This window comes from Aulostomus chinensis, chromosome 21, assembly GCF_037954235.1.
Source record: "Aulostomus chinensis isolate RoL2024-O1b breed Wild chromosome 21, RoL_Achi_v1.0, whole genome shotgun sequence".
NCBI lineage: Eukaryota > Metazoa > Chordata > Actinopteri > Syngnathiformes > Aulostomidae > Aulostomus > Aulostomus chinensis.
In genome coordinates this window covers 9,326,868-9,466,920 of record NC_141340.1, presented here as the reverse complement: position 1 = coordinate 9,466,920, position 140,053 = coordinate 9,326,868, and the positions used below count along the sequence as shown (strand labels likewise).

Sequence of the window (140,053 nt, the reverse complement as noted above, 5' to 3'; positions counted from 1 at the left end):
TTTGCACATTGGTGTGTTTGTGTTCTAGTGGGGCCAACCTGCTGGCTGTAAATGCGGATGGCAACATGCCCTATGACCTCTGTGAGGACGAGGCCACCCTCGAGCTGCTGGAGATGGTCATGGCTGAACAGGGTCAGTGAATTCCGTCAAATAGGAGGTTTACTGACATGTTGGAAAAGATTATTGTCATATTTTACATCATTTCTTTAGATGTGTCGCTTCTAGCTAAAAGCAACATTTGTTGATTTGGTGTTTTTCATCCCGTCATCCTTCTGTCGCATTTAAAAAGCACACTAATGACCAGTGTATGCTCAGACAAATAATAAGTGTGTTTTGCCACGCTTGGTAATGTCCGTGTGTAGGTATAACTCAGGATCGTATAGATGAATGCAGAGGAGCTAAAGAGGCGGCTATGCTGGCTGACGTTCAGGCTCTGGTTCAGAGTGGAGCCGACTTAAACACTTCGGATGATAACGGAGCAACGCTGGTGGGCATCTTACACCTCATCAAACCCTATAACCTGAGTATTTTCTGTTACAAGACCCTGGCATTTCTGCTGTGTTGTATTTGTCTTCCAGCTCCATATAGCAGCGGCTAACGGCTACTTGTCTGTAGCCGAGCTGCTGCTAGAGAACCGGGCTCAGGTGGAGGTGAAGGATTGTGATGGCTGGACACCTCTGCATGCTGCCTCCTGCTGGGGACAAGTAAGTACTGCATTTATAATAGAAGTCAGATAAATATTTCATAATCACTGTGTAACTGAGCAGTTGTGTTTTTTTTTTTTTTTTAATGTGTCTTATAGATCCAGATGGTGGAGCTGCTGGTGGCCCATGAAGCCAGTCTGAATGCAAAGTCTGTCCTGGAGGAGACGCCTCTGGGTAGGTATTTTGGGGTTCTCTAACTTGTGAGTTCTCCATGGTTTATTTATGTTCTTTACCCCCAAGTTGATGAAGAGCAGAAAAAAATACAGAAACATTATTTTCCTTATTAGGTGTTGAGATGTTGAGATATCCCTGCCTCTTTCACACCTTCCAGCTTCTAACTATAGTGTTATTACCTCTCCAGACGTTTGCATGGATGAGGAGGTCAGGGCCAAACTGCTGGACCTGAAGAACAAACACGATGCCATCATGAAGAGCCAGGACCGGCAGAGGGGCACGCTGCAGCGGCGAGCGTCCAGTACCGGCAGCAGAGGGTAAGAAAAATGATCAAGAGAACATTTGTACTGGCATAGAGCAATGGATCACTGCTGGTTCTCTCTCGCTCTCATGTCTGTCTCCACAGTAAAGTGGTGCGTCGGGTCAGCGTGAACGAGCGCTCCAGTCTGTACCGGCGGGAGCACCACAAAGAGGCCATGGTGTGGCAGGAGCGGGGCCGACAGCCAGAGCCCCAGGACGACGATGAGGACAGGCAAACAGACCACGAACTGCACCAGCACGCCACCATGGTGAGTCAGCAGAGAGTCAGGGTTGAAGACAGTATGGTTCATGATCACAGTGTCAGATTTTCAGTTTAAAATGTTGGGGTGATGCAGGTTACTGGGAGTGGAGCCACATCCCGTTCATCTGACCTGGAGGCAACAGACAGGAAGCTGGTGTCCAGCGTAGGGAATGGAGGGGCTTCTGTTTCTCTTGCTTCCTCTGTGCCCGGAGAGCTGTGGAGCGGCGGAGGTCGCATGGAGCGTAGCGCCTCCTACCAGCTCAGCCCTGCACCTGGAGCATCCGGGTCTGTGGAGGCCGAGGCCTCGGACAGTATGACTCGAGAGAAATCCCACCACACGCTGGCTGACCTGAAACGCCAGCGAGCTGCTGCCAAGCTCAATAAGTACCCAGCACCCCAGCCACCTTTGACCCCTCCCTTAGAGGAGGACCCTGCTGCTGCAGTGGTTGAGATGATCAGCACCCAGGGGGCAACCAGCACAGAGCAAGCGGCCTCCCCCAGCCAGGTGTTCTTCATCCCCGCCAGCGGAGACCCTCCTCTACTGAAGCTTCGAGCGCCTGAGGAGGAGCAGTCTAACAACAAGGAACCCTGCTGTGGACTCATGTAGACTCACACACACACACACACACACACACACACACACACACGTTTGTGAGCACAGAGGCTGGGCGTTTTACACTTCAAAGTGGCAAAACATTTCAAAACAGACATGCTTGAAATTATAATGTTTCTTTCTGCGCAATCATTACTGCCTGTATGTTAAGGCCGCATGCCAATAAGGGTTTGATCTACATTTGCTGCCAGCAATCTGTTTTTGGATTTTAGTCACTATGATACACACTTTCAACACTGATCTCAACACCCCTGGTTGCTTCCTCTTCATCTGCTGGACGACAGGCTCCTAGTGTGATTTTTCTCTCCAAGGTCATGACCTCACTCATCTCTGTTTTAGCTACTGGAGGACATTTACATTTCATTAGAATCGTGTAACGTTAAATCACTCAAGCTGAACCGCATTGAACTGCAGCTCCAGATCTATTTTGAAATAAGAATAAGGTTCAAGTTGTTTTTTTTTCTTTTGGCTAAGACAGCCATGACAGTACATGACAAGTGTCCACATTTATTATGAGAAAAGCCTTTTACGACTGGGGGAGTTTCGGGATCCTTTACAGCTGTTAACACACGAGTTGTAAGCAAGGACTATAACTGCTTGTTTTTGTTTTGTTTTGTTGTTTTTTTTGTTTTTTTGACTGAAAATATATTGAATCATTTTCCAGTGCACAAAGGTCTTTATGTTAATATTTGTAACAGTGCAATTTGTAAATTATGTTCCCCTCTTTAAGGATGTGAGTTAATTTATAATTAAATCCACAGATAATTCACAATCATCTGCTTAAATTTGTACTTTGCTCCTGATATTTCTATTTTTCTATCTTCTGAATACAATCACAGTATTTATATTTCTTAATGAATGTGGCTCATGGTTTACAGCAAGACTTGATATTTAGTTTTCGATGATGTATCAAAAGGTTGGTGCCTTTTTGTTGGTGGCAGATTGAAGGTAGTTTGCGATGCTTGCACAACGTTTGGTGAACGGTGGGAAACTGTTGACACGCTCGGACTGTTGAAGCGCCCCTTTCTTTACTGCAGTTCACATTTGTTAGTGATTTTTGCTGAGCCATGTTCAGTCAAGACAAAACATAAAAATGTTTTAAAAAACAAATCACGTTTGTATTTTTTATTTCAATTGAGGCCGAGTATGTTGGGAAGCTCGGAGGCTCTGCCGGAAGTAGAAGTTTCAGAACTCAGATACGAGAACTTCAGTGTTTCTCCATCTTTATGCAGCCAAGTTCAGCTACTGAATCCTACAGAAGTGTTCGGCATTCACCAGAGAAAACAAGAATTCTCTGCTTTTCTGAATTAATGAGAGAAGTTTTCATGAGGAAAAGAAAGTATTTTTGCTGTTTTTTCAGAAGATTATTTGTCTAGAGAAAAATCATCCTGCCCTGTTTTTTTTGGGGAATTAAGAAGTGATCTTGTTAGTTCCTGTAACGGCAGATTTGTTTTTCATGAAATTATTCTATAAAAACTGGGATTTTTTTCCTAAGGTGCACACAATACATTCATCCAGAATCCTTTCAAGACAATATCACACAATTTTGGTCGCACATCTACGATTCTTAACAATGTTACAGTTTGTCGTGGTTATTCTGGTGCACTGGAGTGCTTATTACCAGAAGGGAAACTTCACCAACTTAACACGGCAGCATCAGTCAAATGAGTCCGCTCTCTTATTGTCAGGACTTGGGTATCTTTTAAAACGACCCGCTCTCTCACAGTTCAACCAGAGAAGACGCAAGACGCTGCGGAGCTCTCTGGATGAGTGCGTGTCATAGGTTCAGTCCTCACTCTTTCCACCTGAGTAAAGTTCCCTCACTTCTTTCCCTCACTGTTTCTACTGCGCTCGCTCATCATGTGCAATGTGGTTGCTCCTTTTTCTATTAATGGTCCGTCATGAGAGTGAAATAATGCAAGGTGGAGAATTATTGTTGCCATGCTCCCCTGAAGTACCTGTTTGATTAATATGTAAGCTTAAACAATTTATTTATTTATTTTGTTTTTTTAGACAGTTTTCCCTCAGTCACTGTAGAATTTTAAAATGTGTCAATTAAGTTTGCAACTTCAGCCGCATGAAGTCTGGTCACCTGGTTTATTTGTTTGTTTGTTTGTGAGGTCAAGGTTGGGTTTAGTCATTAACTCTTCATTTTTTTTAATATTGATTAATGGTAAAGTTGTTAAATTCCTCAGCATACAAGCTCATTTTGATTGATCAACACATTTCACACATAATCACACTTTATGTTCACTCTTTTTACTTGTCATTGAGGATAATTTTTATTTGATTTCTTGTAGTTAGGATGGATTAATGTTTGGTGAGGGGGAAAAAATGATGCATTGCAGTTTAAAATCAGCAGATGGCAGCGTGGAGTCATTCTTTCCAACAACTGAGGAATGGAAGGAGCTCGGTTCAGACTGCATCTGGTAAATATCCACTTAAAACCACTTTCAATGGTTTTAATGAGTGCCAGCATCTAGAATTGTGTTTTCTTTTTTCCCTTTTTTTTTTTTTACATCATTATGAGAAACATTTCTGGTGTTAGTTTTGATTTTGAAAGCTTCAAAATAAATACATTAATATTTCTGCTTACCCAGAATACAGTGATTAGATAGAACATGCAGTATTTCATCTTCATGAAATGGAATTCTTTTGTGTCTACAGTGGAATGAAATTTAAAAAAAAAAAAATTGGGATAAATTATTTTAGTGTAGATGCCACCAGAAAGAAGCATGCTTGAAATTATTGGGGGTTTTTTCGGCAGGATATATTTTGCAATAAGGAGAAGTGCTGTTATAATTGATACTAATCACAGTTGCGTGATGTTTGTTTCAGGAGCAATATTAGTAAGTAGTCAAATATTTGCTGGCTGATTTAGTTACCTGTGTGAATGATGTAATCTGATCCTTTAAATCTAGTCTGGATTTGTTTGTTTTAGACTGAAGAGGAAAGACTTCCTGACTTCTGAGCTGCTCCACATCCAGGCGTCCCAGCTAAGTGCTGGTAAGCTGACTTATGTCCTCTTCAGGTGGTGTTTGTTGTGAATGTTAGGGTTCCGTGGGTGTGTGTGTGTGTGTGTGGGGGGGGGGGGGGGGGGGGGTATTGCTGGTCCAGGAAGCAGGAGGGCTCTTGAGTTTGTGTCATGTAGGTCACGTCAATGGCCAGCAGCGAAATCAAAAGGAGTAAATATTGCAGATAATAACAGGACGAAAGACGTAAACGTGGGGTCATGGGTCACCGTGGAAATGCCGAGGGAGGCGGGCGGAGCTTATTGTGCCCAGCCTGCCTGAGTGAAGGATGGGGTGAATGGGGATTAACCCCACCCGAGTGCCTCTCAATGCCCCTCTTCCACCACAGATTTGTGCTGGAACCATTCCCATGTGACCGCCTCCTGAAACACCATCTTTATTGGGCCTCTGAGAAGCTTCAACTCACATCGTCTTCTCCACACACACACACACACACACACACACACACACACACACACTGCAATTCCTCACACACAATCAGTTCAAGCAGAGTAGGAAAAAAAACGGTAAGTTATTTAGAAGTTCTTCAGGTGTGTGTATGATTAAAAAGAGTGGAAACTGGCACACAGAGTCACTAACACTCACGTACAATGATGTGTGGGCATGGAGGGGTGGGGGTCGTTTTCTTTATTCATTGAAATCTGCCCCCACTTCACCTCTGTGAAGGAGGTTGAAGTCACTAGGAAAAAAAGACACACACACACACGCACACACACACTAAAGCAACACACTCCCTCGCTGTCGATGCCCGGGATGGTGACAGAGATATTTAACCGAAAATGAACTGGGAGTTTTCAAGGATTCTTTTGCATTTTTACTTTCTTCTTGTCTTTTTCCAAATATTCCTTGAATGATTGACGTTCTCCCTGGAATTTTTAATTGTTCAAATAGGGAAAGGTTATAGATGTCTCATTAAGAATGGCCCCTCCATTGAATTGTTGAAGTACTCTATTCCAGGGTCATTGGCTTTTGATAATTTATGCTTCATATTTACAAAACTGAGCAGCTCTATGTAATTCTGCTAAATATTTAGTCGCCTAACGATGGAAAAGTTAATGCGAATGTAGTGAAGTACTCATATAAGTAGAGTCGCAGTTGTTCTGCAGTTGGAGCATGGTGTGTGTTTTTTTTATGATGTATAAAAGTGGTGGAAGACATACAGTACACGTTCCTCTACTTAAATAAAAGCAGAAACACCCTGAGTGAATAAGCACTCTGGTAAATGTCCTCGGTCCAAATTCCAGAGAACTAGAGAAGTATTTGAGTTTACTGGAGTATCAAAAGGAAAAGTACACATTCTGCATGATCTTTGTGTATTTTCAAGGTCAGGAGCATGAAATTCTTGATCAGTTGATTTCTAAAGGTTGTTTTTAAGTAGTGTTTTAGGTACATCATCTGCATCAGCATGCTTTCTCTGCTAAATCTTTCTCCTCAGTCTTAGATGAATGTGGAGTCGAAAAAGAACTATGTTTCCCTTGAAATTTAGTACAGATTACTTAACATTTAAGTACAGTATTTGAATAAAAAAATACATTCCACTACTGAGGTTTCTGAGACATATTTTTTGCTGCTTTATTGTTGCAGTGTGGTACATTGGCCACGAGAGGGAGATATTAATGCGCTGCAGAAGCAATAATTTGTGGTTTTCAGGAGTTTATGTGAAACTATATTTCCCATTTCAAATCAAGTATAATAAACAAGGGATGGATTAAATTAAATCACTGCAGCTTGAAGTGGTTCAGTTACCACAGACACATTAAACCTAAATCTTACAGACTGGATTTGATGCTCAATATTTGTTGTCAGAGGCCATTTTGTGCAGCCATCTCTCCAAAAATACCTTTAGAACATGTCGAGATTAAGTGTGTGCGTGCGTGCGTGCGTGCGTGTGTGTGTGTGAGTGTGCGTGTGTGTGCCCATGTGTGTGTCCACAGCTGTGCAAGGGTTCTGATCTGAAGCAGGCTATTGCTTGCTGTGAAAATATTATTGTAAGTGTTTATTATTGCTTCAGTGTGAAACAGTGGGAGTGTTGTATGTGCTGGTGCAGTATGGAGTGTGTGTAGTAGAGGTAGTGTTGGTGTGTATGTGTGTGCGGGTGAAGGTGGGGGTTGAGGGGTTCTCCCTTGTCCTCTTCTCTGTTTCCCACCGGCCAGCCCCCGGCCCGTGGCCCATTGCACCCTGGGTAATGGGGAGGCCTATTGGAGTTGATTAGTTCCGGCTGGATCCCAGATAGAGTTCTGACAGGCAGGAGAAACGATCTCTCAGCGTGACCCCCCAACTTCCCCCACATACCCCTGTCTCAGACACAATAGGCGAAGCAAGAGAAGGGCTTTTTAAACAACTGCAGCTCTACTCCACTTCTCCCCCAGGCCTGAAAACTGGACCGTTATTACTACAAACCCACATTAGTCTGCTGCTTAGAGTGACACTTCACCCATTAAGGTTTTTTTTTCCCCTTTCAAGTGTCTTGGTGGTGACAATTTTCCCTCCTTCATTATTTCTGTATAACTCGACTGCAAAAAGAGCTAGCCATGTATATTTAGCTTTTAAGCTAATGGTAACTGAAAGCTAACAGTGGCTACATCAACAAAGGTAAATCAGTCACACACACCAAAAAAAATCTCATTTCATCTAAATGCTAAGTTATCCACAAATACTTTGATTTGTGCGAAAAACAAATTCTAACACCTCTAATTTGAACTAGCATGGACGAGCGCAAGCTAGCAGGTTATATTGAGTGCGCTAGCTGGTTGTGTATGATGCTATGAACGAACACAGAACTAGAAGAGTTCGTTTTTAGCTCAAACCAGTGTGTTTGTGGGTGCAGCTGAGCGTTCAGCTGGGTAAAGAAGACACCTGAGGGTTTGCAAACAGATATTTTAGGTAATTTTGGCGTTATTAGTCGTCAGTCGCTGTAGGCTTCAGGCTAAATATACTAACTCTTTCCTTATTAGCTCCAAATACATAATTATGAAGTAGCTATAAGTATCACTTTAAGTATCCATCCGCTCATCATGTCTGGGAACTTAGAAACAAATACATCTTTTAACATCCACATATCCTTTGCATGAATGCTTTCCATGAAAATAGATGCCGCAAACGCTGGTGTTTCGGAAAGAATCGTCTGGGTGCATTAGCATCAGGTTTGTATTTTCTCTGACAAACCATTCCACCCAGCACACCTGTGGCACAAACATCCATCAGGCACATTCCTCAGCAGAGCAGGGCCGCAGCTTCATCCCCTATATCCCCTTTATTTCCCACTCAACTGCCCCCCCCCCGAGGTCTTCTCTTTCTTCTTGTCTCCTTTTCTCTCGCTCCCTAGCTCTTTCTCCACACATAATTGATTAAGGGCCGTTTTCATAAATCAATTTGGGATGCACATCAGTCAGCCTTGAATGGAGGAACCCCCCCTCTGAGTGGCGGTATTAATCTACCTCAGCATGCCCTGCCACTCTCACTTAAACACACACACACACTCCCACACACTCAATTCTGTATAGTTTGTTTTCTTTAGCTTTAGCCTTTGCAGGTCGCCAAACATGAAATATGCAAATGTTTTCAGCAGTTTTGCCGACACTTTGACCTGGAACACGCACACTTTCCACTGAGAGCCTTAGCTGTGATGAAGAAATTGGAAGAGAAATGTTGGTGTTTGGGGGTTAGATGGATTAGAAAGAGTGACAGAGGCAAAGGGCGAGCCAACGAGAAAAGTGGAAACTATTATATGGAATTAAGAGAAGAGCCAATTCTTTACCCAAACAAACAAATATGTTGTTTGTTTGTGCACTTAGCAGACTGTCTCCAAAACGAATGCATGTCTGTTAACAATTACGTTTATTTAATTGTCATTATTATTAACCTCATCCTCGCTCTCTCTGTCTCTGTCTCTCTCTGTCTCTCCCTCTCTCTGTCTCCGTGTCTCTCTCTCTCTCCCTCAGTTGAAAACTCTTGTTTGGGGTGTTTTGATATGAATGTAACCATGACACCACCCTTTCTTATTAGAAGAACCATGCCAAGTTGCAAGGGATTCTGGGAATATGAGCCTGCAACAGCTGCAAGTGATATGCCTTGACTTTCCCCTCTCCCCTCAGTCTGGATTTTCTTACACTCTGCCCTTTTTCTCTCTAACTTTCATCTTGAGCTTTTGTTCCTTTTTTTTTTTTTTTTTTTTAAAACCCTCCTTTGTACCCCTATTGCTCCACTTCGTCTTGTTTCTCATTCTTTTCCTCCATATTTGCCCCTCACCCTGCCGGCCGCCCCTCTCCGTGCTCCGGGGTGTTGGCTTTAGTGGTAGTGAAAGCTGCTTTGCCTTTGAAAACAGTTTGTCTTAATGAGAAGGAGGGTTGCAGGCAGGAGGGACGGGGCGGAGGGTCACAGCTGAAGCCAATTGTGTCCCTTTCCTGTCTGAGGTGCTGCTAGTCGAGGTCAAGCTCAGGGTCACACCGGGCCGTCACTCCGGCTGGGTCCTGGTGCCGGTTCTGAATTGCCGCCGGCATGTGTGTGTGCAAGACAGTGTAAGTGTGTGTGTGTGTGTGTGTATTTTTTTGTGCATGTAAAGAAAAAGAGGGGCAGGAGGCACATCTGTTTCTGATCCCCCAGAAAGCCTTGCTCTCCGGACCTGGAGGTGCTGGCGTGCCTGTGGAGGAGTGAGCGGGAGAGGGAGGGGAGAGGAGGGCAAGATAGCGGTCACACGCACACCGTGTGTCGGGTACGATGTGGTGTGATGTGGCATGCTTTACCACCTCCTCCTCCACATCCTACCCCTGTCCAGTATACATATTTGCATTTCCAGACTGTATGCAATATACTTTTAGGAAATATAATGTCATAACTATGTCTTATTATATGAGTCAGCAGCATCTAAGTGGACACAAATGGTCTTGAACAAATCTCAGGTTTGATTAGATGATAAATCTGAAGTGTTTATTTTAGCTCAGATTAATGTTGCCTAAACTCTGGAAGCAGCTAGCTTGATATTAGTTCCATTAACCGCATAAACGAACCTGACTGAGCTTCTGTGACGACACAGATGGAAGCATAATTCCCCCTAATGGCCAGCAGGGGGCGACCCCATTTGGTTGCAAATACAATTCTGATGGTAAAGAACTGCGTCGATAACTGTAACCCCACTTCTCTCTTGAGTTTTGTGAGTAGTTTGTTTTCTTTAAAGGTTAAGTGGGTACAAAAACCGGGCAGTTTTTATCAGATTTCAATGTTTCCATCCACCTTTTCTCATGCGATACTGATGTATGTTGATGCAAACCCAACTACTAAATCCAGCTATGCTCCAGGGCATGGCTATCTTGTGATTAACAAGTCACTGAATCCAGACAGAAGACCTCCACCCTCTCTCATATCTGGCTCAAAACAAATAGTTGCGGGGGGAGGCAAAGCTTCCAAAATGTTACCTACAAAGGTGACATTCAACGGTAACGTCCAAATCCTTCAGACAGGTTAAGGCAGCCATTCCTGCACTGAAGGAAAGCAGACACCCATTTTAAAATCTGCAAAATTTCAAAATCCAAGATCGAAGGTTAGTGTATGTTTCAAGGAGGGTTGAACAGTCCTTGGCTCTACAGAATCCATTGTGTTGACCAACCCTCCTCTTTTCTTTTCCTGAGAATAACACTGAACTATCTTTTATTTTTGTTGGTCACAGTTGGAGCATGTTGGCTAAGCTTGTTCGTCTCCTTCCTCCCACAACTGCACCTTTCACTTTCTGTCAGTACTTTAGTGTCTTTTTCCTTTTGAGCTTTGAGACAGTAAGAGATATAATAGTGTATTGTCCTATCAGAATCTTTTTTTTAAATAATCCACAACTTTATGAAAACATTCTTCTGCTCCCATCCCTCTTCTAAATCCCCTCGCTTCTCCTCCTCTCTCCCTCCGTCTGAGCAGAGAAGGTAGAGATGAAACGCTGCGTCAGTCTTTGAACATGGAGCCCGTAAAACAGGCGCATATTAACGAGCAAGACTAACAAGCTGCAGGACTCTAACACACACACACACACACACACACACACACACACACACACACACACACACACGATCCTACATCATGTCTGCAGCATGATATAGTTCTTCTCTTCCTTCACGCTTGTCTTTTTAGATTCTCATTTGCAGATTTTTCCATTTTCCACACACATGGTACGAACCAGAGATGTTTTTAAGTTAAGAAACATGTTAGAAATATTTAGAGGGAGGGGGGGGGGTATTTATTAATCTAATTTTTCTTTCATGAACACATATGTTGAAGCTACTAACATCCCTCAGTCGCCATTTCACCGTCGCCGACTCTCCACTTAGCACACCTGAGCCAATAAAGTGAAAAAATTTTGCCAGGAAAAGCCATTTCATTCTGTCTCCCTTCTCTCTCCCCCATTTCCTCCCCCCTTGAACTTAATTCCATTCCCTGAGGCCTTAAAAACTGCCCCGCACTTAACTTCTCCCAAACCCCTGAACACCACCATGTCCACCTCCCCCCCCCACAAACGTTCCTCTGCTCCAAACTCTCCTTCGGCCTCATCCCAGAGGGCCCTACGCCACGAACCTTTAACTCCTCCCTCCTCTTCCTCCTTCTTCTTCTCCTCTCCCCCCTCCAGGCGACTCCAGAGAGGTTCTTTACAGGCCTGTCATCCCTGCCAGAGCAGTAAAAAACACATCTGGAATCACACTCTACGCTCTCACCCTGTGTTTGAGGAGCCCCCGCGCTCCAACCTGCCCCCCCCCCGCTACCCCCTATATACACACATACACACGCACACACACACACACACACTCATGGTGAAGGCCACGCCGCAGGAAAAACACTCCCATAACGAGCTACAAACACTGAAATAACACTGTTACCCAAAGTGAGATGTTTCTAATGAGGGCTGGAGAGGAGCGTGACGGAGGCAGACTTTTTTTTTTCTTTCTTTTTTTTTAAAGAAGGGAGGGTTTGCGAAAGACACCACGAAACAGGCATGTTGGATTCGACTGCCCACACAAGCTGAGGCCATTTTGGATCTTGGTCAAGCTCCCTCCCTGTCTTTCTATTCCTCCATAAGAGCAGTTAGTCGTACGACCCCGTGTTCGCTCTTTTGTGTGAGAAAGTGCGTGGAGTGTCTCATGGTCTGAAGCGTGACTATATATACATTTAATAAGGGCCTGTGCGGTGTGGTAATAGGCGGTTGGGCTGGGCTATGGTACAGGGAGGATATGTCAGCAACAGATACAGAGCTAAGAGAGCGGAGAGAAAACAAATTGATTCTCTGAAATTGCCACCTCATCTGCTCTGATTGAGACTTGCATAGAGAAACTTCGCAGTAGTGTTTACATGTACAGCAAAAAAAAAAAAAAAAAAAAAAAAAGGTGTGTGAGAACGTCTAAGCTCAAAAAGCCCCAAGAAATCCTCAGGCTATTTTATCACCCCCCCCCCTTCTTTCTTTTTTTTTTTCTTTTTTACAATGCAACTCAATCAGGATGAGAGAAAAGAAGGGAGGGAGAGAATGTGGCAGGGTGAAAAATATAGAGCTCCTCCTCTTTCACATTTTCGCAAATGAAGTTTTTCGAAATGAGGAGAGAGATTGAGTTTCATTTGGAGCCAACAACCTTTTTAACCAAGACCATGTGCCACTTCTGGGCTCGTTTGTATGTTATGAATGTTCATCTGTGTGTGTGAGAGTGTGTTTCATAGAGAGACATGAGGGTCAGGTTTCCACGCTGAGGGGAGGTGTAGCAGTGCTGCGGTAGGTAAATAGGGCCCTGACCCGAGCCTGCTAGTGGAACGCTCTCCTCTCTCTCTGCCAGAAACTTTTTTTTGTTTTGTTTTTGTATTTTTTTTCTTCTGTAAGACTTGGAGGGGGTGAGGGTGTTTGTGTGGAGGTGAGGTAGAGGGAGAATGTGTGTAAGGATGGGGGGATGGGGTGTGTGTGTGGGGGGGTGGCTATTAACAACCACCATCGTTTTTCTAATTAGTGCTTTGGGGAATATTTTCTTAAAGACTGCCGACCCTCCCTGCGGAGCTCTTTAGAGGAGAAATGCACGTGTGGTTGTGCGTGTGTGTGGTTTGTGTGTGTGTGTGTGTGTGTGTGTGTGTGTGTGTGTGTGTGTGTGTGTGTGTGCAGTTCTCAGTGAGTGATCAGTTTTCATTTACAGCTTTTAAAAAAGTTGCACAAACTTTACTAGTAAAAATTTGACACACCTTTCAACTATTCTGGACTTTTATTTATCCTCGCAAACCCTGGTCAGGTGTAGATAGGGCAAACACACACGCACACACACACACACACACTGTCACACACACTGCACAGTGCCAGTTCATTAAATCAAGGGGTTTCAGCTCCTCTCTCCTTCCTGTATTCTCAGAAATCAAGAGCAAAAGAGATTTTCCTTTCTCCTTTCTTCCCTCTCAAAACTTTCTTTTCTCTTTTCTTCCCTCCTCTGCTGTTTCTTTTCAGCGAGTCTGCTGCTCTCGTCCTCGCTTTGATCACCCCCTCTCCACCCCTCCACCCCCTCCAAGGGCCTCCAGCCAGCTTGCCGGAGCGGTTTCCTGAGTCTGCCCAGATTAATGAGTGTAAGTTAGTATGTGTGTGTGTGTGTGTGTGCGTAAGCGAGAAGGAGGGAGAAAGAATGCCTCAGTGTACCACAAATTGTGAGAATGCGAGTTTGCATACTGTACAAGCTCTCGTGTGTGTGTGTGTGTGTGTGTGTGTGTGTGTGTGTGTGTGTGTGTGTGTGTTTTGGGAGTAGGGGGTTGATCTGTGGTCTCCAAACCAAACTTTGTTTTGTGGAATTTTTTTCTTTTCATAGATCACCAAAGTGATTCCGCAGAATGCTCGCTTTTTGCATCTGGGCTCGTTTTAAAGAAATCCCCCATCAGAAGGCTGCGTCTGCCAGTATGGCAGACACACAGCAGGCATCTGCACTCAAAATAAGTGCTAAAAATGATCTCAAAAGTTTGCACCTTTGCTCCTGTGATGCTGTAAAGGGGTCAGGCTTTTTTGGGAGGTTGTGGGGGGGGCGGGGGGCGGGGGTAAACTTCATTCACATAAAAGCCTCTCTCAAGCTGAGACTGTACACTAAAACAATCACAATACTGATTAGAATTCCTCCTTGAAAACCCAAAGTGCTAAAAATAATCCCCTGATTAGAGCCATGTGTTGAATATGGGGAGGTGGGGTTAAGGTGGTGTGTGTGAGTGTGTGTGTGTGTGTGTGCGTGTGTGTGTGTGTGTGCGTGTGCATGTGTGTGTACTGTGGTGGGTCGTAGAGAATGGGAGGAGGCAGGCAACAGAGTGTGGTATGAATCAAACCAGAGAGAAAAAACAGTTTGTCTTTTCTCTGAGCTCTGATAATAACGCCACGTGAGTCCCCTCTGCATGGTGTTTATTTACTCTCACAACTCACAATGTACACACTTTCGCTCTCTTTCCCTCTCTCCCTCTCTCACACACACACACACACATGCAGTCACACACTCCGTCGTCAGTGGAACACACACACACACATATGTATGCCTTCCAGCAGACTTACAAATATGGACATAAACATGTAATCACAACCATGCATGTTCCAGGGCTGCTTGCAGTTTCTCACTCCTCTCCGACGTGAGGAAGAGGAGGAGGAGGAGGAGGAGGAGAGAGGGTGATGAAGGGGCGCTCGTAACAACCAGGTGGTTTTAGTTAGGATGCACTCTACCTGAGAGATTATAAGACAATAAATATGTTTTCTTGGCCTAGTAGGTTTCCATGGAATTCAACTTGGGTGGTGTTCATATATTACAGTAAAAAAAAATTTTTTTTTAAAAAGGTAGTTCACAGCAGTATTGAGTTGACATTCAGGCCAAAATGTCTCTTTCTGTGAGTTTTTTTCTCCAGTGATTTTAAATTACACTTCCATGACTCACATTAGAGCATTTTTTTAAGAAGAAAAGTCAACATTAAAACAGCAAGAGGCCAATATATACTGATGCTCGTCCCCAGTGTGAGTGCAGCTCTACAAACACTGGATCCTACAGTTGCTCTTCTATTTCACACTTCGCGTCTGGTAAATGTTGCTCTCTGAGTTTAGATCTAATGTCTGGGTTCAACATGGATCAGTAAAGAAAGCAAAAGTCATGGCTGCGTTCACTTTAGCTGAGCCCGACCTGAGTCCCTGGCGTTGTCCCCTCACTCTTATATACCTGTCAAAACCAATTCTATAACAAAAACATATGGTAGATATTATAAAACACAGGATTTAATATATGAACGGGATTTTTTTTTTTTTTATGAGAAGAACTACACGAAATGTAACGGAAACAAATGACAAAATTAAACATTTTAGATTTAAAACTTTAAAAAAAAAGAAAAACTCATCATGAGGACCCGTTAGCTAACCACATGACTTGTTTCACAGACACCATCCAAGAAATCACCCATAAAAACTGTTAAGAAAATAGCAGGCACTTTTGTAAAACACTTGGTGTGTGATTGGATGAGCCATGTGTCCATCAGAGGCTAAATTCATCCAATTAGAGCTGACGTAGAAGGCTATTCGGAAGATGAACAAAAACGTTTAGAAAAGTGTCATTCTTACCGCCATTGTTATTTTGAATGCACAGTTGCTTCCTGTCGCCGTGCCTAAACCACGCCCCTATCTCCTCCTCACAGGACATTTGGACACAAATGCCTAACTGTCCTTACAAGAGAAAGCCCGGCAACTTCACTTCTTTAATTGTGAAGTTGTGTGTACATGCATGCAAGAGTGTAACAGATTCAAAGATTCACTCGTGTATTCCGTCTGTCCCTCTCTTTCTGTCTTCAAACCCATATTGACTCATAAAGCCTCCATTGTGGAAGCCACCATCACCTCTTATCTCTGTGTCATAACAGCAGGTGCTGCCATGGCAACAGAAGGAAAACAGTGTCATCTGTCCAATCCACTCTTTGTGTTACACTGAAGCCTTAAACCTAGCTGCAGGGAGCATCTGACACAACAACGCCATCAGGTGCATCCACAACGACATATTTAGATCAGTGACCAGTATCAGGACATACCAGTGGTTCCCAGAGCTGTCAATCATCATGAACATGCAGAGGCGCCTTGGAGGAAAGTGGGCGGGATATCCTCTGGGAGCGCATGGTTGGACAGCAGGCTACAAGGCAGTGTCTGCTTATTTGATAAGAAGTCGTCCGTCAGGAAGGAAAATAAACAGCCGAGCGTGCTGCTACTATGGAGCCAGAGGAAGAGCTGTTACTGGAGCACAACACAATATTTACACTGCTGGACGGACACACATCCACAAAGACTCACACTTGCCAGTACGTATACCTGCACACGTGTAGGGGTGAACAAACACTGAGACATGTACATATACACAAACACAGAGGGGAAACAGGTGCCAGAATGAGAACAGTATTTGGAAAACACAATTTTAGTTGTACAAACAACAGAGATGGTGGTGTGGATAGAAGGGGAGGGGGCTGCACTAACATAATAGGAAACGCTTGAAAGGGCATCATTTGTTTTCATGGAGCCCAAAATCTGTAGTTTTACCTCGGAATGCAAGTACAGTATGTATAGGTGAAGTCCAGCGTATATACGGCCCTAGTTGATGTCAAGTAAATGGAATTAGAAAAGACCGGATACTTTAAAGCTGAAGTTTGTAAGTTTTGTCTCTCCCCTCTGAATTAAGAGTAATAACACAGAGGGATGCTGTAATACTTTGATGTATCTCAGAACTCAGAGTGCAGTCAGAACCGAACTTTTCCAGTTAAAGCAAACAAAAACAACGACAAATAACCACGTTATTTACGTCGAAGCCGTTAAGAATACCAGTTGATAACTAAATATGCTTATAAAGCAGCGTATCACAATATGTTAGGCAAAGTAGACTTTGTAGACTTCCTGTTTTGTTTTGTTTTTTGTTATCAGAGAGATGTAACTGTTAACTAGTTCCTCAAGAGTTTTGTCAAACCTGTATATTTGCTAATTAACTTGCTAAGTAGCTCACTAACAAACTTGCTAAGTCACTAAGGCCGCGTTTCCACTGGCTCGGGTCGGGTGGGGTTGGGTCGGTACGAGTGCGTTTCCACGTGCACTGGGTACCACATTAGCGTGGGTGGACTCACTGGTCGAGAGTTCCCCTGCATAATTTGTGTGCGACACAACAACAATGGACAACATGGAAGCAGCGTCATGCCTGTTGCTCGGTAAGCGGTTTTTGCTTAAACTAAGGGACGAAAGACAGGCAAGGCTTCAAGCGGCGAAACAGAACACCCAAGAAAAGTATAAAAGACTTTACCAAGCGATCAACCAGTATTCCGCCCAGGCCAAGGAGATACGAAGTAGATGACGTAAGCTATGTGTTTACGTCACATTTTAGTCCCCACTCGGCTCGCTCGGAACCCCAGCGGAGCAGGGACCAAAATGGTAACGGTTAGTACCGTGTTGGGGCCAGTGGAAACGGGGTCAAACCTACCCGACCTGAGCCGAAGTGAGCCATTGGAAACGAGCCCTGACATTACTCATTCAGCTCTTGAAAGTGTCCTGGCTCATGTTAAGAAATAGCTAAGCTTTCCTCAACAAAAGACAGGTGGTAAATGTTATCGCTACATAGGCTACTCCAAACATGTCACAAACCAAAAGCAGTGACCTGACATGCGCGTCCGTCCATTGTCTTTGTTTAATGCTTCTCTCTTATCTGTGTTTGTGCTACTTTTGCTTCCTCCTTCAGCTTTGTCCAAATATTTCTGGATGAAGGAAAATGCCTATTGCAAGGGAAAGTTGCCACAGAACCTGAATTTAAAGACTTCATTATATAGCCTAATGTGAAATGGAGAGATTTAGCTGTTTGGGATCAGCTTAATGAGCATTGTGTGATGCTCTATTATGTGTAATTTTTTTTTTTAATTAGGCACTGTATTGAAACTGAGGAAAAAACATGAAAAGAAAGTAGATCCAGACTCTGCAGTTCATGTATCCTTCAAGATCGTGCACTGCTTTTTAGTTTAGCCTATTTGCTCTTTTCCAAGACATGCTGTCTTGCTCAACCCACTTCTCTTGCAACCTGAGAATCTTTCAGCAGACTTGTGCAATCCATCACAACGAAGATCACAACTGCATTTATCTTTGTCACTTTTACTTTAGGTAACACTGTGCAGTATTTTCAAATTCCATGCTTCTTTGCCCAACTGACGCAACTGCCAGAACTGAATGCAGACTGTGATGAATCACACAAGTTGAGCAGATCAAGAATCTGTTGATGAATTTAGAAAAAAGAAGAAGAAAAAAGAAAGAACTGCCTGAGGGGGAGAAAAAAAATCACCCTCAGCAAAACTGTCAAGTACACATAATTAATTATGAGGCTACGAAGCCAAAACTTTAAAAACACTGATTTGGTCAGTTATTAAACAAACTAAGAGCACATTACGGCAAAATTGGTGGAATGGGTTTTTTTTAAGCATCATTCTGTCAGTCTGTCTGCCTGAACTCGCTTACAGTGAAGGAAATTATATAACATGTGACCAGATCACATGACTTACTTTTGATTTGATTGTTGTACATGTTGTTGTGTCCACCCGTGTGCAGTCTGCCTGCATGTGAGAGCGTTTGTTTGTTGAGATAATGAAGGAGGGGAGAGTCAAGGGACTGTGAGTGTCCTGACCTCCTGGTTCGGAGTCCCGCCCTCTGGCTGTGACTGACAGATAGCATCAGTGCAGCTCCTTATCAGCCCCCCTGCCCTCTGATCTTCCCCCCAGCGCAACAGAGAGAGGGGGGGGGGGGTGATATGAGGACATGCCAAGGCAAGAGGGCACAGAAAACACACAGTTGTGCACATATTTAGTGAGCAGAGGAAGAGCTGGTCTTTGCACACAGGCGGCGTTATTTCATGCATTCGTTCTCTCACTTTCTCCTGCTTTCTTGTCAAAATCTGTCATAAGTAAACTGCTGCCAGTGCACCGCTCGCGTGTGTTGTTTCTCTTGGATGCTTCTGTGTTCTGTGTCTGTAAGTCATTTGGTGAGCGTTTTGGAGGGGGTGAGATCATGCTTCGCTGCTGACACTGAACATAAAGACGCATTGAGTGAAGTGGGACCATAGGCCAAGTCTGGAGGTACGGGGGAAACAGGGATCTGTGTGTACACACACACACACACACACACACACTCCCTCTCTCAGGGCAGTGAGGGCTCCCGAGGGCCAGGGGGACTATCATTTTCCTCGTTAATTATGACCGTCTGGCAGGCTGGAAAGCAGGAAGTCGGCGAGGGAGAGATGGAGAGAGAGGAGGGATGGTAGATAGATGATAGGAGAGAGAGAAGGTTGGGGGGGTGAGAAAGTATGTCAAAATAAGGGAGGAGAGGCAAAAGCCAAGATGGATGATGGGAGGAAAGAGGGGAATGTACGGGAGAAAGGACGGGGGAGTGATAGAGAGAGACATTTCCAAATAAAAGCACATGCAGGGAGGGTTTAGATGATAAAACCAGGTGATTCATAAAAGTCTGAACTCTGATCTGCTGAAGCATTTCTTTTTCAATTTTTTAAAAGTTTTTTTTGTTTTCTCTTCCCTCCACCCACTTTCCCCTCTGGCTCCTCTGATATACAACTTACACTCCCCGACTTCAGCGTTCGTTCAACCTTCTGACCCTCTCAGCAACTCCAGTTCATGCTGCCTATAACTTAACTTTATTATTTTCTACCATCTTCCTGATGGGCCATTCTTCACCCGACTCCCCCGACAGCAAAGGGAGAGAGAGCAAAAACAAGAAGAGGTACATGTAGCAACACCCCAGACACTCTTTCAATATGAATGTTTGTTGTTCAAAGGAATACTTCATCCAGAAAGTGTATTTTGCTTTACAAGTCCTCAGAAATAAGATGTTTTCTTTCCCTCCTGCATCATTTCTTTGTGACTACAGCATGCAGAAAGAGCCAGCAATGTATATTTAGCTTGAAAGTAATGAAACTTACAGCTAACAAAAGTAAAAAAAAAAAAAGTTTTGTTCACAAACTCTGCATCATCAGGTATAATCCACTTGGTCTCTCTCCAGCCAATGATCCACTAAAAACAAACAAATAAGCAAACAACGATGAAGCAGAAGTGGATTACTGATCATAACAGCTGGATAAAGACGAAGAGGATCCTAGTGGATGATGCTTGAGAGTTAGTAAGCTAATGTTTTATGGGCACTTTTGCTGTTTTGTTGTAGTAGCTGTCGTCAGCTTATCAATCGCTGTTAGCTTCTAAATAAATATATCTGTGTGTGTGTCTCGCTCTGCATTCTGGAGAAACAAAAACAAATAAGAGCTAAAAACATTTTCATGAGATGGAGATGCCTATTTACGATTACTTGAAAGGAAAAAATAATTTGGGGGGGAAGGGGGTGAGTATTGTTTTAAAAAGTGATGTGCTATAAGACCAGTCAGGGCTGAGCAGCTATGAGCTGAGCTGAACTGAGTGAGAGGGTCTGGGATTTAACTGGCTCCAGGTCCAATTACGACTGTCTGCTGCATCTGGACACAGTTAGAGTCAGAGTCAAAACTCACACTTCGCTCCAATAGGGATATAAATTCACAAGTTTCAGACGACAGGCCAGTTAGACTTTAGACCTCAAAGAGCGGGGCGACATTTACTGCTCAGCAGTCATAACATCTGATGAAAGCTGAGAGAGGAGAAGGCTGTTTGAGACGGAGGGAGGCTGGCGTGCAGATTGTGTTCTGCATCATACCAGTTATGTTTGAGGCTTTGCTGAGGGCAAACAATTACTGTAAAAATTGTAAATGGCGAACAAAGTGTGGCATGCCTTCAAGTGCCTATTAAGTGTACAAACTTGGGCCAAGAAGGTCTGTTGTCAAGATACCAGTGCAACAAACACTGCTCGTACAAACGGGAGTCTATGTGGCAGACAAAAGTGGATTTTAATAACATCACTTTTAGCACAGCAAATACAAGATTCCCAGACCATAAAAGCTTTTTTTGGCTATTCAACTGCTCTGAGAGTGATACCTCACCCCAAACATATAATTTGATTATCAGTTACTTACCGTTATATGTAACTTGTTGCAGGAAACCAAGGATTAACAACAAAACTTTACAGAATAGCCGTTTACAAACTGTCACACACATTCTACAATATAATCTTAAGTTTTATTTTTCCAGCTTTATGCTCAGTATTTCACAAACCTTTTAACTAAGCAAGAAACAATGATAACTAAAACAAGTTCCAGTTCTTCAGTTGAAAGTGTGAGTGTGACCTTTCACGTTCAACAATTCAGGCAAATGAACGAGCCGGGAGGTGGGATTTCAACTGACTATGCAAGGAAAAGTCACTCACACATGGATACACTCCTGCTTACCTGACGTTTTGCATAGTTTCGTTGCAGCTAATATTTGGTCTCCATTTGTGTGCAGCAGCGAGTGTGTGTCTGGTGTTTTCTGAGTTGTTGATTCACCAAGAAGACATGCAGCTGGGAGAAAAAAAATCCTCCTGAATACAAGACATCCAAGAGTGAGTAAGTGACAAAAAACGTATACTTTTGGGTGAAGTATCACTTTAAAATGAACCATTGCAACTATGAAGTGTGTGAATGAACCTAATAATGGTAAAACACAGTGTCATAGCAGCAGAGGGGATGTCAGTGATGCCTTGTACAGTGTAATAAACTTACCTGGGTGATAGAGTTCAAGAAAGGACAACATAGAGTTTCTTGGTGAGGTGTTGGGCCTCCTAGAGTGGTTGGGACGGCTTCAATAAATCTTGGAATAGATTCTACAAGTCTGCAGGCTTCCTGCTGGGAGGTAGCCTTATATACAGACAGGTGACAAATTAAAAGGGAAAAAATTGTTCTTAGTAAAGCATTTGGCTGCAATGAGCTGCCAGAAGAGCTTCAATGTTCCTTAGCATAGATTTTATATGTCTGTGGAACTCTACTGGAGGGACGAACACCATTCTTCCAAAATAAATACAGTGATTCAGTGTCTTAACACATCTGCTGAAAAGTGTTCCCGATGCTACTGTAGCATCAGTTATATCACAACTGAAGCGTATTTCTTCTTTTAATGGAGAACAAAGAATGTTTTAGTGCCTCTACAGCCCAGCTTCATCGTCAGTTGGCTTATGTGATTAGTTGAGGTTACCCTGTGATGGACAGATGGTTCATCAAATCATCTGCCATGACAGTGTCTCTTCTTTATGAGGTTAGTCATCAGGTTGGTTTGTACTGACATGAGCAAAGGAGGCGGCACGGTGGTGCAGTGGTCAGCACTGTCCCTTCACAGCAAGAAGGTTCCGGGTTCGAGCCCCGGCTCCAGCATAGGATCTTTCTGTGTGAGTCTGCATGTTCTCCCTGTTCCTGTGTGGGTTCTCTCTGGTACTCCAGCTTCCTCCACAGTCCAAAGACATCAAGAGGGGACGAGGCTGATTGATACTCTAAATTGACTGTAGGTGTGACTGTGAGTGTGAATGGTTGTCTGTCTATGTGTTGGTCCTGTGATGGACTGGCGACCTGTCCAGGGTGAACCCAGCCTCTCACCTGAAGGCTGCTGGGATAGGCTCCAACCCCCCCCCCCCTTAACAGGATAAGAGTTAGAAAACGGATGGATGTAAGGATGGATGAACATGAGCAAGGTAGATTTATTCGTTTGTACACCCTCACATATGTTTTTAGTTGATCTTTACTCATGTCATAAGTTTGCTTTTATTACTGAATATTTCCGATAATGAAAGTTAACATAAATCTCAGCTATATATATATGTGTGTGTGTGTGTGTGTGTGTGTGTGTGTGTGTGTGTGTGTGTGTAAATATAGATCAAAACCAAATGGAAATTGCACAAAGACGAGGTGAAATATTAGCTCAAAGGCCTTTGCAATGTGGAAACAGCTGAAAAGGTTGAGAGGAATTCAAACATAATTGGAAATTACAGATCAGTGGATCAACATCAAATTGCAAAACTGCTGGAACAAATCAGTAAATAAAATACACTGAATGAATCTCAACAAACAAACACCATAACTGACTTGGTACAGGAACCCTCTTGCAATAAAAGTCAGTTGCGGAAAATTACATCCCGGAGTTTCCGTGGAGGTATGAGGCACCTCTGCGCAGAAAAACAACATTTAATCAGAGCAGTCACACACAGACACACACACACACACACACACACACATTCCACATCATGAACACAGTAACTCACCCTGAGGTCCGACCCCACCTGAGCCTGGATCTCTGTCTCAACAGCACAATCACACTGGAATGAGAACCAATAACTGCCTATTACTCTGCAGATCCCTCTCTGACACACACACACACACACACACACACACACACACACACACACACGCCAAGAGAGCTTTACATCAGTAAGAATGTAAAAGAACAATAAAATCTCCGGATATGAAAAGTTCCCCAGGCTATGATGCTGTCTGTCTGTCTGTCTGTCTGTCTGTCTGTCTGTCTGTCTGTCTGTCTGTCTGTCTGTCTGTCTGTCTGCATGCATGTGTGTTTGTTTGCGTGCAAGCGTGTGTGTGTTTGTTTGCCGGCATGCATAAGTGCATGTGTGTGTATGTGTGTTTGTCTGTCTGCATGTGTGTGTGTGTTTGTTTGCGTGCATGCGTGTGTGTTTGTTTGCATGCATGCATACATGTGTGTGTGTGTGCGTGTGTGTCCGTGTGTGTCCGTGGGTGTTTGTCCGTGTGTGTGTGTCTGTGTGTGTGTAGAGGCTTGTTTAACTATATCTTTGGGGGGCCAAATCTGAACTAGATGGCGGGGTCTGACGTGCCTTGTGGGGCTGCAAAATAGCGGGCCTTCCTAGCATAAATGGCTGTTTGAGGGGACGTGGTTCTGGGTTTGGAATACAGTTCTTTCTATTATCATATACATATACATCATATACATACTCATACTTGCTGAAACAGATTTTCTGATCTGTCATCTTCTTATGTTTCAAAAGTATTTGTCATGCTAAGGGTTTGAGTTTGTATTGTTTTTTTCTCCATTTGTTTAATTTGTTTTGCCTGCTTTGTCTGTGTGTGTGTGTGTGTGTGTGTGTGTGTGTGTGTGTGCGCGCGTGTGTGCGTGTGCGCGCGTGTGTGTGCGTGTGTGTGTGAGAGAGAAAGGATAGGTGCCATAAATCTCTTCTGCTGAGAGTTTTGATTGTGTGTCTGGATATGAAGCCTGGGGCACATTTCAACATGTATAGAATCACTACAAGACTGAAGCAGAGTTTGTTTATACGCGCATGATTCCTGGTCCAAATGTCAAGAAACCCTGGACCCCAAACCCCCCCGAGGTGCTCCAGCACCATGTGAACCTCCAACTTTATCCTAATTGCAAATCAGTTCTAAGCAGTTGGAGTATCCTATTTAACCCGGGAACATCTACGAATGATAAAATACATTTCTCATACTTCCTCAAAACTATTTGGTGCACTCCAGAAATGTTCACATGCTTCAAAGTTTTGTTTCTTTATTTTAGTCTTTGCTCTCAATCCACTTTAGGGTCTAGGGAGCCAAACAAATATAAATATAAATCATATATTAAGGTGTTTTTCAGCAGTTACCCATGGTGGTTGTATCTTACCCTGCAGATATTTGTGCTGATTCTTCGGCTGCCAAACCAATACACAGTGAGTCTAATCACTGGTTAAACGTGCTGAAAAAACAATTTGCTTTTAAGATTAGAGGTGCGGATTATGCCAAAAAAATGCACTAACAGTTTGTTTGTCATATGTGTTATCTATAAAAACTGCTTTGGGCCTGGCGATACACTCTTTTTTTAGTCAAAAGTGGAATGCAAGACTTTCATGGAAGTAAAGGCCTGTATTTTCTCCCATTCTGGATTTTACATTCATCATGTGAATGATACAGCAGAGGTCATAAAACACCATGATTCATTCGCCTCTCTATGAAGACATTTTCCCATGAGCCCCCCCCCCCCCCTTTTTTTAAATTTAGGAGTGCAGGAAACGTCAGAAGAAGATGTTGAGAAAAAAAACCCTCTGCTTCGAGTCTCATGTCGGCCAGCTTTGACATGTGCTCTGTAGTTTTTCAGCTCGCACGAGTTTATTTTTAGGCGTGTGTGCTAAGAAAACGCCTGGAAGTAGAAGACCTGCCACTGTGCTTTCGGCTTTGCCTCTCATCGTGCCTTAATTGAGGCTTTAGTCAGATACTGTAATGAAGAATAGAGGTACTGAGACACCTGTTGTTTGGATGTCTTGGTTGTTGAGATTTGAACCATGACTGAGGGTGTTTATGTAGAGAGCATCAGTCTAAAAGAATCCAAAAGCTCCCACGGAAACAAAAAATCACTGTAAAACAGGATAAGAGAGGGGTTACTCTTCCTCTCCTTTACCACACCTATGCTCAGGGCAAAGTGATTAATTTGAGGTTTTTGTCTGAAGGAGGAAGTGACACAGCTGCTAAGGTCAGCAGGATACAGAGAGAGAGGAGAGAGAGCGGGTTGTTGTCATGGCACCCAGCTAAACAATAGAGTGAGGAGGTCACAGAGGAGACATTTGGAGTTGCATGGTTGAGACCCTGGAGGAGAAATCACCTCATACACACGGATGAACAATACACCCTTCAGTAATGAGACCCATTCTCACCTGACAGCCCACGCTCTGGTCCCGTCTACCTCTCAGCCTCTTTGTTGCTGGAACGCACAAATCACGCCACACGCAAACACTCTCCTTTACTTTCATAGCAACATTTATAATCATCTACATGACAATCTGTGCAGGGCTCTATAGTGAGTTTGGGGGTGACAGGGGTTAGCTCTGAAGGGAAGCAGTGCATGCTGGGATTGTGGCCTGCTGAGAGAGTGGCATTCTGGGAGGCGGTGTCCTGCGGGCAGGGCCTCTGGGGGATGCAGTATGGTTAATGGGCCTTTCATGGCCAGCCCACAAAGCCTTTTGTCCAGGACTAATTCATCCTGCCCAGCATGGAGAGATGGAGAGGGTGGGTGGAAGGGGGGAGCACCATGGAGGCGTTTTGGGGTTCCCATTATTTTCTCCTCGCTCTCAGCGACGTAGTGCAGGGTGGCGCTAGTGTGAGGGAGACACATGTAAATAGCCAGTGCAGTAGCAACACCAAAACATTGGCAGAGCTCACTGGCAAACTGCATCACAACACTGGAAACACCCACAAATAATGACAACTGGAATATCCTTGCAGGGGGTTCTGGGATATGGAGTTTAATGTTGAGTCGTTTTGATATATAAAATGGTGAAACACCTGAACAACAGGTGTCATAAAACACCACAGCTTAGGGTGCAATAACGCTTCAGGTACGCATCACGGTGGGAGTTCCGGCATTCTTCCCACCACCAAACCCTCTGATCTCCGACTCCTCCCTTATTAATGAACTGGACAGACCGGCAGCTTTCAAAATGTGCCGATTGAAGTGAAGAGGAGAATTCTGGGGGGTTTGGAACTGTGATCACTGTAGTATGAAAGTGTGTGTGTGTGTGTGTGTGTGTGTGTGTGTGTGTGTGTGTGTGTGTGTGTGTGTGTGTGCGCGCGCGCGCTTAGTCCAGATCAGGCCCATCCCGCCCATAACAACACCAGACAGCCCAAAACTGCACAGCTGCACTGGAGAGCCTACAGGCCTCAATGGACGGGGGTCAATACAAACTCTGTGGGGACCAACGCATACCAAATCAGGAGGAAGGCAGCGGGAGGAGGGGGAGGGGGCGCACTTCTCTCCCTCGGGACACCGTACTGTTGTGGAAATAATTTTCTTACAATTTTTTCATATTATTACAAACACCTGTGCGTATGTTAGATGTTGTGGAGCAGGTTCTAGTTTTACGCACAGCCGCTGGAAAGTGCTCAGCATTTGGGGAGGGATCTTGCAGTGTGGACAAACAGCGGTGCAGTACCCAGCTTGGGATTTTGGGAGCCAGTCCCTATTGTTCAGATCCCTCCTCCTTCTTGGGAAGTGGGAGGACTCGAAAAGGCGTCGCAAAAGGGAGAATTGTTTGAGAGCTCAGTCATCCAAAAACGGCCTTTCAATGTGAGAACTTGGGGAGCCGAAGAAAATGTCGGTGGCATCGCAGTAAATTACTAAAGCAGCGAAGCTTTAGAAGCAAAAGAGAAGTTGAAACTTGTCTTTTTTTGGGACTAAAACTCGCCGCGGGAAGAGAGGCGCAGAGAGGATCGAAGTGTGAGCGCCGAATACTGCAGTTTTGGTAAGTTTGAGTCCTTCATGCGATCCTTGTTATTGCGGTGTAACTGCGTATAAACATGCGTTAGACGCTCGTAAATACAAGTATAAGATTGGGCTGTTTGCCGCGTGCCGGAACTAATAGACAACTCTTACGTTACTTAAAACCAGAATGAAACGTGGGAGCACTTCATGCTTGAATCCATACTTGTTTTATTGTTTTATTTTTTGCGCTGTAACGTCGCAATAAAGCGTAATTCCTATAAATCTCCTCCACATGGATGGACATTACGCGTTAAGGCTCTGCTGTTGTTTTTGTTCGACTCTCATTTAAGAAGTAAACTTTGCGTTGAGATTTAGCTTGTTGTTGATTTGGATGAGCTCACTCTCGTCCTCACTCTCTTTCCTTGTATTTTTGTGTATTTCTATGTACTTTCCTGGTACGAAACGCGTGCGTGAATAGGAATCAGCGTTGTGTGACACGTTGCGCACATTGATCGCTGTGTTTTTAGAAATCCGTGCGCGGTTTTATAAGGAAAACTGCGTTTGCGTCCTGCAGGCCGCAGCCTATAGTGGCTCCCATTGGGTAGCGGACATGGAGAGCTCTCTCTCTCTCACCCCACATTATCACCGAGGGGTTCTGCAGTGGAGATTTGGTGAGCATTACAAGGAAAGGAACAATTTAAGTCTTGAAGACCAACACCGTGTTTTCTCCGGTCGCCTTTGCCTTTTATATATGACTACAAGTGCCAAACATACGTTTCAATAACTAATTGTGCAAAAACACAACCAGTGCATCTGTTTGTTTTTTCATCACAATGAATCAAACCACAACTACCTGAATGGCATCGTGTGACAGCTGCTTCCAGAAGCGCATCCTCCTCCTCATCCTGCTCTGATTTTAATGAGAAAACGTTTGTCTTAATTCAAGAGCTGCTAATGAGTGTTGGCCGGGTTGTCAGTCACCGTGGGGGCCGCTCTCGAAGGAAGGGGAGGGGGTGGGGGGGGGGGGGGTCTACGGTTCAGGATCAGCCGCCGGGGCTCAAGTTTCCTACCCCAGGTGTCGTTTTGTTATTTGGATTACATTTAGCCTCCGCTGCCTCCTCGCATGGAGGAAGCTCAGCATTTCATTGACAGACAACATGGCATCAGACAAGAGGGCCACATTGTTCCCGCTGAATCAGTGTCACTTGGATTAAAAGTCGAAACGAACAGCCTGGCCTCCTCTAATTGGGAGCGCTTTTTATAAGAGAATTAATTGGTCTCAGTAAAAAAAAAAAAAAAAAGGCTCCTGTTGTTTAGTAGCAGGGTTTGTTGTTGTTGATCAGCTCTGGCAGTTGGGTGGATCAACTAGAACTAATTGATTCCAGTCTGATTATCTGCCTGTTTCTCACACTCCTTTAGCATTTCGATTGTTTGGAGAGTTCATCATCAGTCTCACTGGATCGTCCTTTTAAAGTACAGTAGGGAGAAGACGCGCTGACTCCATCCTGAATCCCAGCAACTCCCCACAGCTCGATCTGTGCGTTCGTATTCAGGGTATGGTGGTAACTGACACAGCACAGGTGAAAAAGTGCTCCTCACCTGGAAGAACAGAGGTGGCAGTATTAATAGATTCAGCAGCTCAGTTCAACAGGAATCACTTGTCTTAAAGTTTTTGTCCAAGCAAAAACGCTTGTTCTAACTTCAAGATTTGCTGCTTTTCTTTGCTGTTTATGTTCCTAAACTGATTCATTTGGTGTTTGAAGAAATATTAATTGAATAACTGAGGAAGCAACTGTGCAAAAAAAAAAATGACAACATTGCTAAAAACCACTTGAGTCCCTGTAACAGTTTTGTATTGTCATAGTTTTCTTCTTTACGTCATGATGACGACAGACTTCTGTTGTGTGATGCTTCATAAGTTCGTGAGTGGAAGTGTAGAGGAGGAATTCCCGATGGGATAACGATTATTGGATCTGATCTACGGTTTGATGACTGTCACTCTTTGAGTTTTTACAGGTTGTTGATCCAATCTACACATTTTACAATGAGGTGCTTGGCTGTGACTTAATTAATTAGAGTGATGAAGGCACATGAATTGCCAACTAGTTGGCTTCAGTCAAGCCAAAATGTCAAGCATGTTCCAATCTCTGTTTTGGATTGTTGGATGGACAAAAGGAGCAACATGAAGAGGTTCTGGAAAGTGTGGTTTTTTTTTTGTCACGTTTTCTTAACCTTCTATGGACTAAATGATTCACCTGTTCATTCTGATCAAAATCGGCGGATCAATCAACATTGGTTGTGGTTGTATATCAGTCTGGGATCTTGACAGATGGCGTTATAATGTGAGCAGTATCATTTCATACGCTTGATAGCATTTCATCAAGTTTTATACTTTTGAGGGGTTTTTTTTTCTTTTAATACAGATGTTCTTCTTTTTTTTCTTCGCTAACATGTCTAAGTTGTCTGTCTCTTTGATAACTATTAATTAGTACCGGCCCTGGGGGAAAAAATATCTGTTGGTCAACAACTAAATAGAAGTAGACGACTCTCACATTACAACATCGTTACTGAATCTAGTTTTCTTTTCACTGCAGAGTCTGACGTGTCCAAATGCATGTGACTGTTCCCAGAAACACATTTAGAATAAACTGAACTTTAAATTATATTTGATTATCCCTGACGAGCCGCCAAACTGCGACAGAGCTGCCAGTTTTCCACTATTAGCCCACTATGCTGCTTGTTTGCTATCAAGGCTGTGGAGAACATACAAAGGAAAGTTAATCTTTACATATGGAGCTATTGCTAAGAGACTTCCACTCTCTAAAGTTCTTAAAATGGAAGATTCGGCTCTCGCTAATGTGACTCTTTCGCAGCGCTCTGTGTGTGTGTGTGTGTGTGTGTGTGTGTGTGTGTGTGTGTGTGTGTGTGTGTGAGTGTGTGTGTGTGTGTCTTTACATCTGGATTCCAATCAAAGTCTTCAGATGGATTTCAAGATGCATTTCGAGATTACAAACAGCCAGCAGCTCCACAAGGACTTCTCAGATCTCCTGTTGGTTCGCCAGAGTTCCCAATGTTTGACTGCTGTACTGGAAAGCAGCATTGTTATTGTAGAGGGTGTAACACTGGCGTTAATGGACAAAGGAGGAAAAAAATCCTTCCTGAGGGCACGCTTTCATCTCTTTGACAGCGGGTACACTCATGCAGTCATAACAGCCGACAGGCAGAATTTTCAGGCTTTTGCTGTTTTTGTGTGCGAGTGTGAGTGATGTGGATCTTTGCTCCTCACCTGCGTTGCTGTTGTGTCACAAGTGAGAGAAAATTTGTTGGTTGTTTTTTTTTTTGTTAACGGTAACAAACTAGCACACTGCCAGAGAGGGCAGATTCATTTTTACAGAGCTGAACATTCTTGGCCCGTTGACATACGGCGCATTCGTGCTTCGGCGCTGACAGATTGGGGACTCGGGCCCTCATGGTGCCCCTGAGAGGGTTTCTGTGTCCAGTCAGACATGGAAAACCAGAGAGGGACACCTGGACTGGCAGGTGGCCGGGGTCCAGGCCCCTCCCCTGGGGCTGCATACCTCTCCCCTCCTGATCCTCCTTGTCAACCAGGACCACAGAGCGAGGGAGGAATGTGAGGAGGAGGAGGAGGAGGGGTGAAGGAGAAAGTTCTGACAGCGAGATGGAGAGGCTAATTAAAGCAGCCCTGATCAAATACAGTGAGATTATTGAGACACACACCAAGACAAGTTAGATGGATGAGACGGGAGAAAAGATGGACAGCAGAGGAAGATGAGTTGCATGAGGGACGGATGTGCACTGATTGTGAAATTCTACGCCGTAGACGCCTGTAGCGGCGATGGCGATATTGATGGGTTTGAGGTTGTTGACGTTTTTACTGATCTTTATTCCACCTTCGTTACCAGGATAACGGTAGGAAGTCATCCTCAAATCACTGTGTTCAACACATAAACATTAGGAGCTGAATTTATTTGTCCGCAGCTGTTGCAAGGCAACAAGGCAAATAACGCACAGTACCGACACACGGCCAATGACTGAGTACGTCTTTAATGAGGAAGCTTTTACTGTGGCAGTGTAACGTGCTTAATCTGTGGTTCCAAGTAGCATTCACGTCTGGTTGTGTGTTCAGTTTACCACATAGAGAGAGTGGATTATTCTTTTTGCTGATATTTTACGGATGTCGATATGAAGTGCTTATTACAAGTTTGTATGATGTCCACATTTTGTACGTACTGACTCGACTCTGAGATGAGCAAGATGTTGGATCGATTCTGAGAAAGAGGAGGGATAACTGCTGATACTGATGATGTGCCGATATTCTAGGGTATTCTATTCTTTGAATGATCGCCCGGAACGTTTTTAAGCTGATTTTCTCTTAAACTAGAAGTTAAGTAGCTCCTGATTGGGTTATGAAGTTACCAAATTCAAACACACTGTCTGTACACATTGATCAGCTCCAGGCCTGGTAAAGAGAGCTGCGTGTGTGCTTAGAAAAATAGTGTCCTTTGTGCACAACAGATATTTGGACAGTGATGCTCGAATAAATCATTCACACACATCACAAGATTCAATTGAAGCCTCAGCCAGTTCATCCCTCTCTACATTTTGTTGTAGCTTATTCAGCATCTCCTTGTGTGTGCATGTGTGAACGAAGCAGTAAAAGTGCAGAGAGTCAAAAGATATCAAGGGGTTGTGTTTCTAATAAATAGATTGAAAGTGTTGCTCCAGAGAGAGAGAGAGAGAGAGAGAGAGAGAGAGAGAGAAACTCATCATTGAAGAATGTCAAACTGGCAAGAGAAGACATGATTCAACAGAATAAATCACTGGGCATCAGATTAGTTAGTTAGTGGGCCCCTGAGGTTATCAGAGCTGGAATTTTCCATTGACAGTGTCTGCCATTCAACTTGTGCATTATGCGTGTGCAGTTATTTGTGTGTGTGTGTGTGTGTGTGTGTGTGTGTGTGTGTGTGTGTGTGTGTGTGTGTGTGTGTGTGTGTGTGTGTATTTATTTTATATTTCGGTGCCCCCTCCTCTCTGGGATGGAGAACATCTCTTCTTCTGAGTGACAGGACAAATGGTAGCTCAGTGTTCCTGCATGTCTCTCTCTCTCTCTCTCTCTCTCTCTCTCTCTCTCTCTCTCTCCCTCTCTCTCTCTCTCACGCACACACTAAAACACACTCACATACACACTAATACAGCTTCTGAAAGCTAGAGCTCTCTTTGAAACCTCCAGCTGTTTCTTCTCTTAATTCAGACTGTACATCGCGAACACATTGGACGCTCCTCACTGTTCAATTTCCTGCCTCTTCTCAGTTTTCTACCCCCCCCACCACCACCACCTCTCCTCCCCCCATATCTGTTTTTCCTATAAAATCTTTTCCCCTCCAGTTTTTTCATTTAACTTTCTCCATTCCCTCATCTCTCTTTCTTCCCTCGTCCTGCTCTATCTTGATTTCCTAATACCTCCTGATATCTGTTTTCCATATATTATTTTACTCTCACTGCTTTTCTCTTCCTTCCTTCGTCTCCCACTGAGAATTGTAGAGCCAAGCAGCCTCTCTCTCTCTCTCTCTCTCTCTCTCTCTCTCTCTCTCTCTCTCTCTCCCCCCCTCTCTCTCTCTCTCCCTCCCTCCCTCTGGTTCCTGCTGAATAATGGGGAGAAATTGCTCTTGATTTATAATTGGTTCCATTCACCCTGATGCATGAGCTGCCAAAAGAGTTTGGGGCCCCCTTTCTCCCTCCCTCCTCCACCCTTCTCCCTCTCTTCTTCCTTCGCCATGATGCAGGAACACACAGGGAGTATGTATATAGAGACTATATATTCAAATGCAGAGGAGGGACAAAATATTAACAATAACCCATTATAATCCTCTTGAAGTTCAAGCTTTGTTTCCGCATCCATATATGTGAGCTATGATGCTACATTAGCATGCGTGACTTCAGTGGTGCGTGCATCTCCAGGGCGGAGGATAAGTGGTAGCCTGTTTTTTTGTGCGCTGACATTTGGTGTTGGAAAAACTTCCTGAGGTCTGCATATTTATGTGCCTCTGTGAGTATACTTTTACCATGTAATAGGACTGTGTGATTGCTTGCTTATGTGTCATCATGTGTGTGTGCGTGTGTGTGTGTGCATTGAGAGTGAGAGAGAACAGGCAAGGAAAGAATAGTTGTGGGTACATGAAATATGTAACTGTGTGTGTGTGTGTGTGTGTGACTGCACTTGGATGCTTTGGTAAAACGATTACGATGTGTCCTTGTACGTTATTACAGTTCTGAATATGTTGTTTTGTCCAAATAACAGTCCAACAATGAAAGATATTCACAAAAACAGATACACATCTCCACTTTAGATGATTTACTGTAAGTTACTCAGAACCACAACGATATGCCGATTTAGTCGATTGAAAGAAAATTAATCCCTTCATATTTTGCAGCCATTTTTTTGTATTTGTGTAAATAACCAATGTGACAGTACACATTGTTGAGAGGGAAGGATGTTTTGGGGTGTAAATGCATCTGTTCATACAGGAAAGCAGCTGCTCCGACAGGCGTTGATCCAAGCAGCCGCCTTGACTCAAATACTTCACTTTAAATGCACTAAAACCATCAAGAGTACAGCTCCGTCATGTTTTACTCAGTGTGATTGTTATGCTGATAACAAATTGCCACATGCTATAAACATGCTAACGCGTCCAGTCAATCCTGCCTCAGTAAAACAGAATTTTCAATTAAAAAAAACCTCTCACACATACTTTTATCACTCAATAATGATGGCAAATATTGTATAAAATTGATGAACCCCGTATGTGATTTTATCGTTGGATGAGTACATCATCATAAACCTACTTTATTGATCATCACTCAATTGTTTCAGTCTCTTTTATTAAATTGCAAACAAGCTGGTTCCAGACTCTTACATTTAAGGATTTATTGCCTATCTTTTATTTACGGCTGAAAATGAAGAGATTTTGGACTTTTAGATGGACAAAGAAGCCATCTGAACACGTTACTCTGCGCTCTGCTAAATGGTAACAAGGATTTTCAATCTTACGTCATTTGGACTAAATAATCGCCAGATTCTTCGAAGTTGACAACAAGCTTGTATGTGCTCTTAGGAGGAGAAATACAGTTTTGTTGTGATTTTGTTGAGTTTCTAGACCCAGGCAAGCTTCCTTCTACCTGTTCACCCCCCCATCTTTCCTTCCTTTCATCCATCCTTCCCTCCTCTCTTCCGTCCTTCTTCCCTCAGATATTAGAGGCGGATGCTGATTGGTCAGACTCTGACTCCTTAAAAAAGGAGTGATCATCCTGTTCCCATGGCCCGGGTGGGCACGCTGGCATCTCACGCCAGGCCCAGGAATGCAGGGTGGGTGTGTTCACCGTGGCACTGTAATTAGCTCTCTGTGGTTAATTCAGCATCGTTATCTAAATTATGCAAATTCGCCAGTGCCTAATTGATTAGAACGCCCCCTTCTTACAATTGTGGGTCTGTCCAGATCTCCCTCGTTAATCCTCCAAATGCTCTGTAGCTCGTTAGTGTCGGTTCGGGGGGCGAAGGAGGGTTTGGACGAGCATGTAGCCTCGTTAATACTTCATGAAGCGTGTGTGTGCGTATTCAGGAGGAGGAGGGGGGGGGGCTGTATTCGCAATCTCGTTAGAGATGCTTAGATGCTTTTGATGTGTAATTTTATGGCATGAGAACGAGTGATGGCTCCAGTGGAGGATTTGGACTGGCCTCCTCTCAACCTGTTGGGCTTAGTTTCCATGCCAGGATGAGACTCCAGATTGTTCTTGTGTTGTCAGAGAAAGCCAGTCTGAGGACAGAAGAGAGTTAAATGTGTGGACTACAAAGAATGTCCTCTTTAGTTTGCATTATCCATGGTTCTTTGAAGAGCCACATGCAGCAGTGTACACAGTAAAAATATCATGGCCACCATATTTTTCTTGTTTTTGACACAATGATGATACATTGCAAACACTCGGCGGCAGAACTATACTTGAAATACTCCATAAGTCATACCAGACAGTCTGTTTCAACTCTGGCTCTCATTTGAGCTTGTAGAAGTGAATAACAAGCAAGGACTTTTGTATTATTTGTATTCGACCTTTGAGAGAAAGCTGCCAAGTTATTACCAAAACTTTCGTGTCTCGAGTGACTCAGGAATTTTTTGTTTCTGCTTTTCTCTTATTTATATCAGTCCAAGTTGAATCTTTGGGTTTTTTCAAAACAAACAAACTGAAGATGCCAAAAGGGATCTTGGAAATGTTTCACAAATCTCTGCCAGTTCTTCCCAAGTGATTGATTGATAATGAAAACTAGAAAGCACCCAGACGGTGCACGTACCTCCACTAGGACAAGCTTTTGGACCCTGGTACTTTACTGCTCGAGCCCTACCTAAGCAATGAGTAGGCCCTCCCAGCCTTACACAGGTTTTTCCGTACAGCAAGACCTGATACTTTGATTTTGCATGAAGGAACAGACGAATGTGTGCACTGTGGTGAAAATATCACTTACTGTATTCACTTGGTGTAGGCAAATGAACACAAACAAACTTTATGTAAAGACTCACGACACCGCGATTGTATTTTTCTTGTCCAATTCTGATGTTGGCTTTTTTGTTAGCGGGATCTGCTGGTACTGATTTTTGTAGATTCAGATTTTCTATTTAAGAATTATACCTGACAGAACATTAAAAAAACATGAGAATCAACTTTTCTTCAATTGAAACTTTTATTTTCATAATTACAGAAAATATAACTTTCACATTTTCCCCCAAATGGCACTGAGTAAGTGGATCTTTTCTTGCATAAACAACCCTCAAAAAATAAATGAATAGAATTGTTCTACTGGAAAGAGATCAAAATAAAATTCTACTGAAAATGGATCCAGCTCTGTTTTACTGATCAAACAGAAGAAGTTGAACGTAGCATCCAATGAAGGATCAGAGAGGCTGCTGGCTAGTTCTTGGCTCCGTGCTCTGTCTGCTAGCCTTAGCTACTTTCCCTTTTTTAGCATCTTCAAACTGGGGAGGCTCAACTGGCTGATGGAGTTTTAAAGGTCTGATGAGGTTTGTTGTTCGTTGTGGCTGTGAGCTTTATGCCCTATTTACTCAAAGTAAACTTCCACACAAACCTCGAACTTCCACTGGGCACGGCTGTGCTTTATTCCAGCTACTGCGATTTATCGTGTCGGCCTCCAACACAGCTGCAGTTTCCAGCTGGCTGCCGGTGTTGTTAACTTTCTCAGATTCTGCTGGTTTGGTTGTTTTTTGATTTATGTGTTTCTATCATATGCAGGTAGAGGACATGTTTATATTGTGTCCTTTTCAGGTCTGTCTGGTCTACGCCATTCTTTTGAAGATTTCCTATCTGGCTCAATCTGCTGTATGTGGATGGACGTGCCATCTGTCACAAATCTACTGGGGATACTGACCGGCCGGTTGCCGGTCAGGCAGTGCACGCTGAAAAACAGCCAACTGTGGTCCCCCCCATCAGGGTAATCGATGCATTCATAGTGAAGACAGCACAGTGTACTTTTGATGCAAAATGTTTGTCCCATCGGGCTTACTTCCTGTAACCATTAAGTGGCGTGATGATTATTTCTTAACTTCAGCTTGTAAATGTTTTCAGGAAGGAATTTGAAAAGATCTGACCATGTAGATACCAGTTACAACTGATCGATCTGAGATGGACTTGTTTGATCCAGTAAGAGTGCATCCAAGTGTTATCTCTTGTTCCCACCAGGTGGCATCATGGCTAATCTGTCCCACGATGTCATCCTTTTTCCTTGGCCCACTCTACACCCCCACCCCCCCACACACACTCAAATTGGCAAAAAAATAAGCCTCATAGTTTTGCGTAATCCTGCTGAAGAACAAAAACATGACCTCCTTGGCGTAAATCGCTCTGATTATTGTAGGAGATTATTTCCTCCTTGGATCTGTTGTGTTGTTTATGGACCTACATGATGTCCCGATGTCAAGGGTTGTACGTTTGTGAAGAAATCTGTGGACCCCATCCCCACCACAGAGACCCAGGCCTGGCAAAGAGGCCAGCGACCAGATTGACAAAACGAGGGAAAAATATGTTGGGACATTCAGTGACGCTCTCTCAAACAGCCCCTCTCATTGACGAGGCCCTGCTCTCTCCTCCTGCTCGCCTGCCAGTTGACATCCTCTCTATTAATTTGAGTCACCGTTCTGCTTTCTCAGTCAAACCCCCCCCCCCAACATCAATCCATAAAGGCACAGAGCCCCCTCCACCTCTGCCTGCCCAAACTCTCCACGCACTACTTTCAAACCTCTTGGTTATTGAGCCCCCCTCCTTCTCTTTGGTCATTGAGCAAGGCCCATCAGCTCTTCCACTGGCCCTTCAGAGTAGCGTCTCCCCTTTCTCCAGGGGTTCGCGGGGTCTTTGTCCATGCACCGGCTCACTGCTTTACAATGACTCTCCACTCTATTAAGGTGCGTTCTGCCTGTTAGCGTCGCTAGGGGCAACTGGCCTCCCGCATGGCAGCTATGCAGCATGGCATTGTGGGCCGCAGGCCTGAGCGGGGCAGTTGAATCCCCGGCACTCCTCACACTTGACACCGCATGTGTTTATCTAAAGGGGGGGCTTTGTGGTGTTTGGAGAACCTCGAGGGAGGGAGTTTGGGGTGTAAAAAGACGTAAAACTGGGGGAGGAGGGAGGGCAAGAGGGGAGTTTGGGGAGGTGATAAATATTCAACAGCTCCGAAGGAGTTACTACCCTGCTACCCCCTCCACCACCACCCCTCCTGTGTGTCCTCTTCATGCCAGAAAGCAGATGGAATGTGAGAGCTCAGGGAGGAGGCTCCAGTCTGGTTTTGTCCAATTAGCAAGGTTGTCAAAATGAATTTATCCACAGAGGCAGGAGGACAATGGAACCGGCAATGGCTCAGGAGAACTGGGGCCCCGGTGTCTTTACTTAGCACGCTCGCAATGAACTTCTGTCAAGTGACTCTCCCACAATGACATATAAGGTAGTTGCATGCCTGCAGTCATGATGCATGCCTGCGCAGCACTGCCACAACCTCTCTGGTCAACTCCCCAGTGTTCCACATGGACACACACACACACACACACACACACACACACACACACACACACACACACACACACACACACACACACACACTAAAAGTTCATAAACAAAACTAGTCAAGAATCCTTGATGTCTCTTGGTTTAAACACCCATCTAATCTGTTCTGATTGTGGTATCAGAGGTGAAATTCACTGGTATCATTTGGGAGCAGTCATTTTTTAACATAGATATGGACTCATAGGCAGTGCTGTTGTTCTCTGCTCAGGCTGTTACAGATCAGTCATGGGTATATATATGCACACTAAAACACTCACACATTCTCCTGCTTGGTTATTGAAGAGAGCTTTCTGAGTGCGTGCTCTGGTTTTTATCAGGCTCGCTGGTGTGTAGGAGGTATCTCTCTCCATCTCTGTGTGGGACTTCTCTGGGTGGGATGGATGGAAAAAGCTGGACATAGATGTCAGGGCAACTTTTCATCTTGAGGCAGGGTATTAGCTAAGCAAACACAGCACCCAGCTGACCTATGAATCAGGCTGTTTGTAAGGGGGCGATGATGTATGAGGGGCCTTTTCATACCGCTTTTATGACAAAGCTCTATCTCCATTTCTGTGCATCCTCCTGTCTCACTACCCGTGTGTTTATTTGTGTGGGAAGGAGACAGACATTGGCAACAAACCGGCCAGTTAAGAGGTCTCAGTGGTGAGGTAGCGTATCCTGCTGTGTGTCCAGTTGGCAGACTGACTGGTGTGGTTTATGGTCGACGACTCGTAGTTGGGACAGGTGCTCCATACAGATGTACGTGTCTTTTATGGGCAGCTGTCCCAGGTTGCATCCATACAGCCACCGGCCACAGAAGCCACAGGTTGCTCCTGGTTCCCCGGCAGCTCACTGTTTGTTTACCGAGTGAGCCCGCTACTGACGGACTACTCTGAGAGAGTGAATGAAACTGTATGAAGGGCTGAAGCTGTTTTCACTGACAATTCCTATCCCAATTTCCTGGTGCAAGCAGATGCATTTAAGTAGCTTGTTTTGTCTACTAATGGGCCAAATATTTAGCTTATACAACAGCTTTCAGATTTTGCTTCAACAGTTTGTACTGTGTGAATGGGAAAGTGGTCACTTAATTTGACGACTTTGCCGTTCCAGTCAGGAAGTCTGTTTTATACGTTATTGTTTTTTCTTTATGGTTTTGGTTTTCACTCATCAGCATCGGGAAAATCCTGATGGTGTCACTGCACATGTTTTGTCCTACAATGAAGAGTGAAATGCTTGCTGGTGGAGCAGTCAGCAGCTACAGAGCAAGAAACTGAACTCAGTAAGTGGAGTAGACCAAAAACGGAGCTAAAAGGGGAGTAAACTGAGGCGAACGCTGGATTTGGGAAGACCAAACAATTGGATTTATCCAGATTTTATCACCAAATAAAACCATCATTGATCACCACCGCAGAAGCTGTTAATTGACATTTGAGGGTCTTCTTTCTTCGTTACTCAAGATGGGAACCAAGAAAATGTTTCCAGTTGGAGCTGTGTGCATCTGAGCCAGTGTGTTTTATGGAGTCTGACAGATTTTTATGACTTTTGCTGAATGCAGAACAATGGGATCAAACTGTCTATAGTCATGTTTTTGATCCAAGTGTCAAGCAAACTTTGTAAACGTCACACTAAAAAATGGGGATTTGGCCCATTTACATCAACTTTTTTCAAACTAATTATGCATTTTCTTTATCAGAAGATGCTTTTACAGGCATTGTTAATCATTGCTATAACAAAAGAGTAGAGGAAAAAGAGGTTGCCTATGCCATCCAAGGTTCAATATTTGAAATGTCATAGCTTATTCAAAAAAGTTTCCCTCTACCATTTTGTGCATTTACTCTTTTTCCAAAAACAAAAAGACAAACAAGACATCTCAAGCAAGTGTTTGGAAAAATAGAGCTTTGTAAAAATTTGGCCATTTCCATCAACTTTTTCCAATGTGATCAAAAAGCGGCTTTACAATACATTTATGGAAACACTTGTTTTTGGGAAAAATGCAACAAGAAGCTTCCAGATCAAAATGGTCCAAAGCACTGCAAGTAGTTCAGACTAAGAGACAGTAAAAGGTTGTCGGTGCTGAAATGTGTACTTCTTTTCCACACAAGAATCAATAGGTCAATTGCTAATCAGTTAGGATGTCGTTATCAGAAAAAATCGAATCAATTCCCATTCCTGTTTGTTGCTGCTCGTCCTATCATTGGATCTGATATGTTGTGCAGTGTGTGGTCTAGTTTGACAGTTGGCTTCGCTGCTTTTCCATCAGCCTGCTGCTTTGCTCATTTTCAATAAATGTGCCAGGCAGCTAAACATTTTCACTGGGGCTATTAGATGATGAAGGTGCGTCGTAAGACTTTCCGTTCTCTTTCTGTCCTGCTTTGGCCCTGTCTTTGTCTTGTGTTTTCGTGCGTCTCGTCTCACAGCTTCATTAATCATCCTCTTGCCATAATAAGAACTGGACAAATATGTATGAGAAAGTTGCGCGCTTCCATTTTTACTGTATCAACACAGGACGGTTTATGCCCTTGAGTGTATGCATGTAGGGCGACGTGTGTGTGTGTGTGTGTGTGTGTGTGTGTGTGTGTGTGTGTGTGTGTGTGTGTGTGTGTGTGTGTGTGTGTGTGTGTGTGAGAGAGAGAGAGTGTGTATGCAAGAGAGGGAGAAAGAGAGATTCAGTTTTGCAGGACCACCCTCCTCATCCTGACGGGAAGTTGTTAGTTTAACCTGACAGGAAAGAATTCGGGAAACTTGGCAGCAAGCGACAAGGGAGAGAGAAAAGCTCCCCTCTCTACATTAACTGTTAATAGACTGGCTATTACTATCGTCTCCTCTGTTTTCCGTCCAGTACTATAAAGAACCTCCAACTCACACACTTACACTCTCCTATATATGTGTGTATATATATATATATATATATATATATGCACATATTCCTCTCCTCCACTCCCCTCCTGCCTCTCATCAGTTGTTCTTTGTCCTTGCTCCTCAATGCAGCCTCTGTGTTTTGCCTTCTCTACCCCTCCCCGGACCCTCTACCTGTATCGGTTACACCTGAGCGGGAGGATGGAGGGTCAGGTTACAGACTGCAGAATGAGGGCACCCCTTTGATGATGGATGCAGGTACAGGCAGAGGAGATGGGGTCGGTATTGAGATGGGGGTTTGAAGGGAAAAGAAAGGCTTCATTTGTGTCTGGAGTTGCTGAGGATACTCCGCCTCGTCGGAATTCTGTTTCGTTAATGTGTGTATACATGTAAGATAGAGAACATCTTGCACATTTTTGAATGTTTGTGGTGTTGTTTTCTAAGTCGGTGTGTTTGTTTGGGGTGTACCAGCTCTGTACATGACACTAACCGTCACCTCTGTGTGTGTTTCAGGGGGTAGTGTATGGAAGATGTCTGGAAAGCGAGACTGGACTCCGTGGATGAAAAAGAGAAGTGCTCCAGTGTTGTGCGCTCTGGGTGCTGTACTACTGTGCTGCCTGCAGAGCAGCGCCTCTTTCTCTGGTAAGTAGACAAAGTTGGGTAAATTTTATTTAATAAAAGTTAAATTTTTATTGCACATTATGGAAATAATCTATTCTCAGTGTATGAATAGTTCCAGTACCTGGTACAGGAAAAGTTGTGCCAAGAACAAAATATTTTGGCTCACAGGGAGGGAAGTGTTTTACATGTCTGGCAACAGCAATGTTTGAAATAAATTGGAAGAAATGGGTAGTTTGTTTGAGTTGCCACCGAGGCTGAACTAATGAAGAAAAGACCTATTGTACATCAACAGACAGGAAAAAAACTCTGAAGTTTGACTTGCATGAAATTAAAAACTCATTCTGTTGCTCCGCGTGTCATTTCCCCATCAGATGAGGTTCCAGTGTTCACTGAGGAGCCTACGTCAGTGGTGCAGAAGTTGGGAGGCAGCGTGAACCTGCGCTGCAGCGCTCGACCTCCATTTGCCAACATCAGCTGGCGCCTCAACAGCCAGCAGGTAACGGATGGAGACTTTGGCGTGGTAATGGGGCCCAACAGCTTGTTCATCCCCGCGCTGTCCAACCTGACTCTGGGCAGGTACCAGTGTGTGGCCAGCACCGCCGCTGGAGCTTTGGCCAGTGTGCCTGCCAACGTCACAGCTGCCAGTGAGTAACCACCCACACAAAATGAAGCAAATAAACACACAAACACACACTTTTGGCACCTTTTGGGTTTGTCAGAGCCTCCAAACACACACTAATGCTTGTATCTTTCAACCACATGTGGCTTGTCTGATCGTTACAACTTTTTTTGTTCAATGTGCAAAACTGTTAACACATCTTTGATTTATTGACTTAAAGCTCTGGTGGTGTTCTGTGCATAAAAAGTGCTGCTCTTAGTGTCATATTGATCTAATGGGGGCAAAGTCAGTTATTCTTTTTGCTGACATTTTTAGTGCAGGCCTGTCTGAGTGTGGGGTTATATTTGATATGTATCATGGGACTGAGAGGGGGCCTAAAGCTGTGTAACCTGAGCCATAGGAATGGAGGGGACCCAAGGGCAGGGGCCAGTCAGAGCAGCAAGAGGGGACTCAGCGTGGTGGAGCCCCCCCTACTTTGGGCCCCTCAACACCCAGTTCCTCTCCACAGGGCCTTACAGCAGGGCTCAGCAGAAATTATGGCCCCGTAATTGGGTTGAGGGCTGTTTCTCGTAAAGCAGAAGGGAGATAAGGGTGTGGTGTGTGAGGGGGTGGACAGAGGACATGGGTGTATGCATGACTTGACTACATTATTAAGTTAAAACTGGTGCTTTTAGCGGTAGTGTGGCTGTCGAACACCCAAAGGGTCGCTGGTTCGATCCTCACTTCCCCCGGTGACCATGTCCAAGTATCCTTGAGCAAGATACTGAACCTCTAATTGCTCCTGATGGCACTGTGACAGATTGGCAATCTGTCCAGGGCGAGCCCCGCCTCTCGCTCAATGTCAGCTGGGATAGACTCCCCCCCCCCCCCCGACCTGAAATGGATAAGTGGTATGGAAAATGGATGGATGGATGGATGTGTGCTTTTAGCTGCTTTACATGGAGTGATGTGATGTATGAGGCTGCCAGCTGGAGAAACTGGAGGTGTTTCAGGCCAGTTGAGACAAGATCCCAACACAAGATGAGACCCGATGTCACATTCTCTGCTTCCTTGAGGCCCTCCATAACCTTACACGCATGCACGCGCGCACACACACACACACACACACACACACACACACACACACACACACACACACACACACACATTTCTCTTGTCTCACACCTTTCTCACTCATCATCTTGTCACTTTCTCACTCCTTCCTCTCCTTCCCCTCATTATCTTTCACTTTCCATCCTCTTTTGTTATCTTCATGTTCTCGTATGATGGTTTGTTAAAGGAACACGCCCACCTTTTTTGAGAAGTAAGCTTTTTGATAGATAGCCTTCCTAAAAGAGTTCCAGTTTCCCAAAAGACGGCTACCTGCTAGGTAGCTTAGCTGCAATGTATGTTAGCATTGACACAGTAGAGAAACCATTCTAAAAGTCATCAAAAACACTTTTCTATCAAATAGTTTTTGCCTCCATTTACAGGAGTACGGGTGTGCTTAATGACCCTCATAAAAATACTTTTGAGAATTACCAAATTTGTGTATTTTAGCATCCTGTTTTTGAGACCTTTGTCTTTTGAGACTGCTTTCAACTGTTAGTGTTCAATGCAGCAAAGCAAACTAGCATTTAATCTGCTTGTCTGGTTTTAACAACAATAAGCTTATTTCACAAAAGGTTACCGTGCTTAAGCTATGAGAAAGGATGCACAGAGTTATTAACTGCTCCAGATGTGGATTAATCTTCTTGAGATGACATGAAGAACCCCCCCCCCCCTAAAAAATATTTAATAACGGTCTGTCCGCCATGGCCACCCTCAAGCCGCCTAAGGAATTGCTCCACGGGGAGTGTGTACATGGCTGCCTCTCCATGTGAGCCCTCTTAGTTGTTTGCACATGTTTTTTTTTTTGTGATCACGATTGTTTGATTCCAGACCCTCCTCGCTGTCCAACTCCAAAGTATCTGCACTTTCTTGGCTAGTTAAAAAAAACAACAAAAAAAAGCTTGCTTCACATCTTCTTGTGTTTGCCCTCCCTTTTTTCGCTGCAGAAAAAGGGAGACAAGTATCTGTGCAACGTGAATGCAAAACACATTGCACAAACATATAATTCAGACACACACACACACATATACACGCATGTGTGTGTGCGCACACACACACACACAGATTTCCTACTGCTGCACATGAAGATGATGAATGCGCCATCTCTTGAAATATTTAAGTCGGCCTTGCCAAGCAGCCCTGGTGGTACGGGAGGTCTGCTTTACTTTATGAATACAATCAATCCTCCATTCTGCCTCAATATGCACACCCACACACACACACACACACACACACACACACACACACACACACACACACACACACACACCTGAGAGGCACCCATGCAGGGTTTCTCCTGTGAAGAATGCGGGGTAGGAGGATGGGGGGGAGGGGTTAAAAGGTGTAACTAGAGGAATTTGGGGGAAAGCAGGCAGGAGGAGGAAGGTGTACAGATATGGGGGGGGGGGGGGGCTGTAAAAACAGTACCTGATTGATTTAGCAAATGGAGCGCCACTTGGTCTCTCTTTAAGGTTTTTTTCCCCCCTTGTACACATCACTTAGCTTGACATGTCTTGGCTGTGATTCTCATCTTTCAGAATAAGTCGGAGATAGGTGTGTATGTGCGTCTATGGACCCTGATCCCCCCCCCCCCCTTATAGCTCCAGCAGGCTGATGCCTGGTGAACACATCAGAGCTGCCAGCAGGGAAGCTGTTTGATCATTGCTTTGAGTAAATCACTGTGATGTCCCTATCAGCAGATGCCCTGGCCTGAGCTAAAGCTCGCTTATTGAATTAGGACTGTATACAAAGTCTGATCAGCTGACTGTGTGTGTGTGTGTGTGTGTGTGTGTGTGTGTGTGTGTGTGTGTGTGTGTGTGTGTGTGTGTGTGTGTACCAGCAGCTTTGCCAAAGTGAGCTGCTGGTCCAAGAAAAACCACACACTTCTGGAAAGAATGGAAAGAGGCTGTGTTTGTTAAGAATAAATCAACATGACTGGTAGGCTTTTAATTACGCTCCTGGAGAAGTGTTATTTGTCTTTCACTAGTGGACTTCTTTCCCTCAGTCTCATTTTTAGTTTGCTTCAAATGTATTAGATGGCTACTCCTCTACCCCTCCACCACCACCACCACCACCACCACCCCCCGACCTCCACCCCCTGCTGAGGTTTTTTTTGTTGGTTTTTCTTTTCTGTTTCTAAAGAGCAGAATTTCCTCCCAAAACCAAACTGGATATCTTTCTGTGAAACTCTATAGTGCAGACACCTTTCACCTTTGACCCCCTCGCTCAGGCCTCTAGGCCGCTCCAGCAGGGGTTTTAGGAGGTCAAAAGTCAGATGAGTGTCTGAGTTGTGCAGACTGTGTGTCTGCGGGACACAGTTGCAGCACATGGCCCAAGTAATCCCACTCTCTGTTTCCCATTGAATTTGATCCAGGGCCAGTATGAATGTGACAGTTTTAGACTTCAGCTGTATTTGAAGTGAAGTTGGAGTCAGAGTGTCTTAAGTCTCATCACGCTAAGTTGCCAAATGGAAGAAGAGGAGGAGGAGGAGGAGGCACATCAGACAAGTTTCTGGGAATGCATTAACGATACAACTGGGACAAACCGATCTGAGACACCCGCAATGGAAACAATAAAGCTATTATAGTTTATTGTTGCTCAGAGTATTGTGGTTCTCTACTTCTAAAGCTGACTGCATACATGTGATATGATTTACGCCTTATATCTGGGATGATGAAATAGAAGCGCCCTGTGTTGCAACTACGTGACACCGCTGACTTGTTTCCCTGCATGTGTGTTTCTCAGAGCTGCGGGATTTCGAGCCCGACGACCAGCAGGAAATCGAGGTTGATGAAGGCAACACGGCTGTTATTGAGTGTCACCTCCCGGAAAGCCAACCCAAGGCTCAGGTCCGCTACAGCGTCAAACAGGAATGGCTGGAGACATCTAAAGGTAGCACGCTAGCCACACATCAATTCACTGCCCCCCTTGCGCCCCCCATCCCACCCCCCGGCTTCCCTCCTCATTCCCATGCTATCTTAATAATTCACAGGAATGCTATAATCCTGCTATCTGATCCATCATTTAACTAATGATAAGGGTATTATCTGGAGAATGTTGGAACATGGGGATTCAGTTGTTTATTTTTCTAACTATTTACTTGTGAGTTGCATGGAAGAGAAGAAAAGCTCCAGTGGTTTGTGGCTGGTATGCTGATGATGCCTGGAAGCTGTAGGTACTGATATCTGCAGCTTATCTGTGAGGAAATGAATACCACATTGACCAGCATTCTCTGCCCAGTTCTGGTCAGACTCTAGGGTGCCGCCTAGTGGTCCCTGCGCCCCAGAACGGCCTAAAATATTCATCATTCAACTTTCTTGGACACATTCCTTTGAATTATTGTATATTGATAACATTTTCTTACATTAAACTATAAAAAACAACTAATTTAACATCAGTAACAAAAGCAATAACTGCCCTCATTCTTAGAGTAATTATATTTAAAACAGGACAATGAACAAAGAAGGGAAATGTCAGATATTTAAAAAAATAATCATAGTCATTTCATTTTATAGGAAATTGATAAATAGTGTTGAGTGTAGGGGTCAGGGTCCAAGTAAGAGGTCATAACCCGGTCAAGGCTGATGAGGCATTCTGGATTGGGGGGGGCACGAGACCTGAGCCCTTCCATACATTTACCACAACATCATTCTTTTATACTCACTTTTGGAGATTTGTTTCTGTTTGCAGGGAACTACCTCATCATGCCGTCAGGGAACCTGCAGATAGCCAACGCCACACAAGAGGACGAAGGGCCGTACAAGTGTGCCGCTTACAACCCCGTTACCGAGGAAGTCAAAACCTCCACCTCTGCCGACCGCCTACGCATACGCCGTGAGTCACCATCTCTGATAGCGAACATCAGCTTTGAAACACACCATTGAAACATTAAGGAGCCGTGCTGAAGTATCAACTATCAGGAGAAAACTTGAGACAGTATTACAGGAGTCACATGTGGTGCACATGTGGCTCCCACTTGGCAGCTCAGTGCAACGTTTTCATCTGTTGTTGCCAGGACACATTTAGTCACAGGTGTTGGCGCCCATAATTCAGAATCTGAAGGCTTTGATATGATATCTTCAAAGACAACGATGAAAGTGCTCAGATGTCAGATTGTGATTTTATTCTGGATCTAATCCAGCCGCAATTTACAGCCCCGCCCTTAAAAGAAGTTGAGACGGGAGTGAAAAGTTCCACAGATAGACATCAAATGCTTTTATCCTCATCGTTTCCAGGCTCCACCTCAGAAGCGGCTCGTATCATTTACCCGCCGGCGTCCCGGTCCATCATGGTGACCAAAGGTCAGCGCCTTGTGCTGGAGTGTGTGGCCAGTGGCATCCCTACTCCACAAGTCACATGGGCAAAGGATGGGCAGGACCTCGGTGTCCACAACAACACACGCTTCCTGCTCAGCAACCTGCTGATCGATGCCGTGGGTGAGGGGGACTCGGGCACGTACATCTGCCGGGCTGATAACGGCATCGGCTCTGACAGCACTGTTACAGTGCTCTACGATGTGCAAGTCTTTGGTGAGTGATGTGGAAATGTAGTTTTGAGATATTTAGTCATGGTTAATGCTTCATAAATAAGACTGCCTCTTGTTAGGAAGATGTTACAGAAAATAGAGAGAAAAACGTACCTATAATTAGGCCACAATATCTGACTTGTTCCTTGAGTTTGCCTAATGTTTGGCCATAAGATAGAACTTTCTCAAAAATGTTGAGTAAAAAAATTGAGGGGACAAACTGTATATTGTGGTGTCAAAATATAATTTTTTCCTGCCCAAATTTTTCTTCTCTACCGTGTGTGTGTGTGTGTGTGTGTGTGTCTGCGTGTGCGTGCGTGTGTGTGTGGCCAAACTGGGTTGTGCATGCAGACAGAGCTCCCTATTCTCTAACAGGAAGGGATTGAGTGTGTCTAGGTTATGCATGACTGTTTTTACAGTGATTTTCTGCGAGTGTGTGTCTGTGTGCGTGCGTGTATGCGTGTGTGTTGTATGCTTGTCTCTCTGCAGCTGGCTCTAATTAAAGCCAGAGAGCTGCTGTAGCTGTAATGAGCTCTGTTTTTCCCTTATTCACAAGCAGCCAACCATCAACTAGCCTCGCCTGGCTCTCCACACCCTCGAACAGCATCTACACACGCGCACACAGGCGTACTAAGTGTGATTTTATTCACACACACGCACTGACACATTTTTGGAAGCAAAGTTATTTATTTTAGAGAATTCTTGGGATTTTAAGTGAATTGTCAAGAACAAAACAGGTTCTAGCTCAACAGATGTGAGCATTTGTTGCTCTTATATTTTTTATAGCTGTAAATCAATTTTTTTTATATTTGTGGACCATGAAAGTAATCAATGTATTAACTTCATCCATCCATCCATCTATCCAAGCATCCATTCATCCATTTTCTATACTGCTTATCCGTTTAGGGCTTGGGGGGGTGGGGGCTGGAGCCTATCCCAGCTGACATTAGGCGAGAGGCGGGGTTCACCCTGGATGGGTTGCCAGTCCATCACTGGGCCATCAGGAGCAATTAGGGGCTCAGTATCGTGCTCAAGGATGCATCTATATGATCATGGGGGAAGTGAGGATCAAACCAGCAACTCTTCCATTGCTGGATGGCCACTCTACCTCTGAGCCATGCCACCCTATGTATTAATTCATAATCTAATAATGACTGTTGCTCCTTGTGTTTTCCTGCAGAGCCTCCTCAGGTGACGGTGGAGCTGCAGCAGCAGGAGGCAGTGTATGGAGAAACAGTACGCATCACCTGCCAGGCCCGGGGTAAACCTACGCCCTCCATCATCTGGCTCCACAACGCCAAACCTCTCTCCCCTTCCCCTCGCCACCGCTTGACCTCCCGAATGCTGCGAGTCTCTAACGTGGGCCCTCAGGATGATGGACTGTACCAGTGCATGGCTGAGAATGGAGTGGGCAGCTCTCAGGCCTCCACTCGTCTCATCACTATATCAACCGGTATGTTGGTTATAGTTCGCATTCACAGCTTTCCTCTTTTTATTTTCCTTCACAACATTTAGATGTCATGCTTTGCCTTCCTAGGAATTACATCCAGGGGGAAGCTGCCCTCCATGTATCGGCCGCTAAGTCCAGACAAGGTGCTGAGGGAACAGCCGCCAGTGAGGCCAGGGGCCACCGGCGCCATGTTGCCTTTAGACTGTTCTGCGCTGCCAGGACAGATCCTACCTGCAGAAGCACCAATCATCCTCAGCCAGCCACGCACCGGCAAGGCGGACTACTACGAGCTGACCTGGAGGCCACGGCATGACCGAGGAGCTCCAGTGCTGGAGTACATGGTCAAATACAGAAAGGTAGGAGCTGTAACTCAGCCTCTATTGTGCTATTGTTTCATCTTCTTCAGTGCCAGTAACTGAGCTGTCCCTCTCTCAGGTGGGGGACCCTCTGGCAGAGTGGACCTCCAGCAGCATCTCTGGCTCCCTCCATAAGCTCACCCTGGCGAAGCTGCAGCCAGACAGCCTGTATGAGGTGGAGATGACTGCCAAGAACTGTGCAGGTTTAGGACAACCTGCTATGATGACTTTCAGGACTGGGAAAGGTACGTTGTCGTCCAAGTAGAGTTTGCAACGATGCAACGGATTCAGCGCTTCTAGCTAAGGCTAACATGCGATCCCTGGTTAGGTTTTGAAGGATATAACACAGACACAACACATAAATGTATGTGAATAAATTATCTATCTTTGCATCTGTACATAATTTGGCCTTTAAAAGATATGAATATACGTATGTTTTGGTTTTCTTATGAGATTTGTCAACAAAAGCAAATATATAGAACATTAACAGCTTTAGTCTTTTTAAACATGGCTCATGAAATCACTTTTTACATCTTCAGGTCGCAAAGGTTTAGGAGGTCAAAATGATCCCCCAAAAACCCCCGCAGTCCCTTCACCGAGCCTCTCTCGTAAGTGTCCCTGAACCTCACCTCTCCCCTTCGCAAACTCCACCTCTAAGTCACTAAACTAACCATTAACGATCGCTTCGATGCTGATTTTCAACTTTTATCTTTCTGACTAACATTTCTCAATGTCTCTTTGGCTTCTGTCACTGGAGGATGAGCTGCCAGTAAGTGTTGTGATGCGTTTCTGCCTTCACCGTCATAATTAAATCCATTTGGTTTTCGAGATTTAACACTGATGTCTGGGATTTTATGCACCCTATCTTGACACCATTCCTCCACCTCTGCAGCTCCCGAAGCTCCAGACAAGCCCACTGTCTCCACGGCAACCGAAACGTCTGCATATGTGACTTGGATTCCGCGCGGTAACCGTGGCTTTCCCATCCAGTCATTTCGGGTGGAGTACAAGAAGGTGAAGAAGGCAGGAGAGGACTGGATGACGGCGGTGGAAAACATCCCGCCTCAGCGTCTCTCGGTGGAGATCACGGGCCTGGAGAAAGGTCGGCCATCTTCACACGCACTAAAGCAGTTTATTCAGACTTGGCGGAGTCGAGGGGAGAAGTAGGATGTAGTACCATATAATTACAATGATGATGTCCTGCATAATTATATTCCCACGGCCCGTAAATTCATCAGCATAATGAGTGTTGTTAGAGTCATTTCAGTAATTACAGCCATCAATCTAAACCATAACCAGATCGTAATCAGCAATGCATTCGCTCTGAAAAGGAAAACATAAAGTAATGTGAAAACAAACATCATTAGTCAACACCCAATCATCCTCTGCAGCTTTTAGCTTCCAAAGAGCGATCGGTAACATCAGTGTCTTTCCCCTCTAGGTACGTCCTACAAGTTCCGCGTCGTAGCAGTGAATGTGATCGGCTCCAGTCCTCCCAGCGCCCCTTCAAAGGCCTACACAGTGGTTGGTGGGAGAACCCACGAACGCCCCGTCGATGGACCCTACATCACCTACAACGAAGCCATCAATGAGACTACCATCATTCTCAAATGGACGGTGAGATGGAGAAAAAAAACTTTTTTTGGGGTTCTTTTTTGTCTGTGTTATTTCAAATTTAACCTATCATTTTCTCCCCAACAGTACACTCCTGTCAACAACACACCCATCTATGGCTTCTACATCTACTACCGGCCCACAGACAGCGATAACGACAGTGACTATAAGAAGGATGTGGTGGAGGGAGACAGATACTGGCATTCCATCACTGACCTGCAGCCCGAAACAGCCTACGACATCAAGATGCAGAGCTTCAACGAGAAGGGAGAGAGTGAATTTGGCAATGTGGTAATCCTTGAAACAAAAGGTGAGGTCGTCTAGGGTGAACTCTGCATTTAAGAGCCTAGTAAACTGATTTTCGCTGAGTCTGAACTGTCTTTGTCCTCCTACAGCTCGTCCAAATAACCCGAGACCCCCGCCATCAGAATCCCCTGATCAAGGGTTTGGACACTCCAGCGGGCTGATTCCTCGGCCAGGTGACCTCCCGTACCTTATCGTCGGAATCGTCCTGGGAGCCTTTGTCTTCATTATCGTCGCCTTCATCCCCTTCTGCCTCTGGAGGGCTTGGGCCAAACAGAGTGAGCAACTCCTCACATTCTCTGGAGCCTCTTTTAGAATGAAAATAGCAACATTTCTTTAATCCTGACACCTTTTTTTTTTCCTTCTGCAGAGCAAACATCCGACTTGTGTTTTCCTGCGGTGGCGACTCCCGTGTCATCATGCCAGTACACCATGGTTCCTCTTCAGGGTCTTGCTTTGGTGGGTCACTGCCCGCTAGATGCCCACATGACAGCTCCGCATGGCGTTTACCCTCCTAATGGAGAATACACACTGAACGGCAAACCCCACCACCCCACACACTGCCTCCCAGGGCTGCAGCAGGTAAAATACGCTCCACAACAGGCTCATATTGGTTGTTAATTTTAGCATTTATTGAATGAAAGTGCTCATGTGTTTCTCAGGAGGAAGTGGACTGTGACATGGAGTGCGACACTTTGTTGCCACAGACGGCGTCTAACGGTCACCTGCCTATTTATCACTACTCGACCAGGTACTTGACACGTAAAAAATGATGTCTACTCGTTTGGTTTTTGGCATGTTATGTGATCTAAGGAATTTATTAAGCTAAAAAGAGGAACTATTTGCTATTCCCTGCTTACTTCATGTTTACTTTGGGGGTTTTAAAAAGCAATTTGACAGTTTTCTAGCAATAAAAGCATTTATTCTCCTCTTTCTTTTGTTAGTGCTCCTGATCATCATGAACAGAATTGCTGCCCTCCTGACGATTCCACTCTTCAGCTCCTCGACTCTTCCCGTCAACTCGGCTCGTCACAGGATGTGGATCGGGACTGCAGCTTCTGTGGTGCCGACACACCACACAATGACATTTCTCAAAGTACGTGTGGATTCCGCTGTTGACATCTACTGACCATGTGACCACATATGGTCCCATATGGGACTAAATATACTGAAGAAAAAAACTGCAGTTTTTTTTTTTGAAATGTATTACTTAATTACCTCATCAAAAAGGGGCAGATTTCTTTTTCTTCAGTAAAGTTCTATTCACTGATGTGTTTTTTTTAAAGCTAGAGTGAACGGGTTTGAAATTATGTGACCTCAGCGAAGGAAAAAAAAGACTTGTTGTTTTGATAGATGCCTGTTTTCACAACGTTTTACAGCCTGTCCTTTTAAAAAAAAAAATTTAAACAAGCACCCGCTCAGCACTGAATTCAAGTCTTTTAACAGATCTTTCCCTCCTTCTGAATACAGAGCCGGCCTCCTTCCCCCTTCTATCTCTAGAAGATGAAGGCATTTTCACCACATCATCATCATCGACAGCCACAACGCCACAATCCCAAGATACAACAATACAGGAAGCGAACAACCTCCAAAATGAAGCCTCCCCTGAGGACAAAGGGACAGCCATCACCACAGATGCATGAGAGACTGTCAAACAGAAGAAAACAAAAGAAAATATTTATTTTTGTATAACAGATATTTATATATTTATGCTTTTGTACATAGGTATTTGATGAAACTGTATATAAGGTTATTTTCATATTGAAAACAAAAAGACTATACATAAATGCCTCCTCACTACATCTCGGACAAAGGTAGTGATGCTGTTTGCTATCCTGGGGAGGGGGAGCATATTTCAGATGTCATGTGAAGACCTTAAATCTGCTCAGTCCAGCACTTGATATGTAGACCCTCCTCACGTCATTCCTCACATACCATAAATGTTTGGACCTTAGGTACTTAGCTTTACACAAACAAAAGGGACCATTGGAAAAGTCTGATGCTGTAATTATCATTGCTGGTGCTTTATTTCAGAATTCATCTGTTTTGTATAGCAATAACACAAATGTATTATGCATTGTTCATCATTAACAAACTAATAACGTGTATGCAACATTCTGTTTCAGTAGTGTACCAGAGATTATATATTGTATAGTTATTTATTTTTTTGGATTTTTTTTTTTTAAATCACTGAATGGGAGAGATTCTGGAAAATATCTTTTAACTGAGTCATTGATAAGCTGATAAGAACTCTATATTTTTGACTGCAACCACTTCTGTTTACGCATTTGCTGGTTACCAAATGACTGCCAGGTGAGGGCGCTGTGACAGGTGTGTCAGTATTATTCCCTCACTCACAGGTCAGCGCAAGTATTAGTCCTCGCCAGAGACATCCGCAATCAAAATGAAGGAGATCCTGAATCCACCCCTCCATCCCCCTGCCTTTTTTTTTTGTAAGTGTAGCCATTCTGTGGTTGCACATGCTGGAGCACTATTGCATGTAAATAAATAAAAAAAATAAATCATGAAACCTATCTTTTAGTGCATCTTTTCAATCATGGAACAGTTCCGCTTCTCTGAATCCTCCCCATGATTTATTGCCATTTTCCACGCTTTGCTTTGTCTCACAGTAAAAACATTTACTGTGTAATTTGCCTCTAACGATTTAGTAATTTTAATTGCTATTGTTCCATCCACTGCTGGATTTTGCAATAAACCACAGAGGAAGAAAAAAACTTTTTTAACGATTGAATTCAAGCACCACCTAGTGGAAGTTGAGTAGAGGAAAAAAAAAAACCAAGTCTTTCATTGGCAGCAAATACAAATGTCTCCTTATAAACTTTATTATTCAATTTTTCTATTTACAAATACATACATAATCTAACAATTCTGATATGAAACATTTGTATTTACAAAATATTCCTTGTGAAAAAATGATTCTGTACAGTATAACCTGATATAAGTTAGTAAATTACATGAGTAGGTAACTGTGCAGGTTTCTTAATCACAGAATGCAATTAATTCAAGTTCTAAACCTAAATTTGATCTTGTTTTACAACCAAGTTTGACTGACATTAACAAATAAAAACATGATAGAAGGACCATCATTTTCAACTTCCCTTAAAAAAAAAAATTCAAACTGTTTTTGAATTATAATGAATTATAATGTTGACATCATATGCCGAGGGAACAGTTGAAATTCAAAATGTGTGAAAATGTAAACAATGAAAATCACCACCAGACTGATATGGTGTGTCATTTCATGAACCGTTCGTCACGTGTTTTACCACCATGCTAAGAACGTGTTGAACATTAAAAAGAACAGCCCATCTAACGCAGAAAAGGCATCGCTTCCTTCCAGAACGCCATCCAGTTCAAAGTGCAGCAGGACTTTCTCACACGGCCGAGCTGCCGTCGTGACCCAGAATGTGGCTGATGTTGTGGGCGGGCCGGTTGGGCTGCTTGCCAGAGTCAGCAGATGAGGTGTTTGAGAGCGATAGCAGGGGAGACATAGGCATAGCCGAGCCATCAGTGGCCATCCCTGTGGCGATCTCAGGGAACAGAGAGGTGAGGCTGAAGTTGGATATGTGAGGGGTGATTCCAGACGAGTTGGCAATTGGCATAGGAGGCATGTCTGGCAGTAGGGGGAAGCTGGCCTGGGCAAAACCCACAGGGCGAGGTGGGGAAAGAATAGAGCCGAAGCGGTTGTTGAGTGGTGGAGCGCTGCCCTTGTCGGCACTTGGGCTGGTAAACATTTGATTGGGGAAGTATTGGAGGGTGACATCGCTGGGGAGGCTGGGGTGGGCAGCTGGGGAGTAGGAGGGGTAGAAGGAGGGTAAAGTGTTCTGGGGTTCTACAGGTAGAAGAGAGGGTGTACGGGAGGCGCTTGGCTGACTGACTGGAGGAATGAATGTGGAGTTAGCATTAATAGGAGGTGGGGGATTCATCCCTCCCTCAGGAATAAAGGGGAAACCAAAGTTCTGGGTTAGGTGCTGGTCAGGAACTAGGTTGTTGTCGCTAGGAACCTGAGCACCATCTGCCATAAAGCGAACGATAGTGCTGCGCCTTGCCTCCCCTCCAGACTGTGGCCTACTCAGCAGCACCCCTCCTCCAGAGGGCAGAGGCAGGTGGCCCTCTGGCTCAAAGGGGTTACTTGGTCGGAGGGTACCTGATCGAGGTCGGTCTCCAGGTCTTAACTTGGCGGGCTGTGTATCCCGAGCGATGTGGCGAGAGTGCTGGCTGACAGCAGTAGGTGGCCTTGAGGGGGCTGAGGAGCGGCCTGGCTCAGAGCTGCTATGTGGAGTTGGGGGAGGGTGGGGGAGACCTGTTCGAACACCTGGGCCTCCATGCATATTACTGTTAACCTGAGATATATGTCCCTTGTTGCCCTCGCCAAGCCGCATAGCTGAAGCCTTCTGGGTCTGGGGTACACTGGGGCTAGAGGCCTTGGACTGTATGTCTCCTGAAGAGCTTCCAGGCACACAGCTGTACTCCATGCTGACCGGTGGACAGCACTGCACCGATCGCTGGTGGTTGTTCTGCTCAGGCAGGTGAGGGGAAAGAAGGCTTTGCATGAAACTCTGGTGACAACCTTCCTGCTCCCGGAGCAGAGCTGGTCCAACCTGCACTCCTTGGGAACCCAGATGGACTCCAGTGTAGCCACCACGGTTCCTGCCATCCGTGGGAGGACCAACACCCATTCTGAACCCACCCTGCTGTTGCCCCTGAGGTCCCCTCTGGGAGGGAGGCACTGATTTAGGGGCCATGTCACTCCCACGTGATACCTGGGCCTCAAAACCACCAAGTTGATGTGCTCCTGGTCCTCCACCCATGGCCTTAAAGGGTGGGCACTCTGAAACCCGTTGAACATCAGCGGACCCTGGATGGTCTGAGGCCAAGCGGTTCTGTGGGTTATGTACAATGTTAGCCTTCCCTCGTGATGTGTCCAGGTAACCCCGGAGGTCTGGCTGCTCCTGTGCAGCACCACGGCCAGGCTGAAGGTGAAGACCCATGCGCTGCTGCTGCTCACCACTTGTAGAGCTTTTACCAATGAGCGCCTCAGCAGAGTAGTTGGACACACGGTGACGTTCCTGGCGTGACGGAGCACAGGCCAGGTCAGACGACCGCGACACCGGATTGCTGGGAGGAGAGATGAGCTGCTGTTCTATAGTCCTCGAGCTCATCATCCTCTGCATAGCATTGTGGTCCTGACCAGGCTGAAGGGGACAAAGACCCTAAATGTTACAATCATGACAATAACAGGAGTAAAGCTAGATATGATGTACATGGTAGAAATCATTTAACCCCTATAATATAGGAATGAACATATGTTTTACAGGCTACATTTGCCAAACTTAACTTTTACTATTATAAATAGTTTTAGCCAAATTTCCCTAAGTATACTTGAATATAAACATAGACAGATAATAACTGAATATACATTCATAACAATAAAATTGTTTGACATCTAACAAATGAGTTAAAACCTCTCTTTCATCTTTAATTAATCGGTCAATTACTTTCACAAGTAATCATTTGGTCTATTAAAAAGTCAAGGAAACATGGAAAATGCTCATCAAAATTTCCCACAGTCAAGGGAACGTGTTAAAATTGCTTCTACAACAGTCCAGCAACTATCTGACATTTTGGCTTCAAAAAAAAAAGAAGAAAAAAGACAAACTGTCAGTTATCAGAATCGATTCATTTTTGTTTGATCAATTTATCAACTGTTACTTTTTGCTGCTCTACTTCAGTTTCAAGCTGCTTTTTCATTGAAAAGTCTGAACAAATGAGCACACGGGAAAGATTGTTTTTAGGGATTCTTTGCAATAAAAATGTAAATTTTGGTTGGTTCTTACAGCTCGGTATGTCTAAGGGGCAACAGTAACTAGTTAGTGTTTTAACGTATAACCATAGCACCTGTTTTAATGTTGTTGTTTTTTTCGAGTACAGCAAATATCTAAAATAGAAATAGAATTGTGGTAACATGAGAACAGGTTCAACAAAACGAAACAGAAGACCAGTATCAGTATGACCAAATCACAGTATCTCCAAACCTTAAGGTGGTCCTGCTGGGACAAGTGGCTGTTGTGGTGGGCCCTGGGCCCTGCTGCCTGGGCTTCACAACTCTTCTCCTGGTGTCGAAAGTGCTGCTGTTGCTGCTGTTGGATCTGCTGCTGCAGATGCTGCTGGTGCCTGGAGTGGGAGCTCTGCTGCTGCTGCTGCTGCTGCTGCTGCTGCTGTAACTGCTGCTGCTGCTGATGGTGCTGTTGATGCTGTGTTTGGGCCTGTTGTTGATGCGTCTGCTGTTGGTGCTGCTGAGGATGAGACTGTTGGTGTTGCGTTGGCTGCTGATGCTGTTGGGATTGTTGGTGCGATTGTTGCGGATGCTGCTGGCTCTGCTGCTGCTGCTGCTGCTGCTGCTGCTGCTGGGTGTGCTGCTGATGTTGAGTCTGCTGCTGATGCGAGTGTGGCTGTTGCACTCCAGACTTCTCCAGGTGATGTTGCTTCTGTTGCATACCAGCAGGTGAACCAGTTTGACTGCCTCTGACAAGACCGCGCTTCTTCTGAACATGCTGCTGCTCTTGCTGCTGCTGGAGCGCCCTCTGGTGTAGTGAGTGCCGCTGTGCAGGGTCAGGCTGGGTCAGGTGGTGTTGTAAATGGTACAGGTGGTGTCTCTGTTGCTCTTGCTGCTGCTGTTGTTTCATGTAAAGGTTCCCCCCAAGGTGCTGGCCAGGTTGGGTTACAGAATGCTGTGGATGGCCCTGCGGTGGATGAAGGACCCCTGGCTGGTTCTGCTCAGGGGGGCCTTGAGGAGGGCAGTGGCCATCCGTTGGTCGAACAACAGGGCTCATGAAAGAGTTCGTGGAGAAGAGGGGGCCTCCACCTTCAGAGTTAATCCTTGTCATGGCAGAAGATGTGGGAGCCAACTGCCCCACCATCATTTGGCTGTGGTCTGCTGCTTTCACGTCCATATGGGCCACAGTAGCAGCTGATGGAGGGCCCGGTTTGGGTCGTTTTCCAGTGTTAAGCATCACCTCCTCCTGGGCCTGCCGCTTAGAAATTATCTTGACTTGTCGCTCAGCTTGAGCCCTCATTAATGCAGTTTTTATGGGGGTGTATTCATTTAGCTGGGCTGCACCTGAACAGGGTGAGAGTGCATTGTTTGACGGTTGGGATATGTGCGCTGCGGTCCCCACAGGTGAGGGAACTGAACCCTGTTGGCCAGCAAGACTGGGGGAGCCAGGATATGGCTGTTGATTGGAGCTGGGTCTGATGAGGTTGTTGACACTTAAGCTGGCCACTGTGCCACTCTGGGATGAGCTATGAGCCTGGACCTGAGGGAGAGGCTGAGACTGAGAGTATGAGATCAGATGAGTTGGAGGATGTCTGCTTCCACTGGGCCCACTAACAGACCCATCCCCAACCTGTCCTCTCACAGAGACCTGAACTGCAGGTTTAACTGCTGCTGTGTCCACAGGTTTAGTCACTTTCGCTTGCTGTCCAGTTGAGCCCCTTTCTTTATTGCTAGACACTGTTGATGTTTTGGGGGGTTCCCATGCAGCTGTGGTGGGATTTGTCGTAGCAGTGTTGTCCCCTGAGCAGGCTCCAGATCGCCTCCCGGGGCTGTCCTGTTCTAACATGGCCAAGGCTAACATCTCAGCCTGCTCGGATGTGAATGTAAACGTTCCAAATGAGCCAGATGAGGCACTAATGCTGTTGCCCTGTGGAAGCATTGATGCCACAGAGAATCCTCTGCCTCCTCCAGCTGCTGCAGACATGGGAGAATCTGTTTGTCTGCTAGATGTAATTGGTTGCTCCATAGTTTGATCATCTAAGTTAGTGTACACCTGCTGAGATGGCACAAACTCTTTCCTGGAAGACGGGTCAGAAGCTGTTGCCACAGAGCCCTCTTTCTCTACTGCTGTGGAGTGTCGGTGTTCCTGAGCCTGCCTGGTTCTTCCAGATGGATGTGGTGATTTGATTTCCGCAGAATGACAAGGGGGGGTGACAGGTATTCTCACATCAGTCTGCTGTGTTGGGGTTCTAGCGGTTGTGACCCTTTTCTTGAACTCTGAACTTGTTGTGGGGGTTGTACCTGTGCTATGGACTGCAGCAACAGTCGCTGAAGGGAGTGCTGTTGTGGACATTGAGGGGGAAGAAGTGGTTTGAGGCTCAGGTTTATTAAAAGGTAAATGATTTGCTCTGTCTTGGTGACACACTGAAGTTGGTTGAGTGGCCTGGAGTAAGGACACTGGTGCAACTGCTGTGGTTACTGGAGTCGAAGATACAGTGGTGGAAGTGTATAGAGTCTCAGTGGCACATGCAGAACTGACTACAGATCTGCTCTGTCTAGAAATGGCAGCGGTGGCAGCTGATTTACTTTGTATTGTGTTAGTTGGTGTACTGGTGGTTGGCTGTTTGTCCTCTGAAACTAAGATTTTGGTCACAGTAGAACTGTTGCCTGACACTAAAGCTGATTTACTCTCAATGGTCACGGCATTACTAATGGATGGCTTGATTAATTGAACAGATGTAACTGCACTTGCCCCACTAGTATTAATATGAATAGAAATTACATCATTCTGAGTCATACTAACAGAGCTTTTGCCATGTGGATGAGACTGGCTAACTGCAGTTGGCTCACTAGATGAACTACACATTATCATTTTCTCTGAATTTTGTATAGAAGTGTCCTTTCCTACAGTTCCACTGCAATCTGTTATGGCAGCTGCGGTACAAGCAGGGGAAATGTCTGGGACTTTTTCAGGTGAATGTTGAGATACTGTAGCCGTTTGATTTTTCCCTGGAACAGACACAGGTTTAGCTGAAATGGCAACAGATGGTACCTGACTGAGCTCTTTCTTCTTGGCTGGTTTGGTCCTTTTAGCTGTTGATCTCTTTGCATTGAAGCCTGTCCGAAGTCTCTTGACTGGAGGCTTAGGAGCATTTACCACCAGCCTTGATTTGACTGAGCTCAAACAAGGGACCTGTAACTGCCGGACAGGCAGAGCAAGCGCATTTCCAGGGACAGGAACAGAAGTAGTAGGCTGAGACTGTTTTTGCTGGACTACAGACGATGGAGCAACTTGAGGCTGACCACTGCTCTGGCTTGAAATGCTGAGTGGAAGGCCTTGAGAAATACTCTGGTTGAGACTGCTCAGGGCCCCTAAACTGTTGAGAGCCACATTAGTTGTTGGTTCCTCAGTAGTGGTGGGCTGGACAAGCTGGAGTGTACTCTGGCCACACTGAGAGGTGGCTTTGTCAGAAGTCTTCATTGGCTGCAGGGCGAACACTTGACCGTTCACAGTGATAGTCTGTGGAGTAGGAGGGACTGTTGATGAAGTGGATGTCTGGCTGACCTGCAGAGCATGGTTCATTTGAGGCTGAACGGGACGTGGAAGAATATGTACAAGCTGCTTTCCCCCCACACTTTGCAAGGGTGTGGCAGATGCTGAATTGCTGGTTGTGGCTATTTGAGTGGACACAGCAGGTACTGCGGTGGGCACAGCAGCAGGCATTATGCCAACTTGAGGATTTTGAGAGGCAGGTGCAGCCTGATTGGGTGCCTGGATGATTACAATATGCTGACAGGGTGTCTGATTGGTCAGTTCCTCTCTTATGACGGACTGCGTAGGGCAGGGATTGGCCTGCTGCAAGATGACCACACTTGGGTTGTTTGTGTTCTGTGGTGCTGTTACCCCGGAGGCTGCTGCTCCAGTTGGGTTGACCTGCAACACCTGCATGGTCTGAAGGAGGGGCAGCACGGTGGCCTGTGGCTGGGGTACCAGGGCGGGCTGAGCAAGTGGCTGAGGCTGAGGAATGAGGGCTGTTGGGGGGTGGGAGACTAATGATGCTGGTTGAAGTACAGCAGACTGGGGCTGCGACACGATGGCAGGGTGGGCCACCACAGCTGGTTGGGGTACTATGGCTGACTGAGGGAGAACAGCGCACTGAGGTTGAGGGGCTAGAACTGCCTGTGTCTGATTCAGGATTGCTGGTCGCAGTTGGGGTGGTCTTTGAAATGGCTGCGCTTGAATGTGGGCTGTAATGGGTGCTTGTTGTACAGGCACATGAGGTGGCATCTGTATTTGAATGGGCTGAATAGATGGTTTACTGACCATGGGACATCCAATTGCCTGTTGTACAGCCTGGGTAGTGCTGCTAACCTCTGGGGTGGGAAGACTCTGGCAGACTGGTTGCACTGTGTTGCCTGCCATCTGCAATGTTGTCCAAGTAGTTTGTGTGCTGCCTGCTGCCCCAGCCCTGAGAAGGGCTTGGCTGTTAGGGATAGCAGTGTAACTTACAGTCCTGTTGGCAGTGTCCTGTGCGACCCAAGAGCAGACCTCTGAGGTTGTTGTTCTGGATGTAGTTACAGTCTGTGTAAGTGTAGTGAGGCTAGACACAGGTGGAGCAGAGCCTTTTGTTGAAAGCTGAGAGGCTGAAGTAGTCACTGCATTGGTCTGTGCTGGGGCAGCAGGTGGATGTTGTTGGGGGAGGCCCGTGTTTGCTGTCGGGAGCTGGAGAGTGATGTAAGACACAGAAGCTGTCACAGGGGGGGCTGTGGAGGGTTTCTCTATCACACACTGTTCTACCACAGCAATGCCTGGCACAGACTGCGTGGGTGTGATGGTCAGCCCAGGGTGAAGGGCAGGAGTGGATGAGGAGGTATTAACTTGCAGCAAAGCTCCATTAACTCTTAACCTGGCACTGACATCAGAAGGTGACTGAAGGATTAACGTTTCAGACGGCTGTTTTCCTGGACTCGTCTCCTTTCCGGCTGGACACATCACATTGCCATTGGAATAGACTATGATTCCTTTTGAAAGTTGATGGGTGGGAGTCACCTTTGCCACCTTGGCACAGCGCTGTTTCCCCTTCCAGTTGACAGTAGGGTCCTCCAAAAGAATATTATGGGCTTTGAGGAGCTCGATGTAGTGAGCACTCTCCTTCCTCAGGGCTTCCAACTGACGCCGGAGCCGACGGATCTCCTCCGCTGTGTAGAGACCAAGCAGAATAATCAATCTTGTGTGAAATGTTATGTAATTATCCTTTCACAAATCAAATCATGCTTAAATATGACTACCTAAATGGAAAACCAGGCTTAATTTTTGGGGTCACAATAATTGGGTGTGTAACTATTAAACTTCACCTTGGACTTTATCACCTCCTTCCAACAGCATTGTGTCATTTTGTTTCTTCAGTTCAGTGATGTAACGAAAAGCCTGGTCCAAGATCATGTTTTTACTCTGGATAAGGAGATAAAGTTAGATATTAAATTTTCCACATACACTGAAACTTGTGTCACACAAAATATTCATTTTTACGCAATGAGCAATAATGATGACTCAATCTTATAATTGAGCTATAAAGGCAGTTGCATACACCAATAATAATTTGAACATAATGTGTTACCTATTTGAAAAAAATGGCAACTTGTCTCCTACCTGTTTAAGTGCCTGGGAGCAAGGCAGAAGATTGCCAATACGATTAATCCCAGCATTTATCTTCTCCTTTCTGTGTCTCTCGACTGAATAAATAAACAAAATTTGTATATTTAAGGTTAAACCAAAAGTACATTTAAGTTCCCAAAGCAACAAAGTTTGAACAGAAGAAGGCGATATAATTTCACCTGCATTGTGGGATTCTTTGTTTTTCTTCTTTCTGTAATACATGCAGAAAATGTAACTTTTTTTAATTGCACTGTTGTAAAAATATATTCAAGAACTTGTGCTAATAATCTGACGATGTCTTACTTCGGTTTTCGACCAGGTGTCTTTGTGTCAGTCATCTCTGGCATCCTGTCCTGTGGTACCAGATTTGTCAACACATTTACCAGCTGGACCTCAAATCCCTTCCGTGTCTCTCCTGCAATAAAAACATGTAGCTTTCGGATTTAACATGATAAATAATCACACTGACAACCAACAACAAGGTGCTACAACGCCCCTAAAATAAGTCGTAAACCACAAGACTGTAGTAGTATTGTCACTATAGAAATTAGACATTAGTATCCTCTAAACTGAGCCTTAACTCCAACTAGCTGATACGGGTTTAGCTAACCTAACAGCTAGCCTAAACTCATGCAGCTACACATTACAGCTTCATTACACTCTGATGGAAAAGTCGCACCAAAAGTTAAAGTTTCAGCTATACGATGTGATGACGATTCTACAGAAAATGTTCTCATCTTAATTCAGTCGCTTAACCACACAGAAAGTAGCAATCAGAGCAATTACCTTTCCAGCTAGCTCGCTTGAGGCTAGCTTAGCTCCGTTACAATACATGGTTTTAAAAGACCAAATGAGAGCTGATTTTTTTCCCGCTACCCTGCTGATAAAATACTGCAAATGAAGGTTAATTTCCACTAACCGGTTGTCTCGTCATTTTTGAGACTGTCTGTCCCTGCGGGAAGTTGGAAATTGAAGGCTAACTGTTTGCTAGCAAGACATTAAACTCAAAACAATCTCTGTACATCTAACTTACTGCAGAAGAAGGCGGGCTCTGTTGATGCAGAGAGCCAATAGGATTTCAGATGAAGGACGCCTCAGCCAATCAACAGGCGGAAGTATGAAGCTAGCACGAGAGCCCTCGTTTGTCTTGGGAATCCTTACTTAGGTTTGTGATAATTAGCTAATAAATAGGTATGGAAAAGAATAGCAGAACACCACATTTACTGCAAATAGTAATTCCTTTATTTAGACGTTAAAAAGTCTTACAATATAGAGCTCCAGAAAAGATAAAATTCTTCAAAGAAAGGAAAACATGCTTAGACTACCGTAGAGAGGACACAAGTCTCCTTGCATGCATTGGAGTCAGAGCTTCCTCTGGGTAATGCACTGTTCAATATCATACCAAACTGGCTTCAAAACCAAATAAAGTGTAACATCCAACGCTGATCCAGGCAGGAAGTTTGAGTAAACCACTTCTGCAAGGCAGCTACGCAAGATGCCTTGAGACACTTCCATGCGCTTAAGAAACACTCACACACCTTTGATTTCACTACTAAAAATAATCCCAAACATCAGCCATTCAGGCTTCCCTTCAGAGAAACACATTAACATTCAATATAATCTGTTGGGTTCTCTCATACCTTAATGTTTCTTAATATTTTCGTTCTTCACAGTAAACCCAGGAGAACCTCTGAACCATTTGCCATCTCAATGTAAAAAACACAACAGAAAGAGTTGAAGGGGTTTTAATTACAAGGCTGGAAAATAAAGTAATTTATAAATTGTGAGTGGTGACCATGTCACCCCACCACCTCAAAACCGTTCCTCATGCCTGTACCGTGGGGAGGCATTCTGCTATTCCCCTGTTTGGACATGACATATCCGCAACATTTCCCATCAATAACCATAGTCCGGGTGGTAAGGGAATAGAGTTGTGACCGTTCCACAAAACAACTCAAAGTGTCACTCCACATTGCTGGAACTGTGTCTATCAGTGATGGTCTTTCAAACACGTTTACAGCCTCAAACCAACTGTTTTCTTTCAAGCATAGATACATCCCTGTTTGCTTTAGAACTGCATTAAAAAACTCAAACACAATGTATGATTTGCAAACACCACACCCTCCCCCTCCAACAGGTCTAAAACTGTCAAGTGTTGGCAACTGTGTCAATGGAGCATTTTTTGGAACACTCCCCCCCCCCCCATGATTTCCAATTATCTGTATGGCAAAAGGGGCCCGATAAAATATGCAAAAATCAAAGGTGAGCCATTTCCAAAATAAATGCAGCAATTTTGTATTTTAAATTTGTTTTCTGTTTTTTAGCGTCCTTTGAAGAAAGTTGAACGTGTCGACCCTGGGGCTTTTGTCACAGTTCTGTTTCTGTGGAGGCGGGCACGCCTGTGCTCTTCCCAAAAGCTGAGCCCCTACTCTGTCTTCTGCAGCTCTCTGGTAGGAGGTGCACATGGACTGCGCAGGCTCTTCTGCAACACATGGGCGTCTGCTGGCTCTATCCTCTTGTAGTAATTCTTTTTTGTTTCAATGATCTCGAAGCCAAACTTCTGGTAAAAGTCGATGGCCGACTCATTGCTGATCTGCACGTGACTGATGTGGTGAGAAAAGAACTTGAGTTAGTGATTGCTCGGTTTAAAGTCATAAATAAATCCATAAGAGGTCGCTAAGCATGCACCCTCTGCAGTTGTACACTTACAGGTAAATGTTGTCAAAAGTGCCGTCCTTCTCACAGATGTTTAGCACATGATTCAGCATCTTTGTACCTTGAGAGACAAAAAAATTTAAGTTACACACACAAGATATAGAAGTGATTTACAGGAGTGTTTTTCTGTCTCCTGCATGTGCAGAGCTCCTTACCAATTCCAAGTCTACGGTAGGGTGCTAAACAGCCGAGTGTCATGATGTACAGTCTCTTCTGATTCTGAGAGTGGTCCACTCTGCAGCACACAGCTCCCACTGCAATGTCATTGAAGTACGCTGCAAGAGAGAGGGGAGTTAATGCTGAAACCACACTGACAAAAGCTGCTTTTCCACAGGCCAAAAAAAAAACCTCGCCCACATCTGGCTTTAGTCTGCGACGGGATACAATATTTGGCACTGAATCCCAGGTTAAATGTCCCTGCAGTAGACACGGTATTTATCACCTCTGGCTGCAACTAGAATAGATGTGAACGCAATAATTTGCCACCACCCACATACAGCAAGCGGTCAGGACTCTGCTACCAACAGTAACTTATGAAAGAATCCATCACAGACATAAACTGACCCTTCGGAAAAAACAAAAAACAAAAAACGATCGTGTGCAGAAAGAAAGGGGAAAATAGGCGTTCTCCCCCATGATCAGCTCAGACGCACCGACTGACCAGCCTCCAGAGGGCAGGGAAGTTTGACGTTTCATTGACAGTGAAATGACTTGGCTAAGGAAAAACAAATCATCATAGTACCTTAACTTTACATCTCCTTTGCCAACAAAGGTTTCTATTTCACGATCTACTGAAATTTGTAACATTTTCTACCACTTATATGGAAACCAAGCATAAAAAACTCATGACAAGATTTGCTGGTGCAGTTCCTCTAACTGTCCTGGAGCCCGCATCATGAAGCTAGATTAACATTCATGGGGAAATTCTGGGCTCACTTTCAAGGTGGAAACCATCTTTGTGATGCTGCTTATTTGGATTGGAAATTGGAGTTGATCAAATTTATCAAACCAGCTCAGTTAAAGATATCCTTGTACTTGCTTCCAGATAAAGCCAGACACATTTTATCATTGATTTTTGAGTTGACCCACTCAATAATAAAATTTTTCTGCCGTGATTAAGAACGAAAACTTGCAACATGATCACATTTTTAGGGCTTCATTTAAAGTTCCATGAGTGTGGTCAATGTTTCTTACCTAGCTTTGCAAGCTCTCCAACTTCCAGCACGTCTTTGTAAAACTTGTCATTGTAGCTGACAGGGAAGATGACCTGGTTCAGGCGCTTCAACTGCTTAATGTTGTGGGGCGTAACATCCCCCAGCTCGATCCGGCTACTGGAACAAGAGCAAAACGGTCAAATAGCTGACAAAGAGGTGAATGCTCATATACAGAGAAATCTGCCCCAAAGTACATTGAATATTAACTAAATGTTTGTGATTCAGTTGCATCAATTAGTTGATCTGATTCGGTTAAAATCTGATTAAATCTGTAGTTTTTCAAGCAAAACTGTACAATGATACCTAGTTTTCAACTTCTTAGCAATGAGAATGTACCATTTTATTTCATCATTTGACAACTGGTCTCATAAATGCATCAATTTGGTATTTAACACCCCTTCTTCCTGTTTAAGGAGCCTGAAATTAACCAAAATTTTATTTTAAACACAACACTTAAATCACTAGATTTGGGGATTCCTGTTTTATAAAATGATACACATTGACTGCTTTAATCAAAAGTTACATGTTCTTCTTTTAAAACAATGTAAGGTCATCAGTGTTTTAATAAGTGACCCAAAACAACACTACAGTTTGCCTGGTTAAGGTGTTCACGGTGGTATTTATAGTACCACCATACACATCCAAAATAACTGTTGGGGGTCACGTGTTCAATGGTATGCACATTGCCAGCATCCATCCAACGTCACACACATAAGTCTGTGAATCACAAGCTGAACAACAAAAACACTTAAGGTTACCTGGGTTAGAGTGACTTTAAGAGACATTTGCAGAGAATGCTGACCAAAACGTCGAGCATCACAGATCGTCTTACTTTGACAGATCGGGTGACACTGAGCAAGCCGGCACAAACTAAGTTAACGGTCGACAACCAAGTTGACCAGCGTTCACTGACTAGCACTTGACGACTTATGTCTTACTGACACCAGCGTGCATTTGATGTGATTGACTTGCACATGTAACATATATATAATCACAGATTCCTGGTCTGCACATTTAGCTTAGCTAAAGTGGCTTTACTGACTCAGCTCCCAGCTGCCAGTTAGCTAGTTAGCATCACATGAAGGTGCTCAACGTGAAGAGACAAGAAGCTCATGTTGACGAAAGGACCGTGACAAAACAGTTTTAGTAAATGCGCTGTCGTTCGTTGTTTTGTCATACACCGGGATAAACATAGCTTAGCAAGCTAGCTAGCCTCGCCGTCTCCTCCCCGCCTCCCCTAGTAAAAAAAATAGACATGAAAAACTTTACTCGTGCTAAGCTGCTTAATCGTGACTCAAAAGCTTACACTCACCCTTTCATCCTAAACAGATATTATCCCTTATTTTCGAGTAGGCTTAACTTTAGAGTTGTAGTAGGTAAAAAAAATGGAATTTTGACAGAGTTAGGGTCGGGGATGTCTCCCGTTTTACCCTCCACATGTAGCTAGTTACGATGATTGCTGTTAGCTTAGCCGCCGCACTTCTTCCACGACAGTGGGACTGTCAACTCTGACCCCCGCATGCGCAGAAACACTAATCTACTGCTTCACTGGTTTATGACAACCTGAGTGTGGTCTTACAGGTTGTACACGCTTCTTACAGGTTGTACACGCTTTCAATTACATTCACAGGTCGTAGAAACACTCGCCAGAGACGTGTGGCATATTTATGTGTATAGAATACTGCATTTTCCTGTCGTTAAGTGATCTGCTATTCATAATGAATGAGACGACATAATGTAAACTGCAGGAAAACCTGCGAGCTCCAGCTCAGGGCGTTAAATAATATTAGATTTGGAACCGTCTGCAGTTATTCAAAGGGAAAGTCACAAATAATTAAATAACAGACATATATGTATGTTCACACACACACACACACACACACACACACACACACACACACACACATATATAAATAAATGAATAAATATATATATATATATATATATATATATATATATATATATATAAATTTTGTTCAACTATACCATCATAACAAAAATGAAAACATAAAAAGAACCAGCCTCTGACAATATATTGCTCAAGTTCATAGATTTCCTGCGTTTCCAATTAAAGAAATATGGAGTAAATATAAATAAGAAATAATTAGGGTTTGTGACTCCATTTTGGCTCAAATGCTGCTACAAAGATATTCAATAAAGAGGAGATAAACTCCTTACAACATAAGCAATACAATGTATTTTATTGTATATCATAACAACATATAATCTACTTCGAATGAAGCAAACTCAAAAATAAACCTAAAATTAAGGGTAAATCTTTAAATTACTATCTTTTCCACTGCCAGATTATATTTGAGATTACGGTTGGAAACTTAACCTTGCACACAATAATACAGCAAATGATGATGAGAATATACAGTATTTCATGAAACAGAGTCACTCATACAGTAGGTATCCAGGTCGCAGCAGAGGAAGAGTCCTGTCCTGCAGCTGCACGTGAACATCTTTGCGGCATCCCGGGGCGGATCCAAAATGGCGGCAGTTGCAGGGCTCCAGCTAAAACCGAGCAGCGAGTGAATGAAGTCAGCTGATCACAGTCTGCTGTCACGCATCGCAGCACGCATCGTTTTCCTCGACGGAAGACAGCAAACCACCACTTCACAACCAGACGGTATGTAATACATTTTCCTTTAGCTGCACGGTGCAGTTTTGATATTAGAAAACATTAGAGAGTAGATGAATAATAACGTATTAATTAAGCTAGCTAGCTAACCCTTTGCACCAAAAACGGCAGAGCCAGCTTTTCTCTCCCAGGCCAAGAGACCAGTCCTGCTATCATTTTCATTGTATCGAATAACCAAGATACTACCTTATGTTGCAATTGCTATTGACCCCAAGTGAGAATTTGTTGACAGGCGTATTTATGTGCTGTATTTTAGACACTTCTCATAGTGTTAGCTTGGCAGTTTTCGCTGAAAGCTGTCAAACAGAATACCCCGCGTTTAGAGATGTTGGATGGCCCAGCAATGATATTCACCACAACCCGGTTAACTCCTGAATCATCGTGTGTCTACTTACTGCATAATATAATAAAGCTGAGGTTTAGATTAGCTCTTTAATGAGTTAACGTTTAACATCAGCATGTCAACATCATCTCACTTTACTGTGACATGTAACATTTCTTTGTGAGAAGCCTATTTTTAAACCATGTAACCTTCAGGTACTTTCTGTTTCTCACTGATTTTTGAACCTCAAGTGTCCAATGATGAATGCAGATAGTTGAAACCATGTTCCTAAATTACAACACACACAGTGTTACCGTTGGAGTTGTGCTTTCACTTTAAATTTGACTTTCCATTTGTTGAAGACAATTTCACACATCAATAGTAGGATCAAAATAAATATATCCCAATTTTCTGTTTAAGATTGTAGTAGAAGTGACAAATTTATGCTCACACTCATAATTTGTACTTCCCAGTTTTGCACCATGCCAATGTTCCACTTCCTGAAAGAGTCAGACCAGTCAGTCATGTGCCTGGATCATATGATCAAGTGTCATTCTTAATATTTCAGGCTGCATTATGGGAAAGGTGTTAATGCATTTTATATCTAATATATGACTATTATACTTGTATCTAATATATCTTATATCTATCTCTTAACATAATTTTGCTATTGATTAAAAAAAAAGAATTCAGTTTGATGGGTGGAAGTCTCATTAATCAAGCATGTTGACTGGGAGCTTGAGCTGATTAAATCCTGAGAACAATACCTCTTATCTCCTCGGTATGCTGCTAATTAGAGGGTCTTCACAAGTATCAGCAGTGATGCAACAGTGCAGGCCTACTTGTAAACACACTGCATAATCGAGGAACACAGAGAAAGCACATGAAAAGTGGTTGTTTTTGTGAGATTATTAGACATTAGGGTTGTAGTTCTTCTACTGAGCCATTGGTGGAGCTGCTTTATTCTTGCACAGATTGCTAGAGGCAGCCTAGCGTAAACAGGAAGATTTGAACATCAGTGCGAAGGACAGGAAAGGGCATGCATGTTGTCGTGAGTGTGTGTGTGATGCGAGATGGAGAATAAGCACCAGGGAGATTTCCAAATTGATGCAACATGGCTGGATATGTGTGTGTTTGTGTGTGCGTGTGAGAGAGAGACAGAGATCTATGGCTGCCGATGAAGCAGCTCTGAACACATTATCTGCAGGCAGTCACGACTGATGACACCCTGTATGAAGGCTATTCCTGCATGTGGCATATCCATGAAATTAGAAATAATAAATGAATTAGTGTTGATTGCCAGAAGCAAACCACTGGAGACTCTACTGCTGTACTTGCATACGTGCAGTTAGAAAAAGAGGAAGGTGGCGCTCTGTGGGTTCCCCCTCTGTGGTCTTGCTGGCTGCACAGTGCTACTGGATATGCAGCAGAGGTAGAGGAGACCAGGGGAGCAACTGTGAGACATTTGGAGTCGTGAGCAGTGATGTGGTTGTAGTCTCTTGGAGGTTTCCATGGTTACATCAGGGGGTGCCACGACCAAGGCGCCAGGCAAATAGTTGTGTGTGGATTAAAGTAAAAGCTGTCATTTTACTTGAATTGGTGTGTTTTTCTTTGTCAGGAAAATTAGTTTAAATTTGTTGTCAACTATGGTGAACCGCTGCATTAAAAAATACATCCTTCCATCCAGATTCCGCTTTTTAAATTTTTGCCCAGGCAGTGCTCATAGTTACTTTAAAAATCCTCAAGAATTAAAATGTGGACTCGTGTGATGTTCTTGATCGTAGACACTGCAGGGGAGCCATGGTCCCGTTCTCACTTGTGCAGTATCTCTAGAACACCATTAAGGGGATTAACATCTTAAAGGTGAACTGAAGAGATTTTTAGGGGTCAAAGGTTAAGGTCACTGTCACCTCACATGTGCACAACGTAGAAGGAATGACGTGAAGGAATTTCTACAAATTTGACACAAATGTCCACCAGAACTTTTCAGACAAAACAAAAAGATTTTGGTGGTCAAACATTGTTCCGTAGTTGTTCTTGATGTTTAGTTTTCTTGTCCTTCTCTCCTTCCAGTTAGACTACCAACCCTGTGAAGATGGACATGTCCAAGCTGCCCAAGATCAGGGATGAGGAGCGAGAGAGCCAGTTTGGATACGTTCATGGAGTCTCCGGACCAGGTTGCCACCACACACTCGACCTGAAATCGCATTCTTCCTGTACTTTGAATTTGAATAGAGTTGAGAAATCAGGAAGGAAGAAATACTTTTAACTCGTTCCCTTTTCAGTAGTTTTCCAGATGCCAGAACAAAGACAGGGCTGCTACACTGTGCACATATTTGTCTTATTTATTGTTTCTTGTGGCTAGCCTGAGACATCTCTCCACCTCTGGAGCAATAATATTCAGGAGATAAAACAAGACAGATCTGTGCCCCCGTGTGTGTGTTTGTCTTTTTGGGTTATGTTTGTTGAGCTGCATTTAGACTAGATTGTTTACCTGGATTGCTTTTCTAGTGGTGACGGCTACAGCCATGGCGGGAGCTGCCATGTATGAGCTGGTTCGCGTCGGCCACAGCGAGCTGGTGGGGGAGATTATTAGGCTGGAAGGAGACATGGCCACCATCCAGGTCTACGAGGAGACATGTATCCTTACTGTTCAGCTCTCCAGCCTTCTTTTATAGCTGCTGTTAAGTATACTTTCCTCTGAAGAGTGAGTCAGCGATTCTACTCCAGCGAATATCTCCTCACAAGCTATCCGCCCTGCACGTGCCCTGAAAACAAACGGGTATTTGAAAGCAGTCTTGTCTCTGTCAATAGGTTTGAAACAAAGAAGCTCACATGATATTTTAGTCAAACAGAAATAAGGAGGAGATTCTGTTCCGCCAACTACTTCCCATCGCAGTCTTTCTGGCCAGAGGAACCGCAACTTTCTTAACTTCCACAATGTTTAGGGATTTACCTTTTACAAACATTTTGAAGGGATACGCACACTCAGAGAGGTAATTACCCAGGAAACCATGTGTAGAAGATGGCCTGAAAATTTGTCAGACTTTCCATTTAAGCCCCTTGAGACAGATGAGCCAGTCAGCTTTATGTATTCAGCAGGATTATGCAAAAACCACCAAGCCGATTCCCATCAAACTTGGTGGAGGGGTGAAGCACAGGGGGGGAAAAGAACACGCTAATATTTTGGATACCTGTTAAGCATAAGACAATTTTTTTTTTAATTTTTACTTTAGCAGCACTCTGCACTTAACCATAGTCATTCTATTCTTTCTGTACTTTGATATTTTATCGGATTTTTAATCCAGAATATTTATTCTACCATAGTAAAAAGACCATTTAAATAAGATCGGAAATATGAACCTGTCATGACATTTTCTTCCTTGCTGATTTAGATTTGGCAGTAAACAAGCATGTGGCTCCAACTATAGAGTATAAATAAATGGGTAATTTCATTTCAACTTTTTCCAGCCGGTCTTAACGGTACATGATATAAATGGTTTTCTAGGATACAAAAGTTTTTATCGGAAGTAATATTTTATACGCAAATCCTATTCTTTGTTCTCTTTATTACACAGTAAAGTTGATTTTACAAACAAGCCCAGATTCTCATTTTGATTTTTCCTGAGCTGAAGTGCAGCCGGTGTGTCTGTGGGAGATCCAGTGCTGCGAACAGGGAAACCTCTCTCTGTGGAGTTGGGCCCTGGAATCATGGGCTCCATCTTTGATGGTATCCAGCGACCCCTAAAGGACATCAATGACCTCACACAGAGTATCTACATCCCCAGAGGTGTAAACATCGGAGCCCTCAACCGAGACCTCAAATGGGATTTTTCTCCCTGTAAGAGCCTGCGGGTACGTGCCTGCTCCCAAACCTCCTCTTCTTGGAGCTTTTGATTAATTCAAATTCTTACTGATGTTTTTTTTTGTACTCTCTCTCTCTCTCTCTCTCTCTCTCTCTCTCCCCCCCTCTCTTTCTCCCTGTTAGGTCGGCAGTCACATCACAGGAGGAGACATTTACGGCATGGTGTACGAGAACTCCCTCATCAAGCACAAGATCATGCTGCCTCCTAAAAACAGAGGCACCGTCACCTATGTGGCTCCCCCTGGAAACTACGATATCTCCGTGGGTTCCGCACCCCTACCCTCCCTCCAGTGTGTTGTTCGATGTTTCTCTGTGTTGATCGTGTGTGTCTCTATGTCAGGATGTAGTGATGGAGCTGGAGTTTGAAGGCGTGAAGGAAAAGTTCACCATGGTTCAGGTGTGGCCCGTCAGACAAGTGCGTCCCGTCACAGAGAAGCTGCCCGCCAATCACCCGCTGCTGACTGGACAGAGAGTGCTGGACGCCCTTTTCCCGTGAGCCTCTCCTCCTCCTCCTGCTTTCAACATTTACACTTCAAATTTAATCGGATTGGATTTCACACTCCTGCATGTTTTCAAACATTTTCTTTGTCTGCAGGTGTGTGCAGGGAGGAACCACGGCCATTCCTGGAGCTTTTGGCTGCGGTAAGACCGTCATCTCCCAGTCCCTCTCCAAATACTCCAACAGTGATGTCATCATCTACGTCGGCTGCGGGGAGCGTGGTAATGAGATGTCCGAAGTACTGCGAGACTTCCCTGAGGTAGGTAGCAACAACTCTCGCCTAGAAATGAATTTCAGTGTATATACATGATGTCAGCTGCTACTATTTATTTGTCTAATCCCTCCAACTTTAGCTCTCTTCCCAGTAATTAGTGTTTATATAGTGTTGCCTCTAGCTTGACATGGGCTCGGTGGAGGTTTTGGCTGGATAGAGTACTTTTCCATTTCAGAGACTTTACACCCGCCAAGCAACTGAGGAGGTCATGTTTTTGGTGGCAGCAGGGTTATGCAAAAACTGAGGTTGAATTTCACCAAGAAATACACATCGGAAATATTTCTATCTGCTCACAAATACAGGAGGTCACATAGGCTAGGTTCATGTTGCGGGCCCACGTGGGCCAAAATCGGACCCCCGGCCGCCACCCATGTGACCCAAATCTGATTGTTTGATGACAGTGTAAACAGTCACATCCAATCTTTTGAAATAGGATTTGAAATCATGAGTTTTTAAGTAGGATAAAGAACATATTTTATGTTTTGTTTTGGGTGTTTGTACGCAGGCAGGAGTCACAAACATGGCAGACAATGATGGAGGCACAGCGAGGTTATAGATTTACCAAAGTAGTGGCTGTTGCTCCACAAAGTGCCATTATTACAATATACACTCTGCTTCTCTTCTAAAGTGAAATCTACATTTAAAAAAAAATCAGTTCTAGAAATAAATCTGAATCGAGCACTGACACTTGCAGTCTGAATCTAGTCGCAGAAATCTAAACGACATATTGCGCTCATTCCAACCAAGCCGACATTGACGCAGGAATGATCTTGACTAGACCTGAACTGCGTCCGTATTCAGGGTGACTGACACGGTTATCTGTCCAACAGCTGACCATGGAGGTTGACGGAAAGACTGAGAGCATCATGAAGAGAACGGCATTGGTGGCCAACACCTCCAACATGCCCGTAGCTGCCAGAGAAGCCTCCATCTACACGGGTACCTGACACAGACAGACATGATAGAAAACCAGAGCATGTCTAGTATATTTTTAAACATAAACGCTCTTGTTTTTATCAGGAATCACGCTGTCGGAGTATTTCCGAGACATGGGTTACAACGTGAGCATGATGGCCGACTCCACCTCCCGTTGGGCTGAGGCTCTCAGGGAGATTTCTGGCCGTCTGGCTGAGATGCCTGCTGGTATGTTGGGGGAGTCTCCTGGAGATTATGATGAAAATAATAGAAAGAGCTGCAGGCAGATCAAAGCTCCCATATTTCAGGATTGGAGGCCCAGATAAATGTCACATTCAGTAACAGAGAAAATAATTTGGGATTTTTGTTTTGTGATCAGGACATCTGAATAATTTATTTCCTTTTTAACAAGCTAATTAACATACGATTTCACATCTTTCTCAGAAAAACCTAGTTAGGTAATTATTGGGTTTATATTTAACAAGGTGGAAAGCTATTGGTTATAATTAAGGCTTTTACATTTTTTGTGAGTTTACTGATGCATAATGATTATTGGTGTCTTTGCCACAAACCTTTTGGTTTAACAACCAAATGCCTAAATCAAGCTGAGGTTATGCTCAGATAAAATTTATTGACAGGATTTGATCTTCTAATAGCAACTTGATCTATGCTGTAACCGTCTTAACATGATCGTGGTTATTATCTCCCGCTAACTTATGAAAGATGCTTGAATTCACCACAAGAGGGAGCTAGGACCTTTTTGAAGGATTCACCTCAGTTCAATCCTCGTACTATCATGAATAAAACGTTTTTTTTTCGCCTGTGTGTACAGACAGTGGTTATCCTGCGTACCTGGGAGCCCGTCTGGCCTCCTTCTACGAGCGTGCTGGAAGGGTGAAGTGTCTAGGTAACCCGGAGAGAGAGGGCAGTGTCAGCATCGTAGGAGCGTGAGTACACAAACAGGGAGAGTCTTTAAAATCTCACATCTTGACCCTAACGTTTAAAAAAAACTTTCAATTGGTTTTGTTCCAACAGTGTATCCCCTCCTGGTGGTGACTTCTCTGACCCCGTTACTTCAGCCACACTCGGAATTGTCCAGGTAAGTGATCAAATCCGGATCTTTCCCGAAGAACCGAATCATCTCCTTCTGTAGTTATTAATGTTCCTGTTGCGTCCATCGTCTCTCAGGTGTTCTGGGGTTTGGATAAGAAACTGGCTCAGAGGAAACACTTCCCCTCAGTCAACTGGCTCATCAGCTACAGCAAGTACACCCGTGCCCTTGATGAGTACTACGACAAACACTTCCCTGAGTTTGTGCCGCTGCGTACAAAGGCCAAGGAGATCCTGCAGGAGGAGGAGGATCTTGCTGAGATCGTGCAGCTCGTCGGAAAGGTAAGTGGACGTGGCTCCTGTGTCCTTGTGAAATATTTTACAAATGTGTTGTATAAAAATGGGATGATTTAACAGCAAAAGTAATGAAATAATATTCTAATAGGCATCGCTGGCAGAAACCGATAAAATCACCCTGGAAGTAGCCAAACTGATCAAAGACGACTTCCTGCAGCAGAACGGTTACACTCCCTACGACAGGTAGCAAACATCCATGTGCACGCTTTCACTTTTACTCTCTCTCGCCTCTGATTTGGCATTTTGGAGAGAAAAAAACAGAGGATTATATCATTTTCGAGGTTTAATCTACGTGTTCTGCAGGTTCTGTCCGTTCTATAAGACGGTTGGAGTTCTCTCAAACATGATCGCATTCTACGACATGGCACGGCACGCGGTGGAGACCACGGCTCAGAGCGACAACAAGATCACCTGGGCCATGATCAGGGAGCACATGGGAGAGACCCTCTACAAGATCAGCTCTATGAAATTCAAGGTGCGTGCAGCTTTTAATTTTTGCAGGCTTTGTCTTCAGGCTGACGTTGACTGATGAGGGTTATAATGATTATACTTGAAAAGACATCTCACCGTATCGTCGTTTGCTCAAGCAGCTGATGGCTGACGTTACTCAAACAGGAGGAAATTACCTGTTCGATGTGGTCGAACAGAACGGCAAGCACTGCAAGTCATGCAGCAGTGTGACTCACTGATGTGCTTCTAAAAGTATTGGGTAAAGACTCAAACTATAGCAGAATTGCACTCTCGTTGGTGAGATTAACGAAGTTATTAGTGGTTCTGGTTGGATTTGTACACTTTTTCCCTCAGGTCAGGGCCCCCCAGCCTTTGCTTCTTGAAGGCCCACTTTTTTTGTCCCATTAAACAAAAAAAATCCCAATTTATTCCGGCTAATCTCTATTCTAATCTAATTATCCATAAGTGTTAATGAAATCCACTTGCTGTTATACGGGTAGAAAATTTCATGTTCTTTACAATTTTACCATTTGAATAAATGAATGATTTGAACATGTATTTAGCATCGTATTTTTGTGTTAATATTATTCTACTTTACTAATTCCTTTGTATTCCTTTTTTTTGTATCAAGGTTTGGTTCGGTTCAGTTCAGTTTCTCTTATATATTAAGGGGGAAAAAATCCCATGAGGGCAAAACAAAGAAACGCTGATTAAATGACATAAACTTACATTTCTTAATAAATAAGCAAGACGGCAGGGAATTAACTTGTATATTCCAGGTGTGTTCTTTGTGTTCACGCTATACAAAATGATTTTCTGTTTCGATCTAGGATCCGGTGAAGGACGGCGAAGCCAAGATCAAGGCCGAGTACGCACAGCTGCTGGAGGACATGCAGAACGGCTTCCGTACGTTGGAGGAATAAACGTTGCTGATATCATCTCTGCTGACCTCCCCCACTCCTCCCCCTCCACTGCTCAATCACATTCCACTTCCCTCTGTCCCCCCACCAAAAAAACCTGCTGCGTGCTTCCCTGTGATCCTGTGTGTGTGTTTGTGTGTGTGTGTGTGTGAGATTCATGTGGAGGGAAAAGAGAAAGATGTACTGTATTCATTATTATTCGTAGCCTCATGTAGGCTTACTCTGGATCCTCTGCATGGTCATTTATTGTGTGTGTGTGTGTGTGTGTGTGTGTGTGCGTGCGTGCGTGTTATTCTTCCTGTCTGTATCCATGTTGCTTTTCCTCCAGGGGATTGTTGGGTTGATGTATTGTAACTCACGGACCATCTTGTACAGAAGATTTAAATGAGATCAGTCTATTTATTGCCAGCGCATCAATGTAAAGGCTTTATCGTTCTCTATCTTTTGTTTTTGTTTTTTGTTTGTTTTTTCGGTTTCTATGGTTGTATTTCATGCCGTGCAGTGTTGTGTACCTTGCTGTGTGAGCGTGTGAATACTTTCATCATTGTACTCCATAAAGAATAAAAAAAAAAAAAAAAGTGAGGAAGAACTATGTGTTTAATGTCGCTGCAGAACTGGTCTCTCCTCATATCTGCCCTACAGGTGCCTGCTCATAATTAGTTTATTTAAGCAGTTTTAATTAATGCAAATAAGTGATCTTATTTTCAAACACCAAAAACACACACTACAGAAGTAAATTCAGTGAAATATACCTGCGAGTACATGACGCCATTGGGCTCAATACAGAGGAGTGGGGGCTTGAACGAAAGATGGTAGAAGTCATTTTGGAGCCCTTTACTAGTCATGTGAAGACCAATGAGCGTCACCCGCGAGTTGACAACTCCCTAAAGGTTTGTTCCTCCGGCCGGACGAGATGCGCCTGCAACAAACCCGCTTCAGTCTCCCAGAGAGCTCTTAAACCCAATCAGAGAGGCCGCACTGGTGTTTAAGTGGGTCAAGGAGGAAGGAGAGACATCCTGGGTCCGCTCCGTGTCAGGTAGGTCTCGCTTGTTCTCTTAACATAATGTAGAAATGCGCGAAAGATACACCCGCGCCAACACCCCCTCCAGTGCGCCACTGGTGGAGTGTGTGTGTGTGTGCTTTTACGCATGAGTTTTAAAGATATTCCCGCGGACACACACACCTGATGACAAACTTTTGTTATCTCCATTTATTTGGCACGACTTTTGAAATCCACGTCGAAAGATAGTTCCCGTCTTTCAACACGCGATAAACGCACGATAGGATGTTCAAGTTCAGATAATCATCTGGATATGTGGGTTTTTTTTCCCCTTTAACTTACAAATGTTGGAAGAAGAACATTTAAGCGTGTAAATAGCCATGTTCTTGTCCGCGTTGGCTTCCTCGTCCAACCAGTTCAGGTGCAGTAATGACTTCCCCTGTGACGCCGCTGCTGCTGCTGGATCTCCCAGTTTGATGACATTCACCGGCGGGGTTACTAGAGGTCAACAGAGTCCGCTTTCTCCTCCGCTTGGACAGACTGTGAACGTTCGTCCAAAAAATTTTTTTTTTAAATGCACGTTTAAAGTTGAAAACAACAACAGTTTCCGTAAGCGGAAGTCCATTTCCGCCAGAAAACAAAAAGAAAGACAAAACTGTCTCCTTTGAAAACGTTTCGTCTGAATTTAATTTAATAAAAACTACTCATCCATTTTGCAATCAGACATTTTTTAAAAAATTCTTCCATTTAAAAAAAAAAACATCTCAAACTAAACACTTTTATCTCAAACTCAACGTTTATGACACAACAGAATGAGCCTGAGTTTGTGGGGGTTTTTTTAGTGTCAAAATTGTGACACGTTAAAAGTTTTATTTATGACTTCTAATCCAATACTTTCTATTTTAACTACTTTCCTCTTTTTAAATCTAATACTTCAGAATTTTAATCTGAAAAGTCTATGATCTTATCTTCTTTAACTGGGCTTCTACTGTCTTTTTGCAATAACAGCTTCTATAGAAACAATCTTTAACTAGCAAGTTATGTTTTGTCAGTAGAATGAATTTTTTCCCTCTACGCTTCGATGTATTTTCAATTATGACTTGCCTAAGATTTCTCAGAATAAACAGAAAAGTTAAAGGTGATTTAGTTTTTACTTTTTCCAGATTGTTGGAAAGCAATTTCAGGTGCTTAAAGGTAATTACAGTCACAAATAATGTTACGCCCTTAAGCTGACAGCTATTTGAATAATGAAGTTTGTCTTATTAGCTACGTTCAAATATTGATTGAAGTGTTTAAACAGCTTTATAATGGCTGGCACTGCAATAATGGCAAGTGACAGACTTGGTCTACAGGCAGAATAACTCAGAAGGTTGTGAATGATTTTGATTAAGTTTGATTGAATGTTGATTATAGAAATAATCGAATTAAGATGCTGTATTGATCTGGATCTGACGATGTCATATTGTTGTGCACTGTAGTTTTTAGATGCGGGCCATTTTAACCAAACACTACATCCTCTTTAATGACATAGGCTCATTGCATCGATTGATATTTTGGCTGTTGACTATTAGTGTCAGGGAGATTGACCCATACTCTAATTTCTTTTCTTTTTTTTTCTTTTTTTTTAAACCAAGCAGCACCCTAGATCAGATGGACCAGTTATCCAACCGGTCCGGTGTTGGCAGTGATGATGTCACAGATGAGACAGCATCGCTGGCCGATATCAGGTGGAGCTCCGAGGAGGATGAGGTAAAAAAACAAAACAAAAAACAAACATAGATATGAAAAAAACCTCAGACTAAATATGACAAAACTACAAGCTCCACTTAATCTTTTAATTGTGACAGGTTGACTAGAGGAAAATTGTCACCTCCTAGTGGCTAAATTCATATTCCACCTCACTCAAGTGGGGTTGCCCCTGATGCAAAGACCAATGAGGCCATCCATGGCTGCCTTTTTTCAGTTGTCTTCCTCTTTTCAGGCTTTTACCTGTTGACTGCACAGAACCTGTTGAACCACTTAACAAAATGTGACAAATGCTGCCTCCATGTCTCTGTAAACTTATTGGTCTCATCTCTCAGGGTCCAGAACTCCTGGGACAATGTCTAGCAGCGCCTCAGACCCCTCTGCCTTCTTACAAACAGAGGTGTGACGAGTTTAAGAAGTTGTTCAAAGAAGTGCCCGAGTCAGAGAAACTCTTATTGGGTGAGTTGCACTAATGTTTACCCCCTTTATCCAGGCATAAATAATGCCAATATTCACTCCTTAGAGAGTCATTTATCATGTACTCTCACTGGCTAATGATCCAATGCAGTCATATGCAACGCTTCAGTAATAAATCCTCCCGTAATTAGGACAAAAGTGTTGTTTTTATTGGATCTCTTTAGAGAGATGTTGATTTGTTTGAACAGTTGCGTTGCAGGCTGTAATTTGTGGTTCTGTTGAGGCACATTATTATTCCACCAAGTGTACCGAAAACATCGGAAAATGAGTGTCCATCTTGTAACAAATACACAAAAGCAATTTTGAATGTAACCATGACAAAACATCTTGTGTTGAAGTTTTGTTTCAAGACTTCAACAATACTGAGCTACTTCATACACATGCTGCGCACATCGAAGTACTTCTCTGTACTCGCAGTAAAGTCATAGTACAGAACAGCTCGGGCGCCCTCGTACAGGTGATTTCAGCAGCCTTGTGTATTTTCTCTCAGACTACCCGTGCGCCCTCCAGCGAGACATCCTCCTTCAGGGACGCCTCTACCTCACGGAGAACTGGCTCGGTTTCTACAGCAACGTCTTTTGGGGTACAAAGGTAATAAGATGGAGGAAGTTGAACTGAAGCGCTGGAGATTGCGCTTTCATCCGCACCAGCATAAGTCAGTGTTTCTCATGCCTTCCAAGAGAGGTTAACTAATATTTAAAAAGACAAACATGCATTTTGGTCCATTTCTGCTTCCATTTAACTGTTTTGTATTTTAAGGCGTTACAGGATGATATAAATCTTTATATAATGTGAGGATCAAAGTCAGTTGGGCCACGATGATCACATCATGTGACCAGAACAGTAAAGCTTTGGGTTTTAACATCATGCAGTCACCAAATTTGAGGAGATATGAACGATACGCATTTGTCAAAGTCTGATCTGACCACAGGAAATGGCCCAAATTACAGGAAAATCCAAAACATAGTGCTGGACTTCCTGTTGGGTTGATGTCAAGACACCAGCGGACCTGCCTACCGAATTTCTTTCATGCAGGTTAAACATTTGGCCAGTGAAAATTGTTGTGAAAATTTCTAGGGGGCGCCGTAGAGGCTTTTTTTTTTTTTTTTTTTTTGTATACTCATTCAGGAGACCAATAAAATGTCAAATTTCATCCGGCTTGATGCCTGGCAAGGAAGTCACGTGTTTTAGCATGTTAAGGCTCAAAAAGAGGTGCCTCATTTTCCAGACGAAAACAGATTTGATGAAGAAGAAGATGAAGAATTACTTGCATTTCATCAGCAGTTGCTGGTCAGTTCCCAATGAGAAATCCTAACAAGTGAACACAGTCACAACGTTAAAGGCTCTGAGCTATTTGTTCACTATAAATGTATTTATGTTTACAGTACCATATCTCTTATTTATGGACAAGCGTGCCATAACTGGAGTGAGTAAAGAGTCTGTTGTTGAGCATGCGTCCTCCTTTTTCTTTATTCATTTACATAACCCAAATAACTCTCGGTGAAAATCTACTTGGTGACAGGAGTAAGGAAAAAAAATTAATTAGTTTTTAATGAAGGAATATATCAACCCTACACAGATATAGTTCAGGTTTTGGTGTCAGTCCCCCAGAGACAACAGGAAAATCCAGGCGCAACAGTTACGCAATCAGGAGTAACAATGGCAGAGGGAAAACAAGGAGCTGCAGGATTTACTGGATATAACAAAATATAATGAAGGCTTTTCATTTTTTACAGTATCCAGTGAGAAACATGTAATATTTCACCCATTTTCTAGATTACCCTGAATCTTAAAGACATCAAGAACATGACCAGAGAGAAAACGGCACGTCTGATTCCAAACGCTATCCAGATCAGCACCAGCGTGGAGAGGGTAGGATGACGAGCGGCGTGATCATTCCAACTCTTCTCACACGCGTGATCAGTTACTGTATTTATGTGCCTTCACCCGCAGTACTTCTTCACCTCCTTCTCAGCCAGAGAGAAAAGTTACCTGGGTATTTTCCGCTTGTGGCAAAACATACTGCTGGAAAAGGTAATCCCCCTTGTGCACGCGCACACACACACACACACACACACACACACACACTGATCGATTCATCAATACCTCAGTGACGCGGGAGAACAAAAGCAGCCCTGTCTCACAAGTCCTATCATCTTGTCACATCACACACCTGACACCACGTATCTTTTACTGTAAATAAGTGTCCTGGAGCACCAGCAGCCCTGCGACATTACCCCCATGATCTAATCAGTCCAGAGTACGAGTCACAGACGCCCTTCCTGTCAGGTTATCACAGGCTGTGTGGAGGGTCAAGATCTGGAGCCACAAAGCTTTCCATTACTGCTCAGCATACCGAGATACTGTTTATTATGATGCAGGATCAATTCACCTGCGTGCGTGTCGGGAGGGAAGACGAGGCCATCAGGTCTTAAACTAGAAAAGCTCACGTGTCTGAATAAAGTCTAGACGGCCAACGGCCGGGATTGACTCTGAAAACACTGGCAAAAACAAATCAAATGTCTTTGACAGCTGATTGTTTTTTTTTTTTTTAAAGATGTCGTCACACGAACTTTAAGGCTTGAATGACATCAGTTGTTGTTGCAATAATTTAGCAGGGTAGATAATATTCAGTTATGTATGTAGATCGAAGACATTAAAACCAAACATAAAACAGCATTCAAAAAACAAATCGGGCTCAGGCACATTAGATGGTGCTGAGATGTGAGCACAGACACGTGCGACAGATGAGATTGTTGATGAGTAAAACATCACGCGATGGCCTGATGAAGACATTTCTCAGTACAGGTGTTCATTATAAATCCAAGCACATGTTCAAAAGCTGTGGGTGTCGTACTTTCTTTTTTTCTATGCGCTGGCGAGTCTGCTCTGTGACATTATTGTATCTGTGTGACATAGAAAACCATCACTTCTGCTGGTTCCTGCAGATTCGATATCATCACAAGTAATAGTAGTTAAATCAGATTTAAAAATTAAATAGAGAACCCTTTCAGTCTGTTTACACTGCCACAGCAAACTGGTCACGACTGAGAAGATTTGAGTTTCGAATTTCGACTCAAAAATCAAACTTATGAGGTTTAAAAATAAAAATCATCATAACGTTTACAAACAAGCCAGAAAACAACACTTCTCATATTTTTCACGAGCGTGAATGGAAACTATGGCACCAGCGCAGACATCAAGAAAAACCTGAGGATGATGAAGATACAATTGCCTCTCTCTCTCTCTCTCTCTCTCTCTCTGTCTCTCTCTCTCTCTCTCTCTCTCTCTCTCTCGGGGTTTAAAGCAAAAACACCTGTATGTCAACAATACCGTCAGAAGTTCATTGACCTCCTCGGGTGTGGCGACGAGGACTCGCTTACACGGACGAGCGGCTTGACGACCTTTAACGCTGCTGCTGCTCGTGTGGGAGCTAAAACTTAAATATTATTTCTATAAACTAGAGCAAAAACAACGCAGCTTTTTTTTTTTTTAACTCTCGGACCGGAGCTTTTCCTTTTAAACCTGTGTATGTCGGTGTGAAAGTGGGCGGAGCTTCCGAACGTGGGTGAACTCGTTGTGACTTCCTGCCTGCAGCAGTGGTCGGTGTGGCCAGGTAACAGGCCGCTGTTTGACCGTATGTTAGAGCTCACAGCTGCGGGGAAATGTCCTCTAACAAGTAAGTAAAGCCCGTGTTGACAGATTATAAACTTTATCTGTGTTTTAAACTAAAACTTACAGACTTCAAACCCCAGATGCGGCTCCGTATGGCAAAAAATAATTAATGAACAAACAGACCAGGACATCATACAGACCTTGATTTTCTTCCACTTGAAGTGACTTTCATTTTTAATTTTGAACCATTTTTTTTTTAAAAGGGACTCATTGATTTGCTTTGAACTCCTGTTCGCACTGATGCTATTCACTTATTCCATGTGCGTATTCGTTTTTTTAGTGATTTAGCTCAGGTTGAGTTTCTCTGGGCAGTCAAGGGTTAACACAAAGGAAGTAGAGGCAAGGTTTGCATGCTACTGATCACCCATGGAGATTGGACTGTAGACTGCAAATGACACCGCGTGTCGAGGCTGCAAGTTTCCAGGTTACAGGTTACAGGTTACATGTTTGTGTGATTTCTACTGTAGGAGGTTAATCTCTCCTGATGATGATGATAATGATGCGTCCCTGTCATTCTCCCATCACTTCCAGACTCTTACCAGCGTGGAGTTGTGGCAGATGGTTAAACAGCACTATGGGAATGATCTGGGTCTGAGCCATGATGAGATGGAGAGCCTATCAGAACCAAGCATGCAGACCGGGTAAACGTTGGCCCGCCAAACGTCCCTCACACCAGTAGAATGGAGGCACCTTTAACCACCTGTTTGTTTACAGCCTGACGGTGAAGCCTGGAGGCGATGACTGCCCGGGTCGCTTTGAAAGAACCCCCTCCCTTCGCCTTCCTGGGGTGGAGTTGGGACCACTAGAGACCTCTACACCTCAAGGGGAGGACTTCCCCTCCCCTGTTGGCTCACACAGCTCTGCCAACGGGGTATTAAAACCTTTAAATTGCATAATGTGTGTATTCATTTTTTTTTTTTTTTTAATTTAGTTGATTTTTTTTTTTTTTTTTTGCATCACTGTCCAACAGGATGACTCCCGCAGCGTTCAGTCTCAACGACGTAGTCCCGCTCCATCACTGGACCGCTCAGCTCCAGAAAGAGTCTCCAAGCGCTCCTCTCTGTCTGTGGACCTCAACGCCAACGAAAACGGCGTGTCTGAGCAGAGCGGATCAGAGAGCGTCGAGGAGGGTGAGAAGCTTCGACTGCCTGTCCTTGTTTCAGAGATGTATATTTCCACGGCCTCATTATCTCCCCTCCCTGATTTCAGTAGAGGAGCGAGTGGGCCAGTCGCAGGTGCACGGTCGACTTTATCTGAACAAAGTCTTCCACATCAGCGCTAGTAAGATGTTTGAGCTGCTCTTCACAGATTCAAGCTTCATCCGCAGGTTCATGGACGTCAGAAAGATAACCAGTAAGTCCCTCACAACTGGGCCTCATTCATGAAAGGTTCATAGCTTCCCAGTCTCTCCAGAAAATTGCGTTTCTGTGATTGCATAAGGATGCAACATCACCCAAACTCTGGAATATGCAGGGGCTTGCGTATTTAAAAAGATCCTGCACTTTGGTTGCAAAAACTCTGTTTTGCTGCAAAACTGTGAAAGATGCTGCATTCTTCATTTCTGCTTTGTAGGGATGAACTATTTATCTTAGGAAGGAATTTGATGTGATTCTTAAATTAGACTTACAGGTAGGATTGGGGCTGAGGTTTTTTTTTTCCCTCAGCTAATTGAAGTTTTTATATCAAATCACAAATTTGACCTGTTCCTGCAATTTAACTGTGAAAAAATCCAGCAAATTTTGTCACAATTTAAAAAAAAAAAAAAGCTGCTGCAAAAACAAGCAATTTTGACTTCAACAATTACAGACAAATTAAAAAGTTTAATCCTGTAGGGGCTGGCTTTATGAGACTTACGTGACTTAGGACTTTTCAACCCTCACTTTAGTCTTGCAGGTAGGAAGCAAATAGTGAAGGCTCCTGATAAATTGTGCATCTAGCATAACTTCCAGGTTTTACTTGAAACCTGGAAGACTACATTGAGAGGAAAAGAAATAAAGTCCTTCATTGAGTGAGGCTCACTGTTTTGTGTTCTCAGACGCCAGCTTCACGCCATGGCTGAAAGACGCCTCAGGAAACATGAAGCGAAGTCTCAACTACACAATAACAATCAGCAACCCGTTGATCGGCAAGTTCTCCACCGCCACAGAGAACCAGGTGTGTTTACGTCATCGTAAATGCTGCGTGAACACTGAAGAAATGACAGCATTTTGAGCTGTGATTTTTGATCACTCAGACGAGGTACAAGGAATCCAGCGAGGGACAGTACTACCTGGTGGACTCGGAGGTTTACACTCACGATGTACCTTATCACGACTACTTTTACACTCAAAATCGATACTACATCATAAGAAGCTCCAAGCGGAAATGTCGACTAAGGTAATAGTGACATTTTTCTATCGGTTGACGTGACATTTTTTATCATGTGGCTGACATTTAAAGGTGTCTTGTGCTGCTAGGGTGTACACTGATGTGAAATATAAGAAGCAGCCATGGGGTTTGGTCAAGTCATTCATCACTAAAAACTCCTGGAGTGGCATCGAAGATTATTTCAGACAGCTGGGTGAGTAAAAGAGGAGCACTTCACTGTCTGCTCTTCTTAGCTCGTGGTTTATGACATCTCTAATCTGATATGAATCTCATTACAGCTGTAAAGGCAACCGTAACAGCCCCTTTAGTGTCCAGAACACTTGAGTTACGTTCACTGTCAGAGGGATTTTTATGTTCCCATTAAGCTGACATCATTTCTTTAAACCCAGAAACCGCGTGGTGACTTATCCATCTGTCCCTGCTCCGTATTTGCATCTGACGTCTTGTTATGGTGATGTGCAGAAATGGAACTGCTGGAGGAAGAGGCAGAGATGAATCAAGGCGGGGGAGACTCTGGGAAGATGGGTGGGCTGAGGAGGCGGAGGCGGACCTACAGCCGGACTCTCTCTGAACACATGAAACCCAACAAGCAGTACGGGCAAGACCCTGACCAGCACCGAGATGGCACCATGGGTAAGTGATGACATCATCAGTCGTGATTTCGCCATCCGCACTCTTCAAGAAATAAATCTGACACAAATGTGATCTTTTCAGTGTTTCACACAACATTCGATGTTGACCAAATCAAAAGTTTTGTTTTTACGTCCTACGTGATTTTTCTTTTTGCTTGCCAATGTATGATCTTTATTTATCTGCAACTCTTCAGGATCAAACATTCAGTTTAATTATGACAAATATTTACTAGGTGAGAAGACATAAAAATGTGGGAATTGGAACGCAGGTCCAGATTTAGACAACAGAAAAGATGGATTAAAATATAACGGTGAGGAGTAAAGTCGTTAATTTTAATGTTAAAAAAAACAAACGTTGCCCTGACTTGCCATGGGGAGAAAAAAAATTGTATCAAGCATGGGAACAACTTATTTCTTGTGGTCAAAAAAATATTAATTTTTCTTTCTCTGCAGGCAGTCCAGGGCTTTGTAAAACAAACAACCAAAAGAACAGGAAATTAAGAATAATTAAATACTGATTGATGTTTTACTGAAACTTGTGTTTGTGTTTCAGGTCCCACCGAGGTGAACGGCTCACACAGATGGAGCGTCTTCTCCATCGTGGCTGGAATAAGTTTGATGTAAGTCAACAATGTGGGTGGTTTGTGGCTTGTAGAAGGAATGCAGGTTTACCGGTCTTTTTACTCACCGTAGCTGGCGCGAGACGATGTGTGAAGATTAGATTCAGTGCCGTATGCCGTCTGTGTCTTCTCAGTTTGGGGATTCTGGCCGTTATCAATCTGGTCCTGTTCTTCAAGCTGTGGGCCATGGAGGACATCGCCCACCGCATGTACCTGAGCGCCAAGCACCGTCTGAGGGAGAGGAGTGACGTCAGGTCAGACAATCAGCTGTGCATATCTGCAGGATTGCTCAGAGACAGCTTGAGTTCAGGTGTGGGTGGACTGGACAAAGGGGTTTTTGTCTTCCTGAACCTTTTTGTCCGTGGCGTCTAAGCTGCCCACCTACAGGAGCTCTTGTCCTAATGACTCAGTAAATGAGCTTATGTAACTTTGCATCATTTTTTTTTCTTCTGTCTTCTGCTGCTTTCATGCAGCAAGTCATCAGAATAATGTTTCCTTTACACAGCATGGGGCCAGAATATGGACCTAGACAGGGATTTAGGACCAGAGAGGAGATGCATCTGCTAAAAACAGTCCTGCAGGACTCTATCGTTCTCTTAGAACAGGTAGGACAGTCCTTGGTGCAACCCACAGCAACCTTTTTTTCCTTCTCTTTTGACGTTATTTCGGCACTTTCCAGCCAGCAGAACTCATCATAAATGAGCTCTATTGAGAACACAAGTGAAATTAGTTGCTGACCGATTTCTTCTTTTCCTCACAGCTCCGCATGTCTCTGATATTGCTGCAGCAGAACTTTGCTTTGGCCAATCAAACTGCACCGCCGCATTGAGGCTTCCGCCTCAAACTGGTGAACAGCTAGCTGTTCCTTAACCCCGCTGCGGGATGGAGGTGGGGGGGTTGAGGGTGGGGTGGGGGGGGATTGTGAATGCAGGATTGAAGTGTCTCTTCACGAAAGAGATACCACCCAGTGATGTTGCCATGCAGATGTCCCAAGACCCCCTGGTATGCCATGTGTTGCCAGGGGTTGCACATCCCAGAGCTGCTGGGGTGGCATCAGGTGCCAGGATGTCTTCAGAGCGCTGGGAATTTACATCATCAGCAGCAGTACACGGAGCTGTGGTTTGGATTCTGTAGGACCAGTAGGTCTCCACTGGGAGAACTGGATTTCAGTTAACACTTTCCAATATTCTGAAACTGGCGCCACATCTAACACTACTTTTTTTTACTTTTTTTTTTATTTTATTGTCAGCAGGTGAGCAGGTTTAAAACATTTTTTTTCCATTTACACTTTTGCACATTTTAATTTTTGCACAAGTGCCTTACACAAGGCTACATTTTAGATGTTCTTTATTTTTAATTCATTCCAATAAAAATGATAAAAACCACTGAACGAAAATAAGTTTGTTTGCTTCTTTTTTTGTGGGTAACCACGACCCGATTGAAAACACTGCAACGAAACACGCCAAATTCCAAACGTCAGATTTATAGTACATTCTGAAACTGCTGCATCCTGAGCTCATTTAAAATGTGATGTGAAAAATTAAATCTGTGACCCTGTTCCTCTTTGTGTTTTACGCCCTATGAATTGGTCCTAATATGAATATTCGTTGTATTTCGGTAAACGTGTAGGAAGAGTGAGACTATCTCAGGTTTTCCTGGTACTGTGCACTTTCATCTGTTCATAGATGGAAGTTTCTTCTGCGATTTCTTACATGACCTTTGAACTCGTGGTGTTTTGTTTTTTTTTCCAATCGATTGTTGGTGTCACCCTCTCCTTGTTCGATGTTTACGCTTTTGCCTCCACCCTTGTCTGTATGTATCATTTAATTGTATCAATTTCTCAGCGAAAAACAAAAGTTTAAAAAAAATCTCTTGTACATTTTTTGCCACAATGCACTATTTTAATAAACTGTCTATTGTCAGACTGCCTACTTGTGTTACTTTGTAAGGAAACTTTTTTCTATTTCTCCACAGCTGTGACATGTCCTGTTGTGCAGATCTATCATTGGCACTTAGCAAAAATACTGCCCTGAGTACTGGTTGCGTGCTTTCTATGATATCCAATATATTATGAGGTTAAAGTTATCTCACAATTTGTCACTATTTTAAGAGGCCATATAAAGTAGCTCATAAAGTATCTCTTTGTTGTACCACCCATCCAACTCGCCCATGTGAGACCCGTTAGGGTTTTATGTGGGCTAATAAGAGGACATGGACTTTGAACCTGGCAAATTCTGTGCGTACATGTGTATCATCCCAAGAGGGATTTGAACAAGCAGTAATATTCATAGGGTTTGTATTATTTCATAGTAATATTGCTATCTCTAGATGAGGATTAAGACTGTGTGTGTGTGTGTGTGTGTGTTCGCGCGTGTGTCAGTTGTCCTGGGCGGGGAAAGTCTACCTCATTTGACGTCAAAAGGGAAACTCTTCAGTTTGGGTGCACAGACACCGGGACTTCTCCCGGTTTCAAACCACAACCTGGACCCAAAAGCCCCCGTGAGAAACCTCCTGCCGACCCCGGACACCTGAGCTACCGGAAGGACCGTCGGCTGCCGGTGTCTTCCACCACAGCCCCTCATGTAAGTCATAGAAACACCGGATACAAGCGCCGTTGCCAGGCTGAAGACTTCCGCTTCGAAGCCCCCGACGAGGGAGAATCATTCCGGGTACTATTTACCGGACAGCGTCAGCATGTAGCCGCTCCGTGTTCAGGTATATTAGCGCAACTGTTTACCGGTTGTTGTTGTTATTTCCGCCCTCTTTCAGCTGTACACTGTCGGCTTGTGAAGCTCCGGCGAGACGGCGGCTCATAGACTGGATTAATACGTCAACATGTGGGTTAACCGTGACCTTCACGATTAAACTGTCTGCACCGAAGATATCAACTTATGAGAAACTAGATGTAAAAGAAGCGCGGACACGCACCGAGAACGGAGGCATTTTATTATGAAAATCATGAGCCGCTGCTGGACATCTGTATGGAAGCGCGTTTGACGGTAGTTTAAAAAAAAAGAAGAAGAAGACAAAACGTACCCTTGGTAATAATCCCATGATAACGATTATTTATGAAATGAATTCAGAATTTTGAGATAAAATGTCGTTTATCAAAATTATGAGCTCACTTTGTTTACATGCAGTAATAATAGTTAAAATAGAAGCTGATCGAAATGTCATTCAAATGTTTGGTTGAAGAATTAAAAACAACAATGATAATAATAAAAAAAAAAACTCACAGGGACATTTAAGCAGTCTGATCAGCTGATCTGAATCAGCTGCGAGATTGTTTGAGGTTGCCATGGTGATGCTAATTGCATGCTGTCTGATGAGCTTTTGCACAGACTGAAGCTGATATTGCTTAAATTTTTATGCCGTAAGTGAAAGGAGACTGACTGAATGCTGAGATTAAAAATTAATAGTTTGTAACAAAATTATAGCAAGTTATTTTTTTTCCCCTCCTGAAAAAACCTGGTTCTTCTTAACTTTTGGGTCTGTTTTGTATTTTGGATATGTCGATGTAATTGTTCTATTCATCACTGCAAGTGACAAGTAGTGCTGAGTTCTTACCAGGAGGCTGTCTGCTAAATTGAGGTTAATGCAAACAGCTGGTTAGCATAGCTTAGCATAACAACTTTAAGCAAAAGTTGGGGTGCAGGCTGGTTGCCAGGCAACCTCAAATCACCACAATCCTCTAGGAAGTCACTGCCCAAAGGTAATAGGTAATCCCAATTCAATGGCACTCCTAAATCCATCTGGTTGTCCTCCTGGCTGATGATAATCGGAAGCCATGTCATCTTTGGTGGTTCGTTTGCTGTCTGACGTTTTGAGAGCTGCCATTGTCATACGAACACTGCTGCTGCCTCACCTCAGCTCACCCCATGCGTCGCCATCTGTGCTGTCTATGCAAGCAGGCTGCAGTGAACCAGGACATGTAATCAGGACAGATGTGAGGGTAGGGGGTCTTATGACAGCTGGGGCCGCTTTACAGCATGGCGTAGCAGAAATCTGTATGGAGCGGCTCGATGGTCTAAAACTCGTGCAAATAGCCGGTAAGCTGCAGAATCCAGAGGTCAGTTCTGCGAAGTCAGCTTTTAGAGGAAGTTGCAGATAGTCTCTTGAAATTTTTTCCTCACCTGCCACTTTTCTTGATTTTGACCTGTCTCATTGATAAGATAAATGCACGCTCCAGTCAATCATTTTCTAACGACTAGGCTACAAGGCTGCCAGCAATGAAGAAAAGAGTCAAGAAGGTGCTGGAGGAGGAGGAGGAGGAGAGCCTGTGCTGCTGTGAGTATGTTAACAGGCACGGAGAGCGCAGCCACGTTGCGGCCTGCTGCTGCGACTGCGAGGACCTGGATGACACCTGCGACAGGTGAGGGAGTTATAACGAGCCGGCGGCTGCTCGTGAAACCTCAGGAAACGGTAGACAAAAAGAGCAAAAAACGGCCATCACATTGACCAAAGTAATTTAATCAAATAAGGGATTACTACCTGACCTTTCCACCCCCCCCAGTTCTGATCTGGCAGCTCACTCCATGTTGCACTTTTTTTTCACACTAGATTTGGAAACCTGGGTGCATCATTGCGTTGGGACGCATCCAAAATCCTTTTTTGAGTGAGGTCACATGAGGTCAGGGATTCATGTGGCGCGATGACTCAGTTGCTGTAATGAACTGATGAACACTGAAATTTAGAATACATAACATTTGGTTAAATTATTTAAAGGAACATACCTTTTTCTTTGTTTGTTTTTTTGCAAATAACCATATTTCCCAAAAAAATGGCATTTTCCTTGAATGCACAGAGGAAATAATTCCTTGTCTTATTTTCTCCATCAGGTTTTTTAAGAGGGAGCCCCAGAAACCTGAATCTCTGTCCCAAGTGGCTGAAGTTGTCTCAGATCGGATTCGCGTGCCCTGGTTGTGGGGTGGTGCCCGAAAAGTGGAGCTGTCAATCATCCCTCCTCTTATCATCCTTCCAGTTCTGCTGCATCTCGCCGCTTTACACTTCCTGCTAGGCCTGGTGTTTCTGACAGCTCTACCGGGCCTGGTTCTTTGGTACTATTATTTTACCCACCGTAAGAAGGGTCGGACACTGTTCTTCCTCAGCCTGGCCCTTTTCTCCCTGGCGTATATGTACTTTTTGTTCATCACAGAGGCGCTTCCTCACGGGGATATCGGTGTGGTCCAAGTCACCGTGGTGACAGTGGGTGTCATCCTCACGCTGCTAGCCCTCATCCGCACCAAGAGAGAACCTGGCATTGTGAGGCCGAGCCAGGAGCTGGTCCACAGCAAGGTCACCTATCACACCCCTCTGGTTGATAGAGATCCAGCCCTCAGCGCCGGGAGGCAAGTTGTGACGATGACGGTGGCCAACCGAGCAGGATCGTCAGAGCAGGTGGAGCTGAAGGACAGCAGCCGGAGGAACTGGTGCCCAGTGTGCAAGGTGGTGCGGCCCCCGAGGGCGGGACATTGTCGGATCTGTGGTGTCTGCGTGCTGCGTCTCGACCACCACTGTGTCTGGTTGGTGCCATTAAAATGCCTCTTACTCAAGCTGCCATCAGTGTTTCCTCCTGTGCTTTCACCTCGTGTCACGTCCTCTACGCCCACACAGGCATGATTTTCTACTCCATTGAATAAACATAAAACCTGCTCACGTCCTTTTGAAATTTTAAATCGTCACTCGTAGGTCTCTTTCTTCTCAGAACACACCAGAGCTCTAGAAACTGTCTTGTTCAGTTCACGCCTGCTGTCTTTCTCTGTATGTTGCGTCAACTAAACATAAAAATAGCCGAGGTTCCTTGTTGTCCTTCACTTCTATGTGTGTTCCTGAATGTGTGTGTGTGTGTGTGTGCATGTGTAATGTAACCCTGGGGTCTCAGTACGATGTTCTGTCTGCCTGTTTGTGTACTCGTGTGTTCGTGCATCCTCTCCTCCTCCTCCTCCCCCCCCCCCCCCTCCTCCATTGTTGTCGGGGCAGGATCAATAGCTGCGTGGGACAGGACAACCACCGCAGCTTCCTTCTTACACTCGTCCTCTTCCTGCTTACGTCTCTGTACGGGATCAGCCTGGTACTGCAGAGTGTGTGTCCCAGACAAAACCTCCTCACGGCCCTGCTCTACTGTCCGGGGGTCTACAACCAGTACAGGTACTGAGAACACAGTTCAGTCAGAATAAAGTTCTTCTGGAAAGGCCAGAATATCTCATTTGTACAATAATTTAAAGAAGTGTTTTTAATTTCAAGACAACCTAATTAACACTACATGAGTAGAATAATTCATTTAGGATACATCCACACTTCAGATGTAACCCATGGCAACAAGAACTGGCAGCAAAGATTACCTTCTTTTAATAACTCAAGCAAACTACCTTTATTTGAGTCACCGCGGGGCATTCTGACGCTTTTCCAAGGATTCATGCACAAAATTCAGTTACTGTGATGTTCTCGTCTATTAGCCTTCTTCCAGTTTCACACTGCCGAGTGTTGCCTCTTGAGCAGTTGGGAGAGTGATTGAGCTCAGAGAGATTAGGACGGATGTGAGGTAGTTTAAATAATCTACTGTAGCACGAATCTGACTGACCTGTCGGGGGCACATCGAGGAAAGAGTTCTTCAGAACACGTACAACCAGAACAACCTTTGAGACTTTATCTGAAATTACTAGAGTGCTGCATGGATGATGGGTTTTATTTCTTGCATTTTTGATTGTTGTGGAAGAGACTTGCATGTTTTATGCAGTGAAACACAAATGAACACCACTTGTGGTTTTTGATAAATGCAATCGTAAAAAGTGGAGAGCTAGCGTTACGCTGTGAACAAACTGTACCACAGATGCGTGGCTTAAATGCAACACAACTAAGTCTTGTGCTTCCGTGTGATGACATTTAATGACCACTTGTCAGCTGTGGCCGCTTCAAAGACACGTAAAAGCATCAAAAGTCATAATTGTGTCATAAATTATACCATAGAACAAAATGTGAAAATATCTGTGATTTAGAGATGATAGGACTGAAACTTCAACAATTTATTTCTGGATTTTAGAACTCCAATTAATTTTGTTTCTGGTTTTCTATTTTCTGGTTTTTATCTATATAGGAATGTAGATGACATAAAAGTGTCTTTAAAAAAAATGACATTCTGCAGGATTTGTGGTCCAAATCAAATGCTGAAGCAGAGAACTGTTCATTGTCTGGGCTCTGATTCCTTGTTCAAAGACGTCCTACTCTGTGTTCCAGCACCGCTCTGTGCTTCACCTGTGCCTGGTACAGCAGCATAGTGACCGGTGGGCTTCTCCACCTGCTAGTGGTGCAGGTCATCAACATCAGCTACAACGTGACCGAGCGGGAAGCACGCATCGCCCTGAGGGACAAAACTGCCCGCAGCGCCTACTGGGGACTCATAGTGGATACAGGCGTGTACTCTCGAGGTTTCCGTGGCAACTGGGGAGAGTTTATGACCATGGCAGACAAACGGATTCCTCCTCCTGCCTTACCAGACCTTGTGTAAGAGACTGTTGTGGTTTCCGGCTGCTGTTCTGCTCATGTCCACCGGATGGCACCATGACGCCTAATTTTACTGAGCTGGTCTCGTTTTGGCTGCACACCTTTGCTTGTACTGTTACTGCCGCGTAACTGGAGGCGTGGAGATGCTGCATGACTTTAACAGCAATAACCACCACAAACTCTAATGAGGCATTCATTGCCACCTGTATTGACTCCATGCAGCTGTATCTACTCACCGACTCTTACCTCCTATTATTCCACATCCATCTGCCTACCAAGCAAATGTGACGTTTTGTCCGTATTAGTTGTCTTCCTTGGACTTAGAACCATGTCTTTATATCTCCTCTACATTTAGTGCCTTGCTGGGAGCTGACAAATTTGAGTGAACAACAACAATGTCACACTCTTGATCCCGGTAGGGACATTACCCTCTGACGCCTCCGCAGCTGCCCTGCTGGGCATCATTTCATGGATCTTTACCCCACAAACACTTGTCTGCAGTGTTCATGCAGGAGGGAACCTGATGTGTTATGGAGGATGAATAAAACATCTTTGCACAAGCCAGATAATCCGGCGAAGAAGGGTTCTACAGTGTGATGGAATAGTTTTAAACTCCTGAATTAAAGAGTTGAGGAAATATGATGGACTAACATCAGATCAATACACAGAAGAAATGAGTCTACTCTTTAGTGGTTTCAATGAAACTTGCTTTAATTTCAAAAGGATAGAAAAGATTTGTATCCTAAATATTGTATGGATTTGTTTTGTGCTTGTATGAAAAAATCTGTATTTTTTGGGGGGGATTAAATAAAGGTAAGCTGTGTCCATGCCCTCCCCAGAGTTTGGGAGTTGTTCTGGTGACTTCTGTATTGGTATGTGACCCGTCTACTGTCTCTCCCAGGGGTTTTATTGTGGATGGGAATAGAAATCAGGCAGAACTTTCATCACTTTCCGTCCAAGCTTCTCCCTCCTCGCCGCACTCTCCCTTTCTTTACGTTGTAGATACGGAAGCTGACTCCAGGCCAGGAGGCATCGTTGCAACAACCGTCTGAAAAGTGTAGGCGGATGGTGGAACAGAAGGAAAAAGAACAAGTGAGCAATGAGAAACTGAATCACTGGTTACTCAGGCTGAAAATTCCTAATGAGACTTCAAATTATGGAACTGTGAGATCAAAGGCTGCTATGGGGATTTCACTTAAGAAGTTTCTACTCATTCACATTTAGTGGCTCGTAAGAGTGAAATCATTATTTTACTAAAACTCCAGCAAACACACGTTTTTTGTGTTTTTTCCCCCACATTTGCATTATAGACCAAATAATTGCTGGACTAAAAGAAATGTGAGAACAAAGAAAAAACATGGTCAATGATAAGTTCTAAAATGTATAAGTGCGTTTTATGCGTACAGAAAAAGATTCACTTTTTTCAAAATATTTGGAAAAACCCATAGATTATATATTTACCACATTGTCTCCAGATCATAATTAAACAGCAGAGAAGAGACCTGAGCAAAACTGGGCTGATATAGTTATTCACTGTTAGCTGGATTTTGATATATTAAAGTGGCCATATTATGCCCTTTGTCCAGTTTAATTTCTGTGAAAAATTTACGTGAACATGTATTTACAGTCAGAAATCCTCAAATTGTAACCTTGGTAGTTGGAGAGGAAGCCACGCCCCTTACCATAACCAGATTTCCTCCTGAGGCATTGTGCAATGAAAACACCCTCTTAGGTGGAGCATGGTTGTAGAAAGATGCAGCAGCGGTTACAATTTCAATGAAGCCTCTTGTGATGCATTTAAGGGGCATCAAACCTGAGTAGCTCGTTGAATCACAAGACGACCGAGTGAACCAGCCCACATCAGGAAGACTGGGTTTTCTTATTTCACAGATTGTGTGTTAGTAGTCACATCAGTTCCCCAAAAATATATGCATCAGAACTGAAAAAGTGAGTTTTCCAATGTATGGTTGACGTGCTGATTCCTTCGTGCATCCCAAGTGGCTGCGGGCCACTTCTGTCTCCTTGGAAATTCCTCAAAAGAAGAGATTTCTATGAATCCGACTGCCACATTGGTAACATTCAGCCTCTTCCTCCACCAGAAGGTTGACATTTCTGGTTTTGAAAGCTACACGATGTACTTGGTACAACCTTTCATGTCCCCCTCAAGATGAATCACAATGACTTTAGCGATGTCGTCTTGCTGCCACATGCACACTATGACAAAAAGTCACAGGAAGCAGACCTGTTATTGTGCTCCTGAGCCAGCTCCAGACAGTCCAACTCCACCAGCCTCTTCTGGGTCACGTGGCTCAGCAGTGCTAGCAGGAACATCCTCAGAGTGCGAGTCCGATAGAAATGCTGGGCTCGCTCCTCCTGAATCATTCGCCGTTCCCTTTGCTGAAACAACCCACAAGTATTGATTGAGAAATGTCTGGGTTTGATTAATATTCACATCAGGTTTATGCCTAAACAAGCAGAAGAGACAGCACACAGGAATGTTCTTTTATCTTTAAAAAGAGGGCACCTTAAAATAATTGAGTGCAGGTAAAGGAGATTAGTCAAAGATGCTGTTCTAAATCACTGTCAGCACTGACTGGCCGTGTGTGTGTGTGTGTGTGTGTGTGTGTGTGTGTGTGTGTGTGTGTGTTAGAGAGAGCACCGGTGTATACACACTCTTTTCCAACCGCTTAAGCTCTTCCAAAGCAAAAAGTGCTGGTGCAGTTGGTCAGCAGAAGCTTCTTTCTTCGACAGGGACTCTCTTGCTGATTGTTGCCAGGCAAGTGTGAAGCGCCTCAGGAGGAAGAGATTGTTGTGGGTCTCGGCCAGCTGGCAGAGATTGAAAAGATGGTACACGCTGATGAATGAATGCATTCCAACTCAATCACATGTGCCAGATCGAAACAATGGAAGTTGTATGAAATAACCAAGCGGCTGTCTTTGTCTGGATCCAACAAAAGGTTTTATTTCTTTCCGTGAAACAAGATTCTCTGTACTTATATGTGATGTGGTGCGAACATTGGCAGGAACATTTTGGAGATAATAATATTATAGTAAACTCTTTTGGGTGTATATGTGCATATTTAAGAGTCCAAGTAGCTTGGGGGTTTGGTATATTTGTGTTTTATCTTTGGGTTGAAGGTGTTTTGTATTTTTATTACAACAGTTTGCTCATTGCTCACAATTATCAGTGAATAAAATGTGTTAAGTGTGGGCTGCCTGTGGACACAGTGTGAATAATGATCATCAACTTAATATAGCACTTTGAAATTCCAAAACACTTTATAACCATAGGCCATCCTGAAATTATGAAAAATGACTGCGAATGATTAAATTATATAAATTATATTCTGACTAAATTAATAAGGATAATAAATAAATGCAAGAATTATTGAAAATGAAGCAGAGAGAAGAGAAATAGAGATTCTTATAATGATAACAAATAGTCTTTGGCAAGAAGATGATGTTTTTGGAGTTGTGTGAGCAGGATTACCCAAAAAAATCTGAGGACCATTTTCTCCAAACATGATGAAGTTGTATAGTATGAGCCATGGAAGAAACCACTGAGACAAATTAATCATGGCGCCGTCTGGTGGCAAGAGGAAATTTAATCCTGTCTTTTTGTCCTCTTCCTGGTGGGTTAACCGGATCCGTCTCAAATTTGGTCAGAAACACCTTAAGAACTTGCTGATAATTACTGTGAGCTTTCATTAAGCTGTGTCACTGTGGCAGGGCAGCCAGCATTGATATTTAGTCACGAAGCAGAAAAGTGTAACTTCAGTCATATCGCCACCTAGTGGTTACGGGATGTAAGCCTTATTCAACGAACATGACTTGATCTTCGTACATCAAAGTCACACTGTGTTGTCTTCACTTGATGTACAGCTACATCATGTGTTTTCCTGTGCCACCTAGAGGAGCCAGGTAGTGATCTTTTACACCATAGTGCATAAATTAGTCTTCTCCTTCATGCAAAATCTAAATACTATCAGGTTTCACTGGACAGAGCAGCTACACACTGTGTGGAGTGTGAGGGCCCGCTCATCACTGCTGGTTATAGGCTGGGTTTGGCTCACCTTGGCAGATGTATGCATTCTCAGTGCCCTCCAGCTAAAGTGGAGGTGATTTACAACACAGTTTTCAACCCCTTTTAGGATCAATTTAGCCATTATATCCTTCCATAAAGATGGTAGGAAATGACAAAATATCCAGTTTTCGAGACAATTACAGACATCCTTTTACCAGAGTGCAGATTGAAACACTTTCATTTGACTGCTTCCAAGCTAGAAGCTCATACATGCTTTTTAAGGGTCCAGTCGACTTTTATTATTCAATGTCTTTACACAATTCCCTGTTCAAATTGTGTTTTGTGTTGCAGAATGAAGAACAATTCCTCATTCTCATTTTGATTAGAGGACTGAGAGAAAACTGAATGTGCTTGGAAATACTGTGTGTGTGTGTGTGTGTGTGTGTGTTGCTGTAATTGACGACAGCTGAAAAAAAACAGCTGAGGTACCTGTGTGTTGTCTCTCTTGAGTTGAATGAGCCGTTTCCATGGTAGCAGGCCTCGTCGTAGTAACAAGGTCCTGTGGTAGTGCTGATGGGCCCGTTTCAGTTGTTCCCGATGCTTTTCAAGTTGCCTCTGTCTTTCCTCGTCCCTCTGCGCGCGCACACAAACACACACACGCACACACACACGCACACACACGCACACACACAGGGTGAAAATTGTTTAATAGTGTGAAATGTGCCACAAGGGTACAGTCCTCCTGCATGTCAGTCTGAAATATGATCTATAGCTCACCATTTTCTTCAACTGTTTCTCTTCTCTCCTCTTTTCTGCTGCTCTCCGTTTCTCCTCCTCTTCCTCCCTCTGCATCTGCTCCTCGGCAGCCTTCATTGCAGCCTTCATTTTACAGTGTGTTGTTTGTCATAAACAAATCATATCAAACAAAGCCAGCTTGCTCCGTAGAGGTAGTTCTGCTAACTCAAGAAAATCATTCTCTCACCAGTTTTTCTTCTTCCTTCTTTCTTCTGATTTCCTCGATTTCCCTTCTGCGTTCCGCTCGCTGGAGTGCGCGTTCCTCCATGGCTTTAGAGAGACAGAAGGAGCACAAGATATTCTTCAGGTCTAAATGGTGGAGGCAGAGAAGCCCCCTAATATTCTCAACACACTATGGAAAACTTGATGTTTGAGAACTGTGTGGTTTTCTAGATGAAAGGGATGCAGAATTCTGTTTGCAAGAAGATATATATCTGCTGTGTCTGCAAACATTGTGTGTGTGCGCGTGTGTGCATGTGTTTGTGTGTGCGCGCATATGATACGCCATTCAATTTCCTTGAAAGAAAAACCTTCAGTATTGGAGGAAGACATTGTGTGTGCTTCCATCCATATGTGCGTTTGTTCTGCTGAATGTAGTTAACTGACCTGTGATGAGCGGATGGGACAAAGTCTGGTGTGTGACAGCTTTCCTCGGAGGTGCAAAGCGACTGACGGGGTCTCCGTTACCCCCAGGGGTCCTTCAACGATCATAGCCAGCAGCACAGAAGCAAATGATTGTTATGATTCTTCATCCTCACCTGGGAAACTCTATTCAGACAGATTATTGATTCGCGGTGAGCTCAAACAGGGATCAGTATGCCACTGATCAATTTCAAAACAAAATTATGCGGTGAAAAATTATATAAATTCAATAATTTAAAGAAAAGTACAACTTATCTTCAATGGCATAAATATATACAATTATGTGGAGCAGGATTAATGAAATATTTACATTAGTTCATGAACTACCTGCTCCTTCATTCTCTCTAAGCTCTCCAATCTCCGTGACGGATCTCTTTCTTTGCATCCACTCCTGTGTGATTCATATTTAATCAGGACAGCTGATAATGGAGTTTACCTCAGTTTCCCTCAGTGCGTCTGATTGAAGAATTAAGACTGTGCACCATGCTCAGCGTTTTCTATATGTTAGTTTGAAGGTGTATTCTTTTTAAAGAGGAAAAAACAAAAACAAATTCCAAAACCTTTCAGCCTCTTAGATGATTAAAAACACAACTGAAAAATTAGTGTTGTTGTAAGATCCAGCTATCTGCCAGAGTCAGTGGGTATTCAAAGGAGATGAAAAAACAAACACCTACTGAATATGATATTGTTAATGCAAAATTTCTATCCACCAACAGCTGGAGTTTATGGCAAAATATTTGAAACAATGATGGCCCTAAATTCATCACGACTGCAGGTTTTCGATATATTCATACACACAAAGCTGTATTTTTTATACATTTAGTGTGGTGAATTTAGTCTTTGATTTGCACATTTCCAAGTTTGCCTAATTTCAACTGACAATTTCTGACCTACACTCAACAAAATTGCTGTTGATGACAACAAAACAGCTTCCTAATTTGTAATAGAAGCCTTATTAATCACTTGAAGGTCATTGTTGAGGGCTCTAGGTTGTGAGTTTTCCTCCTCCTCCTCCTCCTCCTCCTCCTCTCTCTGGTTTTGCTTTAATAGCATTTTCCTGATCAGAAAGTGAGAAAATTACTTATTCTATTGATTAATAATGTGCAGAACAGATGGTTTAATGCTTCTCATTCATAATTGATAAATGTGAGCATTAATAAAAGACTTGACCATGAAGGAGACATCATCATTGAGATTTTTCAAATGCTTCCTCATAAAAGTGAATGATATGATAAAATGCAGCTTACAAATTCTTTGTAAAAGTGTGTCTTATGACTTTGCTGTACCTGGAAATGAGCCCTTGAAATGGCACAAGTGTTTTGACTGACAATTAATTTGCTGCAATTCAGTTTTGCAGCAGGAACTGGACAAAAAAACATGTCGAGCTGTGATGATATCTCACCGCCCCTCCTCCTCCTTGCCATCTTACAGCACGGCGATGCACATGCGTGATTAAAGTATATGACCACATGTGACATGTGCGGTCTGAAGCCATCCCAGTAGCATCGGATCCCTGTGTGTGAGCCGGTAAAATGAATGAGTCTTGTTTTTGATTCACTTTCAAATGTTGTCTGATGTATCGCTCTCATACTTCTAGTCCAAAAATGTACAATTGTATTTGTTTTATTGTTCACTCACCATTTTTAAGACTTTACTAACTCTGGTTAGGATGTAGGTGCAGAGACAGCTCTGACAGCCTCTGTCAATGTAGCAACGATTTACCTCAAAACTGGTGAGAATACAGGCCAGTTTGTCAGACAGAACCAAGGTTAAGAATGTCTTGAAAGGTACCAGTTCAAGAACACACACAATCTGGTGAGAGTTGCACCGGAGAACTTGGATTCTTCACTCTCTCTGACATGCAGTCAGCATACCTCGTCTGTGCAGAGTTGCAGCTCTTTGGCTGGATGAGGGCTTCTTTTTTCTGTGCTTCCATCTTCAGACCCCTTATGTCCTGCTTCTCTTTCAGTCGTGTGATCTCCTCTTGCTGCTCCTTGAGACGTTTCCTTTGCTGCGTGATGATCTGCTGCTGGGCAGCGTGTCTGTTTTCAAACCTACCACCTCGGCTACCGACAAAGCCACCGCCATCGATCCTCTGCCTAGCCTTGTGGAGCTCAGCAGCAGTTGGCGCTACATGGCGACGGCTCACCTGCCACGGCTCAGTAAGCTGCACTGACTTGTGAGGATCTTCCTAAGGAGTATAAAACAGACCCGATGATACATATGTATTATATATATATATATATATATATATATATATATATATATATATATATATATATATATACATACACACACACACACATATATATACAGTATATATGGCAAAATCTGACCTGAACCAAGATCCAGCAGGTCTCAGAACAAATAAAGTATCAAGCTCTGATCACTTTCTCGAGGCTTTTTAATCTGCTGTGAATCCTGAGTTCAACCCTGGCTTTTGTGGTATGGCAGAGGCCTTCTGACGACAGTGGCCTCAATTCTGAACCCTCCAACATGAACTCCTGTGACTTCCTGCCCTGTTTCTTCAGCCACTGGAGCTCTGTTCCACTATCCTTACACCTCCGTTGCCTCTCTCGCATTCCTTCCTTCCTTCTGTGCCTCCTACATTTACACTCCTCCCTCTTTCATTGTAAAGCTACTTCAGCAAGGAAGGTTTTTCTCTGTGGGTGGCAAACTAAGAAATTTTCAGCCATATTCACTTCACCCTTCATTTGTCAGTCTAGCTGGAGGCACTGATGAATAATATGTGCCTTATGGCTGATAATATTAGAATTTATGGGTGTCACGCCCACCTTCCCTGTGGGTTCTTGGGTTGGGTTGGGTTGACAAGATGTCACCAGCACAGCTGACTGATGATCCGGGGGCCTTGTAGCTTTGAGTTTGCCTGTTGATGCAGCATTAATTAATGCCGCCATCTTGCACCGGGTTTCCTGCTGCTGAGCCAAAAGCTCCCGTTTTGACCTCTCCGTTCGACACCATAGCTGCCAGTTATGCAGACATCGCCGTAGCAACCGCCTTCGGTCACTTTCCACAGCCAGGTGGCACTGTCTGGAAGAGGCATGTTCAAATTTCGGTTAACGAACTGTAACCATCAGTGTCTAGGCAGGAAGCTGTGATATACAACTTGCCTGTTTTCAGCTCGTAGTGCCTCCTCAGTCCTCACCACCTCACGCTTTTTTTTTTCTGCCCACAACACAGCTCGCCACGCTCGCCAAGCTCTCAGCTGCATCTTCCAGTCATACAGAGCCTTGGCCTTACCTACACGTAGCCTTCGGTCCAACACCACTGAATACCATGTAGAGAAATGCCTCTGCAGACACTACAATGCATCAAAAAACAAACAAACAAACATTATAAACAGTACATACAGAATATATACATGTGTGTGTGTGTGTGTGTGTGTGTGTGTGTGTAAACACCTACACAGGGTACATATACCAACCTTGAGGTTATTCATATGAGCCATGATTTGAACTTTCTGTTCTCTACGCAGTTTTTCTGTCTCCTGCTGCTGCTGCTGTATGGAATATGGAGGAGCTGACTGGAGGCTCTTGGCTGCCCTCTGCTCCTCCAGTCTCTCTCTGTGAGACAGAGTTTTTCACTTTATGTTTTTTTCTCTGCAGCGAACAGGACATATACCTCACCTGGCCTCCCATCCGCAGACACTTGGGATGCCCAACTAAGCCAGTGGCTACACAGAGAACTGAATCAGTAGTCTCCATATTAGTAGGCAACACTGCTGCAGTTCAGAAATACTTTTGCTATCAATGAGAATTATACAGAATTATCACTTATTACTCCATAAGACAACTAAAGCATCGAATGACAAACACCAAAAAGTCACACACTTGCCTTATTTAATATGTTTTGGGTTTGTTTGTTTTTTTACTATTTTTCAACATTACTCATTCCAGAATGAACTGTTCTGCTTTTGCTAACATCTGATTAAAATTTCATGCAGAGTTTTAGATTTCCAAAACTTATTTACAACTAGATGCAAGCTCCATTTATTCTATAAATGAGCAGTGTTCTTTTTTAATATATCAATTTCAACCCTATGAACAAAAGTCTCTTTAGAAACAGTTTGGTAAATGTATGATATATGGGCTTTCCCAAATGTTTTGTAGAAAAAGGACATTGTTGCTTTTTAAATTCACAATCTTTCAAAATGTGAATATAATATAAACTTGTTTTTACACAGATAATACTGACAGTACTTCAGGTTGCTATGTATACCGTACCTCTGTCGAGGCAGCTGTTGCTTTGCCTTCCTCTCCCCCATTTGGCATCGCAATCTAACCATCTCCTGTTGCACAAGCTCTTCCTCCCTACGTGCCTCCTTCTTCTTCCTCATTTCCTCCTCTTGCACCTTCCTCCTCACGTCCACCTTGGCCTCAAGCTGAGCCTCCTCCTGTCTCAGCCACTCCTGTCTCTCAGCATCCCGTCTGGCTCTGTTCTCTCGCACCTTCGTTGGACAATCAGTGGCGATTAGTTTCTCGTCCAGCCTCCCACCCACGCCGTTCTACCTCACTTAGGGAAAATACCTGTTGGTGTCGTGCCTCCATGGTCAGGATTGGATCTCTGAACTTCTTCCTTGTTTGTCCAACGTCCAAAACCAGTTCCTCCATCTTTTCGGAGTCCAAAACCTCTCGCTCCATCAGGTCTTGTAGGAGGCTGTTAACAGTGTAGTGCTCATCTTCCTCAGCCAGGTGATTGTACAACTCTTGAGTAGATTTGGACAAGTCAAAGAGAAGTATTGTATCATACAGGACTCATTTAAATTACTAGGGGCTCTGAATATTTCTTAGACAGTTCAGTTCACCATCGTTTAAAAATCAATATATATTTTCAGGCGTGTTGTTAAAAAAAAAAAGAAAGCTGTGGATGGAGCTTTTCAATCACCATCTAGTGGGAATCCCTGAGGATAGAAAGTTTAAATTTGACCAAGCAAAAGTTCAATGAAAGCTCAGCATACATTAAATTTCTATTCTTTAAATTTCTAAAGACTGGATTAGATTGTGCAAGTATGAAGGGAGACTATGTGAGAGTAGCTGAGTTTTCTTAGGGTTATTTCTTATGGTTTTAAATTTGGAACAAAAATATACATCAAGCTGAATGCTGAGTTGGTTCTTGGAGTCAAATCAAATGCAAGAAATATCTGTATGACTCTGACTTGATTACATCATCAACTGTTCATCAAATTAATATCAAACTTGGTGCGCACACTGCTGGCACTTCCAGGAGGACCAGCGCTGAGTCGGAGGGTCAAGAGTCTGACATGACAGTCAGACAACTGAGATGACAAAAAAACATCCTAGATTAAATTGAGTCAAATCTCTGACATGACCGATTCGATATGATGCAGATATTTCATATTCTTAAGTGTCTATCACTTTATTTTCTTTTTAGTTTTCATGCCCCTGTCATGCACTACACTGGTCAGTAAAACAATGGGAGAAAAATACCTCTGATATGAAAATCAGACATTAAAGTTGGAACTCAGAGACGACGGTGAAAACTTTGAGACTGAAGTCAGACATTCATCAGGGAGGTTTTCTAGCATCCAACAAGCCATGGCTGCCCAAACAGCAGCAGCACAGCAACACCTCTAGACATAAGTAATGGCACCTTTAAAAAGAAACACTGTATAAATACAACTGAATAAACAAACGTGACCTTGAGGGACTAATTAACTGAAAAATAAATCCAAACATATCTCTGCTAAAAGTAACTGGTTTGAAAGAAGAGAAGTGTTTTTGTTTTTTTTTAAAGATTTTGCACACCAATCCTTCACACTTTTATAGTCTCGGACTTGATTTATGAGCTGTGATGTGACACATTAGTCCCATTATAGCTGCAGATAACACGTTTGAACCAGTCTTAATTATCAAAAACATAACTCCAGGAAGAGTTTTATTCTTGCTCAGTACCATCAAAGTTGCTGTAGTTTGCGGTTTGTGCAGGGGGGCTCTCCCTCTCAGTAGGGCAAGTCAGGTCATCCTCCTCTATCTCCTGGTCCAGTTGCAGCTTACTGCCCAGCCAATCACTTAAAAGAGCTTCCGCTGCAAGACACAACAAGCCCCAACATCATCATCCAGCCAGCGGCTGCACAACTCTGCAATATATATGTAACACTTCCCTAGAGACGCATGGATTATCTTTTTATGGGCTGACCTACCTTCACTGTACGCGTCATCGTGATCTCTCAACTGGTCACAGCTTTGCAAAGCTACGGCCTGACTATTTCCTGAAGGACGTTTCTTGGTGGGGAAAGCTTCGGATAAAGCAAACTCGGAGGCTCTCTCTACTCGCTTGGGAGAAGGGTTTTCACGAGGGTAGAGAAAATCGGTCCATCAGTGCAATGTGATCATTTATATTAGATTACAAAAAAATTATGCAAGAAATTTGACAGCATGAAAGTACTTGGCACCTTCCTCCAACGATCAATGTTGTCATTCTTCCCCTGCAACTGATATCAAAAACAAACAAATATATTAAAGTTCATGGTGATGAATTTATATGAACAAGAGTCTCACGGATGAGATATCATTCATGATGCAGCCGCATATACTCATGCGCCCACTTAAAATAGTCATCATTTCATGTATTGTTTCTGATATCTCAGGAGATTGAAGTCAGTAAAACTACAAGGAGTAAAACAACTTCAAAACTTCCATCAGCACAATGGTGAACTGATTGAATATTTATTTTTTGAGTGACTTAGTGACTGACTGCACGAGTGTCTGCTCCTAAGTCCAACCTTACACCGCGGCAATATCAAGCATCATGTGACTGAACCCACAATAAAAATGCAGCCCTCATGGTCACCTTAACCTGTTTCAGACAAGCTTACAGACACCTTGAGCTGCAGGGACAGAGTGTGAACTGAACGCTGAGGCGATGCCTGATGTCTGCGGATTATTTCAGGGGGAAAGCTTAGCCGTTGCCTTAAATCAGCAGATTACTTCAAAATCATTTCCAGCACGTCCAAATGTCGGTGCTTTACTTGCAGCGATTCTTCTATCTGTGACTGAGGCTGCAGGCAAGTGATGCTCAAGGCAGTATCTGGGAAAGGCCATCTGTATGACATTTCTAAACTTCCCCTGACACCAGCTAGACACAAGTCCATAGTATCAACACTGATGTGCCTTTCCTTCATTCATAAATCCAAAAGGGCAATTAAAATTACAATTATGCTTTGCCCCTGGAGGGGATTAATGCGGTCCAAAGGACAAAGAGTGAAAATGTGTTTTCCGTTTATATAAGAGAACGAGAAGAGATGAACAAATTTGGATTTAAAACCTAAAACAGACTGCAAAATTTAACCCAAACACTACAGGAGCTGACATGAATTCGAAAGACCAAATTTACCTTCTTGTCGAGCCTCCTCCATCTAAACAGGTGAGTATCGTGATCTGGAAATGACATATGTAATAGAGATCGACTTTTAAAGGTTACAACATTGTCTCAGCTATCACTTCAGCCTCTTCTTCTGTTCCTCCAACAAAAGCAACCCAAAAAATGTCGCACATTATAAGTTTCAAGCGACGAAAAAAGGCCACTTCTAAAAAAACAAAGTTGCACACACACACATCTTCCGTCAAGTCCCGTCAAGCTACAGAGAATCCTAGGTCATGCGGTGATTTAGCCCTATTTTTTTGGACTAATTACAGCACCAAGCAGTGCGTTTCAACACTACCTTCTTCGTTCGACCTTGTTGTTAGTACTGGCGTCTCTCTGGTAACCATGGCAACTTTGCTTGCTTCCTCGAATAAGCAAAAAAAAAGGGGGCGTTTTAAGTCAAATAACCTTTAGTTATTGGCCGAAGAAACCGAACAATATAGTTATTTGAAGTTTTGTTTGATGGTTAAAATAGGGAAAGATAGAAAAATAAGACCACCTCCGTCACTGTTTGCTGACGTCATTTTCCATCGACTTGTAGTGCTTCTTTCGTTGGTAAGCAAAACATAAGCTTTCTTGAATGAAACGTGATGTAATTCAAACAACCATGTGGTTATTGTGTGACTTTTCTTAAAGTGTGTCATTTTGTTAGCCGTACACATCTCTATCCGACGAAAGAAGGCATTAAGTCGTAGCACGTGAGCGGATATGCTAGCTAGCTACGTTGCTAATTCACATGATAACGTGATTTTTCATATGGACATTTTATTTTATGTGCTTTTAGAATACGTCGGTGTAACCGTCCCTCTGTCTCACAGAGACATACCGTGATTTAAACGAGGTTGCCATTTCACTGTCCGACAGTGAAACCGTCAACAGTGTCGACCGCAGCGACTGGTATGGCTGCTCGTAGAATGAATTTGGAGTTGTCCCGGATACTTGAGGGAGGAAGTCGGCTGGGTGTTTTGAAGTGGGTCGGTAAGATGGGGCAGCATTCTATGGAGGTCCCGGGAACACTGCTGTATACACACTTGGGTACAGTCCCTCACCTCACCCAGGAAACCCTGCACACCCTGGACAACCTCCCCTCTGTCACACAGGTCACCCTGTCCTCTTTGTAAGCTGTTATCAATCATATCACACACATGTTGAACTTTCTGTGACAGGAAACAAATGTAATGTTTTCCCAATATTTTTTTTTCTTTTTAAGAGCAGAGCACCAGGAGGTGTTGGAAGAGTTTAAGAAGGGATTCAGGAAGTTCTCAGGTACTTTAAATCAGCATTTTTACATCCTTTTTGTCTAAAAATATTCAGAATCTGAGAAGATACTGGAGTAACACCTAAACACCCTTGACTGGACACAACTAAAGTACTGAATTATAAATCCCTGCCTGAGACATGTTGCATTAAACTGTGAATAAAGTTCATTCACATCCCTTGTAGGAAGATTGTGTGTGTGTGTGTGTGTGTGTGTGTATATATGTGTGTGTGTGTGTGTGTGTATATATATATATATATATGTGTATGTGTATATACATGTATGTATGTGTGTGTGTATATATATATATGTGTATATATATATGTGTGTATATATGTATATATGTATATATGTGTATATATATGTATATATATGTATGTATGTATATGCATGCCTGCCTCTCTGACTCTCTTTATGAAATTTGGCTGTATAACTTCTGACATGGTTGCATCACGGGGATGTAGAATAATGTGGGTTTTGTCTGAATCCAGTTATACACATATAATTAATGCCAAGCCACTCAGTGTTATGTTAATCAAACCTGTTCATATTTTTGAATTCATTCATTTATAAGGTTCAGTGCACATCATGTAACCAAATAAGGCAGTCAATACACAACAAAGGACATGACACTGACAAAAACAACAGTAATGAAGTTAAAACACAGATAATGTTTTGATGCATCAGAAAAGGCTAATGAAAAAATGCTTAATGGATTATTATCCACCCATCCATCCATTTTCTTCCGCTTATTCCTGTTAAGGGTCGGGGGGGGGGGGGGGGCTGGAGCCTATCCCAGCAGCTACGGGTGAGAGGCGGGGTTCACTCTGGACAGGTCGCCAGTCCATTGCAGGTCCAACACATAGACACAAACAACCTTAATGGATTATTATATCTTCTAAAAAGGACTCCCCCCAGAGTCAGACAAGAAGATATATACCCTTCTCTCTGTAGCATTAAGGAGCTGAGACCCATCGAGACCAACCGTCTGCTAGTTAGCGTAGCATAATGAATAGTAATGGGTGGGAAGGGTTAGCATATTCCGTCTTTTATTGTTGGCACATAATGAGCCTCTTTTCATTGTTTAACAAGTGCTAACCATATTCAGAAACAAGGTGTGTGTATATTTCTTTTTCTCCTCCAAAGAAAGGAATGAATTGCCTTTAGTGGCAGAAGATGGAGGGATAACAGGAAATGCCGTTCAAAAAAATGTTTCCTTTTAGAGTGAAACTTGGTAGTTTTGCATCCGTTGCGTCGGTCGCCACAGGTAAAATACAAGTCTGATTTGAAACCATCATTTTGAAGGTTGTAGAGGAGATGAGGGATTACTCTAGCCATTTAAAATTAGCAGTTTCTCTCCTGCTCCACTGTGATTTATAATTTACTCACTGCATCAATCATTTTCAAATAATCAGACCTGAAGAACCGTACCCTGGCGTGCCTAGTTAATAGTAAATGTCACGATACATACATTTACCCCAAGGAATTTAAGGTACACAGACATTATTTTTGCTGTCTAAATTGGATTAACTGGATCAAATTTCCATGATTCTAAATATATAATGTGTTTAGATTTTAAATATATTAATATATTTAATATTAATATGTTGAGATTAATATTAAAGACTGCAATGTGGTCCTTGTGGCCTTATTTGACTTTTCTGTACAGTAGTTGTAGTTGTAAGCTCTTCAGGCAGCCACATTTGAAATAGAATCACTATTGTCATCACTTAGATAGCTGTCAAGGGATAACCTGCTGTGCTGCAGTCCCTAATGTCACAGGATGGTGCAGTAATTTATTATCCATCCACCCATCCATCAATTTTCTCCTGCTTATCCTGTTAAGGGTCATGGGCTAGAGCCTATCCCAGCAGCCTTCAGGCGAGAGGCGGGGTTCACCCTGGACAGGTCACTAGTCCATCTCAGGGCCAACACATAGAGACAAACAACCATTCACACTCACAGTCACACCTACGGTCAATTTAGAGTATCAATCAGCCTCGTCCTCTCTTGATGTCTTTGGACTGTGGGAGGAAGCTGGAGTACCAGAGAGAACCCACACAGGCACAGGGAGAACATGGAGACTCCACACTGAAAGACCCTGTGCCCGAGCCGGGACTCAAACCTGGAACCTTCTTGCTGTGAGGGGACAGTGCTAACCACTGCAGCACTGTGCTGCCAGTAATTTATTATGATGAATAAAAACATCCTTTGTTTTTATTCGCGCTTTAATTTTCTCCCCCTTTGACCTACTGCTTCATAAGTTACACCCCATCCCTCAACCCTCCCAGTCAGTGTCGTCACATTAGACCTTTGCCAGCTTGAATCCCTTTGTCTTGTCCGTCAGTGTAACATATTGATTAGTTTTGATTTCTGCAGGGCTCCATGATACAGTGTTGTACTGCTCCCTTCATGACCCTGCGACTCCAGGCCCGGCAGGTTATACTACTAACAAGGTGATGTTGGTTGGAATGTGAAATATGCTGTGTTTTACATCTTACTCACTTATATATTTAGTTCATCTTCTCCAGTATTTGTATTGTTACCACTGTCATGTCGTTAGGCTAGGCTGACCTACTTTTGCCACTAGGTGGTGCTGTAACAGAGTCCAGATGGACCTGACTTCAGGCCAGGATGTTTATCAAAAGTGAGGTTTGAAAAAGTTCATGCAGGGAGGAGTCATAACACTTTGGTATACCTTAATCATCAGTATTTACCGGGCTGCCATGCCCACACAGAGCAATGTTTGAGTTTTCATTGTACTATAACCAGTGCAGAGGTCTCTCCTCTTCATGGTGAAAAACTGTGAGGAGAGATGGATGAAGCAACTTGGAGTAGTTGGTTAAAGCACCACCCATGGAAACAGCATATATTAGCAAAAAAATGAAAAAAGTCATGGCGCTGTTGAACTTCTTTTTGTAGGTCTACTCCAGTCATTTGGTCCTCCTGATTTTGGCACGTATTGGTGAAACACATGGCTAGTGAGAATTGTTTGAAGGGTTTTTATAGGCAGCTATCAAGGCATTTTCTCACACTCTTGGATGAGGCTCATAAAATACACAACATGACATCGGCCCTGATGATTGTGGTTTTTAATGAGTTTTTGAGTATGTGTAAGCTGCCAGAGAGGTGATGCATTAGGGAAGAGAAGCAAGAAGTATAATGATTACTTGCACTTCAGTAAGGCCTCTGCATCAGTCAGTATCCAGTAAGGCCTCTGCATCAGTCAGTATCCAGGTCCAAAAATACGACATTCAGAGAGCAGATACCTCCGCCATAGCATGATGGTGTAATCAGTTGCAACATCAAAACCTAAATTTGATTATTCTACTAAATTCCATCCACAACTTTTTGAGTTATGCTGTGAATAGAAAAGGCAAACCAAAAGGATCACATAACTTGTTGGAGGTAACAAAGCAAAACAACAAACAAATTTTAACTCCTGACATCTATTGTCTGCCTCTTGAAACATTAAAGTCTGATTGACAGTAACAAGAGGTAAAAAGTACATGTGAAGGGCAGGAAGTTATAAATTGAATCAGGTTTTGCTTCCTGTCTTCAGGACTAAATAGAGGGTAAAAGAAATCCTGTTTTTTGCAAGAACAAATTTGAGCACTAGAAGGTTTAATAATTATAATGTTTAATGTTGGTAGACTGTGTCGGTGTGGGGTGGCGGCGGGCGTATAGAGCTGACGGTGGCAAAGTTCATGGCTCTGCAGAAGTCTGTGCAGCCAGACTGGTACCAGAGCATGGCGGACGGAGAGACCTGGCAGGACAACACATCTCGAAAACGGGTTCGAAAGTCAGTGGATCGCACTCTTGCCCATTTGGATGAGTGCCTGCTGCTTCATCAGCAATCACAGGTAGAAAAATGCGCATACACACACACACAGAGCTTTTTCCTCACATAATCCACTCTATAAGCTCCGATTTTGTGAATCAGTCATGCACAACGCAAGCAGGAGAGGAATCCGTGTTTGGTCATTTTGTCATCACGGAAGCACTCTGCAGCTGTGCTACGGCTGAAAACACAAGCAGATGAGGAGGAATACATTATCAGAGCGTATATACGTTATCAGTGTATGTGTGTGAGTGGTGGGGTGTTTATGTAACGGCATGGCATCCAGCAGCTAAACACCAATGGGTCTCAAGACCAACAGATTGGAGGGATTCCTATGAAGAGGTGTCGGACTGCATCCCTGACGATTTGCTCGAAGACATTTCTGTTGGTTTGCATCAAAGTTGTGTGTCTTTTTAACAGTTTTCCGTGTGTTCAAACATGGACTTGACTGCCTGTATGTCTTTGTTCACTGCTGCATTAATGTTTCCTGCTGGGTATTTTTATTGCTTGGCTGCAAATCAAGTTCTCCTTATGACAACAATTAAACAAAATTTCTGGCAAAGGGCCAAATAGAAGTGATGTGTTAAAACTGTGTGGGGCTGCTGGACTGCTCAGTGCTCACACACACACATTTTATCATGATATATTATAATACAGTAAAATATGGATAAAGGGGCTGGAAAACGAATACAGTATTTAAAAAAAAACACGATATTGCTGGATAGATTTTTATTTTCTGACACAGTATTTTACCGAGTCTCTTTTGGGAACATTACTTAAGTTTCCAAATACATATGGCAATTTTTTTACTGACATTAAACACTAAAAACTGACGCTAAACGCCAGCCTTTCAGCAAACAGTTTGCTAGCAACTGCCAATTAAATAGCCATTATTTGTCCAACCTGTCACTTGCAGGAGTTGGAGGGAGCGGAGGTTTTTGGCATGGTGGAGGGAGGAGACATCCTGGAAGAGAGGAGGCGCTCAGCCAGGGAGACGGCCAAGAGACCTGTGTCAGGATTCTGCCTGGACGGCTTTCAAACAGGCGTCATGGCACCAACGCTGAGGGCTCAGCTCATCACTTCTGTGACCAAAGAGCTACCTGAGGACAAGCCCAGGTCAGCGCTGCTTATTACTCTGTGATAGATGTATGTATTGATCCTCATTATAATGGGATTTTTCTTCCTCCTGTATCCTAGCGTTAAATTGAAAAGTACTCACTGAAGACATTCAATCATCAACCAAACAATAGAAAGTAGAATGGGGGGGTGGGGGATGAGGAGGCTCTTCCCTCTCTATTATGCTGTTATTTATTCTCTTGACATAAAAGAGAAGTGCAATACACCGGTAAATACGCGCTCAAACAGAAACTCGCATGCGGGGCAATTATTTTCACCATCATTTATCATTCTCATTTTCTTTTTAGAGCAAAAAAAAGATGGATATAATTAATAAAATGAGCCAGAAAAAAACTTAAATGGCCTTTTGAAATGGATTACTTCAGTAAATAGAAGAAAAAGAGACAGCACAATGTGAACTAAGAATGAGACTCAGCATGAACCAGCACTGTTATTTAGAGTAATGAAACAAAGAGAAATTACCAATGCCAGGAATTATGTAGTCTTTGCAGGTTATAATTGATTTTTACCTTGCCTGCTACCTGCTTATTTATTGATTTAGTTTTGTAATTTGACAAAGCAGTGCAGCTTGAAGCACAGTTCTTTGCCTTTTTTCTGCCGAAGCACGAGAACTGGGGACTGATCAGACTCGGTAGTTGGCCCCTGTTCAATCAATTAATTGTCCTGCGTGATTGATTTCAAGTGAAAATCCAGCAGCTCTTCCAGCCGCTAAACAATCAGTCTGGAGTCATTATCTCAGTTTGAACTTGAAAGATGTACCAGCCTCTGTCACTGTGTTATTTCACATTCCTTCTACATTGTTGTTTGATGACAAGCTTTTGTATCTATTGCATTTAATGTACAGTCAGGCACGTTAGAAAACAGCTCTGAGCAGTTTTTAGGTCGCCCCGTTTGAGTTTCAGATGATTGACAGCAATGTGAGCATCAATCTTACATGAAAGGCCCTTTCACACCTAATTTGGTTGGTTGAGTTTTATTGAATTATGATCCCTGTTTGACTTTGTTTTATTCGGGCTGCTGGCTGTTAAAAAAAACAAACAAAAAAAACTCTCAATCAAACTGTGGTGTTGCCTAAACAGCCAAGCAGACCCTGCTGAGGTTTGTTTGTGGTATAAAGTGAAGCAACAATTCTGTGATCATTTATTCAGAGGCAGTGTGGACCTATCTGCTGATCAAGGAGAGCTTCAAGTAAAACGATCTTTAGATGCCCGTAGTGAATAGAGATGTAGTTTGTAACATTCAGCAGCAGCGATTACCCCCTGGTCAATCAGAAGGTGTATTTTCAAATATTTTTTTCCTCTGTCTATTAGAAAGCTCAGTTTCTGTCTTAAAATCAATATCGTCCTCATCAGCGCAATATAATCCACTGCACAAGTGAAGGTCTGATTTCTTTTTTTCTACACTCCGGCTGTTAGATGACAGTTGCAAGATGAGATGAATCATGAGCCGCTCTTGTTCACGCCTTTCTCAGTCCAGATTTTCAGACTTTTTAGTTTGGTCTGAACTGTAAAAGCAGATGTGAAAGTTACCTCAGACCATCACCCGGACCAAAAGATCAAAAGTTGGCCCGAGCTATCACAGGTGGTCTTGGTCTGGATCAAACTGACCCATGGTGTGGTTCGTTTGTAGAGCAGCAACACGTTTGGTTCCGACCAAATGATGCAGGCCACTTTCTATCACAGGGCCTGCTGGTTGTGCTCCCCCTGCTAACTCTGGCTGGGTCGGGTACCCTTACAGACACAATAAACCCAATTGAAAGCCAGATAAGGGCATGTGTCCTGATGGTTTCACTCGCACCTCCTTTGGTCTGTTGTGGTGCTTGTTCCACAGGGAGGAGAGCTGGAAGGGTTAGCATGATTCTCCTATGTGCTACCACCTCCCCTTAAAGGGGAGCAACAACCAGGACAGTTTCACAGGGTGAATTAGTAATGTCAAATTGGAGAGAAAACCAGAAGCAAGAAAAAGGTATATTTTTAAAAAGAACAACCCTGAACAGAAGTCAAAAAAGAGCCAACTAATTGAATCAGGGTCATTATTTTTCTCTCCGATCAGACAGAAAGGGTCAGCTGAGTTTAACACACACTGACGTCAGATTGTCTTCATCTGTGGTCCAGACGTTCAGCTGTGAAAGTGATCTGAGTGACCTCATGTTTAAAGTTGCAGAGACCTGAATGGCTCATCCAAACCTTCAGTCTTTAGGATGTTATATGGAGACCTGGTCTGACTGATAGTTTCCTCTGCCAGTGTCAAACGCACAAAGATAAGCTTCCCCCAGAGCTTGACATTTCTTCCAACTCCATCAGCCTGCAACCTTTCAGAGCTTTTTCATTAGAGCCTCTCCCACATGGGCGCCCAGTTTTAGAAGGTGATGGAGGAGCTGAGGTGATGGCTCTGTCTAAGTTTGAGAGAGAAATGATGTATCCAGGAGCTCCCCGAGAGCTTCACTGAATTGCTTGTCATCAGGCTCCTCTTGAGCACTGTCGGACACCGCCGTCCTGGCTTTCAGAGCTGTACACTGGAGGGTGGAGCTGAGTCATTATCAAATGCTAAATTCGGCTTGACCTTGACACTTGGAGGCAGAAAGTCAGGGAACTATTAAACTGAAAGCACAAACACGTTAGTGGAGAGAGAAATCCTGCTGGTGTTTGTGCACACCTCCTCTCCTCTCCTGCCATAACAAGCATTCCTGTGTTGCATTATAGTTTGTAGGATTTAATTTCCAAGAGAGAGCTTCCCTGCTGTGTTCCTATCACAAGTGTGTTTATTGTGTGCTTGTGTTCCATCTCCAAGGCTGCTGCAGGGTGTAGGACGACCTGATGAGGTGCTGGCATGCGTGGAAGCTGGCGTGGACCTGTTTGAAGGTTTTTTCCCCTTCCAAGTGGCGGAGCGAGGCTCTGCTCTTTGCTTCAGCTTTGATATCTCCCCGGACCCAGAGCGCGCAGGTAGAGCGCCCCCTGCATGTGTGCTGAATAGTAAGACGAGATTTGTTAATTTAATTTTCTCAAAGCCCCGTTTGAAAACAAGCCTCCCAAGTAACACTTAAAATCAAACACTGCATTGATCTAAAATACTGAAATTAGTTTCCTTCATATGGTGGTGACGAGCTCAGGGGCTCTGTAGCATGACTCACTATCACTTCTTGAGATAAAATGTGGTATTACACTACAGGATTGGTCTGTGCTGGCTGGTCGTCAAAGTTAGATTATTCAAAACTTCAGAAAACTAAAGTAAAAAACAATGAAAACTTAATTTGCCAATGAATCACACTGACATTTATTGATCTAGTCTAGTATTTATGTGGTTCCTCTGCACCAGACTCCATTCAGAAAAGAGCTTATTTTATTGATAGTGATTTTCTTTCTATTACTCCTGCTTCCTGTGGAGCATGAGAATTGCTGAGTGAATGGGATTGTAAGTGTGTTATTTCATCAACCATCGCGTCTATTTTTTTGTGCTTTCTACTCTGGCAGTGACCCATTGAAGTAGAATACTGTTGTAGACATTTTAATAAAAAGCACAAGGAGATTTGTGTCAGCATCAGCCATACACTCACACACACATTGCTGCTACGTCACATTTGCGTATGACAAAAAAAACTACATAAACCAGGGTCATAAAATTCAGTGTTATAAATTCTAATTCATGCTAAAATATGTGTGGAGAAGTATGGAAGTAGAAATGGCTACAGAGTAATGAACCAGTGATTAAATATGCCAAATAACGAGCCATGTGAGCTTATGCTAATTTCTTTAGCCACCCATGATGTTCATTTCAAAATGATGTCATGTCCCTGGTTTACATTCACAAGTTCATAACAGAAGAGATAATGTGCAGAGTGAATTTCCTCCGATTATACCTTCTCTAATGAGACTTAAGATGAGTGTAAAGAGCGAGCAGAGTGCGCTCAGTAAATGAACATTCTTCAGCTGCTCATATTCTCGCCTTGGGTCGGTTGAAATAATTGGCTAGAAATGAATTCAGCTGGTGAAATTAAATCAATGGTGTAACTCTGGTAAGGTAACAACTCCGCACCAGGCTTCGTGATTGTTGTCCCAAGCAAGGAGTCAAGGAAGTTTTGTGACAAGGGCTGTGGGAAATGTACCGACGCGGTTCTGCTGCAAACTTTAGGCTTCATTAAAAAGTGCGAGCTCGGGTATCCGCCAGTATCTAGTGTCAGACAGCACTAATCGATCCAGCACAGACGGTATAATGGAGTTAGGTGGAGGTGAGACTGGTGATGGTGTCACACCAGAACAGAGCGTGTCGTTCCCCTCTCAGCCAATTACAAGGCCCCGTGGGGGGGGGGGGGTCGGAGACTTGTTTGGGTAACAGACAATAAGCTGATTCCCTCTCCCAATTCCTTCCTTCTCAGAGTGTTGGATCTTCTCTATTCTGTCTTTAGACCCTTTCTTTTCACCAGCCATTCTTTTCCTCTTTTTTGCTTGCTTTCTTAACTTCGCCCCCCAACACACACACACACACACACACACACACACCACCTCTCTTTACTTTCACATCTTATTAGTTTTGTTCAAGCCTCATTTAGTCTTGTTTTGATTCCAGCTCCCTAATAATTATTCATATTCTTCATTGCTTAACTTGCTGTTAACTGCATCGTAGCATAGAATCCCTACATGCACATGCAGTACAGCTTCCATCAAAGTACTTGACTACTTTTTATTATTCAGATTTCAGATTAGTTTATTTCAGATTTTGCTACTTCAGGGACAAGTACAAATACAGCATGTCAGAAAAGTATGGAGGAATAAGAGGTGGTCCAATATAAATGACTTTAAAAGAAAAAAAGAGATCATTCTTCAGGACCGCACGTAGTGTTAAGATGCTGCTTGGAGATTATAATCAAATATAATTTTGACAGACAATTCAAGAAATTTCATTTGTATTCTTTCATACAATGTAGTAAACACACAGAAAGTGCCTTGCTCCGTCCACCACGTTTGGTGGGAATCTGAAAGGTTTTTTTTGATGGGGGTGAGAAACGTCGCATGGTTGTTAACCAGGTAAGGGATTGATCTTCTGGTGTTGTGGACCCTGAAATAACACCTCACCTCTTGAATTCATGCTGTAAGTCAAATATTTGCCGAATTGAAAACCTGGATGGTCTTTCATCCTCGGTTAGTTTCGACCTTCTCTTGTTGTCACACTTTTCTGTGAGCGGTCAAAACAGTCAGCCTTCGGATTATAGTATGAAATCTCGAGTGACACATTCTAGCAGCCTCCTCCTAAAGTCTTTCCTTTTTTAAGTGGGAGGGGGGTGTAAAAATGCAAGTTTCTTCAGTTTCTCATGGGTCCTTTTATTACGTAGTCATTTTACATTTACAGCTATACTCAGCAGAGTCTTGCACAGCACATTAATTTCATAACTGCCTATCTAAGTAACCTATCCTCCTCCTAATCCGTCTTTTTCTACATTTCTTTGCCTGTAAGTGGAAGCTGAGTTTCCTAACCACAAAACAACTCCCCTAAGACCTTGTCATGCATGGTATACATAAGAAAAGCTCCAGTTTTTTTTCCCCACTGTAAAATTAAGTGAAATCCCTCATCCATGTAAGTTGGAAGTTATAATAAAACACCGGGGAGATGAGTAGACAGAGTGGTGGTTAATAGAGGTCAGACTATATGTTTTTGTTGGATTTTATTTTTACCGCCAGGCCTGCGAGTGCCGTGGCTCTCTGTGTGGGAACCTATTATTTAGTGTCCTGCTGGGATTAATGAGATGTATGTTTTGGCAGTTTTGGAGCCGACAGATGAGAGGGGCACAGCAGGGAAGATGTCCCAGAATGGAGATCGTAGTCTGGATGATAAAACACTGATGACATCGTTTGAGATCAACCTGAAAGACGAGAGGTTTGTTGTAGCCGTTGCTGAAGCTTTGTTTTGTTTTTTGCAGGGGTGGGGAGGTGGTTGCCTGTTCATTAACTTTCTTTGAACTGTTAAGGTACAGAGATGACTTCAGGCCCCTGGTGGACGGGTGTGGCTGCTACTGCTGTAAGAACCACCAGAGGGCGTACCTGCACCACCTGCTGGTGACCAATGAGCTCCTGGCCGGAGTCCTGCTCATGATCCACAACACGGCGCACTACCACGGCTTCTTCAGAACCCTGAGAGAAGCTCTGGCTGGTGATAAACTGGACCTCCTCAAGAGACGGGTACTGGGGGAGAGAAACAGGCAGACGGAAGCGAAGGAATAAGACGGATAAATTCCGAGATGAGTGAGGGATTGAGCTCACGGGGAGAGAGGGAGGAGGTGCTGCTCCTCTCAGGGATCACAGGATTTTCTCGGTTTGGCTGGAGGTGATGAAAGTTTGATCTTATTCTTCCCCTGTCAGGTCATAGGCTGAACTGTGACTGCAGAGACCACGAGACTCCCCCCTTTATGATGTTGAAGTCATGTCTGGTTATTAACACTCAGGTCAACATCTGTGTGTTTGTGTGTGAGACATCTGGAGGAGTGCTTCTCTCGGCTATTGTATTGATCCAATATTGGGGGGGGGGGGGGGCGCAGTGTGCATGTGCCTCCATGCATGTGTTGAGGTGTGATTGCAGGTCAATGACTAATTCCCTCTGGACTCCAGCAGCTGAACTGAGCAACAGAAAAACATTGGTCCGCTTTTTTATTGTACATTTTAAAAGTCTATAAAACATCTTTTGTCTGTTTTTGTAGTTGATTTATTCTGTAGCTGGACTGGAAGTTGGCGTGTGTGTGTGTGTGTGTGTGTGTGTGGGAGGGGGGGGGGACATGTTGCTCTCCACATGCAGATGTTGTTGTCTGGTGGGTTTGAGGGAGGTTAACCAGAGGTTAACTGGAGGTTTGAGCTGACAGCTCCGCCGCTCCCGTCACTGAGGAAGGATAAAGATCAGATAAAGATAAGGGTCTCTACTGTCTCCCATGCAGGGATAGAGGGACACATTTTTTCCTTTTCTTTTTTTTTTTTTGAAGGTGAGGGGATTTAATTGACTGCCAGATTTCAGGTTGGGGGGTGGGGCTCATGGAACAGCTATCAGAATACTATAAAGCAGTAGGCTGATAAATGCTGAGGAGAAGGAGGCATAAAATCAGTTGGGAAAAATATAATAACACCTGTGGGGAAAACGGGTGAAAGCTAACAGAAGCTGTGACCTCTAGACAATGTTTATTTTAAGTTTTAATGAGACATGGCAGCGGACAGTGAGGAGAAAGTCAATCCCCGAGATTAGCTAGTAAAAATAGACTCAGTAGTGAATGGATACCGTCCTCCTTTCCTTGAATAACTGCTATTGATATTCAGAAATTGTTTCTGTAGAGTTGCTCGGCGGTGGTGGCGGTCGCTCTGTATGAATATATAAGTGACAAAGATTGTGGTGAATCTGCAGCACGTTTGTGTGCTGTGGTAGTACAAGGTTTCACTTTGCACATGACAAAAACTGAGCTCCACTTCTCTGTAATAATGAGTCTGGAGTCGTCTCTTACATTTACATTCACATTTCTCAAGCTTGTGACCTTCATCTATGATATAAAGTTGAATGCAAGCGGCAACGACCAGCGTAAGCAGAGTGGATGGCGAGAAAGCCTTGAGGAAATTTCTTCACATTTGGTTCAAACGTCCTTTTGGACTGAAGAATGAACCGAGAAGATTTTGGTGGTCAAAGGTTAGGTCGGGAAACAGGTTCTATTCCCCAACCTTTGTTTTTTTTTCATGTGTTCCAACCAAAATGTAATTGTTTCTGAAACCCCGAATCAAGTTCCCCAGCAGCAACAGAATCATTTTTCTTCCGAAGTGAGACAACATCTAACCTGCCCCCCTCCCCTCTTTCCTTCCTGGCTGTATGTGAGATAAGTACGGTCCAGGACACACTCAGTAGTGTGATGTCACCCATGTGTGAGCCAATAAAATGAATGAATCTTGTATGTATTAAATATATTGATGTGTTACTTCTGTTGAATCTGATCGGTTTGGCTTCATCGTCATCTTAAGTTTTGTGAGGGAGTTTGTCCATTTGAGATAAATGAGCTAATAATTAATTGATTATTTGATTGATTTACTTTGAGAACAAGTAAAAAAATAAATAAAAAAAACAAGGTATAAAGACATTTGTTCTCAGTTTCTGTAGGTTTTACACTTTAAACATTACTGGAATTAATTTCCACAGTACACTCATGGTGGGCAACAAAATGTAAAAAAAAACATGCTGAAAGTGTCAGATATTCAGTTTATATTTCACTCTGTTTTGCTCTACCAAGGGAAGTGGATTACTCGTTAGCTACGTAATGATCCACTTCAACCGTTAGCTAGTTGCTACCTTGTAGGTAGCCGTTCGGCAGCATGTGTGTAAGACCGAAACAATGAGCTGAAAGATGCTGAAATTGTTGCCAATGCTCATTTCAGATTAGTTGCCACGGTTGAAGACAGCACCTAGCTACAGCAATACATCCCTATTAGCTCACGGCTCTGCATAGTTCATGCATTCCAGTTCGGATCTTCTACTAGTCTTTGAGTAACAAATGATGGTCCTCGGCATTTGTAGGACTTGGGCTGAGAATCGGTGTCTTCATGGCTCGTCCCTTTGTCGCTCTGAGCGGCCATGGGCACGATTTTCATGTAAAAGAGGTTTGAATGACAGTCAGCAGGTGGCCCTCAGAGCTCATTTCAACCAATTATTCAGACGGAGAGTGCTATTCAGGCTTGATCACTACAAAATTCCTTTCTTCCTCTCCACTCTTCTGGATGAGTTTGCAGCGCCTCACATTTATCTAACACATTACGGCCAGATTGGTATCTGCTGTAGTGGCAGAACGACGTGAAAGCGAACAAGCTCGACTACCCTCACTTAACAATAGTCTAGTAAAGCCGGCGTTGGAAAGTGCTGCTGGCGTTGGAAGGTAGAGGAGACAAAATGATAGACGGAGAGGGCTTTTACTTGTGAGGGAATGTGATGTCATGAGCAGAGGTCTATGATGGAAGTTTAAATCATTGCTTCAATAAATGTGCCACAGCGGCTCCTTTTTAACATCATGCTGTTAAAATATAACATCCCGCTGACAGACACCTTATAGACTCCTTCAGTTCACCTCGTCAGAAATGTCCAGGACACTAAAAACTGACATGATGATGATCCCTTCAGTAATCCGTGACGGCTGTTGGGGGACTAGCTGTGATTCTCTGCCTCTACTATAACTGATTGCTGGCTGAGAAGGCCAAATGCCTTATTACCTCCCTGATGTATTTCAGAATTCATTTAAACACATAAATCATCAGCTGACAATGTTCTGAAACCAGTGGGGACAGTCCGCTGAGTGAATATTTGATCAGAGCTGTGACTCCGCATCATAATGTGGACGAAACGCTCGAAATACGAAGAGGTCATAAACACATTAAAGCTTGAGACCAGCTTGCTAAATGACCCGGTGACCTCCAACCGCAGCGCGATGTATGGATTCAATCTGAGTGTGAAGTGGAAGCTATTTGTGTGAAGGAGATCGGTTGCTGGGTCAGAGTGAAAACAGTTAACACTCAGGAGAATAATATATTCCTCTACCTCAGCACACTGTATGAATTCTCGGTTCACTGGAAAACGCTGTCGTTTGTACATAAATTTACTTCCCAGGTGAGGATTCAACCCCTCTTTGGCTCAAATGTCCACTGAGACTCGAGGATGGGGTGAAAAGATTTTGTTTGGTCAAAGGTCAATGTCACCTAACATCTGCTTAACATCCCTGGAACAACCGGAGGGATTGCTCTTGAAATTTGGCAAAAACACCCAAAGGTCAAAGGTCTCTGACAGCCACAAATCACAGAGACATTGTAGTTGTATTTTCTGGATGGAAAAATTGTAATAAAATACCTCTAAGAGCTTTTGTGTGGGGATTTGAGATACTTAAAATATTTGATGTTAGTATGAAGGCTAGTGGGGCTGCACGGTGGTGCAGTGGTCAGCACTGTGGCCTCACAGCAAGAAGGTTCGGGGTTCGAGTCCCGGCTCGGGCACGGGATCTTTCTGTGTGGAGTTTGCATGTTCTCCCCGTGTCTGCGTGGGTTCTCTCCGGGTACTCCGGCTTCCTCCCACAGTCCAAAAACATGCAATTGGGGACGAGGCTGATTGATACTCTAAATTGACCGTAGGTGTGACTGTGAGTGTGAATGGTTGTTCGTCTCTGTGTGTTGGCCCTCCGATGGACTGGCAACCTGTCCAGGGTGAACCCCGCCTCTCGCCCGTTGACGCTGGGATAGGCTCCAGCCCCCCTGCGACCCTTAATGTGTAGGAATAAGCGGAAGATGACGATGGATGGATGGATGGTTCCATACCACATAATTTATCAGCCCCGAAACAAGCCGCTGCTGCCGCGGCTTCCCAGTTAGCTCAGTTATCTTTGTCTAATAACGCATGCAGGAAATCAATTCTTCTTTGCTGCTCCAAAACAGAGTTGTAGACTACACAGGAAGTTGTGCTACTGATTTAGAATAAGAAATAGATGGAAACTTTGTTCGAAAAATGGCATGTATTTTAAATGAAAAGTCAGTGGGGGAAAAAATATTCAATTTACTTTCATGACCAAAATAACAAATTCGATCAATCAACTTGAACACTTGGAACCATAGTTGGTGTACACACACACACACACACACATAATTCATTGAAGCATCCTGTCAGCTTAAAGACAAAGACCAACAGTTTTTACGTGACTGCCAAGGTTGGTCATTTCAACTCGAGCTCATATTTTACTGCTATAAGCAGTTTTTCATTTGCTCCTGAGTCAGCACATAAGTGAACCTTAAGAAAAATGGAGCAAGTTTTTAGGACAATGTTAGAAAGGAAAACTTTTTTTCTGGACACTTATTTGTCATGGTGATCTATAGCCGGGAAACAAAAGAACAAAAGCACTTGTGAGTTCTTTAAACTGTGGGACGTGTGTACGGTCAATCCTGCCCTCTTTACGCTTTTATTTGGATTTCTCTAATTTAACACGTGCGGTTAATGAAGGACGCTAAATGTTACGGAAGGCTGGACGGGCTTGTTCATTTGTATCGCTCTACTGCCTTAGAGGTCACCAGAAGTTGAACGAAAAGGTCATTTGTGTTCAGTTTAGTAGAACAGTGGACGGATGAAAAGGCCACGTGGATCTGACCTTTACTGATGAGAGTAATCGGTTAGTACGGGAAACTGGGGGAGAGAACGCCTCATTTGGCGTTGTTTCAGGTCGGGCCTGTTTGCTGAAAATGGAGAAATTTCAAGTTTTTCCATGTGGCTGGAAGAAAGCGTTGTCCGCAGGGCAGAAAATGTCCGATTTGCTGTTAAGCATTTGCAGTCGCTACAGGTGTCTCACTCAAGGAGGTAGAGGCTGTACTTTGAAATCCTCCTGACAAAATTTGCCATTATGGAGGGATTCATCTCCACCCAGTGGTGCGATACACAGTGGAGGGAGTGTATTGCGTGTGTGTGTGGATCTGTAATACACTTTCTACATAGTTATATGTGATTGCTGCTGCTGTGTAGGGACAAGATGGATTTTAGCAGTAGTCTAGAGCTGCTCCTCCTCACTCGTGTGTACCAGGTGTTAAAGGAAATTGACCTTTTAACTCTTTTACCTCACAAAGTTAGCGGGAGGCTAAATACCACCACTGACAATCAGGAGGAAAATCGATTAGTGTTTGATGTAACGGCAGCATGGAAGGATCTGTTATGCTGAGCGGGCCTCATGCACAAGCGTTTGGTTCCTCGTACTGATGGAATGAGGCATCATTTGAAGCTCGTCTTGTTTGCCTGGCAGGCGCAAGCTAACCGAGAGGATTGCTGATTAATGGCATGTGGGCCATTGTTCCTTCTTGGTGAAAACTTCAAGGAACCCTGATGTACTCTGTGGGAGAACCTTCCTCCGAAAGCAGTGCAGAGGCAATAAGGGCATGAGGGAACGACCGATGCCTTCAAGGGAGCGAGTGTCCAGAGCAGAAAGTGCAATTTTAAGTGGAAGAAATGAAGAGCGTGGAGAGAAATCTGCTCGTTCATGCTCTTAGACATGGTTGTCTTTCAAGTAGAGATAGCCCTCAGCAGAGACTTACTGTAGGAGGTTCATGAGGATTTGAGGGAACATCAAAAGAAGATTCATTTGCTGTGGTTCAGTTCACACCATAATCCTTTGCACCGCATGGTGTCAACTCGCTGATTATTACATGGGATTCTCCCTTTTAAAGATACTCCTTCGGATACAGAACAGAGCACTCACGCCGTATTTAATTGTTTCCCCCCTTTCATATTGTTTCTTATAAAGTACAGTAAATGAGGGAAATTTTCTCAAAAGCCTCATCATCTCCGTGTCTGTGAATATGCAAATAAAAAAGCAGCTTCAGGCCTCATTCTTCACCCACCACCAACACCACCATCACCGCTACAGCTGCTCCCCTTAGCTTCTCCACAGCGCCATAATTGACACACAAGCCACAGCGTCTAAAAGAAGCCTGGCTGAGGCTCATTTGGCCATCAGATGGATCCCACGGCACGATGAAGAACTGAGAGGGATTTCATCACCTGTATTTGTTGCTCCTACATGAAGGTATCAGACCGCATGTGATCTCATTGCAAATTGTAGCTGACATCAGGACGACATTGCCATTAAACCAAGGCTTGGCCTTCCTTATATGCACTGATTGAATCGCTGAGCTAACCAAAGCTGCTAGCGATGATGTAGACACCCTGGAGAAATGCACGCAAATTAGTTATGAGATTTTGATTGATAACGCGAATACTAAGCATCACTTGCAGCATTAAGGGCCTGCAGGCTAATAGAAGCTTTTCTGTGTCAGCGTTCCTTGGCTATAACAAGGCGGGAAGGTTTTTTTCTGCGGCTGTCATTGTAAAGGAGGAGATCAAATTCTTTTACCTTGCAAAGCAGCTGTTTTGCGAGATAAGGACGTCAAAAGATCATTTGAGTGACGAAGGTTATTTTCCACAACTGTCATACAAGTGGTTAACTAGAACCACGTTAGGAACATGAGCAGTTTATCAACTATATATTCTGTTTCCTAAATGAGTGTTAACCACTGCCATGGTGCGTGCAAGTTAGACCAACAAGTGCCAAAATGAAGAAAATGCTCTTAATTTGGAAAACAGGAAACCTCTGGTGTTCTGACATTATCATGTTTTGAAACCATATTCAATGACATGAATGCAAATAAACACCACATCATTAATACTTGTTTAGCCTCTCGTCCAGTGTCAGTTGGGATTGGCTTCAGCTCCCTGGAACGTGGTAAGTTGTTTAAAAATGAATGAATCACCACTTGTAAATACATTCAGGTTTTTCAAAAGTTCAACGTGATTAATTTCCACTCACTCGTCGTGCTTAATTCCCCAACTGCAACTCGCATTTCTGCAAAGAAAACACTTTCTAGTGGCAAACTCTCTCCAAATGATGGAGGAAACCATTTGTGTGTGTGTGTGTGTGTGTGTGTGTGTGTGTGTGTGTGTGTGTGAGAGAACTGGAAACCAGCAGCTGCCGCCAGTCTAATAGCGACACTGACATTCATTGGGTTTAAAGGCAATTTTCTTGTGTCTTGATTAAATCAAGTGGCAGACATTACACAGGACCTTTGCCTGATTTCCTGCCCTTCTTTCTCTGACAGACACAAAGACACACACACACAAACACACTTCCTACAGCTGTATGCAGTGTGAAAGCAGAAGCCTTTTGCCTCATTGCTCCAGGCTGGAGGAAGATTTCTGTGAATGATGGAGCCGAAGCACTCATAGAAACTCTGGCATTAGCCCAGGTGTCACTGATGAAAAGCCTGTCAAACAGCAACGTGCTGACAAATCTCCACTGTCCACTTCTTGCTCTCCCTCTCTCTCTCTCTCTCACACACACACACACACACGCCATGAATGGGATCAGCAGAGCAGATGAGTCTGTACAAATGTAAACCTGTGATTCTTTTATTTCGTTATTCAAGTGCCTCCATCTGCAGGATAATTTGAAATGCATTGGATGGGGCAACTGTATACCCATGTTCAATCAGCAGCATCCCACCTGGTACAGCTCATTACACAGCAGAGGTGATGTTTGTGACAACGCACAGTTTGCTTTTGGCAATTCAAGAAACATTCCTATGCTGTTTGTTAATTTTTTTTTTACTTTCAAGTAGTTGGAGGTCACAGAGATTGTTAACAGATTGTGTGACCTGAATATTTACAGCGCTTATGCCGCTGATGCTCTTGTAGGCGTGAAAACACAGGCGTCTTTTTCCATGTTTAATCCGTATTGATCAGTTTGAAAAACGAAAGCAGGAATTTTTAGTTTGACCAAAGAAATCGACTGCTTTTAAGACAAAAAGAAACGATTCAAAAGAAAAGAAATGCACAAAATACACCTGTTACATAAAAAGGAATTGTTTCATTCAACAGCTCAAAAGCACAGCGCCTGAAACTGCAGTGGAATAGCAATTCAACCACATCCCTGGTGGATACTGCTGGCCTTAGCCTGTTGTAGTAACATCTCCTTAACACAAGTACACATGGGAGCTTGAATTAGCATTTTCTTTATCAAAAAGAGAGATTTGAATTGCTTTATTTTCAGTAGAAGATTGCATACCCTTAGATGATGATATCGTGACAGCTGGGACATGCAGGATTACTCACAGCCGGTGTGGCCTTCTGGAATAACTCACTAGAAAATGTGTTTGCTGTATGTATAGATTTGTTGAATTGTTGTGGAATGACAGCCAATCAATTTGCCCACAAACTGCTGTGAGATCTTATTCACACATTCACGGTCTTCAGAGGAGAATTCAGAGTCTTGCTGAGAGGGTCAGACTTAGAAAGCATCCCTGCAAACACTTCAGCGGTGATGAAAGGGGAAACTCACTGAAATTTTTTTTCCCAAAACACAAATTGAAGTCATGCCAGATCACGTGTTGATGTCATCTCTACATGCAGTATTTCAACAACATCGCTTCTCAATGAGTCAGTCACTAGCTAGGTAGCTTGTAGCATTAGCCCGTAGCATTAGCTCGGCCTGTTACAGTCAACAGTGTGAGCACGCTTGCCTAATGTCCACTAGCTAGTTAGTTAAGCAGTATAGAAAATGGATGGATGGATGGATTTAGATTCAACATTTGGTTTAACATTCAGATTCAATGTTTCAATTTGCCAGGTGGCACGGTGGTGCAGTGGTTAGCACTGTCGCCTAACAGCTGGAAGGTTCTGGGTTTGAGTCCCGGCTTGGACACAGGGTCTTTCTGTGTGGAGTCTGCATGTTCTCTCTGTGTCTGCATGGGTTCTCTCCAGGTACTCCGGCTTCCTCCCACAGTCCAAAGACATCAAGAGAGGATGATACTCTAAATTGACCGTAGGTGTGGCTGTGAGTGTGAATGGTTGTCTGTCTCTATGTGTTGGTCCTGTGATGGACTGGTGACCTGTCCAGGGTGAACCCCGCCTCTCACACGAAAGCGGCAGGGATAGGCTCAAGCCCCCCTGTGACCCTTAACAGGATAAGCGGAAGAAAATGGGTGGATGGGTGGATTTCGATTTGCCATCCACCTCTGGGCTGGTGAAAGGTATGTGTCCTAAATTAAGATGATTATTACTTGATACAATATCTATGATACAGTATGTTATCTCTTAGTTTAGGATATGAGCCTTTCAAGTCTGAGCAGCTCCCTGGGAATCCTGCTCATGGCTCCATGTTCTCAGATGTCTTAAATTAATCAGCTGCTTCTTTCCTAAATATCTATGATTTGATAAATTTGCAATTCAATTTGGGTGAACAAATCAGATCCTCAACCATGCTTTAAACCTCTATGTAGTCTGAAAACAAGATTTTATAAGGGAGCAACATAATTATGACGTACAAAAACACCAAATCAAGTCATATTTTCTTTGTGTTGCCAGCAGCAGGAGACATTGATTGTCAGTTGTCGCCTGGTGTCATTGATTGTTACCATAGAAACGCCAGTCTTAGCCAGCCTATTTTAAAGCTTACGCTCAAAATAAGTCACTCTTTATTCTTGTGCAGCTGAAAAACTTAAATGAGATCGAGAATAAGAGTAAGAGTGTGATGTATCGAAGGTTTTTATGAACCATCCGCTGAAGTTCGCTTATAAAAATGTACAAAGCCACCATGTGGTCACTGATGACGTCTCCGTGGGTGCTTTAGGACTTTTTTTGTGGCTATTTTCAGTGCGATTGTTTTGTCTGTGATGATTCAGGTCCATGTTTTCTCGGTGACGCTTCATTTCAGTGGATGCTGCTGTATGTTTGCTGTTTGAGTCAGCTGTGTTGCTGTAGAGGTCAGACAGAATTAGCTGCAGGGGCAAAAGAACAGCTGGGCAAAATGGGATAGCGCCTGCAGCTGAAAGAAGGCCAGCCAGGCCCGCCTACCAAGAGTACTTACTATGTGTGAGTGCACATGTTCTTGCCCTGCCTCCTGCATGCATATTTGTCTTCGTTTGCACATGGTTAGACACAGTTTTGGCTCAATTTGCGTGTAGACTCTGCTCTGTTCAGTGTGAATCGTCAATCGTGTTGCTCTTGCTTTTGGAATGAGATGACAGCCGCCGGTGAAAGGAAACCTCCTCTGCTGCTCATTAAGTCCATCCTGATTTAGCTGACATATCGGCAGCAAACAACAAGAAAGGGAAAGCCAGGAAAAGGAGGGCTGGAGGGTAGTGAGGTAAATGGTACACTAAAACAGGATATCCACAGGTATTTATTTTATTCAAAATGGGGTTTTTTTTGCCAGCTGTACTGAGCAATGTTATAATTTTGGATAAATTACTACATTATTTTCACTGCGTGACTGTTTGCAAGGCATGACAAATTTTATTTGTATAGCCTGTTTTCACAAACAGTTTGTCTCAAGGGGCTTTACATGGCATCATAACATCCTCTGCCCTTCGACCCTCACATCGATTCAGGAAAAGACACAGCCACATTAACTTCCTTGAACAGAACACACCATTTGTTTTTGGAAGTAAGGATATTGCCCATGATTTAAACATCAGACAAAGCAAACATACTGTTCTCTCTTCTCTGTGCATTACAGAACTCCAGAAACCCACCAAGCAGCTGACCGCAAGTTAGCTTAGCTGCAATAAACGCTAGCTCAGGGGCACCGTTACATACTGTCTGACTGTATATTAAATTGCATTTCATACGGTTCAAAAAGGTCTACTTTTTGAACGCTGCTGAAACCATAAACAAACAGGCATGTGCAGTCGATTTACTGTCTTTGAATGATGGGGCGATTGTTAGTTTTTAGTGATTGATTGATGCAGTGTTTAGAAGTCTGTCATTGCACGAGTGAGCACACACGCGCGCACACACACGCACTTGATTGGGTCAAGGATCGGCCCGCATTATGGGAGGAACTGTGTGGAACGAAAGTCATCTATTTGTGCTCATCGATTAAACATTGTTCCCTGGGGTCTTTCAATCTGCAGATTTAATTAACAAGTTTCACAGGACTGCAGCTGGCAGAGAACATTATTGCAGTGAGGAAAAGACAAATATAGAAGAAAAGGAAGGTGTGAGAGACATAAAGGCAATTGGTATGAGAAATTGACTATCTCCGCCTCGGGCAGAAGAAAAGACAGCTGAGATATTGATAGTTAGACTCTTTTCTTAAGTTAGTATCTCATATCAGTTGCACCCTAGGTTTCAGAAATCGTATCAAAAAGTTAATTTGACAAGAAGTGACAGCTAATAGATCGCTCCATTGCAACACTGGCGTGCAGCATTCTCTACTGTTTTGGACTTTAAAACACGAACTGATGAATGGGCTCTTTTGAAGTCACACTTTCGATTTTGATCTGAGTTTATATTATTCCCATTGACATATTTAATCCAAAATGGCGACAGTGCTGTTTAAAAAAAAAAGAAGAAAAAAAAGCATTGGCGTTTCTCCTCTGGAGCTTCTTCAACTCTTTGACCATATTCACGTGGTGGCCATGTTCTTCTAACATCATATTCAGAAGCTAGAATGTCTTGCTTTGTTACCAACCATCTGAAAAAAAACCAACAAATTGAAAAAAAAAAAAACTGGAGGGATATTGGGCCATATTTAAACTTAAATCGCATTTATAATGCTTTAGCTACTTTTAGCAAACTGCTAGTGGAAGTGGTTGAACGCTAACTCTCGTCAGCGCTCGGCCACTTCCTAGCTAACATTTCCGGTCACTGTATTCCATGATATGATTGGAAAGGAGTACGTACATATTATGTGAAATTTACTCTATGTAACATATTTGTGTGCAAGGTGCAGCCAGGAGGCAGTTAGAATAGCTTAGCATAAACAAAAGGAAACGCTACATCCAAAGGTTCCAAAGTGTCTACTTTTCACTTGTTATATTCTATTTTATCTGGTTTAACAGACGATATAGTTGATATGTTTATAATAGAACTAACACAAGTATCGAAATTCCCCTTACAGCACCTAGCAACTGGGTTAGCTATTTCTTCTTACTTTGGTATGCTAATCGGCTAACAGTCTAGAGGATGTGGCAGTACAACAAACCTTTTCAAAAGGCAAAAAGTTGAAATGGCCAATAATAACTGTTGAAATATTCTTTGTCAAAGCAGTCGGCTCAATAGTTCATGGCGGTTGTAAATGTGACATAATACATTTTCGATACAGCACTGGAGGCTGGAATTTGACATCTGTAAAAGGAACATATTGAAGCGTATAAGCGTGCGTGAGCATCTTTTTCCAGCTCTGCCCCTTTTTTCTGCCAGGGTGCACACACAGTCACGTTTTTCACATAAACCTCACACAGCGAGTCACCATCCCTGCTACGACGGTGTAGGGAGGCCTCGATGACATTGCTGAGCAGATTGACTGAATAGGAGGAACCCAGGTGCAAGAGGTCCGTATTTAGAAAGGTGTGACCATGCATAGAGAGCATTACTTATGCATGTCGTCTCCTGATATATTATTGAATGTTTGCCCCTGCATCTAAATGTTATTTTCTGGAATTTCGTATCCATAATTTCCTCTAGAATAAATCTAGACCCCTACAGGGACTTAAATTATAATTTGGGGGAGAAACTTTCAGCTCTTGCAGTAAAACCACTTTACACCTCAGATTAATCCTGATAGGTACAGCGAGGCTGTGCTGCTTCTATCCTTGCCTGTCACTTCCCCTCTGCTCATTACCGCCAGAACTGGCTCTCTGCTTTAGACCTAGCTGGTAGATAATCACACAGACGCGTTGTGGTGGTAAATCTCAGGGCAGCAGTGTTTGCCCTTTAATCTCTGCCACTGGAGAGGATCTAAGGAAATATCGAAACAAGGCTCTCATCCTGAAGAGGTGAAGCAGACTGGTCACTATCCAACTCTCAGGTGTGTGTTTGATATCCCCAAGAGACGTATTTATACACAGTCAGTCCCTTGGTTTGTTAATTGGATGTCCACACATGAATTCAGTGAACTGCAGTTGACTTTCATACAACATATTAGCTTTTTTAGCACGCAGATACATCAAATATCATCTGTTGCCGCATGTTTGATACCTGATTTTTTTTTTAAGGTGTCTCACTGAAGTGATTCACCTTGAAAGCTAATTTGAAACACCTTCTTCCTCTTATTTACCTACACTGCATCATTAACCACCTCAACCTAATTATATCTAATATTATCTGATCAATCTAATAGTCGCCTCAAATCCTCAGAGCTGCTTGTGAATGTAAGTCACGGAACACACAAAGCTTGCTCTCCTCTTGAGGACGCTGTCACTCCTCCTGTTAACTTCTTATCACAGGAGTGAGATAAATGCTGCTGGGGATACATGAAGGAGGTGGGAGGGAGTGCTTTTCATGGGATCAGTGCGGGAGCGCCAAGAAATTTGCATGCTATCAGAGGGACTTCAAACAGCTTGAAGATAAAAACACAAGAAAGTCCGAGCACGTTTTATTTTCACACACAGATACACTGAACTGCCCAATCAATGCAACATGACCCTGAAATAAAAGCAGGGTCAAGGACACCAAACTTTAATCCAGCCTCTTGCCTATGTATGGTAAAGAGTGCACCAAAAGTCAAGCTATTGTGGAAGTACTGTAAAGCTGCATTCTTTCTGATGGTCACCAGGGGGCAGCTGCACAGTCGGATGACGATGATGTCTGTTGGAAAAATCACTTGGTTTGTTCTCTTCAACACACGCTCACTAGAAATACTGCTGTATGGTCGTATGCTTCTATAACGCGTGTCTGTCAGTGACATTCACCACCAAAAAAAGAGACAACTTAAATGTTTGAGTCATCAATAGGTCCCAGTGGATATTTGCACCAAATTTAAAGAAATTCCCAAAAAAGGTATTCATGCAAACAAGAGGTGATGGTGACCTTGACCTTTGACCACCAAAGTCTTAACAGTTCATCCTCGAGTCTCAGTGGACACTTGCGGCACATTTGGGGAGATAGGAGAAGAACTTGAAAACACAATGCCTGCGATCGTCATCGGGACAGAGGCGACAAGTTTAGGGTCCAGAAGGTAAAGCAGGGCCTTGACTACCTCATGATTGACTGGCCACTTAAAAGTAAAAAACAAATGAACACATTGTTGGTAAGGGATTGCCATCATTAAAAAAAAGGAATGAAAAGTTTCTGTGATTCTAAAAAGCACCAAATTATAATAAACCCTTTATTTTCATTTATGTGTTCATTTATTTACTCCCAAGTGTATTTCTTTATTTAAATGTCACTTACAAAAAAAGGAAAAAAAATGAACATGGTGGGTTTTATTTCTTTTTGCCCTCTATATCATTTGTAGTTATAATGATGTTAAGTCCTTTTTTTCCTCCTAGATGAGCTCCTTAGAGGTTGTTACATATTCGTTAAAAAAATTAGAGTTTTTGCATAATAAAGTCCAATCTTGGCGCAGAGATAACATACAGTCTAATTTCCCAGAAGGTAGCTCTTTCAACATTCTCATGAAGAAAAAAAAACAAAAACCAAACCCCTAAATTCCCCATGTCTGAATTTAACACTTCGCAGTGATTACGCAGTTTTCATTTGGTGTGTGAATGTGAACTTAAGACTCACTTGCTTTGATCCTCAGTAAATAGTCTATGTGTTTAAAGGGCTTAAACTTTCCCCCATGGCTACATTTTGCATTCATTAGAATGTAATTGGTTTTAACTGTCAGCAGGGGACCCTTCACACACACACACACACACACACACACACACACACACACACACATTAATGTTGTTTAGAGGGCCATCACATTGACTCAATTCCCCAGATATTTACCTTGACTTCATCTTAGAAAAAAAATAAATGCTGCCTCACCTTCCTGTAAAAGTTTGATGAGGAAAGTACGTCTCATCTCGCGTCGTCTGCTTCTGAAGTTATGCTTCAGACTTCAACTGTCTGCACCCTCAAAGGTCCCAAAATGACATTTGACTTTATTTATTTCACACAAACCTGAAAGCTCAGTTTGGGTTAATGTGGTTACAAGCGCGACTTCTTCTTGACATGGACTGTTAATTCCAGGAGTCTCTGAAGGCCGCCCACAAGGAACAGCCCAAGACTTGGATTTTGATGTTGTGCCATATTAATACGATCAAAACTCTTGACCATAAATAATTGTTTTTTTGGATGTTCCAGGAATTGATTGGGTGAATATCGCATTTGTGTCCGGTTCAGCGCTACACACAGGTAATGGAACAGACAACTGACAGACTAATGACCAAGCAAAAGTTGAAACACGATTGTAGAGCCTTTATTAACGTCAGAAGAAATAATTTGCCCATTTTTAAATGTCGAAAAGCAGACGACAACCTGCGAAAGGTGTCTTTTTACTTAAAGACAAGTAGGGGCTTAAGTATATTAACTGGACAGACGTGAAAGAGGTTTCGATGTTCTCATCACATTCTGATCAAGACAGCCAATATTTGTTTGACCCAAAGTGTAAACTTATTAACTTAGTGGGGACTAAATGGGAAGCAAGTCCCCATTAAGTCATCGTGTGAATGTGTTTTGGACTGCAAACATCACTCTTGGACACACACACACATACGACAGCCGACACTGGACTCAGTCGCCTTAGGTTTGTTTGTGTCCGACAGGATCCAAATTTATTCACTTCTTATTCTCAAGATTGATTCCCTCTTCGTCTCAGAGACCCGGAATCCCATCAAATGAACTGTAAAGGTGGCATGTGTAAAAAAGACATGCCAGAGACTGATGATCATGCTGGTTTGACACGCTGGTGGGAGGGAAAAGTGGGAGGCATGGGTGGAAGAATAGGGGGACCAACTGAATGTCAGCGAAGATGGGAAGTCACCCCTGTGTGTAATCAGCATCTTTATCCATCATCCACTGCTTCTAAACGCCGCGACTGCCCATCACATCTGTCCCCCCACCCACACACCAGGCAGGAAAAAGAAGGGGTGCGTTCAATCATCCATAATTCATTATTTTATTGGTAAGATGTCTTTGCATTTATGTTTGGGTACAGTAGCATATTCTAATGGCACAATTTTAGGTGACATTGTGCGATGTGAAGGTCAAGGGTCAGCCAGGTTCCCAGGTATTCTTACGAGCTAACGGTTGCTACATATGTGTCTGGGCTAATGAGAATATTCAGTGATCCAACCATGAACTGACCAATAGATTCATATTTCTTTCACGTTTATTTTACCATACGTGAACCACCCCCCCCAAGCCAAGTAAGCACAAAAATAGTTTTTTCTAATGCAGTACTTCATGCACACAAAAAATATGCTGATGGAAACGCAACAGCTGAGGACTACAGGTCAGGGTCAACAGTGGAGGCTTGGTATGAGCCATTCATAGAGGGGGGGGAAACTCTCATTTGCTGGAGAAAAGTAGAGTAGTGGGAGCACGTTTGCACAAACAAGGACCAACTCTCCATCCATGCTCACCTTTCACCTGTGCACGGGCTCCTACATTTTTTAACCTTCTCACTCATTAAAACCAGTTCATGTATGTTCCATCATGCATATTCTCGCGTAGACAACAGGAGAAGTCACCGTACTCCAGGATGTCACGGAGTAGTTAAAATAATCCCCCTAAGCCCATGTATGAATCCATGCACACACAGTTGTGCAGCGTGCATACTGACAGCACATAGATTCAAATATGCATGGGATGAAGTGGAGAGTAAACCCAGGTCAGATCAGTTTGCATCGTGTTTTATGTGGAATAAATATTCAAGGCCATAACTGCTTTGGGAGCACAGAGGTCATGTCTGTTTCTGTTTTTGCCCCACTAGCAGCACAAGTCTTTGGCGGCAGGAAAACATGTCACAAGCCCCTTATGTAATGTAATGAACACTGCTCGCGTGTTCCTTTTAACTTCTTGTTCTTGTCATTGTCACATAAGTAACTTTTTGTTATGATCATCATCGTAAGGGTAATAACTGTGGAAGAATTAGACTGTAGGGCTGATGTACATGAAAAGGTGCCACAGTGGACATCACATCATCCCAGAACATTTGCCACAACTTTAACAGCACTGAAACTTTACACAGAAGACCAAGAGGGAACGTTCGGTGTATGCTCCCATAATATATTGTTTTGCCAGAACACCCTCAATATTCCCAACAAGTCTGACAAATAAAGTTCCCTTTGATATAACATTAAGGAACATTGTAAGATGGCCTCTTTTACACGAGTGGAGAACCAGAACATTCTTAACATTTCTAGCCAGAAAGACCTCAGGTCCTCTAAACTGTGTTGGAGTTCTCACAAATTTTGAACACTACCAGCACTGAAGACTAAGGCTGGATTCAGATCGCGTCCAGCAGTTGCGCGGTGGTGTGGACAGGTCAGCGTGCCCCCCCAAAATGAAATGGGCATACGCAACGTTGGAAGAAGTTGCGATTGCACGCCAGTTTTTCTATGAACTCTCTCGTGGGCAGGGTTGTACAGCTGGGGAAAGGGTGTCACAGCCTCTCCTCCATGTGTCCTTCCTCAGTGCGCCTTCTGGGCTGCGGTGCCACTGTGGCCCCAACTCTTCCAGCAAAAATGCACTGATACCATTCAGATCCATGAAAACCTGTGTCTTTGCCTCCTGATTTGGTCTGAATCAAGCCTAAATCTGCATCTCTGATGACGGTTGAGGTTTTTGCTCCTGTTGGCTTGACAGGTATTACACTGTCTCTTACAGAAGGACTTCTTTTGTCACCTTTTCACTCCATTTTAGACTTTAATGAGACTCTTCTCATCAGCGTGCATCACCTTCATGATAAAATGTCAAAACGCAATAATATCTCTTGAGGTAAAAAGTAGACTGTCATGAAATTAGTTGAGTGTATTCATATTCCCAGAGAATTAACTCCTGTATTTAATAACCCTGTAACCTTTACTCTAAAACCACCGGAGGACAAGATTAACATTTTTGCTCTGGTTCTGGTAAAGACGAATTGCAGTATTAGTCTGTGTGATGCCAAGCCCCGTACTAATATTGTTGGGTGTAAGTTAGAGTGGCTCCTGGCCTTTAGGCTTACGTTCTCCTGATATTACAGTAAGAGGGTGTTTTTCACTCCTTGGTGTGTGTG

General features: G+C 43.5%; 9 protein-coding genes and 1 long non-coding RNA gene across 25 annotated transcripts in view; 7 read left to right on the top strand and 3 right to left on the bottom strand.

The window, feature by feature from the left end:
* ppp1r16a (protein phosphatase 1, regulatory subunit 16A) overlaps positions 1–3,134 on the top strand; it is a 14,419-nt gene extending 11,285 nt beyond the window's left edge. Inside the window, exons 5-11 of the mRNA XM_086191148.1 lie at positions 29–132; positions 363–487; positions 579–704; positions 803–878; positions 1,066–1,195; positions 1,285–1,447; positions 1,535–3,134. Coding sequence (XP_086047274.1) covers positions 29–132; positions 363–487; positions 579–704; positions 803–878; positions 1,066–1,195; positions 1,285–1,447; positions 1,535–2,047 — 1,237 coding nt within the window. The 3' untranslated portion in view covers positions 2,048–3,134. The remainder of the gene's footprint in view (positions 1–28; positions 133–362; positions 488–578; positions 705–802; positions 879–1,065; positions 1,196–1,284; positions 1,448–1,534) is intronic.
* A 15,942-nt stretch (positions 3,135–19,076) lies between these two features.
* Positions 19,077–21,559, top strand: LOC147241605 (uncharacterized). The gene is made up of 3 exons (XR_015111067.1): positions 19,077–19,164; positions 19,793–19,822; positions 21,463–21,559. It is a non-coding gene; the product is annotated as an uncharacterized LOC147241605 (long non-coding RNA).
* A 5,427-nt stretch (positions 21,560–26,986) lies between these two features.
* boc (BOC cell adhesion associated, oncogene regulated) lies at positions 26,987–54,271 on the top strand. 3 transcript variants are annotated; one of them, XM_086191940.1, is made up of 19 exons: positions 26,987–27,238; positions 28,618–28,735; positions 41,683–41,811; positions 42,162–42,434; positions 46,244–46,390; positions 47,189–47,332; positions 47,734–48,027; positions 49,204–49,476; positions 49,561–49,829; positions 49,909–50,074; positions 50,369–50,437; positions 50,722–50,931; positions 51,271–51,446; positions 51,531–51,753; positions 51,839–52,024; positions 52,117–52,328; positions 52,409–52,497; positions 52,691–52,842; positions 53,217–54,271. In XM_086191940.1, the coding sequence occupies exons 3-19, from the start codon at positions 41,700–41,702 to the stop codon at positions 53,387–53,389; spliced, it is 3,168 nt and encodes a 1,055-aa protein (XP_086048066.1). In that variant the 5' UTR covers positions 26,987–27,238; positions 28,618–28,735; positions 41,683–41,699; the 3' UTR covers positions 53,390–54,271. The 3 variants fall into 3 exon arrangements, with proteins under 3 accessions (XP_086048066.1, XP_086048065.1, XP_086048064.1); XM_086191939.1 differs by lacking the exon at positions 28,618–28,735 and having other exon boundaries at positions 26,988–27,238; XM_086191938.1 differs by lacking the exons at positions 26,987–27,238; positions 28,618–28,735 and adding an exon at positions 41,307–41,427.
* A 309-nt stretch (positions 54,272–54,580) lies between these two features.
* usf3 (upstream transcription factor family member 3) lies at positions 54,581–64,228 on the bottom strand. Of its 2 annotated transcripts, none has more exons than XM_086191756.1 (7): positions 64,119–64,228; positions 63,503–63,614; positions 63,379–63,410; positions 63,194–63,276; positions 62,899–62,995; positions 57,803–62,742; positions 54,581–56,962 (listed from the first exon to the last, which is right to left on the bottom strand). In XM_086191756.1, the coding sequence occupies exons 2-7, from the start codon at positions 63,544–63,546 to the stop codon at positions 55,142–55,144; spliced, it is 7,017 nt and encodes a 2,338-aa protein (XP_086047882.1). In that variant the 5' UTR covers positions 63,547–63,614; positions 64,119–64,228; the 3' UTR covers positions 54,581–55,141. The 2 variants fall into 2 exon arrangements, with proteins under 2 accessions (XP_086047882.1, XP_086047884.1); XM_086191758.1 differs by having other exon boundaries at positions 63,986–64,132.
* Positions 64,229–64,418: 190 nt separating this feature from the next.
* On the bottom strand, positions 64,419–68,627 carry naa50 (N-alpha-acetyltransferase 50, NatE catalytic subunit). Of its 2 annotated transcripts, none has more exons than XM_086191201.1 (5): positions 68,441–68,627; positions 67,109–67,245; positions 66,070–66,189; positions 65,909–65,975; positions 64,419–65,802 (listed from the first exon to the last, which is right to left on the bottom strand). In XM_086191201.1, the coding sequence occupies exons 1-5, from the start codon at positions 68,446–68,448 to the stop codon at positions 65,625–65,627; spliced, it is 510 nt and encodes a 169-aa protein (XP_086047327.1). In that variant the 5' UTR covers positions 68,449–68,627; the 3' UTR covers positions 64,419–65,624. The 2 variants fall into 2 exon arrangements, with proteins under 2 accessions (XP_086047327.1, XP_086047329.1); XM_086191203.1 differs by having other exon boundaries at positions 67,109–67,242.
* A 998-nt stretch (positions 68,628–69,625) lies between these two features.
* atp6v1ab (ATPase H+ transporting V1 subunit Ab) lies at positions 69,626–79,001 on the top strand. The gene is made up of 15 exons (XM_086191553.1): positions 69,626–69,760; positions 72,168–72,271; positions 72,606–72,734; positions 73,735–73,949; positions 74,083–74,220; positions 74,300–74,451; positions 74,555–74,717; positions 75,563–75,671; positions 75,753–75,875; positions 76,480–76,594; positions 76,683–76,746; positions 76,836–77,039; positions 77,143–77,237; positions 77,358–77,529; positions 78,335–79,001. The coding sequence occupies exons 2-15, from the start codon at positions 72,190–72,192 to the stop codon at positions 78,425–78,427; spliced, it is 1,854 nt and encodes a 617-aa protein (XP_086047679.1). The 5' UTR covers positions 69,626–69,760; positions 72,168–72,189; the 3' UTR covers positions 78,428–79,001.
* A 303-nt stretch (positions 79,002–79,304) lies between these two features.
* On the top strand, positions 79,305–90,863 carry gramd1c (GRAM domain containing 1c). 2 transcript variants are annotated; one of them, XM_086191891.1, is made up of 18 exons: positions 79,305–79,460; positions 81,062–81,173; positions 81,506–81,629; positions 82,138–82,238; positions 83,424–83,519; positions 83,601–83,681; positions 85,854–85,963; positions 86,037–86,193; positions 86,293–86,452; positions 86,535–86,675; positions 87,358–87,476; positions 87,556–87,698; positions 87,779–87,882; positions 88,152–88,322; positions 88,875–88,941; positions 89,076–89,195; positions 89,447–89,546; positions 89,702–90,863. In XM_086191891.1, the coding sequence occupies exons 2-18, from the start codon at positions 81,075–81,077 to the stop codon at positions 89,768–89,770; spliced, it is 1,962 nt and encodes a 653-aa protein (XP_086048017.1). In that variant the 5' UTR covers positions 79,305–79,460; positions 81,062–81,074; the 3' UTR covers positions 89,771–90,863. The 2 variants fall into 2 exon arrangements, with proteins under 2 accessions (XP_086048017.1, XP_086048016.1); XM_086191890.1 differs by having other exon boundaries at positions 79,306–79,460; positions 86,532–86,675.
* Positions 90,864–91,344: 481 nt separating this feature from the next.
* zdhhc23b (zDHHC palmitoyltransferase 23b) lies at positions 91,345–97,276 on the top strand. 6 transcript variants are annotated; one of them, XM_086191034.1, is made up of 6 exons: positions 91,345–91,610; positions 91,711–91,982; positions 93,153–93,313; positions 93,780–94,463; positions 94,921–95,088; positions 96,175–97,276. In XM_086191034.1, exons 3-6 carry the CDS (start codon positions 93,171–93,173, stop codon positions 96,443–96,445), a joined length of 1,266 nt encoding a protein of 421 aa, XP_086047160.1. In that variant the 5' UTR covers positions 91,345–91,610; positions 91,711–91,982; positions 93,153–93,170; the 3' UTR covers positions 96,446–97,276. The 6 variants fall into 6 exon arrangements, with proteins under 6 accessions (XP_086047160.1, XP_086047165.1, XP_086047163.1 ...); XM_086191039.1 differs by lacking the exon at positions 91,711–91,982 and having other exon boundaries at positions 91,345–91,656; positions 93,780–94,018; positions 94,097–94,463; XM_086191037.1 differs by lacking the exon at positions 91,711–91,982 and having other exon boundaries at positions 91,345–91,523.
* ccdc191 (coiled-coil domain containing 191) lies at positions 97,137–109,774 on the bottom strand. The gene is made up of 18 exons (XM_086191026.1): positions 109,605–109,774; positions 109,277–109,320; positions 108,336–108,374; positions 108,084–108,216; positions 107,836–107,967; positions 106,450–106,628; positions 106,147–106,370; positions 105,348–105,486; positions 105,030–105,224; positions 104,698–104,949; positions 103,777–104,093; positions 101,867–101,958; positions 101,448–101,530; positions 101,243–101,344; positions 100,955–101,098; positions 99,115–99,267; positions 98,684–98,838; positions 97,137–97,489 (listed from the first exon to the last, which is right to left on the bottom strand). The coding sequence occupies exons 1-18, from the start codon at positions 109,651–109,653 to the stop codon at positions 97,348–97,350; spliced, it is 2,574 nt and encodes an 857-aa protein (XP_086047152.1). The 5' UTR covers positions 109,654–109,774; the 3' UTR covers positions 97,137–97,347.
* Positions 109,622–123,598, top strand: qtrt2 (queuine tRNA-ribosyltransferase accessory subunit 2). 6 transcript variants are annotated; one of them, XM_086191031.1, is made up of 9 exons: positions 109,622–109,645; positions 110,125–110,423; positions 110,517–110,572; positions 112,944–113,020; positions 114,218–114,427; positions 115,322–115,521; positions 118,333–118,514; positions 121,296–121,410; positions 121,502–123,598. In XM_086191031.1, the coding sequence occupies exons 2-9, from the start codon at positions 110,206–110,208 to the stop codon at positions 121,752–121,754; spliced, it is 1,311 nt and encodes a 436-aa protein (XP_086047157.1). In that variant the 5' UTR covers positions 109,622–109,645; positions 110,125–110,205; the 3' UTR covers positions 121,755–123,598. The 6 variants fall into 6 exon arrangements, with proteins under 6 accessions (XP_086047157.1, XP_086047156.1, XP_086047155.1 ...); XM_086191030.1 differs by lacking the exon at positions 109,622–109,645 and adding an exon at positions 109,660–109,861 and having other exon boundaries at positions 110,171–110,423; XM_086191029.1 differs by lacking the exon at positions 109,622–109,645 and adding an exon at positions 109,660–109,861.
* The last annotated feature ends 16,455 nt before the right edge of the window (positions 123,599–140,053 follow it).

Coding starts and splice junctions, on each gene's coding strand:
- gramd1c (XM_086191890.1), top strand. CDS start 81,075: ATGGACCAGTTATCCAACCGGTCCGGTGTTGGCAGTGATGATGTCACA. Junction 87,699..87,778: donor AAGCGGAAATGTCGACTAAG/GTAATAGTGACA, acceptor TTGTGCTGCTAG/GGTGTACACTGATGTGAAAT. Junction 88,323..88,874: donor GCACCGAGATGGCACCATGG/GTAAGTGATGAC, acceptor TTTGTGTTTCAG/GTCCCACCGAGGTGAACGGC.
- qtrt2 (XM_086191031.1), top strand. CDS start 110,206: ATGGCTGCTCGTAGAATGAATTTGGAGTTGTCCCGGATACTTGAGGGA. Junction 114,428..115,321: donor TGCTTCATCAGCAATCACAG/GTAGAAAAATGC, acceptor TGTCACTTGCAG/GAGTTGGAGGGAGCGGAGGT. Junction 121,411..121,501: donor ATCAACCTGAAAGACGAGAG/GTTTGTTGTAGC, acceptor TGAACTGTTAAG/GTACAGAGATGACTTCAGGC.
- boc (XM_086191938.1), top strand. Junction 50,438..50,721: donor CCCTTCACCGAGCCTCTCTC/GTAAGTGTCCCT, acceptor CCACCTCTGCAG/CTCCCGAAGCTCCAGACAAG. Junction 52,498..52,690: donor ATTTATCACTACTCGACCAG/GTACTTGACACG, acceptor TTCTTTTGTTAG/TGCTCCTGATCATCATGAAC.
- usf3 (XM_086191756.1), bottom strand. CDS start 63,546: ATGCCAGAGATGACTGACACAAAGACACCTGGTCGAAAACCGAA. Junction 62,996..63,193: donor GCTCCCAGGCACTTAAACAG/GTAGGAGACAAG, acceptor CTCCTTATCCAG/AGTAAAAACATGATCTTGGA. Junction 62,743..62,898: donor AGGAGGTGATAAAGTCCAAG/GTGAAGTTTAAT, acceptor GTCTCTACACAG/CGGAGGAGATCCGTCGGCTC.
- zdhhc23b (XM_086191037.1), top strand. CDS start 93,171: ATGAAGAAAAGAGTCAAGAAGGTGCTGGAGGAGGAGGAGGAGGAGAGC. Junction 93,314..93,779: donor CTGGATGACACCTGCGACAG/GTGAGGGAGTTA, acceptor TTTCTCCATCAG/GTTTTTTAAGAGGGAGCCCC. Junction 94,464..94,920: donor CTCGACCACCACTGTGTCTG/GTTGGTGCCATT, acceptor TTGTCGGGGCAG/GATCAATAGCTGCGTGGGAC.
- naa50 (XM_086191201.1), bottom strand. Junction 66,190..67,108: donor TGGAGAGCTTGCAAAGCTAG/GTAAGAAACATT, acceptor TCTCTCTTGCAG/CGTACTTCAATGACATTGCA. Junction 65,803..65,908: donor ACTTTTGACAACATTTACCT/GTAAGTGTACAA, acceptor TCACCACATCAG/TCACGTGCAGATCAGCAATG.
- atp6v1ab (XM_086191553.1), top strand. CDS start 72,190: ATGGACATGTCCAAGCTGCCCAAGATCAGGGATGAGGAGCGAGAGAGC. Junction 72,735..73,734: donor CCAGGTCTACGAGGAGACAT/GTATCCTTACTG, acceptor GCTGAAGTGCAG/CCGGTGTGTCTGTGGGAGAT. Junction 75,876..76,479: donor TCTGGCTGAGATGCCTGCTG/GTATGTTGGGGG, acceptor CTGTGTGTACAG/ACAGTGGTTATCCTGCGTAC.
- ccdc191 (XM_086191026.1), bottom strand. CDS start 109,653: ATGGTTACCAGAGAGACGCCAGTACTAACAACAAGGTCGAACGAAGAA. Junction 109,321..109,604: donor AACAAGGTCGAACGAAGAAG/GTAGTGTTGAAA, acceptor TGTCATTTCCAG/ATCACGATACTCACCTGTTT. Junction 101,099..101,242: donor AGAAACAGTTGAAGAAAATG/GTGAGCTATAGA, acceptor GTGCGCGCGCAG/AGGGACGAGGAAAGACAGAG.